At 43.9% G+C, this 144,179-nt stretch overlaps 1 protein-coding gene across 1 annotated transcript; it reads left to right on the top strand.

Moving 5' to 3' along the window:
- Positions 1–42,164: 42,164 nt before the first annotated feature.
- Positions 42,165–97,922, top strand: PCP4 (Purkinje cell protein 4). Its single transcript, XM_004315362.4, has 3 exons — positions 42,165–42,256; positions 68,691–68,742; positions 97,525–97,922. The coding sequence occupies exons 1-3, from the start codon at positions 42,248–42,250 to the stop codon at positions 97,650–97,652; spliced, it is 189 nt and encodes a 62-aa protein (XP_004315410.1). The 5' UTR covers positions 42,165–42,247; the 3' UTR covers positions 97,653–97,922.
- The last annotated feature ends 46,257 nt before the right edge of the window (positions 97,923–144,179 follow it).

The following is a 144,179-nucleotide window of genomic DNA, read 5'->3' on the forward strand; positions in this document are numbered from 1 at the left end:
GCTGTTACAGCCTGTGGGAGAAGTCACTGAGTGTGATCTTCCAATTAAGTCACACATCTAACATCTCTCATTTCTTTTCATTTTTTTAAAAAAAAATCTTTATTGGAGTATAATTGCTTTACAATGGTGTGTTAGTTTCTGCTTTATAACAAAGTGAATCAGCTATACATATACATATGTTCCCATATCTCTTCCTTCTTGCATCTCCCTCCCTGCCACCCTCCCTATCTCACCCCTCTGAGTGGTCACAAAGCACCGAGCTGATCTCCCTGTGTTATGCGGCTGCTTCCCACTAGCTATCTGTTTTACGTTTGGTAGCGTATATATGTCCATGCCACTCTCTCACTTTGTCACAGTTTACCATTCCCCCTCCCCATATCCTCAAGTCCATTCTCTAGTAGGTCTGTGTCTTTATTCCCGTCTTACCCCTAGATTCTTGATGACCTTTTTTTTTTCTTAGATTCCATATATACGTGTTAGCATATGGTATTTGTTTTTCTCTTTCTGACTTACTTCACTCTGTATGACAGACTCTAGGTCCATCCACCTCACTACAAATAACTCAATTTCGTTTCCTTTTATGGCTGAGTAATATTCCATTGTATATATGTGCCACATCTTCTTTATCCATTCATCTGATGATGGACATTTAGGTTGCTTCCATGTCCTGGCTATTGTAAATAGAGCTACAGTGAATATTTTGGTACATGACTCTTTTCGAATTATGGTTTTCTCAGGGTATATGCCCAGTAGTGGGATTGCTGGGTCGATGGTAGTTCTATTTGTAGTTTTTTAAGGAACCTCCATACTGTTCTCCATAGTGGCTGTACCAATTCACATTCCCACCAGGAGCGCAAGAGTGTTCCCTTTTCTTCACACCCTCTCCAGCATTTATTGTTTCTAGATTTTTTGATGATGGCCATTCAGACAGGTGTGAAATGATATCTCATTGTAGTTTTTATTTGCATTTCTCTAATGATTAATGATGTTGAGCATTCTTTCATGTGTTTGTTGGCAATCTGTATATCTTCTTTGGGGAAATGTCTCCTTAGGTCTTCTGCCCATTTTGGGGTTGGCTTATTTGTTTTTTTGTTAGCTGCTTGTAAATTTTGGAGATTAATCCTTTGTCAGTTGCTTCATTTGCAAATATTTTCCCCCATTCTGACGGTTGTCTTTTGGTCTTGTTCATGGTTTTCTTTCCTGTGCAAAAGCTTTGAAGTTTCATTAGGTCCCATTTGTTTATTTGTTTCTTTTAATTCCATTTCTCTAGGAGGTGGGTCAAAAAGGATCTTGCTGTGATTTATGTCATAGAGTGCTCTGCCTATGTTTTCCTCTAAGAGTTTGATAGTGCCTGGCCTTACATTTAGGTATTTAATCCATTTTTGAGCTTATTTTTGTGTATGGTGTTAGGGAGTGTTCTAATCTCATACTTTTACATGTACCTGTCCAGTTTTTCCAGCACCACTTATGGAAGAGGCTGTCTTTTCTCCATTGTATATTCTTGCCTCCTTTATCAAAGATAAGGTGACAATATGTGTGTGGGTTTATCTCTGGGCTTTCTATCCTGTTCCATTGATCTATCTTTCTGTCTTTGTGCCAGTATCATACTGTCTTGATTACTGTAGCTTTGTAGTATAGTCTGAAGTCAGGGAGCCTGATTCCTCCAGCTCCGTTTTTCGTTCTCAAGATTGCTTTGGCTATTCGGGGTCTTTTGTGTTTCCATAAACATTGTGAAATATTTTGTTCTAGTTCTGTGAAAAATGCCAGTGGTAGTTTGATAGGGTTTGCATTGAATCTGTAGGTTGCTTTGGGTAGTAGAGTCATTTTCACAATGTTGATTCTTCTAATCCAAGAACATGGTATATCTGTCCATCTATTTGTATCATCTTTAATTTCTTTCATCAGTGTCTTATAATTTTCTGCATACAGGCCTTTTGTTTCCTTAGGTAGGTTTATTCCTAGATATTTTATTCTTTTTGTTGCAGTGGTAAATGGGAGTGTTTTCTTAATTTCACTTTCAGATTTTTCATCATTAGTATATAGGGATGCCAGAGATTTCTGTGCATTAATTTTGTATCCTGCTACTTTACCAAATTCGTTGATTAGCTCTAGTAGTTTTCTGGTAGCATCCTTAGGATTCTCTATGTATGGTATCATGTCATCTGCAAACAGTGACAGCTTTAATTCTTCTTTTCCAATTTGGATTCCTTTTCTTCTCTGATTGCTGTGGCTAAACTTCCAAAACTATGTTGAATAATAGTGGTGAAAGTGGGTAACCTTGTCTTGTTCCTGATCTTAGTGGAAATGGTTTCAGTTTTTCACCATTGAGAATGATGTTGGCTGTGGGTTTGTTATATATGACCTTTATTATGTTGAGGAAAGTTCCCTCTATGCCTACTTTCTGGAGAGTTTTTATCATAAATGGGTGTTGAATTTTGTCTAAAGCTTTATCTGCATCTATTGACATAATCATATGGTTTTTCTCCTTCTGTTCGTTAATATGGTGTATCACGTTGATTGATTTGCATATATTGAAGAATCCTTGCATTCCTGGAATAAACCCCACTTGATCATGGTGTATGATCCTTTTAATGTGCTGTTAGATTCTTTTTGCTAGTATTTTGTTGAGGATTTTTGCATCTATGTTCATCAGTGATATTGGCCTGTAGTTTTCTTTGTGACATCTTTGTCTGGTTTTGGTATTAAGCTGATGGTGGCCTCGTAGAATGAGTTTGAGAGTGTTCCTCCCTCTGCTGTATTTTGGAAGAGTTTGAGAAGGACAGGTGTTAGCTCTTCTCTAAATGTTTGATAGAATTCGCCTGTGAAGCCATCTGGTCCTGGGCTTTTGTTTGTTGGAAGATTTTTAATCACAGTTTCAATTTCAGTGCTTGTGATTGGTCTATTCATATTTTGTATTTCTTCCTGGTGCAGTCTTGGCAGCTTGAGCATTTGTAAGAATTTGTCCATTTCTTCCAGGTTGTCCATTTTATTGGCATAGAGTTGCTTGTAGTGATCTCTCATGATCCTTTGTATTTCTGCAGTTTCAATTTTTACTTCTTCTTTTCCATTTCTAATTCTATTGATTTGAGTCCTCTCCCGTTTTTTCTTGATGAGTCTGGCTAATGGTTTATCAATCTTGTTTATCTTCTCAAAGAACCAACTTTTAGTTTTATTGATCTTTGCTGTCATTTCCTTCATTTCTTTTTCATTTATTTCTGATCTGATCTTTATGATTTCTTTCCTTCTGCTAACTTTGGGTTTTTTTTTTTTGTTGTTGTTCTTTTTTCTCTAATTGATTTTGGTGCAAGATAGGATTGTATTGCTATAAACTTCCCTCTTAGAACTGCTTTTGCTGCAAGGTTAGGTTATTTATTTGATATGTTTCCTGTTTCTTAAGGTAGGATTGTATTGCTATAAACTTCCCTCTTAGAACTGCTTTTGCTGCATCACATAGGTTTTGGTTGTCGTGTCTCCATTGTCATTTGTTTCTAGGTATTTTTTGAATTCCTCTTTGATTTCTTCAGTGATCACTTCATTATCAAGTAGTGTATTGTTTAGCCTCCATGTATTTGTATTTTTTACAGATCTTTTCCTGTAATTGATGTCTAGTCTCATAGTGTTGTGGTCTGAAAAGATACTTGACACAATTTCAATTTTCTTAAATTTACCAAGACTTGATTTGTGACCCAAGATATGATCTATCCTGGAGAATGTTCCATGAGCACTTGAGAAAAATGTGTTCTGTTGGTTTTGGATGGAATGTCCTACAAATATCAATTAAGTCCATCTTGTTTAATGTATCGTTTAAAGCTTGTGTTTCCTTATTCATTTCATTGTGGATGATTGGTCCATTTGTGAAAGTGGGGTGTTAAAGTCCCCCAATATGATTGTGTTACTGTCGATTTCCCCTTTTATGGTTGTTAGCATTTTCCTTATGTATTGTGGTGCTCCTATGTTGGGTGCATAAATATTTACAATTGTTATATCTTCTTCTTGGATCGATCCCTTGATCATTATGTAGTGTCCTTCTTTGTGTGTTGTAATAGTCTTTATTTTAAAGTCTATTTTGTCTAATATGAGAATGGCTACTCCAGCTTTCTTTTGATTTCCATTTGCATGGAGTATCTTTTTCCATCCCCTCACTTTCAGTCTGTATGTGTCCCTAGGTCTGAAGTGGGTCTCTTGTAGACAGCATATATACAGTTCCTGTTTTTCTATCCATTCAGCCAGTCTATGTCTTTTGGTGGGAGCATTTAATCCATTTCCATTTAAGGTAATTATCGATATGTATGTTCCTATTCCCATTTTCTTAATTGTTTTGGGTTTGTTATTGTAGGTCTTTTCGTTCTTTTGTGTTTCTTGCCTAGAGAAGTTCCTTTAGCATTTGTTGTAAAGCTAGTTTGGTGGTGCTGAACTCTCTCAGCTTTTGCTTGTCTGTAAAGGTTTTAATATCTCCATCAAATCTGAATGAGATCCTTTCTGGGTAGAGTAATCTTGGTTGTAGGTTTTTCCTTTCATCACTTTAAATATGTCTTGACACTCCCTTCTGGCTTGCAGAGTTTCTGATTAAAGATTATCTGTTAACCTTATGGGGATTCCCTTGTGTGTTATTTTTCCCTTACTGCTTTTAATATGTTTTCTTTGTATTTAATTTTTGACAGTTTGATTAATATGTGTCTTGGTGTGTTTCTCCTTGGATTTATCCTGTATGGGACTCTCTGTGCTTCCTGGACTTGATTCACTCTTTCCTTTCCCATATTAGGGAAGTTTTCAACTCTAATCTCTTCAAATATTTTCTCAGTCCCTTTCTTTTTCTGTTCTTCTTCTGTGTCCCTTATAATTCAAATGTTGGTGCATTTAATGTTGTCCCAGAGGTCCCTGAGACTGTCCTCAGTTCTTTTCATTCTTTTTTCTTTATTCTGCTCTGCAGTAGTTATTTCCACTATTTTATCATCCAGGTCACTTATCTGTTCTTCTGCCTCAGTTATTCTGCTATTGATCCCTTCTAGAGTATTTTTAATTTCATTTATTGTGTTGTTCATTGTTGCTTGTAACCTCTTTAGTTCTTCTAGGTCCTTGTTAAATGCTTTTTGCATTTTCTCTATTCTATTTCCAAAATTTTGGTTCATCTTTACTATCATTATTCTGAATTCTTTTTTCAGGTAGTCTATTTCCTCTTCATTTGTTTGGCCTGGTGGGTTTTACCTTGCTCCTTCATCTGCTGTGTGTTTTTCTGTCTTCTCATTTTGCTTATCTTACTGTGTTTGGGTCTCTCCTTTTTTCAGGCTGCAGGTTTGTAGTTCCTGTTGTTTTTGGTGTCTGTCCCCGGTGGCTAAAGTTGGTTCAGTGGGTTGTGTAGGCTTCCTGGTGGAGGTGACTAGTGCCTGTGTTCTGGTGGGTGAGGCTGGATCTTGTCTTTCTTGTGGGCAGGTTCACGTCTGGTGGTGTGTTTTGGGGTGTCTGTGGCCTTATTATGATTTTAGACAGCCTCTCTGCTAATGGATGGGGCTGTGTTCCTGTCTTGCTAGTTGTTTGGCATAGGGTGTCCAGCACTGTAGCTTGCTGGTCATTGAGTGAAGCTGGGTCTTGATGTTGAGATGGAGATCTCTGGGAGATTTTCGCCATTTGATATTCTGTGGACTGAGAGGTCTCTTGTGGACCAGTGTCCTGAACTTGGCTCTCCCATCTCAGAGGCACAGCACTGACTCCTGGCTGCAGCACCAAGGGACTTTCATCCACAAGGCTCAGTATCAAAGGGATAAAAAGTAGAAAGAAAGAAAGAGGATAAAAGAAAATAAAGTAAAGTAAGATAAAATAAAATAAAGTTATTAAAATAAAAAATAATTATTAAGAAAAAAAAATTTTTAAAGCAAAAAAACAAACGGACGGACAGAACCCTAGGACCAATGGTGAAAGCAAAACTGTACAGACAAAATCTCACACAGAAGTATACACATACACACCCAGAAAAAGAGGAAAAGGGGAAAAAATAATAAATCTTGCTCTCATAGTCCACCTCCTCAATTTGGGATAATTCGTTTTCTATTCAGGTATTCCACAGATGCAGGGTACATCAAGTTGATTGTGGGGATTTAATCCACTGCTCCTGAGGCTGCTGGGAGAGATTTCCCTTTCTCTTTGTTTGCACAGCTCCCGGGGTTCAGCTTTGGATGTGGCCCCGCCTCTGCATGTAGGCCGCCTGAGGTTGTCTGTTGTTTGCTCAGACAGGACGGAGTTAAAGGAGCTGCTGATTCGGGGGCTCTGGCTAACTCAGGCCAGGGGGAGGGAGGGGCACGGATGCTGCGGGGCCAGCCTGCGGTGGCAGAGGCCGGCGTGACGTTGCACCAGCCTGAGGCGCACCGTGCATTCTCCCGGGGAAGTTGTCCCTGGATCCCGGGACCCTGGCAGTGGCGGGCTGCACCGGGTCCCCACAAGGGAGGTGTGGATAGTGACCTGTTCTTGCATACAGGCTTCTTGGTGGCCGCAGCAGCAGCCTTAGCGTCTCATGCCCATCTCTGGGGTCCGCGCTGATAGCCGCGGCTCGCGCCTATCTCTGGAGCTCGTTTAGGCGGTGCTCTGAATCCCCTCTCCTTGCATGCCCTGAAACAATGGTCTCTTGCCTCTTTGGCAGGTCCAGACTTTTTCCCGGACTCCCTCCCGGCCAGCTGTGGTGAACTAACACCCTGCAGGCTGTGTTCACTCTGCCAACCCCAGTCCTGTCCCTGGGATCCGACCAAAGCCAGAGCCTCAGCTCCCAGCCCCACCCTCCCCGGCGGTTGAGCAGACAAGCCTCTTGGTCTTGTGAGTGCTGGTCGGCACCGATCCTCTGTGTGGCAATCTCTCTGCTGTGCCCTCCGCACCCCTGTGGCTATGCTCTCCTCCGTGGCGCCGAAGCTTCCCCCTCCGCCACCCGCAGTCTCCGCCCGTGAAGGGGCTCCTAGTGTATGGAAACCTTTCCTCCTTCACAGCTCCCTCCCACTGGTGCAGATCCCATCCCTATTCTTTTGTTTCTGTTTTTCCCTTTTTCTTTTGCCCTACCCAGGTACGTGGGGAGTTTCTTGCCTTTTTGGAAGTCTGAGGTCTTCTGCCAGCGTTCAGCAGGTGTTCTGTAGGAGTTGTTCCACGTGTAGATGTATTTCGGATGTATCTGTGGGGAGGAAGGTGATCTCTGTGTCTTACTCTTCCGCCATCTTCCTCAACTTCCGCATCTCTCATTTCTGATGACATTGCTGAAGTACTGAGACATCAGGGGATGCGATGTTAAAAAAAAAAAAAGAAAAAACCTATTCACAGAACAACTCCTTCATCTAGGGAGGTGTGGACTTGGGTCTACATGAGCAGCACAACTCCTCCAAATCACTGTGCGCTCCCCCCACCCATGTTTCAGGACCCAGTTGGCACTTTAGGTCTCAAGCTTCTGTTGCTTCTTCATTTACATCATGTATTTTCTAGGTTTTTTTTGTTTTTTTTTGCGGTACAGAGTCCAGGCTCTGGACGCGAAGGCTCAGCGACCATGGTTCACCGGCCCAGCCACTCCGCGGCATGTGGGATCTTCCTGGACCAGGGCACGAACCCGTGTCCCCTGCATCGGCAGGCGGACTCTCAAGCACTGTACCACTGGGGAAGCCCTTTCTAGTAGTTTTGATCATCAGTTTTTTACTATGATTGGGTAATAGAAATTTACTTTTTTTTTTTTTTGTGCGTTATGCGGGCCTCTCACGGCTGTGGCCTCTCCCGTTGCGGAGCACAGGCTCTGGACGCGCAGGCTCAGCGGCCATGGCTCACGGGCCCAGCTGCTCTGCGGCATGTGGGATCTTCCCCGACTGGGGCATGAACCCGTGTCCCCAGCATCGGCAGGCGGACTCTCAACCACTGCGTCACGAGGGAAGCCCTAGAAATTTACATTTTTTTAAATTAAAAAAATACTTTGTCCTGGTCAAGTTCCTCTGCTGGTACCCTTTTCCTGGGTGATGTAGCATCTTGGAGAGCATGTTAACTTTAGAATTTCTATCTGTAGCAATCTACAGCTTAGGAGTCACGTGGGGCTGCAGAGGAGCCATGCCCTGTGATGCCTAGTGATACATCGTATCATTCATTGGAGCTTACTCTGTGCCAGGCTCTGTGCTAAGAACAGCACTTTATATGCACAATTCCTCCTCCTCCATTCTCTTTTTGATTGAGTCCAGCTTCTGCCCCCAGCACAGTATGGAATCAGCTCATGTCAAGGTCACCAATGACTACCATTTTGTCAGTATCAAAGACATCCACATGGGTTACCTCACAGGTCCTCTTGGAAGTGTTAGATCAAGTTGACCACTTCCTTCTCTTGGAAGACTTTCTTCTTTGGTTTTCAAGTTGATTCATTTTCTTGATTTTCTTCCTCCCTCAAACTGCCTTCATTATTGCTTGTTTTTACCAGATGACATGTTGGAAAACTCCTGGTGGTTGACTGTCCTTCTTTCTTCATTTATGTTTTCCCCTCAGGAGGTTTTTTATGGTCTCATGACTTTGAATAACTAAGTGCTGATGACTTCCAAATTGATGTTCATCCCTGACTTCTTCCCTGAGCTCTAATCTCATATATGCAACCACCCCCTTGGCATCTCCATTTCAAGGTCTAATAGGCTGCTGAACCAAAAAGTTTAAAACAGAACTTTTGATCCCTCACTATAAAATGAAAAAAATAATCTAGAAGTAATAAAATGAAAAAAATAATCTAGAAGTAATCCTTGCTTCTTCTCTTTCCATTATGCTGCTTCTCTTTTCATAAATGCATCAGCAAGTCCTGCTAGCTCTCCCTCCACAAGGTACTTCCCCAACCCATCCACTTGGCTCATCCCCACAGCTCCCAAGCTGGTCCAAGCCATCATCACCGCCTCTCTAGACAACTGCCCTAGCCTCTTCACTGGTCTTCTTGCTTTCACTCTAGCTCCAGTACACGTCATTCTCCAAATAGCAAGGAGAGTCTTTAGAAATGTAAATCAGATAATACTTTTTCCTTTGTTAAAGCTATCCAATGACTTCTTATGAAATGGAGCAGGACCCTATGGGGCCTTCCTGGGACAAACCCCTGGCCCCCCTGCCCCATGTCTTCTGCCTGCCTCTTGTCTGTAGAAAACTTTAGCCAAAGAATACATTTAGAGAAGTGAGAAAATGCAGAAGTGAAGGAAAATAGTCAAACAGGACAAAATAATAATAGCTTAGTCATTACACAAAGTGAAGGAGTTTTAGTTCCTCCTCAAGGGCTATAGATAATATTCTGAGCCATATCCTTTGAGCTGTTTTGTAGATACTGAAACCTCCACCAGGTGGAAGAAGTTAACTACATGATGACCAGACTGTAGCCATGACATAGCTGCTCCACCTTACACAATTTCAAGAACTGGCCTCAAGGAAATGGGAAAAAACCAACCCTGAAACTAAAGATTAACTGTAGTTAAAACAATCAAGATGACACTGATCAGAACATCACATGACCAATTTCAAGATGACTGTCAGAGCTGACTGTGATGCTGTGCATGTAGCCCCCTACTTCTACCTATACACCCCTGAAACTCCCCTTTAATAACTCTTGTACCCTAATCAGCAGTGGGGAGTTGGCTATTGGACATGAGTCCAGCTTCTTTCCAGGTTGCCAACCTCTGGAATAAAGCAAACTTTCCTTTCCTACCAACACTTTTCTCTTGAGTATTGGCTTTCGAGCAGTGAGCAGCTGGACCTGAGTAAAGTAACAATTATACTTAAGAAAAAAATCCTCCAAGCTCTCTTAATCTGGCTCTACCTTACTTTTCTGACTTCAGTTGGCACCCCTACCCCTTCATCACGCATCGACATACTTATGCACTGTAATACCATGCTGCCAACTCCCCTGCCTACTTGTCTTCACTGGTCAATTTTGTTTCTATCTCAGGGCCTTTGTACTTGCTGATCCTCTGCCTTGAACACTGTTTCCGTACATCTTCACATCACTCAAGTCTCAGATTCATATCACCTCCTCAGAGAGGACTTCCTTGCCAGCTGATGCTCAGAGAAGTCCAGTAACTTGTGTGAGGCTGCTCCTCTAGTAAGTAACATGTTTGAGATCTGAGCCCAGGTAATTGAAATCCACATCCTGTGTCTTGACCACCATCTTCTCTGTCTTTATTCTTTCATAGTAGGGGCCAGAGAACACAGTATGATGCAGGGCTTGTTGCAGAAGATACAAGGGATGAAGGGAAGCAAAGGAGATGAATAAGGAAGAAGTGGTTCTGTGAGCATTTTTGGCAACAGCAGCAGAACTCAGTAACAGAATAATTGGATGTTGAGTAAAATGAAGAGTAAGACTGTTAACTCCTCAGTACAGCCAAGAATAAGATGCTAGATCATAATTCATAGATTACAGGATCAGGGCTACAAAACTAAACTGCTGTTCTCAACTAGAGAATATTATTTATTTCCTAGGAAAGTAAAATACAGGTAAGAACCTAACTCATATTTGTATTGTGGTTAGCGCCTTATACTTAGTTTAACAACTTAGTAAATACCCTCAGCAATTTATCACAGTGTGGTGGTTATTCTCAAGTAAGTCCTTTAGTTTAACCTTACTATTAAAATAATCCCAGTGGGGACTGGTTTGAGTAGAAATACCTAAAACTGGTGACCAACATTGTCACAGGATTGGAATTGGAAAAGACCAGGGGAATAATAATAGGACCAGTGAATGTATCAACTCTTGTGTTAGATCATTTAGGTGTTCCTTATGGGTGCATCTCTACCCCAACCTTCCTGGGAGAGAGAAAGACATGAGGTTTCTATGATGGGGCCAAGAAAGATGGTAATTATATAAACACTCTGAAACACCAGCCATGATCTTTAGAGCATGTCCTGAGTTTAATAGTGTCCTCCCCAAATTCATATCCATCCAGAACCTGTGAATGTGACTTGGTTTGGAAATAGTATCTTTGCAAATATAATAAACTTAAAATTATTTGGTCTTAAGTCCAATATGACTAGTGTCCTTACAAAAGGGAAAATTTGGACACAGAGCCATACACATAGGGAGAAATCCCTGTGAAGACAGAGGAAGAGATTGGAGTGATGCATCTGAAAGTCAAGGAACACCAAGGATTGCTGGCAACCCCCAGAAACTAGAAGAGCTGGAGGGATCCTCCCCTAGGGTCTCCAGAGAGCATGGCTCTATCAATACTTAGATTTCAGAGGTCTGGGCTCTAGAACTGTGAGGGAATCTTCCTTTATATACATCTAGTTTGTAGTAATTTGTTATGGGAGCCTCAAGAAAATAATACAGTGCATCTAAATAATTAGACATCATCAGATGCTCAATATAAGTAAAGATACCCCATAATCACTTTTTTGTGGGGTTATTGTTGAACCAGCTTATTCTTATTTTAAAACATGATTTCTAGCAATCTATATGAACAGATGGTGCATTCACAGGGTTGTCAATAAAAACTTAAACAGGAATACGTGAAAAGCCTCCCTCCTTTCCCTGCTCCATTTCCCTTCTCCCAGGCAATATTTTTCATTTCTTTCTTGTGTAATCTTCCAGGAGAGTTTTATGCATATACAAATCATTCAAGGGCATATTCTCCCCCCATTTTTAAAGGAAATCATAGCATACTATATACTCTGCTTTGTACCTTGCTTTTTTTTCATTCAACTATTTATCTTGGGAAATATTCCATATGAGTATATAAAGAACATCTTGATTTATTCTTACAGTTGCAAAAGTTTCCATTGTATGCTTGGAAAGATGATTTATTTAGCTGGTGCTCTCATGATGGCCATTTAGATAGCTTCCAATATTTTGCTATTATAAATGAGGCTGCAACAAATAACTGTATACATATGTAGTTTCATGTGTTTGTGACTATATATGTAGGATAAACGCCACAAAAGTAAAATGACATAATCCTAAGGGCATGTGCACTTATTGTTTATAAAAATTGTTTCATTGTGGTAAAATATACGTACCATAAAAGATACCATTTAAATGATTTTTAAGTGGCACTAAATAGAGTGTACATTTCAGTGGCATTTAAGTACATTCACATTGCTGTGCAACCATCACCACCATCCATCTCTAGAAATTTTCATTTTCCCAAACTGAAACTCTGTACTCATTAAACACTAACCCCTCATTTCCCCCTTTCTCTAGCTTGGGAAACCACCATTCTACTTATGAATTTGACCACACTTGTTACCTCATACAAGTGGAATCATATAATATTGTCTTTTTGAGCCTGATGGATTTCATTTAGCATAATGTCTTCAAGGTTTTCTCCATGTTAGAGTATGTGTCAGAATTTCTTTCCTTTTTAAGGCTGAAAAATATTGCATCGTATGTATATACCACATTTTGTTTATCCATTCATCCATCAAAGGACCCTTGGGTCATTTCCCCCTTTTGGTTATTGTAAATAATGGTGCTGTGAACACTGGCATACAAATATGTGTTCGAGTCCCTGCTTTCAATTCTTTTGGGTCTACACTCAGAATCAGAATTGCTGGATCATATGATACTTCCTTGTTTAATTTTTTGAGGAAATACTATACTGTTTTCACAGAAGCTGCACCATTTTACGTTCCCACCAACAGTGCACAAGGGTTCCAATTTCTCCACATCCTCACCAACACTTGTTCTTTTCTTTTCTTTTCTTTTGATAATAACCATCTTAATGGGTGTGACATGTATCTTACTGTGATTTTGATTTTTTTCATTTCACTGATCATTAGTGATATTGAGCATCTCTTCAAGTGCTTATTAGCCATTTGAATATCTTCTTTGGAGAAATGTATTTTCAAGTTTTTTACCCACTTTTTAATTGGTTTGTTTATTTTCTTGTTGAGTTCCTTATAATTGCATTTATATATTTAAAAAATCATAATATTTTTGTAATATTTTTGTCAAAAAATATATAACCAGCAGTAGTTATATCATTCCACTTTCCAGTTCATTAATTTAATTAAAATTTAATAAGAACCTGCTATGTAACAGTTACTATTCCCGGGTTGATGAAACAAAAATGAATTAGAAATCATCATTGTCTTTGCAGAAGTGGCAGATGAATAAATAAATGATCATAACAGTGTTCAGTAAGGGCTGCCTGTCATGGGGGAACACAAGGAATCTTCTTGGGCATAAATTAAATCAGGAATGTCTTGGGCTCTATTGCATGAGTCCAATAGAAGAATGTTACTCTATTAGATAGTCATATATGAGAACCATAAGAAACGTTATTTGCAATGTCTCCATCCTAAAGTGATCACTTTCCCATAAACTCTTCAGCTACAAAATGGTACAGAAAGTGTGGCATGAATCTCACCAAGTGAACATTACTAGAGTAGAGACTAATTAATCTAATTAAATTTTTCTTGAGCACTTACTATATGCCCAATACTGGGCTAAGGCAGGGTCAGAAAAAAGCTCCTCTGATCTTCTCCATGTCTGCCTTGTACTAATGTCCACCTCCTAGGGCAGGACTGACAAAAATATGGCATGTGGCACCCATGGTGCCTGTTGCATCGCTAATTGATGGTGGTCTTTTCCCACTTCGCATATGGCACCTGTGACTCCAGGCAGACACTACCAGCCAATAGGAGTAGGCTTTGGAGACTAACCCCATTTTCTATTTGGCTGTTGATGGTCTCTGTGTATAGGAAATTTAGGGGTTCTCTATTAATGTCTGCTGTTTCGAGGAGAGAAAAACTGGGGGCTACCAGAAGTGAAATCAGAGAGCCTGTCCTCTCTGGGCCTAGATACTGGTGAGTCAAGATTGCCACCTCTTTTGTTTCTCTTCCTAAATTTATAATTTCTGTTTTCATATTGCATTTTTTTCATATAAATGTATAATTTTATTTTTTTCTTCTAGTTTTATTGAGATATAATTGACATACAGCACAGTATAAGTTTAAGGTATACAGCATAATGATTTGACTTACACACGTCAGGAAATGATCACCACAGTACATTTAGCGAACATCCATCTCATATAGATACAAAATTAAAGAAATAGGAAAAAAAATTTTTCCCTATGATGAGAACGTAAGGATTTGCTCTCTTAACAACTTTCAAGTATAACATACAGCAGTGTGAATTATACGTACCATGTTGTTAAAGGTATTTCTTTTTCCTACAGGTCTTTCAGAGTTTTTATTTTATTTTTAGTTTTTGCATTTTAAGAGTGAAAAATTCAATGTACTTACCACTGGAAAAAAAAACTATTGGAAGGCAAGCTTTGATTTGATTGATGAGTTCACACATTTCTTTGCGTCTTGTTCATCTTTCTATTCTCAGCACCTGGGACATGATAGGGCCTCAGAGAACATGAGCTGGATGAATGACAATTTACAGGAAGCTGGAGTCTGGAACCTCCCCATCTGGTGAAATAACTGATGTCCAGGCAAGGAGGAAAACTCTGAGACTCAATGACTGCTCCTTGGGAAGCATAATTCATTCATGCATTCATTCAGCAAATGTTCACCCTTTAGACTAGCAGCACAATCCCCAGCCTCTTGGAGCTTCCAGTCTAGCAGGGGAGACAGACCTTAGACACATAAACATGTAACTACAAACTGATCAATCAGGAAGGATGCAGTTTAGATGGTTCCAGAATTGGCTGGTGCAGAGGTAGGTGGGGCTCTGTGCTCAGTCACTTACTTTGCCGTCCTCTGAGCCCTGACGTAGGTCCCCTGTGGGAAGGACCAAGGGCACAGTGATCAACTGTCCAGGCTGCCTTAGAGGCCACGGGTTTTTAAGTGTGAATGGCTCTCCTCCACAAGTGAGAGGTCTGTTATCCAACACCCTCCACAGACACAGCCAGAGGTGAGACCGGAGTGTGCTTTCTAACACCATTAAAATTTTATCCGCTGAGACTCCAGTTCCAAAGAGGCAATAAACTAAATATTTAAGAGCACCTGAATTAAAATTGACAGACGGACCCAAAGAAGTCTCCTACTTTGTAATTATAAAAATGAGCATAGCGTCCACTTCATGAAAACGTGCACTGACAGGCTTTATTGGTTTTCATTTTATGGTGGCTTAGGTAAATCTGAGCCCTTAGAGTTTGGATTTTTAAAAATTTCATGAATATAGTGACTTCATTCTCTTCTTTTTTTTTTAAACATCTTTATTGGAGTATAATTGCTTTACAATGGTGTGTTAGTTTCTGCTTTATAACAAAGTGAATCAGTTATACATTCTCTTCTTTTTAAAGCTTCAATTTCTTTTCTCCTTTTTATGAAATGATGGGCCAGTTTCCAAATCCTCCTAAGATTTTGAGATGCTTATTCTATTCGATTGGTTTCCTTTTTTGAGTGCTCTGTTTCTCTTTCTTTCTCTCTCTCTGCAAAATATAAAATTTGAACCCTACAATAAAATCCCTAAAATTAAACGCTTAAAAAAAGTTAGGGGCTTCCCTGGTGGCGCAGTGGTTGGGAGTCCGCCTGCCGAGGCAGGGGACACGGGTTCGTGCCCTGGTCCGGGAAGATCCCACATGCCGCGGAGCGGCTGGGCCCGTGAGCCATGGCCGCTGAGCCTGCGCGTCTGGAGCCTGTGCTCCACAACAGGAGAGGACACAGCAGTGAGAGGCCCGTGTACCGCAAAAAAAAAAAAAAAAAAAAATTTAGAACCTGTATTTTCTTTACTAACACATTCCATGAAGTATTTGGAGGATAAGACAAAGGAGACCAACTAAAGCCCTCTCTACCAGTAAGGATGTTATGAAGATCAAAATGTTTAAACATTTAGTTGTTAGTAATCTTCCTGTCACGTGACCGCAATATTGATTTCAAGGAAGTCAATACTCTTAGTTTCCCACTTGCTGTTGTACAGTCGAGTTTACCCCTTGTGTATTTTTCCTGCCTGATCGCTGATGTTTGTGGTCTCTCATTGCTTCGTTGGCTTTGGACAGTGTTTCCCAAATGTTTCTCTCAGCATTCTCCTTGCAGAAGAGAGAGATGTGTGTCCCTGCAGTTCTGGGGGATAACCCAGAATGACTTACCAAAAGCACAACATTTTTGTGTAATTTTCTATTTCAGTTTCCCACTTACCCCTATGATTTACATTCTTATCACATTCCCACTTGTTTTAACATAAAAATGTCTATTTCCCCAAACCCTCAAGTCACACTGATGCTCTGGGATGCTGTGTTGAGCAGGTGTGCCCTACAGGGGTGTGTCTGAGGGACGGGGGGTACTTGACCCAGCTGAGCTGCACAGTGTCTGGGGATGGGATTCAGCATGAGGTGTATTGAGCTTTCCATGCAGCAGGGTAAGGAACAGACCCTGACCTTCTCTTGTGGCCCCAAGAGCCTAGCAACTGCTGATGGCTTTTTCAATCTCCTTCTGCATTTCCAAATGCCTTGTCCTTCCTAAGGTTTCCTTTATTATCCCAGCTAGAGGCAGAATCTCCCCTTCCTTAAAATCCACGTGGCAAAAGCAAAGCAGAACAAAATGAAAGGAGGAGACAGAATTAGATGGAAAAGGATGGAATTAGAAAATCCTTATTTTGCAATCATGACTATAATGGAGTCAGGTGAAGGTCATGGGATGAAAAATTGTTGGGGAACAGGATAGACACATGGTCTCAGAGTAACACTCCCTGGGTTATTCATTAATTACGAGGGGAAACTTCCCTTCCCAGCCCAGCCATCTGTCAGCATCAGGGTCATGGGAAAAGCTGACTTCACCGGCTCTTGCTCTGATGCAAGATGAAGGGCGCAGCATCAAATATTTAGCATTCTGGCCCAAGTTGTTTTAACCTGAATCTAACATTGAGGACACAATCAGACTCAATCAGACTGTAGGGCATTCAACAAAGCAACAGGCCTGGCCTCTTAAAAAGGATGTTGCAAACGAAACAAAAATAAAAACACAGGCAAAGGATCTGTTCTAGGTAAAGGGAGGCCAGAGAGCCATGATGATAAAATACATTGCATGATCCTTGAAAAGGTCTCTGATGGCTGGGACATTTGAATACGGACAGTATATTTGATAATATCATTTATCGGTGTTAAATTTCTTGGATGTGACAACGAGATTCAAGCTATGTAGAAAAATATCCTTTTCCTTAGAAGAAATATTTGGGGATAAAAGATTTGGGAATGAAGTGTTATGATGACTTCAACTTACTTTCAAATGATAAACAAATAGGGAGGGGGTGGACTCAAATGTTGGGAGGATTTAATTGGTGAACTGGGGTCAAACATACATAGGTGTTTGTTGTAATCTTTGACTTTTTCTGTAAGTTTGAAGTTTTTCAAGCTACTGCAGGAAAAACAAACCCACATATCAACATAACCATCTACAACTCTCATTTGGCGATTTTAACCTTGTATTCCAGTTGTTTGTGGGTGTTCTACTGTCCCTAATGAGATGTTGACTTTTCTAAGATGAAGTCCCATCTTGTACATTCCATAGGCACCCACAGAGGCTAATTCATGGCTTTCCACACTATATGTGTTCAATAAGTGTTACTTACATGAGTGCCAGAGTACTAATCCCTTGTACACTGAATGAATGAATGAACCTCTCTGCTACTCACCCTAGGGCAGTAAAATGCTCAGTCTCTGTTGCAAAGGGTAAGGAATTTTAACCTTCGAGGGTCATGAGCATCTCATGAGTGCTTCTGGTACGCAAGCCTCACATTTAGAATGCCGGACTTCTTGGCCTTGAAAGCCTGACCTTCATCTGTACAAGACAATGGGATTTGTGTGTGTGTGAGCACGTGTGCGTGTCTTGTGTGACGGTGCTGCCTAAATAAGTTGAGAGCTCTGCAATAACAATGCTTTTATAATAGAGGAGAATGGTACAAAAAGTTTCATATAATAAAGCTTTTACGAAGTGATGTTTTAAGGATATTGGGCATGAACGATAGGAAAGAAATGCACATTGAAGTTAGAGCAATCATATTTTTCAGAATTACATATTTATACAAGGTTCAGAGTGCTGTGTATTTTTCTCATGTTCATTTGATTTGGGAAGCACTGGTTTATCTTCTAGAGGGGCTCGGTGATGGAGAGGAGGGGCTTTAAATCTTCACATGGCTTTAACTATGTTTTACTGAACTCATCATGGATGGGGATGGAGGCATAGTTTCTTCACTGAAGGGTCAGGTTGATTTCGGGAGACTGCTCCTCTCCCCTTAAGAGGACAGACTTTCTTCAGTGTGGTTCCTTCATGAGGCTTGGATGCTGAGAGCTTCCAGGTTGGTCTGGATGCTGGTGGAGAAGGTTACTGCTGCTGAGACCCCAAGGGGAAGGGTCAGCATTGTCCAGGGGGTGCTCAGGAAAGCAGACTCCCCACCTCTAGTTTGGTCCAACCACCAGCCACATGGGCAGTTGACCGCCTTCCTAGCTCACCTGCAAAGCCAGCACCTTCCCAAGGTGAGTGCTATTTCTACTTGGTGACAACGTAGTTGGTCTCACCCAATGAAAGCATGTCATTCCCATTACACGACCTTTCATTGCCCCATGCAAAACAATGAGCCCTGGCATCACTGTGTCCAGGAGTGTCTGGCTTCTTCCCAGGACCAGCTTCCATTACAGGCGCCTCCTCGCTGGCTGTGAATGGGTCTCTCTTTGCCCACAGGGAGGAGGACACTGCTCTAATGAGATTGCTTTACTTCCAAATCTTCCCCAGTGATTGCGCAGTGGCAGCTATACAGGATACAATAAAGCAAGACCACAGTTCTACACTATGTATCACTCTTTCTTGTTGTTTTTCCATTTTGATTCCATTTTGATGTGTTGATTCTACTCTGGGGCATGTAGAGATTCTTCCCTTCTCTGCCCCTTTTGTGGACCAATGGGGCAGGGGAGGAGCAGATGGGTGTAATTCCTCTCTCATTCTGGGTCCCACTGTGTCCCAGTGATTGACTTCCTTGAATATTTAAATTTTCCTTTATATTCATTTATTTGAACAGGAACCCCATTTGCATGACTTGAATATGAAAGCAATACAAAAGTGTACACTGAGACGTCTCGAACTTGCCCTCAATGACCATTCTCCACCACACTCTTCCTGCCTGCTCAGCCTGGAAGCTGCCCCATGGAGCACACTGACCAGGCCTCTTGACTCCGTTAAGTCAGAGGGAGATGCTGACAGAGTTTCCTGAAGTTATTCGTCCTGGGTGGTTAACTTCCTCTGCTGCTTTGTTAATCCTGCCTACACTTGGGTACACAGTCTCCACAGTAAACTCTTTTCTGTTAAACCCATCTGAGTGGACCAACAGCTTGTGGTCAGACCCAGGTTGACTGAAGGGTGAGAAAGCAGGGCTCAGAGAGGTCACTCGGCTCTCTCAAAGTCCCGCAGCTCACTTGTGGAGCAGAGCTCTGCTATGGACTGGATGCTTGTGTCTTTCCCCATCCCCAAGTCACATATTGAAGCCCTAATCCACAATGGGATGGTGTTGGGAGGTGGGGCTTTTGGGAGGTGATTAGGGTTAGAAGAGGTCATGAGGGTGGGGTCCGTGATGGGATTAGTGCCCTTATAAGAAGAGAGAGAGACATGAGAGCTCTCCCTCCACAGGCATGCACTTAATAAAGGGCATATAAGGATGTAAGAAGGAGGTGGCCCGTGCAAGCCAGGAAGCAGGTTCTCACCAGCACCTGATCTTGGAATTCCAGCCTCCAAAACTGTGAGAAATCAATGTCTGCTGTTTAAGCCACCCATTCTGTGGTATTTTGTGGCCCTAGTAACTAAAACAACCCCAAAAGCCAGGAAGTCATGTGTTTTTGCCTGACTTAGGACACTCTGACTTCCTGAGGAGGGCATTGGGGTCAGCAGGGTTTTAGGTTTCACCATGAGATGGTCTAGAATCAGGAAGAAGCCTTCGCCCTGGAGGTGGCTCTGTGGAGATGCGAGGCCATCAGCAGGAGGCTGCAGGGCAGATTCTCAGAGGGGGCAGCAATGGGGGAGGTGGAGGGGACACCTGGGCAGGGCTTGAGGACAGCTGGCCCAGGTTGGGGGCAGACTCCAGGCTGAGGGACCCGCTCATGGGCACAGAGGGGAAGATCTGTTTGGGCGCATTTCCCCTCCTTCTGAGAATGAGTGTCTTTGAACGCAGTGGGTGGCTGCACTCTGGCTTCACCTTTGCAAATCTTTCTCCTCTGCCCTTTGGTCTGTAAGGCTCGAGCCCTGGGGAGTCCTCAGTTCTGTGACCTCAAAATGTGCTGGGGGTCCAGCGGAGCAGCTAAAAACTGACCTACATTGAGGTCTATCAAGTGAAAGAGGATGTTTTTGCTATATTCGACCCAGGTTCTAATTTATTCATGGGGTGGGTGGCCTCTCAGCATGTTGCCATCTGATACGGCTTCACCAGAGGAGCTGAAAGCCTTTGACCTCCCTGCAACCCCCATTTTCCATTCTCAGTGGCTGACTTACTCTTATCAAATAAACGTTACCAGTTCAATTTTCCATCCAAGGAAAGAAAGGAAGGAAAGAAAAGACTGGTTCTGAAAAAAGTGAAGAATGTCTCAGAAGGAGAGTTTGGAGAGAAAAAAATCACAAAGTATAAATAACACAGGAAGAGGGGTAGAGAAGCATTTCTCTCCACTGGCCAGCTCTGCAACATGAGATCTGTTAAGGTGATGAGGGGAGAGGTTGCCTTGTTTTCCTACCTGGGAACATTTTTCTTTGAGCTCTAGCAACCTCTGAATGTGGAGAAAATCCTTCCTGACTTTGTGGTATTCCTACCTGCATTTAGAAAGCCAAGCTCTGTGGGGGGCAAAGCAGGAATAAACTTAAGAAAAGAATGATCTGGAAGGGAGTCTAGTGCAGGACCAGCTTCCTAAGGTGACCAGCCTGCCAACAGCTTCCCTTTCCACTGGGGGACGTGCCCCACCTCCTGAAGTTTTCTATAAAGGGGCCTTTAAATCTTGAATGCTCCAACAGGAGTTGGGTATGGCTGCCCTGACATTCAAGCTTCTTGAAACCCGAAGGGGAGAGTAGGGGCAGAGGAATACTTTTATCATCACCCCTTTTCTAAACTGCAAGAAATAATTATCGAGATCTTTTTAAGACACATTAATTCCCTTGTCTGAATAGAGATTGAAATTTGTTAACCAATAATTAATGTCTCTTTTACCTTTTAATTAAAAGTTAACTGCAAGTGGAAAAGTGCCAAGGAACTTTCTCCCGCTGTACCCAGGCAATTCACACACTCTGGGCTTTCCTGACCTGCTGGCCAGTTGAAGGGCCAGAAGGTGGCCTTTGTATGCAAGTGATGAGGACCTTGGGAAGCTTGAAAGAAAAGCTGTTTCTTTTATGCAAAATGATGCAAAAGGTAAGGCTGAAACAAGAAAAATGAAAATCATCTCCAAGTCCACAATCCCTTCAGCTACCAATCGCAGCCCCACTTCCTTGCTTCTGGAGAGGAGAGGAAGGCTTTGTTTTGTCTTCCTGGGGATGACTGTTGAGTCATCACAGATGACTTTCTCTAGCTTTCTCCAGCATCTCCTATAAACGGAGGACAGCTGGCCACCATGCTCTAAGGCTCCACTGGGAAGGTGCCTCCTTTTCGCTCTTCTGATTGTCACGAGCTGTCACAGATAGCATTTAACTAAAATTTCCCCAAAGGATACTGTCTTCCCATCATTGTTTATACCTTAGTTCATGGCATGTGCTATATATTCTGTCCAAGGTTGGAGGCTGGGACACGAAGTCCTTACCTAGAAATTATTTTTTTTTATTGTATTTTGCACAATACAAGTTTAACTTACGTCCTTGTAGGGTTCATATTTACCATTTATTGAGCTCTTCTTAGGTTCCAGGCGCAGTGCTAAAGCCCTGGGGTGTCAGTCTGAGCCCTATGAAATTGCAGATATTCAACTGCAATTGACCTACGAAACCAGACGCTTCCCATGGTTTAACCTAATACCTAATTTCACTTAATCCTCACAATACGTTTATAGGGCAAGTGTCACTTAATTAATTTTTTAGATGGTGAGGAGCCACAGTTCAGGGAGGTTAGGGTATTTGCTTAATCTCGCAGAGCCGGTAGGCTGGCAGAGACAGCTGTCTTATACTAAATAGCTTGCAGTATTTTGCACCTTACTTAAGGGCTTGGGAGCCCTCCCTGTGTGTTTCAAGAAGTTTGGACTGAAAATCAGTGCTTTTCAACAGGATGCAGTGCTGTGCTCTGAGGAAGTACTTAAAGCAAAGTGGGCAGGTTCAGGGTCACAGTGACCAGGAGGGGCCCCTTTGGCATTTACTGGGTGGGCCAGGGGTGCTAAGCATCCTGTACAGTGTGGCGTGGTCGTGACCCAGGATCAGTCATTTTGCTCCAGGGCCAGTTGCTTCCTCTTTAGGAACTTGGGCTCCACAGGGCGTCAACCCCAGGTTTCCTTGGCGTTAGAATCCAGTCACTCTGAGGCTTCAAAGGGGGCGTTTATTTCTGTGAGTAGCTGACGGGCTGTCTGACCAGCCCCCTTTTAAGGACGTGCTGCCAGGCTCAGGGAGGGCTCCTGGGGAACATGATTCTGGTACATGACCACATCCCAGGCATAGCTGATTCATCCAGGGGTGTACCCCACGCTGGGCTGATTTCTGGGAAATCTGACCACACGTACACACAGAGACCAAATGTGGCTGGGATCACTACACGTGAACTTGGGCTTGCAGTGGTCATCTTCCATCCACGTGGGCCTTGAGTAGCCGAGAAGCCCAGTTTGCAGTGAAAGAGGGTAGAAGCCAATCACTAGTGCTTCCTGGTTCCCTAGCAGCCTCCACCCCCCACCCCCAGCCTTCTGTGTTCATCCTCATCTTGCCCTTGACTTCTAGGAGGCGGGATGCTTCCCTGCCATCAATCCTCTCGGGCTTAAGCGAGCTGGATATGGTTGTTACTTTTCACAACCAAAATAAGCCTGAGCAAGAGGACTCTCTCTGCTCTACCTCTGCACACACAGGGGGATGTAAAAATGAGCATGCTTCAGACTCCCTCTTTAGAAAATAAAGTTAAACCTCACGCAAACGTGAAGATGCTCATCTAAATTTGACTCCACAGGAGGTTAATATTTTTAGAGTAGAAAAACGTAGCTTTCATGGATCAAGGTGAATTTTCCATACTTCAAAAGGCAAATTACTTGTGACACTGAAAGCTGTTATTAATTAAAACAATTTATAAAGGAAAAATTCTTGGTTTCCCAACTTAAACACATTTTTTTTTCTTGAAATCCTTCTTTGAAATCGGTGTTGTTATTTAACTGGAAGTGGATCCAATATTCACCTGTTTATTGTGTGGCTAATTTTAATAAAATGGACAAGCATTATTATAGTTGAGCTACAATTCAAAGTAAGAACGTGGGTGCATTCCACATCAAATAACTATGACCTGTGAATGTTTTTCATCCCACTGATCTTTTTGTGGGCATGGGGAGCCGCTACTTTCCTTGCATTTAGATTGTTACCACTTAAGTATTCTAACTTAATTATCTTCAACGTTTCATCTTCATAAAAATGACAAAACTACTTGGAAGTAAGAGTTTCAACATCGACTAACAGAATTATATGTGAAAAAGTTCCATCCTCAGATGCTGAAAGGAATGATGACAGCAGGAGACATCTACACTACACTTCTTTTCTTTTTTTAATTGTAAATATCAGATCTCATTGTTATGAAAAAATAATATACTTAATTTATTTAAAAAATGGATTGTACCTGTTACACAATGGGAATCAAATTCTCAGCTCATCAGGCACTTAGGGAAATTCTTTGAGATATGAGAATTTTCTGGAACTTTTCTTCTGGAGTTGACTTTCGAAGTGAATCATCAGGAGTATATGATGGCATTTATGCATTTTTAGCCTTCCTTCTCCGTAATTATGTCTTAGTCAGAATACCTCATCTATGAGCTTAGTAACTCTGCAGCCACTGTGGGGAGAACATTGCATTCGTCCTCCCCACCCGGCCAGCTGCTTAATTAGGGAATTAAATTTTTCTAAAGACTTTATTTCACTGAATTGAACTGACTGAGATTTTTTTCTAATTTTTACTATATTGGTAATAGGTTCTTTGGTGGGATTTAGTATTTGGAATTATTTAAAGCAAGTGTTCATATTAAATGGAGTGAACTTACTTTTTATGCTAATGCTTTACTGTCTTGAAATGACTAAAATGACAGGAAGGTTTTGCAGGAGATCAAATGTGGACAATCTTGCTTTCATCTTGCAAGATTCTAGCGCAATTTCCCAGCATCTATTGACATATGCATTAGGTCCAGAGAGTGGGCACCATATATAATTCTTTCATGACCCACTTAAATGCTGTTTGACTTAGAAGGTGCCACTGGGAATACGTTATGATTGTTTACTTTCTGTCTGCCCCTTTCTCCAGCCCTTGGGACACACACATGCGTACACACCGCCCGCCCCCCACTCCAGATCTTTGTCCTGAACAACACTTGGTACAAGGAAAGGGCTCTATTAAGGGGTTTGACGGAATGAGACAGTGGTATCCACCAGGTTATACACCCAAGAAGAAATTTGATCAAATTTTAAAATTTTACTACCATATAAACTATTTTTTTTTTCTCTTGAGGGAAAACAGGTGGATTGTCTGAACTCAGGGAATTGAAAGTTATATCGTGGGTGAGTAACAACAACTAAACCACCTGTTCCCTGGTATTTTTATTTCCGGATCACTTGGGGTTTCTCACGTAGACACTGTCTGAGATGCAAGACTCATTTCATCCCACATGACCCCGAGGACTTCTCCTGGGTGCTCTCGTGATCACGGGCTGAGCGTGTGTAGTATTTACGAATCCTCCTAAGCCCTCTCTGGCCTCTGACGGACACTCCCCCGATACCAGTGCGTCCAGGCATCTTATCATTACAGGCTGCCATGCGGGCAGCACACGCATTTTGGAGTCATGCTGCTTGTTTCTAGAAACAAACCTTTACAGTTACTAACTGTGGGACTTCAGGCGAATTACCAATTTCTCTGAACCACAGGTTCTTTATCTGAAAAAACGAGGTTACTAGAATTCCCTACCTTATTCAGTTTTGTGAGCGCTAACTGTAACGAGGCGCCTAAGCGGCTATCCAGGCGGGCTTCATCAGGAGGCAGAAATCACACCAGTTTTTGCTCAGATTGGAGTTGGTATAAAAATTGATAATGAGTAGAGCTGTTGACTAGGGACCAGAGGAGCAAAAAGAAAACCTTAAGGTGTCCTAGAGGAAGCAAGTATGGGAAGCAGCGCCCACCCTTGGGGCTGAGGGAACAAAGGGAAGAATTGGGATTATGAACACTTAGAAGCTTTAGAGGAAGGGCCTCGCGGAGCTGAGCTTCAGACCTCTGAGGATGGGGGTGCAGCGTGGCTCGGGCTGGTGTGTCTGGAAGGAGCCCGGTGAGGCTTGTTCTGCAAACGTAGGCAAAACCACCAGGGAGATCCAGCCAGGAGGAGTTGCGCTGCTGGGGTGAAGAGGTGCTGCCACCGAGAGGACCAGGAATCAAGCAGGAAGAGCAAGAAAGAAACGGGAAGGAACACATCTCTCCTTCCTCCTCCATCCTTGAAGCATCCCTCCCGTGCTCCCTCGTGGCTGACTCTGGAAACGAGTGGCTGGCCAAGCTGAAGTGTGCATTGCAGAGTCCCACATAAAGGATCGTGGAGCAGAGACATAGGAGGGAGAGCCTACTAATGCCATCCCCTTTGCGATCAGTTTCTACGAAGTGAACTAATTGTATTTTCCTGTTCTTTTGGTATATGCCAGGTGAGTTTTTGATGCCAGACGCTATGAATATCAGATTGTCGGGTGCCGGGCTTTACTGCATTCTTCCAAAGAGCGTTGGGTTATTTTCCTGGTACACGAGTAGGTCACCTGTGGATCGGTGTGAGTCTTCTGAGGCTTGCTGTCAGGCTTTGTTATGTGAGCCAAGAACAGTCTTTACTCTGGGACTGGTTTAACGCTGTCACTAAGGCATGGGCCGTTGAGGCCTTGAGCCCATGCCCAAGATTGCTCCTCTTTGCCTGGTGGGAACGGGCACGGTTTCCAGTTCCGTGGGACCTCCAGGGATTCTTCAGGGGCTCTTCCCCAGTGCTGGGAGGTTGCTTCCACTTCGGCATCAGGGAGTGACTTTTGCATAGATCACTGTTCAGGCCAAGATTCAAGGGAAACTGCAGATCTCTGCAGCTCTCTCCCTGCTGCAGTCTCTTTTCTGCTTTGCGGTCTTGCGAACCTCAGTCTCCCCGGTGCCCTTGGCTTCACACTTAGTCTTCAATTCCTAATTAATCACCCAGCCTTGCCTTATTTTTCTCCAATGCTTGATTTCCTCAGCAACAGCCAACGCATTCTGCTGTCAATATGGTTACGCTTTCCTGCCTACGTCTCGAAAGCCTGACATGCGTCTCCTTACCCTGCGTGCTCGCTTCTGCAGGGGTAGCACCCCACCTCACCAGGGTGAATGCTTCAGCCACCGTGTGGCTGCGCCCCAGGGGCCTCCGTGCTCCACCTGCTGCCGTTGGGGGTTCTCCCGGCCAGCTGGCCAGCAGGTGGTCCAGCTCCCAACCCCAGGTCAGGGTCTGCTTTCTCCCATCACAACTGTCTGTGTCAGGTTGTACCTGTAAGTAGACTCTGAGGTGGAGGTTAAAATATTCTCAGGGTGATCGAGGGGGTGTCCTGTCATCATAGCCATGTGGGAGTTGTGAGTGAAAAAGGGCTGCCTGGCATATCAGTAAACAAAGGATGTCGCAGCCATCACGCTACTACATCCACCCCCTCGGTGAGCCCTGAGGGAACTCAGGAGGGAGACAAATGGGCTGTCCACTGCCCAGCTCTCAGCCACTGCAGCCGCCCCCAGCTGTGCACTGTGAGGGGATTCAGGACGGAGAAAAGCAGGATACTGGCCCTAGGTGGTTAAGGTGCGTATCAAAGGAGTGATTTCAATGAGCCCAGACTCTTGCATCTCCCCATACACAGAAAAGCACTAAAGTCATTCACTTGAGATATCTGGTTTTCTTTAATTAACAGTAATCTTTTGATGTTCTGACTACCTGGTCTTTGTTGCAAAAACTCCTGTATATCCTGGATCCTCCCTGACCTCTTCAGAGCAGTCCTTCAGAGTGATCTGAGATGCTGCGTCCCAGGCTTAAATCCTCAGCTTTGCCTGCCAAATAAAATGTCATTCTGAACTTTTAGGTTGTGCTTTTCTTTTTTCCAGTCGACAGAGTGAAGGCCAGGGTGGAGCAGAGGGGGCATGTGGGCTGTGATTCCAGCAGATCCCACAGAAAGCTTCAGAGCTGGGATGGATAACCCTGCAGCATTGTCCTGAATTGCGACAAGGGGGCCAGGCCCTTGCTGGATGTGGCTGTGTCTCCGGCATGGCATAGCGGCTTTGGGTGAGGCAGCTCCCTTGGTTTGAGAGCAGGCTCCCCGGGGGACTGAGTATGGGGCTGAGTCCATCACGACCACCGACACTCAGCAGCCGGGGAATCAAGGCTTCCGTCCTGGGAGGGCGCGGGTCTGGGGTGGCCACTGGAGCGTCCTCCATAGAAAGAACCTCAGCCATGGTCCAGTGTCCAAGTCTGCTTGAGCTTCCATAACACAGGACCACACACTGGATGGCTTAAACAACCGACATTTATTATCTCACCGTCTGGAGGCTGGAAGTCCAAGATCAAAGTGTCAGCAGGGTTGGTCTCCTGGGACCTCTCTCCTTGGATGTAGATGCCATTTCCTCCCTGTGTCCTCACGAGGTCATCCCTCTGTGTGTGTCTGTGTCCTAATCTCCTCTTCTCATAAGGACTCCAGCCATATTAGATTAGGGTCCATCCATATGACTTCATTTCACCTTGATTACATCACTAAAAGCCCCATCTGCAAGTACAGTCACATGGGTGTTAGGACTTCAATGTACGAATTGGGGTTTGGGGCGGGGAATGGGGGCCACAATTCAGCCTGTAATGCCGGACAAGTGGCATGGCTCTGCAGAATCACTGATTTGAAAATTTGAGTACAGTTGTTGGAGAGTGAACTGGAGGAGTTCACCTGTGTAGGAAGGAAAGACAGGGAGAATAATTAAGGACGCAACAAAGCACGATTCTGAATGCTGTCACAGCTGCCGAGATGGGACAGCCCTCCCAGCAGGCCCCAACGTTGGCCTTCTGAGAAGGGGCTCTTTGAATACAAACACCCACTGACCTTTCCATCAAAGAGCACACTGCAGGGTGTGGCACGCTGGCTCTGGGAGCTGTCCAGGAGGCCCATCCCGGGGACCGGCTTGGACATTTAATTGGGCTAAAAGGGACCGCAGGTGGTAAGATGACCTTTTCATCTATAAGCAGGGAGTGATTTAAAAATCTTTTTTATTTTAAAGATTTTTTTTGATGTGGACCACTTTTAAAGTCTTTATTGAATTTGTTACAATATTGCTTCTGTTTTATGTTTTGGTGTTTTGGCCATGAGGCATGTGGGATCTTAGCTCCCCGACTAGAGATCGAACCCTCAGCCCCTGCACTGGGAAGTGAAGTCTTAACCACCGGACCGTCAGGGAAGTCCCTAAACTGGGATTGATTTAAACCTTGAGAACAGTAGCAGCTTCAGGTAAGACTGTTGCACTTGAAATTAGAAGAAGAGACAAGAGAGAGGGTCCACAGAATCGTGGCAGAGGGGTTTGACCCGTATGTGTCCGTCTCCCATCTAATCCCCCTTTCTCTTCTGCTGGTGGAGCCTTTTGTAAATAAAGAGTGACCTCACCAAGGGTCAAGGTGGGGTGGAAGGTTGGGTAAGTAAACTCAAGTTATTTTAGCTAAGACAGAGAGCTATGGGGTGGGTGGGAGAGAAGAGAAAGCTCAAAGATAACAAACTTGCAATGCCTTCCAGAAATAATAAAATGTACACATATATCATCCAGAGTGGCCAGTTAAGGGTGACCTCTAGAGCAGGGGTCCCGAACCCCCGGGCTGCGGACCAGTACCAGTCCACGGCCTGTTAGGAACCGGGCCGCACAGCAGGAAGTGAGCAGCGAGCGAGCGAAGCTTCAGTGCCTCTCCCCACCGCTCGCATTACCGCCTGAACCATCCCTGCCCCGCGCTCCTCTCCCCCCCCCGCCACCAGTCCTTAGAAAAATTGTCTTCCACTAAACTGGCCCCTGGTACCAAAAGGGTTGGGGACCGTTGCTCTAGAGCACAGAAGGTGGGGAACCCACATGTTGGGCAGGGGTGAGGTAGCAGGGGCAGGACGGCAGCTGTGCGATATTTACTAAAACCTTGGAAGGCCATTACCGAATATTTCTATTAATCTATGTTTTTCTTTAAAAAAGCAGTAAAACACAGTCATGGAGGTTTACGACAAGTCAATCTCTTGCCAGCAATTAATTAATTAATTTACAGTAGGTCCTTGTTGGTTATTTATTTTAAATATAGCAGTGTGTACATGTCAAGCCCAAACTCCCTAATTATCCCTACCCACCTCACCTTCCACCATTCTCCCCTGGTAACCATAAGTTCATTCTCTAAGTCTGTGAGTCTGTTTCTGTTTTGTAAAAAAGTTCATTTGTATCATTCTTTTAGATTCTGCACATGTGATATCATATGATATTTTTCTTTCTCTGTCTGACTTACTTCACTTAGTATGATAATCTCCAGGTCCACCCATGTTGCTGCATATGGTATTATTTCATTCTTTGTAATGGCCAGCAATTTTTTGAAATGTTTTAAAAAGTTGTCTTAATAGCACAGAGATTTTTGAAATATCCTCTTTTCTCCTTTTCAAAAGAGAAAATTCTTACACATTAGCTTTGGAAAGTGAATCTAATTTTATAGAAAAAAAAAGAGTTTTCTTTATATAGCAACAGTCACACTCAGTGACCAATAGGATACTTATTTGTTGGAAAGTAGTGTTGGGAGCTGACGCCATGCTGGGCGGGGTCAGTGGAAGAGTGTACTGGGTGGGATGGTGTCATTCTCTTTCAAGAGACTTAAAATCAAGGAGAGACTAGATTTGTGTAAACAGCAAACACATGAATGAAGCATTGTGATAAAGAAATGTTTCTAGGAACGGTTTGTAGAATTAGGTTGCATTTGCACTTTTGTAGATACAACCAGGGTAGCCTCCCAGCTCTGGACCATGTGACATCCAGAGGTTGGCAGAGGGCTGGGATCTGGAGGAGGGATAAGAATTCAAGGCAGCAGGAAACAAGGTGGGGGATCAAAGACAGGAGCCCGCTGGGTCTGCCCATTAGGGTGGGGATGCTGAGACTTGGGGGTGGGGACCTATATTCCCCAAGGGACCAGTGTTGACTTCTGGTTGGGGAGCAGTAAAGGCAGAAGGGAGGGGGAAAACCAGCCACTGATGCTGAGCTGACGAATCCTCCATCACGGGAGGATGGCCACATTCTCTGCCCTGAAGCCTTTCATGTTCAGGGATTAGGACGGCACTGCGGTTGCACATGGAGTTCACAAAAAGCCACAAAAGATGAAGTGGTAGAGAAGCAAAGGTGGAGAAATGAAAGAGGAGGTGGATATTTTTAAAACTCCCACATCTCCTGCCATTGTACGCAAGTGATGCATTGGGTCTGAAAGTCTGAGGAAAAGCCTTAGGTCATCAATATATAGTATACCTCTAAGTAAGCCCAAAGGAAGATTTGAAAGACCGCCTGGTCCAAATTTGCACCTTCAGGCAGGATCATGCTTCCAAGAAGATGAAAATAATCTATCCATATTGTATAGTTTTTCATAAATTATAGAACCACATGTCTGTATTTTAATTCAGCAGGGCTGAAGGATTCCCCCAGGTCTAATATAGGAAGCTGTAGATCTAATCCTCCTGAAGTTCCTTCAAAATTTATTTCCCAGCTCAATATATTTAGTGTATATATTTTTGCTTATGTTGGCAGATGTGAGGTTTTAATACTTCTATATTACCAGTGAAGGAAATGAGACACTGAGGAATGCAGAGGCGTGGCCAAGGTCATAGGGAAAACGATTGCTCCTGTCAAGGATTAAAGTTCTAAGCTTCTGGTTCCTGGCTTCATCTATCATGTAATATGGTGTTTGGCTGATCTGACGAGGGTCATAGGATAGGGTTGTGTTGAAGCTGTTTAAATAAGACTGGTCCATGTAAGAGTCAGCAATGTCTGTGCACATCCTAACAGGAGGTAAGGGGAGTGGGGGTAGGTGGCAAGACGGAGCCTGGGAAGTTTGGAAGGAGTGAGTAAGTGATGTGTGTGTGTGTGTGTGTGTGTGTGTGTGTGTGTGTGTGGCCTATCACTGCTTCAAGCAGTGATCCTCAAACATGACTGCGTATCAGAACGACATGGCAAGGTTTATTGTTTATTACCCTTGTCCTTGGGGAGTCCAAGAGGAGGACCTTTGCCATCCGTGGTCTCATGGCTGGTTGGGGCACCAGTGCCCCAAGTGCATGGATGGGGCTGGCTGAGATTTGTGGTCCAAGAGCCCACCTGGGCACATGAGAGAGGAGCACTCTGTGTCAGGGTGCCCGTGGAACTGGCCGCGAGCATCGTGGAGACATGTGGGGTGCACACGCAGATGCATCCTGTGTCACCCGTGGGCACTGATTTCCCACGGGCAGCTTGCTTCGCCCTCTGTGGCCACACTCGGCATTGCCTTGTGTTTTCTTTCTTTTTTTTTAACATCTTTATTGGAATTTAACTGCTTTACAATGGTGTGTTAGTTTCTGCTTTGTAACAAAGTGAATCAGTTACACATAAACATATGTTCCCATATCTCTTCCCTCTTGCGTCACCCTCCCTCCCACCCTCCCTATTCCACCCCTCTAGGTGGTCACAAAGCACCGAGCTGATCTCCCTGTGCTATGCGGCTGCTTCCCACTAGCTATCTATTTTAGGTTTGGTAGTGTATATATGTCCATGCCACTCTCTCACTTTGTCCCAGCTTAAGCTTCCCCCTCCTCGTATCCTCAAGTCCATTCTCTAGTAGGTCTGTGCCTTTATTCTCGTCTTGATCTTAGGTTCTTCATGATCCATTTAAAAAAAAATTTTTTTAAGATTCCATATATATGGGTTAGCATACAGTATTTGTTTTCCTCTTTCTGACTTACTTCACTCTGTATGACAGACCCTAGGTCCATCCATCTCACTACAAATAACTCAATTTCACTTCTTTTATGGCTCAGTAATATTCCATTGTATATATGTGCCACATCTTCTTTATCCATTCATCTGTTAATGGACAATTTGGTTGCTTCCATGTCCTGGCTATTGTAAGTACAGCTGCAATGAAAAATTTTGTACATGAATCTTTTTGAATTATGGTTATCTCAGGGTATATGCCCAGTAGTGGGATTGCTGGGTCGTATGGTAGTTCTATTTGTAGCTTTTTAAAGAACCTCCATACTGTTCTCCATAGTGACTGTATCAATTTACATTCCCACCAACAGTGCAAGAAGGTTCCCTTTTCTCCATACCCTCTCCAGCATTTATTGTTTGTAGATTGTTTGATGATGCCCATTCTGACCGGTGTGAGATGATATCTCATTGTAGTTTTGACTTGCATTTCTCTAATGATTAATGATGTTTAGCATTCTTTCATGTGTTTGTTGGCAATCTGTATATCTTCTTTGGAGAAATGTCTATTGAGGTCTTCTGCCCATTTTTGGATTGGGTTGTTTGTTTTTTAGTTATTGAGCTGCATGAGCAGCTTGTAAATCTTGGAGATTAATCCTTTGTCAGTTGCTTCATTTGCAAATATTTTCTCCCACTCTGAGGGTTGTCTTTTCATCTTGTTTATAGTTTCCTTTGCCGTGCAAAAGCTTTGAAGTTTCATTAGGTGCCATTTGTTTATTTTTGTTTTTATTTCCATTTCTCTAGGAGGTGGGTCAAAAAGGATCTTGCTGTGATTTATGTCTTAGAGTGTTCTGCTTATGTTTACTTCTAAGAGTTTGATAGTGTCTGGCCTTACATTTAGGTCTTTAATCCATTTTCAGTTTATTTTTATGTATGGTGTTAGGGAGTGTTCTAATTTCATTCTTTTACATGTAGCTGTCTAGTTTTCCCAGCACCACTTATTGAAGAGGCTGTTTGTTCCCCACTGTATATTCTTGCCTCCTTTATCAAAGATAAGGTGACCATATGTGCGTGGGTTTATCTCTGGGCTTTTTATCCTGTTCCATTGGTCTATATTTCTGTTTTTGTCAGAACCATACTGTCTTGATTACTGTAGCTTTGTAGTATAGTCTGAACTCAGGGAGCCTGATTCCTCCAGCTCCATTTTTCTTGCTCAAGATTGATTTGGTTATTTGGGGTCCTTTGTGTTTCCATACAGATTGTGAAATTTTTGTTCTAGTTCTGTGAAAAATGCCAGTGGTAGTTTGATAGAGATTGCATTGAATCTGTAGATTGCTTTGGGTAGTATAGTCATTTTCACAATGTTGATTCTTCCAATCCAAGAACATGGTAGATCTCTCCATCTATTTGTATCATCTTTAATTTCTTTCATCAGTGTCTTATAATTTTCTGCATACAGGCCTTTTGTCTCCTTAGGTAGGTTTATTCCTAGATATTTTATTCTTTTTGTTGCAATGGTAAATGGGAGTGTTTTCTTAATGGGAGTGTTTTCACTTTCAGATTTTTCATCATTAGTGTATAGGAATGCAAGAGGTTTCTATGCATTAATTTTGTATCCTGCTACTTTACCAAAGTCATTGATTAGCTCTAGTAGCTTTCTGGTAGCATCTTTAGGATTCTCTAGGTAGAGTAGCATGTCATCTGCAAACAGTGAGAGATTTACTTCTTCTTTTCCGATTTGGATTCCTTTTATTTCCTTTTCTTCTCTAATTGCTGTGGTTAATACTTCCAAAACTATGTTGAATAATCGTGCTGACAGTGGGCAACCTTGTCTTGTTCCTGATCTTAGTGGAAGTGTTTTCAGTTTTTCACCATTGAGAATGATGTTGCCTGTGGGTTTGTCATTTATGGCCTTTATTATGTTGAGGAAAGTTCCCTCTATGCCTACTTTCTGGAGAGCTTTTATCATAAATGGATGTTGAATTTTGTCAAAAGCTTTCTCTGCATCTATTGAGATCATATGGTTTTTCTCCTTCAATTTGTTAATATGGTGTGTCACATTGATTGATTTACGTATATTGAAGAATCCTTGCATCCCTGGGATAAACCCCACTTGATCATGGTGTATGATCCTTTTAATGTGCTGTTGGAGTCTGTTTGCTAGTATTCTGTTGAAGATTTTTGTATTTATGTTCATCAGTGATATTGGCCTGTAGTTTTCTTTCTTTGTGACATCCTTGTCTGGTTTTGGTATCAGGGTGATGGTGGTCTCGTAAATGACTTTGGGAGTGTTCCTCCCTCTGCTCTATTTTGGAAGAGTTTGAGAAGCATAGGTGTTAACTCTTCTCTAAATGTTTGATAGAATTCGCCTGTGAAGCCATCTGGTCCTGGGTTTTTGTTTGTTGGAAGATTTTTAATCACACTTTCAATTTCGGTGCTGGTGATTGGTCTGTTCATATTTTCTATTTCTTCCTGGTTCAGTCTTAGAGAGTTGTGCTTTTCTAAGAATTTGTCCATTTCTTCCGGGTTGTCCATTTTATTGGCATATAGTTGCTTGTAGTAATCTCTCATGATCCTTTGTATTTCTGCAGTGTCAGTTGTTACTTCTCCATTTCTAATTCTATTGATTTGAGTCTTCTCCCTTTTTTTCTTGATGAGTCTGGCTAATCAATTTTGTTTCTCTTCTCAAAGTACCAACTTTTAGTTTTATTGATCTTTGCTATTGTTTCCTTCATTTCTTTTTCATTTATTTCTGACCTGATCTTTGTGATTTCTTTCCTTCTGCTAACTTTGGGGTTTTTTGGCTCTTGTTTCCCTAATTGCTTTAGGTGTAATGTTAGGTTGTTTACTTGAGATGTTTCTTGTTTCTTAAAGTAGGATTGTATTGCTATAAACTTCCTCCTTAGAACTGCTTTTGCTGCATCCTATAGGTTTTGGGTCATTGTGTTTTCATTGTCATTTTTTCTAGGTATATTTTGATTTCCTCTTTGATTTCTTCAGTGATCTCTTGGGTATTAAGTAGTGTATTGTTTAGCCTCCATGTGTTTGTAATTTTACAGATCTTTTCCTGTAATTGATATCTAGTCTCATAGCGTTGTGGTTGGAAAAGTTACTTGATACAATTTCAATTTTCTTAAATTTACCAAGGCTTGATTTGTGACTCAAGATATGATCTATCCTGGAGAATGTTCCATGAGCACTTGAGAAGAATGTGTATTCTGTTGTTTTGGGATGGAATGTCCTATAAATATCAATTAAGTCCATCTTGTTTAATGTATCATTTAAAGCTTATGTTTCCTTATTTATTTTCATTTTGGATGTCTGTCCATTGGTGAAAGTGGTGTGTTAAAGTCCCCTACTATAAGGGTGTTACTGTCGATTTCCCCTTTTACGGCTGCTAGTATTTGCCTTATGTATTGAGGTGCTCCTATGTTGGGTGCATAAATATGTACAATAGTTATATCTTCTTCTTGGATTGATCCCTTGATCATTATGTATTGTCTTTCTTTGTCTCTTGTAATAGACTTTGTTTTAAAGTCTATTTATTCTGATATGAGAATTGCTACTCCAGCTTTCTTTTGATTTCTACTTTCATGGAATATCTTTTTCCATTCCCTCACTTTCAGTCTATATGTGTCCCTAGGTCTGAAGTGGGTCTCTTTTAGACAGCATATATATGGGTGTTGTTTTTGTATCCATTCAGCCAGTCTGTCTTTTGGTTGGAGGATTTAATCCACTTACATTTAAGGTAATTATCGATATGTATGTTCTTATTCCCATTTTGTTAATTGTTTTGGGTTTGTTATTGTAGGTCTTTTCCTTCTCTGTGTTTCCTGCCTAGAGAAGTTCCTGTAGCATTTGTCGTAAAGCTGGTTTGGTGGTGCTGAATTCTCTTAGCTTTTGCTTGTCTGTAAAGATTTTAATTTCTCCATCAATTCCGAATGAGATCCTTGCTGGTTAGAGTAATCTTGGTAGTAGGTTTTTCCCTTTCATCACTTTAAATATGTCTTGCCACTCCCTTCTGACTTGCAGAGTTTCTGCTGAAAGATCAGCTGTTAACCTTATGGGGATTCCCTTGTGTGTTATTTGTTGTTTTTCCCTTGCTGCTTTTAATATTTATCCTTTGTATTTAATTTTTGATAGTTTGATGAATATGTGTCTTGGCTTGTTTTCCTTGGATTTATCCTGTATGGGACTCTGTGTACTTCCTGGACTTGATTAACTATTTCCTTTCCCATATTAGGGAAGTTTTCAACTCTAATCTCTTCAAATATTTTCTCAGTCCCTTTATTTTTCTCTTCTTCTTCTGGGAAACCTATAATTCGAATGTTGGTACGTTAAATGTTGTCCCAGAATTCTCTGAGACTGTGCTCAATCCTTTTCATTCTTTTTTCTTTATTCTGCTCTGCAGTAGTTATTACCACTATTTTATCTTCCATGTCACTTATCCGTTCTTCTGCCTCAGTTATTCTGCTATTGATTCCTTCTAGGGAATTTTTATTTTCATTCATTGTGTTGTTCATCACTGTTTGTTTGCTCTTTAGTTCTTCTAGGTCCTTGTTAAACGTTTCTTGTGTTTTCTCCATTCTATTTCCAAGATTTTGGATCATCTTTACTATCCTTTTCTGAATTCTTTTTCAGGTAGACTGCCTATTTCCTCTTCATTTGGTAGGTCTGGTGGGTTTTTGCGTTGCTCCTTCATCTGCTGTGTGTGTCTCTGTCTTCTCATTTTGCTTAACTTACTGTGTTTGGGGTCTCCTTTTCTCAGGCTGCAGGTTCGTAGTTCCTGTTGTTTTTGGTGTCTGTCCCCAGTGGCTAAGGTTGGTTGAGTGTGTTGTGTAGGCTTCCTGGTGGAGGGGACTAGTGCCTGTGTTCTGGTGGATGAGTCTGTATCTTGTCTGTCTGGTGGACAGGTCCATGTCTGGTGGTGTGTTTTGGGGTGTCTGTGGCCTTATTATGATTTTAGGCAGCCTCTCTGCTAATGGGTGGGGTTGTGTCCTGTCTTGCTAGTTGTTTGGCATAGGGTGTCCTGCACTGTAGCTTGCTGGTCGTTGAGTGGAGCTGGGTCTTGGTGTTGAGATGGAGATCTCTGGGAAATATTTGCTGTTTGATATTACTTGGAGCTGGGAGGTCTCTTGTGGGCCTGTGTTCTTAACTTGGCTCTCCCACCTCAGAGGCACACCCATGATGCCTGACTGGAGCACCCAGAACCTGTCATCCACATGGCTCAGAATAAAAGGGAGGAAAAAAAAGAAGGAAAGAAAGAAGAAGACAACATAAAATAAAATAAAATAAAGTAAAATAAAATAAAGTTATTAAAATAAAAAGTATTAAAAAATATTTTTTTAAATAGTAAAAAAAAAAAAAAAAAAGAAACAAGAGAGCCACCAAACCAAAAAACAAATCCATCAATAACAAGATAACAAGCACTAAAAACTATACTAAAAAAACAAACAAACATCAAAAAAACTGGACAGACAGAACACTAGGACAAATGGTAGAAGCAAAGCTATACAGACAAAATCACACACAGAAGCATACACATACAAACTCACAAAAAGGGGAAAAGGGGAAAAATTATATATCGTTGCTCCCAAAGTCCACCTCCTCAATTTGGGATGATTCGTTGTCTATTCAGGTATTCCACAGATGCAGGTACATCAAGTTGATTGTGGAGATTTAATTCGCTGCTCCTGAGGCTGCTGGGAGAGATTTCCCTTCTCTGTTCGCACAGCTCCCAGCGTTCAGCTTTGGATTTGGCCCCGCCTCTGCATGTAGGTCGCCTGAGGGTGTCTGTTCACGCCCAGACGGGATGGGGTTAAAGGAGCAGCTGATTCAGGGGCTCTGACTCACTCAGGCCGGGGGTAGGGAGGGGTCCCGAGTGCGGGGCGAGCCTGCGGCTGCAGAGGCCGGCATGATGTTGCACCAGCCTGAGGCACACCATGTGTTCTCTTGGGGAAGTTGTCCCTGGATCCCGGGACCTTGGCAGTGGCGGGCTGCACAGGCTCCGGTAGGGGAGGTGTGGATAGTGAGCTGTGCTCGCACACAGGCTTCTTGGTGGCGGCGGCAGCAGCCTTAGCATCTCATGCCCGTCTCTGGGGTCCACGCTGATAGCCACAGCTCGTGCCCATGTCTGGAGCTCATTTAGGCGGTGCTCTGAATCCCCTCTCCTCGCGCACCCCGAAACAATGGTCTCTTGCCTCTTCAGCAGGTCCAGACTTTTCCCCGGACTCCCTCCCAGCCAGCCGTGGTGTACTAGCCCCCTTCAGGCTGTGTTCACACAGCAACCCCAGTCCTCTCCCTGGGATCCAACCGAAGCCCGAGCCTCAGCTCCCAGCCCCCGCCCGCCCCGCGGGTGAGCAGACAAGCCTCTTGGGCTGGTGAGTGCCGGTCAGCACCGATCCTCTGTGCGGGAATCTCTCTGCTTTGCCCTCCGCACCCCTGTGGCTGCGCTCTCCTCCGCGGTTCCAAAGCTCCCCGCCTCTGCCACCCACAGTCTCCGCCCGCGAAGGGGCTCCTAGTGTGTGGAAACCTTTCATCCTTCACAGCTCCCTCCCACTGGTGCAGATCCCATCCCTATTCTTTCGTCTCTGTTTTTTCTTTTTCTTTTGCCCTATCCAGGTACGTGGGGAGTTTCTTGCCTTTTGGGAGGTCTGAGGTCTTCTGCCAGCGTTCAGCAGGTGTTCTGTAGGAGTTGTTCCACGTGTAGATATATTTCTGGTGTATCTGTGGGGAGGAAGGTGATCTCCATATCTTACTCTTCGGCCATCTTGAAGCTGTCTCTGCCTTGTGTTTTCTAAAACAGACACAACCTCACAACTTATTAACAAGAGATAACTGCTTTACTAAAGATGCCCTGGGGAATGAATAGTGTTAAACTGTGGGGGACATGGCAAACACTGATGAAATCCCCTTTAAGGTCCTTCTAGCCTTTCCCCAAAGGTCCTCTCCAAGTGCTTGCTAGGTTTTCTATATGTTTGCTTGAGTCACCATAACAAAGCACTGCAGGATGGGAGGCTTAACCAATAGAAAGTTACTTTCTCTCAGTCCTGGGGGCTGGAAATCCAGTATCAAGGTGTTGGCAGGGTTGGTTTCTCCTGAGGCCTTTCTCCTTGTCTTGTAGGCCATCTTCTCTCTGTGTCTCCACATCTTCCCTCTGTAATGGGACTGTGTCCAAATTTCCTCTTCTTATAAGACACCAGTCCTATTGGACTTGGGACTACCCATATGACCTCATTTTACCTTAATTACCTCTTTTAAGACCCTATCTCCAAATACAGTCACATTTGGAGTTATGATGGGTTCGAACCTTGATACATGAATTTTGTGGGGGACACAATTCAGCCTATATCATCATCCATCCATAACCTTTATACCCCCTCCCAGTTTGTGCCAATCAATTGCACGCTCTACTCAGTAAAGCCACAGCCCACACTCTGTACACCACCAATCCTGGCCCCTCCCCTTGGGAACCCCCGCTAAAGTGTACTTACTGATCCCTAAATCTGAAGCTGTTGCAATTCTGTACGTGTGTCTGTGGGAGGAGAAAATCCGTGTCTGCACCAGAGCCAGGGCAGCAGAGCACAGGCTGGTCCTTGGTGCCCCTCCTCTTGTGCCCTCTGCCCTAGCACAGCCTGCAAAACCATGGGATGCCGCCAAGGTTGCCGCTGGGAGAGCTCCCCCGCTCCCTCCAGCCACCGGGTGCTCAGAATTCCCAGCCACACAGGCTCCCCTTCGGAGGGTGTGGTTCTGCTTCTCAAGGGCAGGATGGAGCCCTGCTCTCCCTCCTCTGGTCTGTGGTGCATTTGCGGGTAGCACTGCAGTCCCATTTCTCCACCTTGACCTTCCGCTTCCCAACTCCACTTTCTAACCCGCTGGGGAGTCCTAAAAGCATCCCACCTGGGCCCTCCCACGTGTGAAATTGGGAACAGGGGGCGGGAGGAAGGAGGGTGAGAATTTAAGGAGCACGCTGTCAGGATGTGCCAGCAGGCAGATGCTTTGATAGCTTGCAAATGATTTGTGTGGTTAGGATATGTGCATGTATGCATAATTTATATATTAAGTCCATTTCTGTTGCTCTGTGAAATAGGATTTATTATAATGAATGCACCAATCTTCCCATTGAAAGGGGCCTTTCTACAGACACAATTCCTACCTAAAGCGGCTATAAATTAAGAAGATGGGTTCCCACAAGCCATAGGGGACTCCTGTTTCTTGCTGCTTCGTGGTCCTGCTCACGTGTGCTCACAGGGCACAGATGAGGGCTCGGACCCAGCGCTTCTGCCTCAGCCTCCTCGGGCAGCCTGTGCTCACAGGTTTTGAAGTTTCCATCCGGTGCTCGTGCTGTTGATTGTATTTACCTGTTCTGGTTCCATCTTGAAATGTACATTCTGGTTCGAACACTCCCCAAAGAACCACGTTCAAGCCTCTTCTTTGATGGCGTCCAGAGGGGTTCTGTTCTCTCCTTTCACTGTGCTTTTATTCTTTGGTATGAAGCTCATCAACCCCCTCCTGGGAACTGGGGAGCTGCCAGCAGGGCCAGGACCAGGCTGGCACAATTCCGGCACCCAGGGCACACAATTTAAGGAGGCGCTGATTCTCGGGTTTGAGCAAGTGCAGCGTCAGTATGTGCATGGACCTGAGAGTGAGTGCCTCCTTAAATCTTGCACCTGCCCTGCGGTCACCACTTCTTACTTTCTCCTCCAAACTCAGGAAGTAGCTTCTGTGGATCCAACAGGTCGGGTTTCAAACAGTAGGTCACCCAAATATTCCCAGGTCCCACCAGGGCATCTGCGTCCCAGCGTGGCTGCGAGGCAGAGATGGTGGGACTCCACCCCGGAGCAGTCACCGTGGGCCATTCCCAGGCAGTAAGGACAATCAGGAAAGTACAGGGAATGGGGAGAGAATTAAGATTTGCCATGATTGTTGGGGTACAGAGCTGGGGGTGCCCACTGGCAACAGAAAGCCTGGACAAGGAGGGCATAGAGGTGGCCTGAAAACCCCCTGGGGCGTGAAGTGAGGGAGGAAGGAGCCTTGGAGGAGGAAGTTGAAGGGAGATGCTGCTGAGGTGATGGAGGTGATGGAAGCCAATGCAGGAGAGTCAGAGATAGGGCTGTGACTAGCATTGATTCCAAGAGCAGCTGCTGATTGAATGTCTGTGTTCTGGGTGAAAGGTGAGGCCCGTGGGGCATCTGAGGATCATATAGCTGTACCCAGGTCCTCATTTATTTATCTATATGAGCTATTCCATAGTCACCACTTGGGTATGTTTGTATTTCCGGTAGGTCCTCGGCACGTGAGAAGTTACTGTTATCCTTCGGAGGATCTGCCATGAGAAGGCATCGTTGTTACCACTCTGAGGCTCCTGTGCTTGAATCTGGCCCAGCTGAAGCCGGCAAGTTGCAGGAAGGACCAAGGAGACAGGCAGTCACACGCCTCTCAGTTCTGTGCATCAGCCACATTCTCATCTGTGACGTCTGCCTTGTGAAAATCAAGGGCCCACTCGGATGCTTCTCAGGGTCTTAGGAGTCCAGACCTGGGCAAAAGGATCTTCACAGCCAGGTTGGACGGGCAGATTCCAGGGTCAAAGCCATTTTCCTCCTGGCTCTTGTGAGGCTATGACACCCAATAGGCAAAGCTGGGGGAGCTGCTCTCCTCTGAGGTCCCAGCGTGACTCTCCAGGTCCATGACCCCACTAGGGGATGAGTTTCTGGGGTGCAAGCAGGCTGGCAGGTTTGGGGCTGGAGGAGGAGTGGGGCATGTTCAACTCTGAAGGCTGAGACTGTGCTACAGAGGATGAGGAAATGGCAGCTCCTGAGAAAACCAGGAGGGGTGTGGAACGGCCGGCACCGGCATTTTCAGAACTGGTCTTCCTTTGAAAAAAAAATCCCTTCTGTTCACCGACATTGAAAGTGCATTTTCCACATGTCTAAATCCTGTACCCCTTGAAATTATGTTCAATGGCAAACCTGTGATGATCCGTGTGCCTCTGACTTTGACTATTTTGTCATCTGTGGTTTCCTTCCCTCCCTGGCAGGACTTGGAGATGTGACCGAGCCCGCCTTCTTCCTTTGCTCCACTAGGTGGCCCTGGGAGCCCTCAGATATCTGCCAGGCGTTCAGACAGGTGAATGAATCTCATTGGTTCACGGGAGGCATGATGCCACTGGGCAGCCCTTTTTAAGAGAAAAGCCAGGACCGGGGAGCTGCGACCCCTGAGCAGTGCTCTCCGTGTGGCTGGTAGAGATATCGGAGCTGCTGTTACAGCATCATGAGTGAGGTGAGTGGGGCTTTGACTCCTGGAGGGAAACCTGGGGATGAGAAGGGGCTCAGTTAGGCTCAGAAAATGTAGAACACTTCGACCCTGGACCCATTTGCTTGGGAGACTGACTCTGTTCATATGTGGGTTTGCATGGCAAGTGCAGACATTGGTTAAGTTTGCAACTTTTAAAAATTCACCTTAGGTAGAGAAAGGGATTCATTGTTTTGCTTGTGATTTAATTGTGACTTTGGAAAGTGCTTTGGGGTCTAGACCTCAGGAGAGAAAGCTGAGTGTTTTTAGTCCCTTGCGAAGATTTGCACTCTTGCAGCGTGTGTGTCTTCACGTGTTTTCCTTGGTGGGTACCTGTCAGAATGTGAGCAGGCAGGCCAGCTGGCGAAAGTCAGCCTCAGAAGAGAAGTGAGGGAAGGATTGCATTGCACGGCCATGTGGAAGCATTGCCTGTACAAACTACATCTGCAGTTAATCAGAGTAAAACCAGTAGAGAAATGCAAATTGTATGAACCACAAAAAATCTGCGCGTATGGGCGTGTGGGTCTAAGACGGGAGAAACTCTGGCTCCAATCTTCAATTGAAAGTCACTGCTCTGTATCTGTTTATCCAGAAGAGTTTGTTGGGGCAAACTGACAGCTCATTGTATTTTTTAAAAGATCCTATTCTCTGTCTTTCTTTTCAAAAAGGCAGTTTTGGGGTTGTACACCAACACCTTCTAATTCCACTTGGTAGCCGAGATAAATCCACTTTCATATCGTTTTGGCCGGCACTTAAATCATTATTTTAAAAAATCTTTTATTTTGCCTTTTTTTTTTGACAGATGGGTGATCCTCTTTTTTTTTGAAATCTACAGTAAAATTAACAACTTCAGAAATAAAATGCCTCTTCCCTGCTTTCATCTCTCTGATGGGTGACTTTTGATATAAACATGACATGAAGACGGAGCAGGCAAAGCGTTATAAAATTTAGGAACAGGGTTTGGGTTGGAGCCAAGGAATCGGGCAAGAAAGAGTGCGAGCGTGGATGGAGGATGGGGAGGCAGAAACCTTCCAGCAGCAGCAAACCTTCCACCACAGCAGCTCCTGTTTGCCCAGTGTCCCCAGTACCAAGCATCCAGTAACCTTATTTGAACTTCCCCACAAGCCTGTGAAGTAGGTGCTATTATGATTCCCAATTGATGGATGAGGAAACTGAGGTTCAGGGAAGTTCAAGGTCAGCTGGCTCAAAGCCACCAGCTAGTGAAGGGCAGATCCAGGACGTGGGTGGGTCTTGATGTCCAAATTGCGTATGGAATTTTCTGATCCGTAGGAACAATGCATGCCAGAGAAAGCGAAAGAGGTGGAGAGTGGGGAGCTGAGGCCAGGAAGCTGGGGCTCTGAAACAGAGACAGGGCAATGAGAGCCAGGCCTTCTTTTCCTGAACGCTCAGGTGAGGGGCTTTCTGTAGACTGGACAGAGATTTCAGTATATTCTCTGTTTGCATCGGCTCACCATACTTGCAAGTAGAAGGGATGGCCGTGTGGGGTAGGTTTTTTTATACAACTTAATAGTTTCAGATAGAAGAAGGGCTTAGAAGCCTGTGTAGCCCAGGGGGCTCCCCCTCTTCGATCAAGTTAGCTAAAGGGGACTCTTCGGGAGTGGGGATCCCCCCGTTGGCTCTCCCCTCTGGCTGTCACCCATCTTCAGCAGAGGCTCCTTGTCCCATGCCACACTCATGAGCTTTCGAGAATGCCTCAGCTTGGCAGTGTCACTTAACTGTGGGTCCCCAGGGAGACAGCAAACTTCCCAGAGCTCACCCATCATGAGGATCACAACCTCGTTTCTGCTGAACATGTAATTAGGGCAGCTCTGCAGCCGCAGCCCCGCCCCCCAGCATTCCGTCAGAGGCCTTTGCGGGCTCTTCCAAGAACTCTGCCCTCTTCCTTAAATGTTGATAAAATCCCACAACATGAACATCTCACACCTTTGCCCCCCTTTGCTTCCCTTCCAGCTCTCTCCGCCTTTCTCCCTCCTGCACCCATCCCCCCCCCCACCACGTCACGTGCAGCCCCCGTGACCAGGTCTGCAGCTCATCTCCAAGTTTCTGGGAGCGTGCCCCTCGGAGGGCGGGAATTTGTCCCTTGACTCAAACTTAAATCTGCTTAAAACATTTAATAAAGTTGAACAGAAGCTCCTTTTCCGGGTAGAGGACGGGATCTCTCCCCCCTTCCCCCTAAGCTTTTCTTTAGTTGGATGACTTCCATGTGGCTTCTAATTTTAATAATTCTCAGGCGGGGATGGATTTCAGATGATCATTTACTTACCCCAGAGGGCCAAAGCAATGGATTTTGTCAGACTTTCCCCTGACCTCAGGATTTATTTGGGTCTGATGGGCACAGAGTTGCTGCTCCAGCTGTCAGGGCATAGTGCCCGCTGCAGAAATTCCCTAGCTCACAGCTGGGCTGGGAGGAGAGGTCCTGAAAGGGCCACAGGCTCCCTGGGGTGAGCTCTCTCTTTGAGTTCTTGCAGCCTTTGGTGGGGGGACTGAGCCTGGAGCTGCTTTTAAACTGGGTGACTTTACGACCACACATCTTTTTCCCCTTTGACAACGCTTTTTAGGGGTAAGTGGCATGTGATTGAAAAGAGCAGCTCAAGTATAGCAAGGAAAGTAAAGTCCAAATCTAGGGTAACGTGAGAGAGTGGAGGTGGTTTGCAGGGGTGTCTAATTGGCATTTCAGTATTAAAGTGTGTCAGATGCGCCTGGAACAATCTATGAAATGAGCTGGAAGACAATTTAGCCGGGATCAGGATACAGGCTTCGGTACGTTCACTGGATCAAAAATCCTAAACACCAAGGTTGAAGTTTACAAAATGTGTTCTCACCTCTTCCCTGCCCAAGAAAGAGAAAGGCTCCTTTTTTTTAGTGACCTAATAATACCATTTGAAAAAAAGTTCCACCAACAATGACAATCAGTTCCATCTTCTCATTCAGGTGTCTGTTTTTAAGTTGCTTTTTAAAAGAACTTATTTAGGAGAGCCAGGAGCAAGATATTAATGCATAAAGGCACACATTTGGAGAGTTGATTTAAAAAATGACACACACCATCGCCCTGTTTGTGAGAGGATGGGGGAGTTCCCGGTTGCATAATGCATCCGTTGACAGCTGTGAATTAGACTTGAGACTCCTTTGGGAAAGCGTTCTCCTGACGCTTCCCTGTTGCTGGCCACAGTCTCTTTTCTTGCATCGGCTTGGATGGGATGTTGCAATTTGGTGCCAGATTTCTGGGCCTTTCTCGCATCCAGGCATTGGCCACGACAAAAGGACCACACCTGTCAAGGCATGGTTTGAACACACCGAGGAATTTTGTGGGTCAAATCTTTAGACCCACATGTGTATCCTTAGCACAGAATCAGAAGCAAGAAGAAAGCAGTGAACAGTGTTGCTCTGGACAGAGATTGCAAGGGAAAGCTATGCCCACTTATATTGGGGGGCGGGGGATGGAAAAGTCTTGATTTTTTTCCCGGAAGTAGCCATTGGTTTAAAAATCACGTATGACACTGGTTTAGGGCTCATCTACTCAGCTCTCCGGGTAACCCTTTGGTGAGAGAAATAGTAAGATGAAACAGGCCTAAAATGAAAATTAGTATAGTTGTGTGCTTCCTATGATGTAATAGTGAACTGAAACAGATGCTGACGGGTGAGTAATAGGTTTGCAAGGAACAGTATAATTTCGACCAGTTAAGCACGGATTCTGAGGGTAACTGTGCACAGTGTAGATTTTGCAACTGGCCCCAAAGGCTTAGCAAGAGAAGGTCAAATGAAAATGCAATTCCTTATGTAATTTTAACCTCATTTGGGGATATGTCTGAGAGGAGATATAGGAAGATCCAGCAAAATCCATATGGTTATGCTGGATCACACATCGATAGATGCTCTCTCTACTCTAATTGGGAACAATAGGTCTAGAAAGACACCAATTGCAACTTGGGTTCGAGTTTCAACATTTCCTAAGTGGGAAGAGGCCACAGTGAAGCAAGAAAATGTGTTTGCTGGGCTGGTGATGGTAATGGATTATTATAAGATTGATTTCCCCCATCCTGCATTTCATTAACGAATGCTGTGGGATTAAGTCTCACCGTTTTTCTCTTTTGAATTCTAAGAGTGACAGAATGCAAGATGTATTTTTTTTAGAGAGAAAAATTGAATAAATGACTCACAATTGATTTTGTTAGGGGTTTAGTAGAATAGTGTGATCAAGATGAAGGGGAAACATGAGCTTTTGTAATGGGAAGTGCCTTGAATTTATGATGAACACATTCTCTGCATTATTTTTTAAAATTCTAATTTCCGCTCTCAGTGCTTTATCAGAGGTGTTGTCATAGGTGGAAAGAATTCACAATTTGTTTGGGGTCTTTCTGTTCTTGGTCCACGGGGCACACTGAACTATTTGAACACCTGAATGATATCATGAACCCAAGCCTGGGGCTTTCCATTAATTTAGAATGACTTTCCAGAAAGGGCTTCATAGTGGGGGAAAAGAAAGATTTTATGGGATGCATATGCACAGGTATATATTATATTTGATTGATATTTTTATGAAACACTGCAGTAAAGATCATGCTGTTAAAGTACCACAGACTGAGTGACTTATAAACAATAGAAATTTATCGCTCACGGTTCTGGAGGCTGGCCGTCTGAGACCAGGGTGTCAGCATCCTTGGGTGAAGGATCTCTTCCGGGTTGCAGACTTCCCACTGTATCCTCACCTGGTGGAAGGGGTGAAGGAGCCTTCTGGGGTCTCTTTTATAAAGGCACTAATCCCATCCATGAGGGCTCCACCCTCATGACTTAATCACCTCCCAAAGACCCCACCTCCTAATGCCATCACCTTTGGGTGTTAGGATTTCAGCATGTGAATTTTGGGGGACACAAACATCCAGACCATAGCAAGTATTATGGGTTACATTTTATTTATTAGAATTATCCTACCTAGACTTTGAACTTCCTGAGTCATCCACAGACCTGGCTCCTGGTGTGGCACTTTGTAATGTTCAGTAGATTAATCTACGGGATGAATCAGTAGATTTCAGGTTGTGGATTTATCAGTGACCAACAGACCAGCACCCTCTTCTCTAAATGTTGAGATTTGTGGTCCAGGTGAGTTTGGAGAGAAAAAAATTCTCTCTTCTGTTGTTTATGGGTTTGAAACCTGTGTTTGCCATTTAAATCCTTTTAAATTGGAAATGGGTGCATTGTTATACATGCAAAATAAATACCTTCCCGGCAGGCAAAGAAAATGAGAAAAACTTAGAAGAATCTCAATAGAAAGAACTCTTGACATTTGGGAAAATGTCAAGGAAAATAGGGAGCTGAGGGAGGGATGGAGAATTCTAATATCCTTCAGTTTGGGGTTATTCTACATTGAGATTATTTTGATTCAGACAAGTTCTGTGAAATTCAAACAAAAAGGGGTGGTAATCTGAGGGGCAGAGCCCGTGACTACCTTGAAAAATGGCTGATGTATTGAAATGGAAAACCAATTTGACTGGGATTAGAGGCGAATAAGAAGTAGTCCAAACTGATCTTTAGTACGTTAGCTCCATATGCCCAATCGTTCAGCCAAACTGTGAATCTGGAGTATTGTTGCAGGCGCAATATATCTAGCATACAGGAGGCAAGTTGCATATTTAAATATTTTAATTAATACTTAAAAATGAAGCACCGATGTTACTACTAATTAAAACAAATATTTTAATTATAGGTGCATATTTAAATATTTCAAATTAATTTATATTTGAAATAGGAATACAGGACAATTCATATGCTAAAAGACATCAATTCATATTTGTCCTCCTGGGAAGTAGGACATTGAATTGTGCATCCAGGCTGCTGTGCAGTCTCGTGGGGTCTGTCTCCACTCTTTTATTGTCCCCAGGCACAAACTACTTACCGTTCTTCCAGTCTTTGGAATGAAGTGAGGTATAAATAAGGAATGGGGAAACATTTTCCATTCGATTTGGTACAGGTGCCCTTTGGGTACAGATAGGAGAATGTTCTATAGCTCATTGCTTTGTGTCATAGGCCAGGCAAGCTTGCCACATCTGGCAACGGCCCAAACCCATAAATCCAACATCCATTTCTGGGCTGTTTTACATGAACCATTCAGTATAAGTTACATATTCCAGGCATCAATCTGCTTGAATATTGTTTGTGCCTTGCAAATAGCCCTAAATTTATGCTTCAGAATCTCACTAAATGACTTCTTGTTCCATATCTGAAAGGGAAACGCTTGGCCATATGTATAACATTGCCAGTGGAAAAATCAAGCACCCACTAAATGCCATTATTTTATATTTTACTCTTAATCTGCCACTTTTTAAATAAAAGGAAGACAAATTAGAATCATAAAGCAAGAAGGTAATCATCCACACATTGAAAACGCTCCTGCAGGACATCTAAAGGGAAGAAGCCCCAAAGTGTGAACTGCCCCACTCAAAGAGGGCAATTTTCATATCATGATGGAGCTATAAGGAAGAACAGGGAGTCCTTTGCTCTGGGAGGTTTCAGCCTCCAGTTTGAGGACACTGGTGGATTTCCTAAGACTGAAATATCTCAAGTCATCCATATTGCAGTCCTTCACCAAATGGCCTGGAATGTCTTTTGAATGTTAGGTTTCAAATACTTGCTCATGGAGATTTGATAACTGAGTTTCTTTCTGGATTGACGTGAGATTACGCTTTGCTGGCTATTATAATCCAAAACTGTTGTGGAGTGGCACGGTGAAAGAAATGGTCATCTGTCCCCATAACACTGCACCCGTATCGTGGCCAAGGTTCTAACAAAGTGACTAGTTATTTTAATTTTATACGATGCATGAGAAGAGGACCCCAGAGACTGACAATACTCATTAACATTGGTCTTAACCAAACAAGAGAGTAAAAATATAGCAAGGAAATACGTTCTTTCTTTTTCCCAAGATCTTTTTGAAATTTTTTTTTTTAGCCAATACACTTTTCTGTCAGTCATGTGGTTAAATTCCAATATTTAAAAACTAATTACACTTGTTTTAAAGATTAAGATTCCTTTTTTTTTTTCGGTACGCGGGCCTCTCACTGTTGTGGCCTCTCCCGTTGCGGAGCACAGTCTCCGGACGCGCAGGCTCAGCGGCCATGGCTCACGGGCCCAGCTGCTCTGCGGCACGTGGGATCTTCCCGGACCGGGGCACGAACCCATGTCCCCTGCATCGGCAGGCGGACTCTCAACCACTGTGCCGCCAGGGAAGCCCTAAGATTCTTACATAAATAATTTCCTTATTAAGTATTATCCACTGTTTCCTTAGGGGTTGTTAGAAAAATATCACTTTATTTTCTTGAGCCTGGCAAAATGGATAATTGTGCCTAGGCTTTTCTTTTCCACATTTCCGTACGCTTGTTTGATGTGCAGAAGAATCCCTGAGGCCGTGAAGTGGTCAAATTCTGAGCCTGAGAGCATCCACTGTGATGGTCTCCTCATTTGGGAGGGTTGAGAGGTCATCAGTAGACACAGGTGTTGACACAAACCTGCCCACGTTCAAGGTGGCAGAGTGTGTTGAACCCTCTATAAAGATCCTCTCTCTTCATGAGTCTCAAAGAGCTGTAGATGGAGATGCAACAAGCACAACTTCAAACTATTATGCCATGGGAACACATCCCTGAAACAATTCAAGGTGGTTTGAAATGATTCTGGTCTCTCCCTAGTGAAACCATCGCTATCCTGCCCCTTGCTTTCTTTGACTTTTTCACCATTAGCTGTGGTAATTCTAATAATAAACATCCACAAGTACTTAAAAACTAACATTCAAAGCTTATCAGCTTTTGGGGAACCATTTCCTCAGTCATCCTGCAGATCCGTGACAGAGCAATGGAATGGTGTACACAGTGACCGTGGGTATCAATTCTCAAGAAGAGTGTACGCTCTCAGGGAAACAATTGGGGCATGCGTGCACAATAATTTTTTATTAACTTATTTTAAAATTATTTATTCATGCTAATGTGCTCATCTCTTAAGTGCAGTTATGAAACATACCAAAAATAAGCATTGAAAAGAATGACAGAATGATGAAATAAGCTATACTTTAGATATCTTGCTAATTGTGATGGCTCTATTAATCTTAGTCAAAATTTCAAGGCACCGTATATACTTGTGAGAGATAATTGTTGATGGAAAATGTGGAAATCTATAGTTCACATTGTCTTGGTAACTAATAGTCTTGGTAACTGCACTTCTTTTTTTTTAAAAAAAATTATTTATTTATTTTATTTTGTTTATTTTTGGCTGTGTTGGGTCTTTGCTGCTGTGCGCGGTCTTTCTCTAGTTGCGACGAGCATGGGCTACTCTTCATTGTGGTGCACGGACTTCTCATTGCAGTGGCTTCTCGTTGCGGAGCACGTGCTCTAGTAGATGTGGCACATGGGCTCATTAGTTGTGGCTCATGGGCTCTAGATCACAGGCTCAGTAGTTGTGGCACACAGGCTTAGTTGCTCTGCGGCATGTGGGATCTTCCTGGACCAGGGCTCAAACCCTTGTCTCCTGCATTGGCAGGCGGATTCTTAACCACTGCGCCACCAGGGAAGCCCTGCGCTTCTTTTTGAGCTGAATTTGTTGACTGTGATTTTTAAGCCTGTATTGGCACTTGTGAAGATATTCTAATAGGAGAAGTGTTAGGTAGCATTTCCATTGTTTCCCTGTTGCTTTTGCTGGAAGTATTAATATCTGTGAAAATTTTATGCAGGAATTTTTTTATTCCTGTAAAAAACAGAAAATTTACCATCTTTCTCATTTTTAAGTGTGTAATTCAATCGTATGGTTTATTTACTTCGTTGTGAAACAGATCTCCAGAATTTTTCATCTTGTAAAACTGAAATTCTACCCATTAAACAACTCCCTGTTCTCCTTCCTCTATCCTCTGTTAACCACCTTTCTATTTTCTGTCTCTATGAATTTGACTACTTTAAGTACCTCATATAAGTGGAATTATACAATATTTGTCTTTTTTTTTTTTGTAACGGGCTTGTATTACTTAGCTTCACGTCCTCAAGGTTCATCCATGTTGTAGCATGTGACTATGCAGGAATTTTTTAAAGCCACTTACCTACTGTGGTGCGATTAGGTTGGTTAAATGTAGGTGTATAAATATAAATCCTCTTACCGGAGCACAAGGAACTGCAGTGCAGCATGTGGTGATATTCCAAGAGCAACTTAAGAGTGAGGGAGTCATAGAAATCAAAGTCATGGTTACCAAAGGGGAAAGTGGTGGGAGGAGGATTAATGGATACATACCACTATATATAAAAGAGATAAGCAACAAGGTCCAACTGTATAGCACAGGGAACTATATTCAGTATCTTGTAAGAACCTATAATGGAAAAGAATCTGAAATAGTATATATATATATATATTATATATAATATGTATATATAAAACTGAATCATTTTGCTGTACACCTGAAACTAACACAACATTGTAAATCACTATACTTCAATTAAAAAAAAAAGGGAAAAAAAGAGGGAGGGTGTTCTGGACAATCCTTAGTCGTGGGATTTCCACTGTTCCCCACCCACCAAATGATGATGTCGATATCAATCCAGATAATAGCTACTGGTAACATCTAATTTCTTTCTTACTGATCTTAGATCCTAAACTGATATACATAGACATTCTGAAATTCTCTTCACCACGCATAGTTGTAAGAGTTGAGCACCTTGCAGCCCCTGAGGTGCCATCCATTCTGCAGTCTGTGTCAGTGGTGCCCTCTGGAGTTGTGCAGTGCACAACCTGTGCAGCTGAACGTGGTGGCCCTGCACCTTCCTGGGGCGCAGCTGGCCTGCTTAAAGACCATTGACCCAGAGAAAGAAGGTTGTTTCTACCGTCCTGCTTAGAATTAAAGGAGGCCCTATTGTCATTTCATTCCAGGTAGTCATTTAAAATAGGGAACTGAGTGCCCCAAGGCTAATCCTGTTCAAAATCACAGAGATTCTTGAGCAAAAGTCAGGCTAGGTTTCACTTACACATTTCCTATCCTATTAAATTTCTCATTTTCTGACATATCCTGGATACAGCCCAATTTCTTTTGTACCTGTCCCAATTCCATTTAGGACTTGGACATGAAACATATTAAAACTAATATTGTCCTGGATTATTTTTTTCCGAGTAAAAAAAGAACAACCACAGAAATCTTGACAAAGTTATTCTTTCCTTCACCAGGGCTTCCACTTTGTTTCTAGAGGTTCACGTATCCAAGCCGACCCCCTCACTCTCCCACCCCAATCACACATGAAGTTGGTAAATGTCAGTATTGCTACTCTTGTACAATATCTCGTAAAGATCTCTGTTCACAAAGTTTCCTTCTGCATCGTCCAGCAGAGTTTCCTTGACTTTGAGTTTACACCAGTGGCCTTCATTCCTTGCCTTACCCTCCTTGGCTCTGTTTGAAAGTGCAAGACCATTCTAAACCCCCAAAATCAAACTCTTAGAAAATGTTTGCTCAGGCAACAGAGTCCTTTTCTATGGCAAAACCATTGCACGTACAGGCAGACCTTGGAGATATTTTGGGTTCAGTTCCAGACCACTGGAACTGAAATAAAGTGAATATCTCAATAAAGGGACTCACGCAAATGTTTTTGTTTCCCAGTGCGTACAAAATTTACATTTACACTGCACTGTAGTCTATTATTAAGTGTGCAATAGCATTATGTCTAAGAAAAAGTACCTACCTTAATTAAAAATGCTGTATTGCTGAAAAGATGCTATCATCTGAGCCTTCAGCGAGTCATACTCATTTTGCACAGTCACATCAAAGATGACTGATCAGAGATCACCATAACAAATATAATAACGAAAAAGTTTGAAACATTGTGAGAATTACCAAAATGTGACACAGAGACACAAAGTGAGTAAATGCTTTTGGAAAAATGGCGCCAATAGACTTGCTTGACACACTGTTGCCACAAACCTTCAATTTGTAAAAAATGCAATATTTGCAAAGTGCAGTAAAACGAGATATGCCTGTTATTGGTATTTACTTACCCTCTCAAATTTCTGTTTGCCTTCTAGATTATGAATATTTAAAAGACAGAGACTGTGTCTTCTACACCCTTTCATCTCCTCAGCACATACCATTCAACCCACATTGATGGAGAATCCATTATATGTTGGACATTGTGCTGGGTGAATGGACCCCTCCCCTCAAAGAGCTTATAGGCTACTGGGGGAGACAGAGTTCACATAAAATTAACTGGACGACAGGGTCCATACAGGGTACGGGGCTACTCATTGTATAGACCAAGTGCCAGGGAAGCATTGGTTAACATCATTGTGCAGACCTGGAAAGGGGAAGAAGGATGTGACCTGCAAAACCTTCCCAAAGAGTCAATGCTTACAAAAGTAGGGGCTCAGTACATGTTGGCTGAAGAATAACCACCATAACTAATGGTTAATCTTAAAAGTCATATATGTTAGAACCTCATGCGAATTTAGCAATCTTCAGGTCCAATGAATGGATACACATCTATTAGGATACTATTCAGTTATCCCTTGGTATCCTAGGGGGATTGGTTGGTTCCAGGACCACCCTGCCCACGGATGGATACCAATCCAAAGATGCTCAAGTCCCTTATATAAAATGGCATAATATTTGCATATAACCTACACATATCCTCCCATATACTTAAATCATCTCCAGATTACTTATAATGCCTAATACAATGTAAATTATGTCAATAGTTGTAAATAAAATGTAAGTGCTAAGTAAATAGTTGCTAGCATGCAGCAAATTCAAGTTTTGCGTTTTGGAACTTTCTGGAATTTTTAAAAAATATTTTAAATCTGCGGTTGGTTGAATCTCAGATTCAGAACTGTCAGATACGGAGGGCTGACAGTAGTTGATTTCTAACTCCTGCTTAGTGATGTAAATTGCTTTAAACATGCTGGACATTTTCTTCATCCTTATTAATGAATAGTTGGGTTCTACTGACTTGTCATATCTTTCTTTAAAAGTGTTAAGTGAAAATAAATCTGTTCAGTACTTTGGAAGCAGATTACATGAGGACAGTCAATACGATTTTTGGAATTGTGCATATTGTGTTATTTTAAAAGTTCCATATTCTGATTGTGAGAAATGCCTAAGTGAATTTAGATATGCCTGTAATCTGTCTTCTGTGAGGGTATTAACGTTTGTCCATGGCAGAATATCATTGCACGCTTTGTATCTCAGAGCCCCGGGGGGCTTCTTACTTATTATTATTATTTTCTTGTCTTTGGAGTTCGTTCAGGGCGTGGGCTCATCCCTGTATTTATAGCTCAGTTCTCACATATGCATAAGTCCTGTTCAAAATACCGAGATAATACAGTGTCACATCACAAATATTATTTCTGGCAATGTTCTCTACCTCCAAAATGTGGGCCATTTTACTTCCTCTTGATGTCTTCTTAAAATAGATGTAGCCATTTGTCAATCTGTACTTCCACCAAATACCTCTTGCAAGTTCACTGTTATTTTTTCATCTAGATTTTGTCTTTCCCAACTTCAGAGCAGATTCAGTTCATTTGCGGGGCACTGTTTTGTGAATTTCCACATCACCCTTTTTATGCTGAGTTCTTGCTGAGAGCCAGATTTGACTGAAATGCATGCAAGAGCTTCCCCACGGTTGAATTTTGGATGAGGATTTGGAATTCTCACCTGACACAAATATATATGCCGTGTGATATAACTGTAGGGTCACAAGCAGGGGCCTCAGGGGACCTTGCTCTGCTCCTGTGTCCCTTCAGTATTACAACAAGGAAGCAGGACAGGGGCTGAAGAGTAGAGCAGATTCCCATCAGAAACGAGGCCACTTAAAAACAAGCCACAGCTCTGTCATCTTTTGCTCCAGTCCATCTCTACCATAAACCTCTTTCCAGGTGACAGGAGCTCAGAGCTGGGCAGTCTAAGTGAGCCTGTCACTGGGTGGTGGGGAGAAGACCAGTGACACGATTTGGGGGGACAGTGAAAAATAGAAATGTGGTGCTCCATGTTGAACATGATGAAGAATTTCGAGAACGTGATGCCAAGTGTGGGCCCTTTAAGTGAGATACCCTGTAGGGGACTGCAAGTGTCACAGGGCCACAGGACTGGCCCCGTGACGTGGGGGAAGGGAGGTGTGGAAATGGGGGCTGCCGATTGCCTTTTAGTGAAAAAAACAAAACTAAAAATAGAACTACCATATGACCCAGCAACCCACTACTGGGCATATACCCTGAGAAAACCATAATTCGAAAAGAGTCATGTACCAAAATGTTCATTGCAGCTCTATTTACAATAGCCAGGACATGGAAGCAACCTAAGTGTCCATCGACAGATGAATGGATAAAGAAGATGTGGCACATATATACAATGGAATATTACTCAGCCATAAAAGGAAATGCAACTGAGTCATTTGCAGTGAGGTGGATGGGCCTAGAGTCTGTCAAATAGAGTGAAGTAAGTCAGAAAGAGAAAAACAAATACCGTATGCTAACACATATATATGGAATCTAAGGGAAAAAAAGTTCTGAAGAACCTAGAGGCAGGACAGGAATAAAGACACAGATGTAGAGAATGGACTCGAGGACATGGGGAGGGGGAAGCTGGGACGAAGTGAGAGAGTGGCATGGACTTACAAATACTACCAAATGTAAAATAGATGGCTAGTGGGAAGCACCCGCATAGCACAGGGAGATCAGCTCAGTGCTTTGTGACCACCTAGAGGGGTGGGATAGGGAGGGTGGGAGGGAGACGCAGGAAGGAGGATATACGGGGATATATGTATATGTATAGCTGATTCACTTTGTTACAAAGCAGAAACTAACACACCATTGTAAAGCAATTATACTCCAATAAAGATGTTAAAAAAAAACAAAACAGAGAGACAGAGTGCTGTAACATAATTCCATTATCTCTTTGCCATGCTTGGAGCTTTTTATATATGGTTTTCCCCTCTCCAAGGGGAGGCTTCCGGAATGGCCCACGCCTGACCATGGAAGCAAGGTGACTTGAGGGTCTTAGCTACAAATCAGATGCAGCTTTCATGCCAGCTTGGAGGAAGCCCACCCAGGGACATGCTTGAACAAGGAATCGATGATGCTGTCTGACCCCGCGGGACTGTCATGAGGTTGGAGCCATAAAACGGATTCAAAAACACTTGGAAAGCATATATTTTTTAAAGACCATATAAATGGTAAGCTATAACCTCAATGTGAAAAATTCCCCTGAGTCGGATTCCAAACGTCTTTACTGAGTGAGGTTGCTGGCTCTGAGGGGAACGTTTCGTCCTGAGACTTTTCCTGCACTTAAGCCTTCCGTCCTCACCCTTTTCTCCTTGTGTGTGTGATGTCAGGGGACACAGAGGGCAGGTGTGTTATGCTTGTCCAATTAAGGGAACATTTTGGGGCTTGGGAAGTACAAAGCTCTAACCATAGTAAGAACCAGGTGGGCGGGTATGAGACAGGTTGGTGGCGTGAGCTCCCTTCATTTTTAACAGCCCCGTCCCTGGAAGGCAACCTTCAACTAAATTACAGCTGGGTTTTGTTTTCCAGCAAATTAAATTGTTCTGGATTTCGGAGGGATTTGAAAATAAAATTTGGAGCAATATTGCTTGTGAAGAAGGCAGAGACGTTAGACTGAGCTGGTCAGTGCTTCTGGGTGGGTGGGGCCTGTGTATGTTTTGTTTTAAGTGGAGAGAGTGCTAGAATCTTCACCTCCCCAGGGGGCAGCTGATTCAATGGCCCATGTAGCTTTTTCTTTTGTTCATTTTATTTATTTATTTTTGAAGCATAGTTGATTTACAGTGTTGTGTTAGTTTCAGGTGTACAGCAAAGTGAGTCATTTATACAGACATATATATATATATATATTCTTTTTCAGATTCTTTTCCCTTATAGGTTATTACAAAATATAGAGTTCCCTGTGCTCTACGGAAGGTCCTTGTTGTTTATCTATTTTATATATAGTATAGCTTTTCTGCTGTCTTCTAATTTCTAATTCACTTCTTGAGCTGTGACAGCTGATTTAGGACAAAGCCTTCCCCTCTCTTCCAAAAGTATAAAACCTCAGACTTCTACCATGTTCTGAAGCTATTTTTGTTTTACTTGAGTGGGGAAAAAATCCCTGGCTGCTTCTTTATTACCGAAAAAGAAAGACACTAGCTTCTGAAGCCTGGGACAGCCCCCTTTCGGAGAAGCCCACGGAGTAGCGAAAGGGGCTGAGTCAACGTCTGCGCTCCGTCACAACAAGTCAACGTACAGGGACCGAGCTTTGGCTTTTTCTTAGGAGGAGTGTCCAGGCAAGAGTTTATGAAGCTAGTTAAACGTGTGAAAATAAATCGGGACACCGAGACAGAGTGAATTACGGAGAGAGAGCTGTCTGCAGGGTCCTGGAGCCCTGTTCTAGCATCTTACAGATCCTTGGGGCTTCCAAAGATGGCCCAGGCAGGTTGAGTTGACTGTGGCTGTATATGGACCCCCACGTCCTTTTATTCAAGCTCAGACTTGGGGAGAGTCTGCCGATTGGGTGAGAGGCACACACGATGTAAGGGGGTCACTAGGTCCTTCCAGAGTCCTTCCACCTTCCTTCTCTGGTCATCGTCTACCCTCCTCCTGCATCTTCTCTTTCTAAAAAGAAAATAAATCAGTGATTTATACCAAACACACAAATGCATCCACAGCAGAAACAGAGGCCCAGGGAACTTCAAGTGAAAGTAACAACAACTAACAGGCAGAGGCTGCATAGTTTATGAAAAAAAATGAACATGCAGACCAATAGTCTGTCTTTGGATTCTCATCATAGCCATGTGAAATACATGCTTAATTTAATCGTATTTATTTTAATTCTCCACGAAGAAGAAACTGAGCAGGTCAAGAAGCAGCTGAATGAAATCACTTGTTCAGGGTCCTTCAGCCACATTTGAGAGCTGGGTTTCCTCTTTCCTCAAACTGCTGAGCCCCGTATGCCTCCGTTCCCTTAACTTACTGCAAGTTGAATACGATGGAAAAGAAGGAGGCATTTGTTTTCCAAGTCTCTTTTACCATTACTTGGCAGTCTGACTTTTTTCCAGGGACCACATCTAGGTAATGTGACTATTTTTATCTCATTGAATTCTCACAACCTGATGAGGTCGGTGTATTGTTACGCCCATTTTATAGAAGCAGAAACTGAGGCTCAGAGAAGTTAAGTGTTGTGAGCAGGGTCACACAGCTGCTAAGTGACAGGGCTGGAGAGCCTGGACAGCCTGATTCCAGGGCTCTCTTTCTTTTCTTTTTTTTAAAGTCAGGTTTATTAAGGTATAATTTATATATAGTAAAATTACCCTTTTTAAAGTTGTACAGTGGATGAGTTTTGACATGTTTACAGTCTTACACTTGCGATATAGACTATCAGACTATATAGACTATCAGACTCCCAGAAGTTCTTTTGTTTCCCTTTGGAGTCAGTCCCCTGGCTCTACTCTTAGCCCCAGAACCCAGGTTCTTCAGTATCACACCTTAAATAAAAGTAAGCCCAACTGGTTATGCAAGGTGTTTACAGTGTCTAGAGAATAGCACGATCACATAGTTGAAAATAATTTAAATCGTATATTGCAACAATTTCCAAATGGTGCTTTACAGTTGAGAGCTGATGTATTAGAAATGTAAAAAAAAATGACCAGGGAGGGGTGACAATCGGGTCCTTGTCAATCACTCCAGGGTCTCACAGAGCAGACAGGGTATGCTGTGAAGTAGGGGGTGCTCAGCTTCTGCACAGCAGCCTCAGCGCAGTCTCCGTTTGGGTGTCTGTCCTGGTCCTTAAACTGACGCTCAGCATCGCTACCTGATCCCACTCGTGGGGCCTGGCTCTGGCCAGGCTCCTGTGACCACGCAGAAACCAGCGAGGAGCTTCCAGCCAGCAGGGCCCCTCTGCCGTCGCTCTGCCCTGCATCACTGTCTGCACCCGTGTGGCTGCAGACAAGGACGTCCGTGATGCAGCTGGGAAAGCCCTGGCTCTGGGCTGATTCTGGGTCATGCCGTGTGGTTTAAAGAGAACACTTACCTTCTTTCGAGCCCGAGACAGCATCCTGCCTCCGTGCACTTCGGGGTTCAGGAGGGAATTCAGCCCCCTCCCACAGAATGGCACACCCATGGAGAGCAGGCACCCAAAGTGATGCGGAAGGAGGACGCCCCTGTGCTCTCTGGGACCAGGGTCCAGGGCATGCGGGGCAAGGCCAGTGCAGAGCTTTCTTCTATGTGCATCTGGAGTTCAGCCCAAGTGGAGGACTCTGTTCTCTGACGTGCTGCTTATTTGCATTATTCGTTTGCCAGGACTGCTGTAACAAATCCCACAGACCAGCTGCCTTAAACCGTAGAAGTATATTCTCTCTTGGTCCTGGAGGCCACGAGTCCGAGCTCAAGGTTATCAGCAGGGTTGGTTTTTGCTGAGGGCTGTGAAGGAGAATCTGCTCTGGGTTTCTGTCCTTGGCTTGTAGATGACATCTTCTCCCTTTGTCTCATCATACTGTCCTCCCTCTATGCATGTCTGTGTCCAAATTTCCCCTTTTTATAAGGACACCAGCCTATTGGATTAAGGCCTGTCTTAATGACCTCACTTTAACTTGATCACCTCTGTAAGGACCCGATCTCCCAATCAAGCCACTTTCTGAGGTTCTGGGGGTTAGGGCTCCAATTCTGGGGACACACAATTCAACAAATAACACTGCAAATGTGGTGGTGCCTTCCACCCAATTTCAAAGACCATTTGGAACCTTCCATGCCTTTCATTTTCAAGGAGAATTGACAGCAACACATGTCATCGTGACTCTTCGTTGAGCTAAGTTGAATAAATGAAGCAAAGTGATTTTATTGGCATATTTGAGGTACGTGGATTTGAAAAGTTAGAGGTATTTACTGCAAATGAATTTAATAGGACATGAACTCATCCCACGATGAACTCATAGAACTCATCATCGCATCTATGAAATTAGAGGATCCCATACAGAAGCCGTTACATAGCAACTATTCTTTAAATTGCAACCTTTACCTGTTGTGAAATTGTATGTGTGGTATATGACATTTTTATAAAACGGAGGCTATATTTATGTATGTCCACACAGAAAAAAATGGGAAGCAAATACTCTGGAATATTTCAAGGAAGATTACCTAGATTAACTCTGAATAGTTGGATTATAAGTAGTTTTTTGCTTTCCTCCTTGTGTGTTTATTTTCCAAAATTTTCTTTTCTTGGAAAAGAAGATGGGCACAGAGGAGATTTTTAAGGGTAGAAAGTACTAATTTAAAATATATGGCTATAGGATAAAGTATAAAGCAAATTTCAATAAGGCAAACCACCAATCCCTAAAAATGAGGGATCTTTTTACCATAAAGGTCAGGATGAAAATGCTAGAAGCTGAATACAGTATTTAAGGCGGAATTATTTGTCTTTCAGAGGTGAAAGCAGGGGGCGGAAGAATTAGGAGGAATAATGAAGGTTAATGCGTTTGTCATGCAAGATCCTGTCATTTTCTTTTTAACCAACCTTTTGACTTTCTTTGAAACCCTGCAGCTGAAGTTCTCTTCTGAAATTGGTTTCTACACCTTTAGGGATTAAATTAGTGGATTTTTTGAATACTCAGTTTTTGGAATGTTACCAGGAGAAATATAGATGATTTTAAAATACTGGTGGCAAGAAATTAAATCAATTCTGTCCTTATCACAAAATGCTGGCAGAAAAGACTCTTCTGCTCTTCAGACAGATGCAGCGCCCTTGATTTGGAAGGGGCCTTTCATGGTGTGCCTTTGGAGTCACTGAGAAGCCACTGGTTTAATGACTGTGGTGGCTCTGAGCACCGTCAGCTACCTGCTGGCTGACCCAGCTGTTTATCTTATTTCACTGCACGATCGCTGTGATTTCCCATCTCTGTCCATTTAAAATCTGATATTTCATCTAAGACACTCACGATCTTTCGTCAATAAAACATTATATGTAATGCCGTAGAAACACGCCTTAATATAATACCATAGGAACATGCCTTTTTTGTTTCTTTATAAACACAGTGATCAAAAAACACCTCAGAAGGGTGGGCTGAGATCTTTGGGGCTGGTTCTGCATCTTGTCATCTCTCCTGTGAAGGATATTGACCCTGGTAAGAATATGCAGTATCTGAGCCGTCACGGTCCCTGTGTCCCTTCTACGCCAGACATGCAGAGAGGTGTTTTTCCTCTTATTTATGACCCATCTTAGGCTCTGCTTGTCACGATGCTGCTATTTCAGGGGCTCCAGGATCCCTGAACCCATTAGCAGTCTGAATATCAGGATGCAACAGCACAAAAGGAAAACAGTGCCACACAGAAAAATAACTTCAGAGGAAATGCATCATCGGGGGATAGACGGTGTGAAGTAGCACTTGCTAAACGAGAGCTTCCAAGCCACCCTGAGGATGGGATGGACTTTTCTTTCCCTCTTTTGCCAAATCTCTGCAACTCCTTGGTAGACAGAGTCCAGCAGAGGCCAGATGTTGGGGACAGAGGGGAAAAGGTTAAAAGATGCCTTGAAACATGTATTTTCCTTTCCCTTGATACAGAGATGCCATCCACTTGATATTGCCCAATAAATAGTGCCTCTACTGGAAAACTCCTTCACTGATGGACAGATGGGGAGAGCACACTTGCTGCATGTCAGGTCCCTACCTGTGACAGCAGAAGCCAGAGGTTAGCATCTTTCCTTCTCAGGAGGGAACAGAGACTCGATAAGGGATTTCCCCAGCCATGCCCAGCTGGTGGGGTCGCTGGGACTCATGGTCCTCCACAAGATGTGGAACCCCCCTTGCCCTCACCCACCCCAGTGTGAGTTGGGGACCCTTTTCCGTGCCCCTGATCTTGGTCATCTTTGGTCAAGCTCTTACCCACCATATGAGATGGTTGGTTTAGTCTCTGTCCCTCTAGGTTGTGAGCCAAGCAAAGTCAGAGGACGTTCCCTTCTCCTGGGGACCCTCAGGGCCCGGCCCAGTGCCTGCCTCATAGAAGGAAAAGTAAATTGTTAGTCCAGGAGCGCGTCACCCCCGGGTTGCTTCCGGGCCTCTGTCTGACGCTAAATCCGTGACCTTCACTGCCCATGGTTTTGTGCATTGGTGAATGTACCTAATTTTGATAATCTGCTTTTGAAAAGAATCTTTCATTTCTTAGCCTGGGAGACACCAGAGTCCTCTAACTGGGGAAATTTCCTAATGCAGCCCCAGTGACAGGCTGACCCCAGGACTCTGAGAAGCCCATTCACTTCCCTCCCCTGATGGCTGGATAACAGGACTGAGAAGAAATGCCTCTGTGAGTCAAAGGCTTCTGTGGGTCCCTCTGTCCTTTGTCCCCTGTGGACCTGGCTCCATGAGGGTTGTCGTCTTTTCTCCAGTGTTGTCAAAGCAAATGCATGCCTAGGGAGAGCTCGTTCCAGAATTTTGTGGCACAATGGGCGAGTTGCTTGGGAAGATGGAGGAAGAAGGGGTGGAGACTTGGGGGGACCCTGGGGACCCTGGGGATGAACGGGGACCCTTACTGCTTCAGAAGGCACTTCGTTCCCCAACTCTAAGGGGCCTTTGGAACTGGTCACCCTCTATCACATTGCACCAAATTAAGCACCCAGCCAAGTTCTAGAGTGAAGACAGGTTTATCCACTTAATAGGTATAGATTCAGAAAATATTCTTGGACTGTCCGTTGTGCCCCAAATTTCACCTGCTGGAATTCATTTCATATTTCATTCTTTCCAACCTTCTAGAATGAAAAATAAATATCTTTTCATGGGAACTTGTGTCTTATCCTAAAGATGAAAACAATATATACTGGCTGAATGATTTCCCAAGTAGACATAATCTGTCCAGGGTTCTCAGTTTGCATTAATGAGGAAGCAGGTTTTTGTGATTCCGTGTCCTGTGCGACATATGACTGGCATACCCAGTTTTATGGGTATCAATGGCAAAGTATGAAAGATGAGACCCTCCATGGCAGTATTCTAGAAATCGTATAATAAAAACCCACAGGGCTTCCCTGGTGGCGCAGCGGTTGAGAGTCCGCCTGCCGATGCAGGGGACGCGGGTTCATGCCCCGGTCTGGGAAGATCCCACATGCCGCAGAGCGGCTGGGCCCGTGAGCCATGGCCGCTGAGCCTGCGCGTCCGGAGCCTGTGCTCCGCAACGGGAGAGGCCACAACAGTGAGAGGCCCGCGTACCGCAAAAAAACCCCAAAAAAACAAAACCCACAGAATGACAGCACAGATTCATGACTCACAGTCACAGCCCGTGAGAAAGCTGCGGATGAAAAGTTTCTAACGCCGTATTAGAACAATTTTCTAAATCCTTGAAATGACTTGACTTCTTGAATCTTTTACTTGCTTTGGGGAAACATGTGGCCAGTCCATGGTAGCGCTGCACAGGAGCCTGAGGGAATTTCAGTGGTACGAGCTACCCGTCTTTGTGTACAATGTTGCTATTTTCTTTATGACTCTTTGCAGTACTTTTGACTTTCTAAAATATTGCATTAAGATATTATTTGCCTTTTTTCAGCTTTATTGAAGTATAATGGACAAATGAAATTGTAACATACTGAAAGTGTACAACCGGATAATTTGACATATATGTATGTTATGAAAGGATTCCCACCATCGAGTTAATTTCCACATCCATCACCTCACATATTTACCTTTCTGTTTTTTTTTGGTGAGAGCTCTTAAGTTTCACACTCTTGGCAAATTTCAATTTTATAACAGAGTGCTATCAACGACAGTCAGCGTGGTATGCATTGGACACTCAGACCTTCCTCATAACTCGGTTTGTACCGTTTTACCCGTGTCTCCTGTTTCCCCCGCCCAGCCCCTGGCAGCCACCATCCTTCTCTCAGCTCCTATGACCCCCAACCCCAGATTGCACATATAAGTGACCCCAGACAGCGTTTGTCCTGATTAATGGGTTTCTCGGGGCCCTCTTAAATTCTGTGCCCAAGGCGAATGCCTCTCTCTCCTAACCCACTGGTGATTACTCCAAGAACTCAGGTTTTGTGATGGATTTCACAAGGAAGAGTAGAGGACTGAGAGGTGACAGCATATGGAGGCTTGGGATGGACACGCAGCAGGCTTGTGTTTGAGACTGTCTGTGATGGGCAGGACACCAGCATGCTTCCTATTCAAGCCGGCATCGTTGAGACAAGTATTCCTGATGTGTGCACGGCCTCTACGTGTAGCACCAAAGGGGTCAGACACACTGTAATGTCCACTCTGAGCTCAAAGTATAGGAGGAAATAGATCTGAAGCCGCCTACGTGCCAGAAAATAGGCATGGCCTCTTCCACTAGCGAAGCATCTAATATGAAAGGACCGTCCGTGACTTTGCAACTTGGTGGAAAAGAGCCACCCAGCCAAATTGATATGTGAGTGAGGCACCTCTCTCGTGTCACTTGAGGCCCCTGTGGGTGGCCGGCTGGCGTGGGCTCCGCAGACTTCAGGCAGGTCTGAAGTGACAACGTGTCACCTCCTGCCCACACCGTGCGTCCCCACCTCCTTCCCCAGGGCGTCCTCCTTTTTCCCGAGCAGATGCCAGGTTGGAGACACGGCCCAGACTAGAAGCATTAGGAATTAAGTTCTGTGGCGCATGTCTTGGGTCAGTGCAAGATGGGAGCTGGTGGATCCCGGGACACAGTTCAAGCATTGCCGGAGGGCGCAGGCTCGGGGTCTGGGTGCGCCTGGCGGCGCCAGAGGGATGACGAGTCCTCGCGTGGGCTGTCTGGGCCCCACTCCCCCACTCCCGCCTCATTGCTGGCACCTCCCTCCCCAGCTGAGTTGTAGCACTAACGGCTCTTGCCTCAGGCTCTGCTCTCTGAGAAACCAAACTGACCAAACTAAGACATGTTCCTTGTTATTTTCCTGTAGCCTTTGGTGCAAGGGAGCTGTCAGGAAAAATGACTTCAAAAGTCATACTTGTCATGATTTAAAAGCATGATTTAAAATCATACTTTTTTTTCTTTTTTTTTTCGGTACGCGGGCCTCTCACTGTTGTGGCCTCTCCTGTTGCAGAGCACAGGCTCCGGACGCGCAGGCTCAGCGGCCATGGCTCACGGGCCCAGCCGCTCCGCGGCATGTGGGATCTTCCCGGACCGGGGCACGAACCCGTGTCCCCTGCATCGGCAGGCGGACTCTCAACCACTGCGCCACCAGGGAAGCCCTGGGCTCCTTTTAATTGGGGTTTTTATTAGACTCTGTAATGCTATCCTTGTATTAGTTAACATCACCGAGGAAGGAAACCTCCCTCCCGAGACCCGTGGGAGTTGCCAGGTGAGGGTTTAAGGGCTGAGGACCCAGAGAAGACCTCTCCCGGCCGTTGTTCTGCCTTAATCCCTCACATCACCTCACAACCGCTCTGCAGACACCCCAGCATCATGCAAGCCTCCAGCTTGTGCTGCAGAAGAAGGCGACTCTGATGCTGTGTGTCATGTTAACTTCTTGGGCCGTGTCCTTAGATGGGGACCTAGCATTTCCTGATGGTGAAATGGGCGCGAGATAGAAGGAGGGGGTTTTAATGGTGATGCATTTTCTCTTAAGTTATTTTTCTCTGTGGTGCTGTCTTCTTTCCCTCCATGTGGAAATCTCCCCACCTGCTGGGGTGGGGTCTCAGGAGGATATTGGGGGAGGCACAGGCTCAGTGGTTCCCAGGGCAACTCTGGAGCCAGTGCTTCTGGGTTGGAGCTCAGGCTTTGCCACCTCCCTGCTGTGTGACCTTGAGCAAGTCCTCTGTGCCGGGGGATACGATGTGTAGGGTGATGCTGATGAGGACAGCGGTGCTACCTACCTGGTTAGGGATGCCGTCAGAATTCACTGATGCCCAGGACCACTTGGGGCATGTCTGACTTTAGCACCTCGACATCCAGCCTGACTCAGACCCTCTCCAGGTACAGATTCAAGGGAATTTCAGCCACCTCACCTGGTGATAAAAAAAAATCACGTGATCACGTGTGTTGACTGCTGTAGACCCCAGGAACGGGAAAGCTATTGGATGTTCCCCCACTGCTCTCAGCCTTGCCTTAAAAATGTCTCCAGGTCTCAAAGAATTCTGAAATGAGGTGCTTTCAAAGACTACTTTTTTTTTGTCAGGATCATTTTCTGATCCGAGACACCATCTCCTTATGACATCTATCAGCTTCATTTTACCTTCATCATATACGACCTGACCCAAAACCCCTATCTTAGAAATCCTTAAAAATGAACCCCTCTTCTCCCCTGTGCACACTTCATCTTGGTGTTCTTTAGGTTTCTAAAAGGTGATCTTTTATGGAACGACGTATTCACAACATTTGAAAAATGTCAGTGTTTAAGGTATTTAAAGACAGTGGGGCTGGGTGTGCACCTATTTTGTACTTCTATGCCATTGAATTTGACTTTATTCAACTCTAAAACCCTGTCCTTTTATTCCGTGGAATTCACTTTGTTTTCTGAGTCGTCTATGAATTATGTGAGGAAGGCTGGAGGGGTTAAACCCTGGAGCGGTTCAGCCCCCAGGGGTGGCTGCTGTGCCTCTAGCTTGATCTTTCACGATGGTGATCAGATTTCCATAGAGCAGCGAACTTACCAGCTTTGTGTTTAAAAAGAGGAGACAGAATAAGTACAGGCAAGAAGAAAGTGGCACTTTTACTTGCAAATCAACTGTATTTAAGAAAGGTGTAATTTGGTTTAAATCAAGATGATGTGTATTACAGGTTGAGATTTTAGATAATGATGCCATGACGTGGGGAGCTCAGTGGAGTTTATTGACGATCAGTTGATGCTTGGCCAGATGCAGCCTTCTTCCTCCGCGGGAACATGGGCAGGTCTGGATTCTGAAAATTCAAGAACTTTCAAGTGAAATATGAAGAAAGAACCCACACTTATCTAGCCTTTCCTTCCACTTCCTGCTAGAGAAAGGTGGTTTTTCTTCGCAGGACGAGGCAGAGCACCCCCGTGACCCCGTGAACTCCCCCGTGGGTGGGAGTTTGAGCTTCTTGTTGACTGAGATGGGGTGTGTGTGTGGCGCGCGCCCGCGCGTGTGTGTGTGTGTGCACACGCGTGCGCGGCATGTGTGTGGTGGGGTTGGAAATAAACGGGAGGCTTGGCTTTGCCTCTCTCTCGAGTTATCAAATGTACCAGGTACTAAGCGTACACAGGGGTGGCTAATTTTGTTCACATAAGTCTATATCATTCATTCACCCTGTTTATTTACACTAATCAGAACTTGAAAGCAAGATTTTCCCAGATGATCCGGCTTCTGTTAATCAAGTGTTGGCCAAGGACCTGGGAATTTCTCATGACAACCCTGAGCAGTATTGGGAACTGATGATTTTTTTTTTAATATTGTTTTTAGGCTGAAGTCTTGGACCCAAATATAAATTTTAAGGGCACACTTATCCCTGGTGGAAGTCATCTATATTGATTTTCTCCTTGGTCAGCGCCTTGCCTCTCTTTCCATGATCCCATCAGATAGTTACATAACGATGACAATTCCTGAAACACACTGACCTTGGCAAGGAAGTCCAGTCTCCAGTGGTAACTTCCATCCAATTAGCTACATGACCTTGGACAAATCAGGCTCCCTGCCTGGCCTCATTTTCTTCACCTGAAATTTAGAGACTTTACAATCACTTTATTTTTTTTCAACTCGAAGCATGTTTTCTGATAATGACCAGAAAATTGGATTAATGAAATACTTCTCTCTCTAAGGACTAGAACAATTCCAAACATCATGTTAATTAAAGACAGTCGCTGGGTAAGCCTCAAGGAAACATGCTTATACGTTTGCATATACAATACAGTGCACATAGCTCCCCAGACCGCATATCCAGAGAATCATGCCCAAAGGTTCAAGACTAACCATAATATATTCATACTTTTGGTCGACCTGGTAAAATGAAAACACACAGCTGTTATCAACTGTTATAAACACGGACAGAAAAATAACTCAACAATAGGAGAAACTCTATTGACATAAGATTTTTTAGTTGATTCCAATTTATTTGAAGATGAGGCATTGAACATAGTGATTGGAACAAAACTATAGCAGTGTAATGGTTGACAAAAAGGGACAGCTCTGATCTCGTGGCTGGCACGAACTCTTGGCTGTTTCCCTCGTATTTTTGGTGCTGTTCTGATCCATCAACAGTCTCCTCTCTGGTTTCCTTGTGACTAGTGACTAGTGACTGCATGCACAGAGCAGTGGATCTGGTCCGGTGGGGTGGTGGTCTGTGACGTTCCGGTACATCCTTTCACGGGCTGATCTTTCCCAGGTCTCACGAGCATCATGCTTTAACCATCTGAGCTAAAGTAACATAGAACTTGATATAATGAATGCAAGAGGTATTTGAAGCAATAAGAGAGACGAAAATAATCCTGAAAGTGTCTGATAACAATTTCTTTCTTTTTTTTTTATAATGCCTTTAGCGACAAGGAGCTGGGGCAACCAATGGAAAAGACAAGACATCTGGTGAAAATGGTAAGACCCCATGAATAGTCCAACTACTTACTTTTTTCCCGTCTGTAGCCTTGGGCATATGGCAGGTGCGGATCATAACTTCCATCCTGATCGGCTACTATGTACGTCTGCACTTTGGTTTGGAGTGGATTTTAGCAACTCAAAGTAAGCACCGTGGTCTGGTTTTACAAAGAAAACTGAGCTAAATGCAGTGATGAGAACACTTTCCCTCCCAAAGGAGGACTCCCATTTTGGGCAACATGGTTACAATGCAAATATCGTTCTCTGTTTTCTTCATTAGGGTTGGTGAGAATCGTCCGAGTTGGTGTGAGGATAAAATGAGATCACATGAGAGAAGCGCTTTGAAAACTGTGAAGGGCTCAACTTCACAGGAAAGGAGGGTTAAAACTCGCTTCTCTCTCCCTCGTACACAGAGCGCGGTGCTGGACCGGGGGAGGTCCTGGCTCAGTGTCACCCCAGGGATTCACCAGCAGATAACAATAACTAGCAGAGACCAGAGTACTTGCCTCCTTGATTCCAGTCTCCACCTCAGCCTTAAATTGTAGGAATGATCATTAAATTTTATGGATGGGGAAACAGACTGGGAGGGAGCAGAAGAGCTGGGATATGGCCAGGAATGGGAAGAGTGTGGACTTGGAAAGAGACAGAGCTGGGAGGAAGCCCAGCTCCCCAGCTTTAGCGGTTGTGATAGAGGGTGACTGGTCATAATGAAAAGTCGCCAAGTAAGTGCCGAGGGTTAGTTATGGTTCTGGTGGGGTTAGGTTCTGGGTGTTCCTACTTTTTCTTAGTTACAAAATGAACACACTTTTTACGGAAAACTACTCCTGCTTCCTGCTGGATGGAATTTAGGCTGGTGTCCGTCCAATTGTGGATAATGCCAATCTCAAAAACCAGCTGTAAAAATTCCTTAGAGCCCTGAAAACAACTTAGGGTCCTCAGTCATGAGTCTGAGTGCGGCCTGAACAAGACTAAGGTACTAGACTCTTCCTCTGTGGTGCGCTCATCTGGGGCCTTGCTGACTCAGCTGCCTGTTTGGCACCGTCGTACTGGACAGGGTCTGTGTGGTGGTGAGCGCTGGGATGAAATGGTCATTATATTAATAAGCAGAGGGATTGGTGCCCAAGAATGTCCTGATCAGACCTGGGGGATTGAGGAGGGTGGGGGAGGAAATAAATTCTTTCATAAGCCTTTCACGATGCCCACGGCGTTTCTCATCTTCTCTGTGTGGGCTGTGGTGGGGGTGGGTTATTAACAAGGAGGTCAGGAAGCAGAGAGGAGCAAAATGAGAGCTGCTCAAACAGAGAAGGAAGGACGGCCACACGGGTGCTTCCCAGTTTGCTGGGTTCACAGATTCATATCCGTCTCATCATTGGAGTTCACAGCCATGGAATCTGCCAACCTTGGAATCATTGAATTTAGAGTCAAAAGGCTTCTCAGAGATGCCCTTGTGCAGCAGTTCTCAAGCATTTTCCTCTCACAACTTCTTTCCATTCTTAAAAATTCTTAAAGACCCCTAAGAGCTTCCATTTTTGTTGGCTATATCTATTGATGGTTCCCACATTAGAAATTAAAATGGAGAACTTGTTAAAGGGTTTACTTATTCATTCATTAAAAATAAAGTGACAAACCTATGACATGTTAACATAAATAACATTTAAAAAATAAAAAGTGATGATATTTTCCAAGACAGAAAAAAAAAATGTAGTGGAAGAGTTTTGTATTTTTGCAAATCACTTTCATGTCTGGCTTCATGGAAGATGGCTGCTTCTCCATTCAATCTGTTGTAATATCACGTGTTGTGTAGCCTCTAGAAAATTCTATGGGAATTTTCTATGTGCACCTATGAGCAGATGAAAATTTAAAAAGCTACTAATACCTTAGTACCATTAAAAAATAATTTTGATTTTGTGGGTTCCCTCAAAGGAAGGAAGTGCCCCCAGGGTACCTCATCCACACTTTGAGAACTGCTGCTCTAGGTAACTCCCAGGTCATACAGGAGTTATGGAGTCTGAGATCAAGCAGAGAGGCGACCAAGGCAAGACTAGGTCCTTTGTGCTTGATACATCAGCAGCGCTGTTTTCCCCTGGCATCCACGGGTCCTTCAAAGCAAGTCTACATGCTCTGCTTTGCACCAGAGGGAATTACCAGCTGTTATAGAAGACACTACTTTCTGCTATTCTAAGGCATGAAATTTCCTTCAGATAAAAATTGATCCACTCTAGTGAAAATTGCGTGTGCCTTTTCTGGAGGTATAAAAGTTAATAGAAAGAAAAATATTCAAGGTGCTACGGATAAAACTTTTCTTTATGTAATTCTAGATATTAGAGGATATTCATTTTTGAATAGAAAAAGTTAGAGATTATTTGATAGCTATAAAATAAAGGTGCTGTATACATTCAAATTGCTATTAACATGTTCTGTCTTAATTTCAGATAAAACTGCTCATGTGTGATATACGTACATGGTATTTTATTATAATATTAAGTTTGTGCTTTTGCCTCTAAAGATGGACAAAGACAAAAGTCAATAACAACCCAACGAAGATTGGGGTAAAGATTTCTAGAAATGGTCTAAAGTATGTTTTCCTAAAAATCTAAGTTGTGTAATTCCTTATTCTTAAATTCATAATATGAGACGATCATCTCGGAATTTCTGTTTTAACCTAATATTACATTCCATTGAAATTCAGATGATTTTACTCTGTCATCACGGGTATCTAGAGAGATCTTTTATCTAATGTATATTTCCTATTAATACAAATGAAGCTGCCTACACATGCGGAAGGAACAGGGACCCATGAGAGCAGAAATATAAGGCGTAGGCTATCAAACTGTTATAAGGTGGGGATAGTAGTCAATTCATTGCAAAACGAACATCCCTCAATTTTGTTAGTTGACTACAAGCCAAAGTGTTCTTATTTCAAATATTATAAATTTATTTGAGATCTGTAACACAAAGCAATGAAGGCTATGGTAGTGAATTATGGATGACTTGAAATTCTAAATTGGATCAGAGAAGACACAAGTCAGCTACATTAAAACCCCAGCGGGATCTAAAGGCTTGGGCTCTGCTGAAATTTTATTATATTGAGTATTATCTCAAAAGAGCCATTGGCTGGGGGTCTGGATTCTTTTAAGATTTATTTTTGTATCGCTGTTGTTTTTGCCGTGGTATTTGACATATATCCACCCCGTACTATCCAGAACAACCCTGAAATTGTCCTTATTCTCCAGGACACCAACTTCTGGATACACAACCCAGCAAATCCGGATGTTCCTCATCTCACCTGCAGCGTGAAGACATTTTTTTTTCAGAAATATTAGGGTTGTATTATGTTTTAATTTAAAAAATAAATTCATTAGGATCTTGTTGGTTCAGGGATTTTCATTCCTATATGAACAAAGTACCCTTATGATTTGAGTAGTTTAGGCTAAGGACTTAATTTGTTTCTAGATATAATGCCCTACTTGAGTGAAACAACAGTTCAGACCTCCGGTTACAGTTCATCTGCTACATTAAATTCAAACATGTTTATAAATACAGACACTACCATCTGAATCTAGATTATTCACCAGTCGTCACCAGTTTGGACACAATCAAAAGATTTTTTTGTAAGACAATAATTTCACTGGGTCTCTTGATTTATATCTTGATAGTCATCTTTCAGAGAGACTCTAAGAGTTAAATTCCTTTATTGACCTACAAAAATAGGAAAATACTGGAAGTAGAGTGGTTGCTGGGAGACTTCCAATCCGAAGGAAAGATTATAAGTAATAAACTTCTGGTGGAGCTTACTTTCAGAGCTTGGAGGCTTACCGAAGCTAAATTGAATTTCTAAAACTGGAATGGATTTCTTTTGACTTAGTGAACTGTGATATATTTGTTTCCAAAAGTCTGTCTTTGGAGGTGAGAGGCATGTGGACATATCTGAGTTTGATAAGAGAATCCCCCCGCCACCCAATCCAGGCTGTAGGTAAATGCCCAGAAGGAAGGTATCGTTCTGAAATACCATGGGGCTCACCGCCATTGTAGTTTCTTTGAGATGTGAGTAGCCGAGCAAAAACTCAGCACAACTTGAATAGGTGCTTCTTCTTTGGAAAAGAGGTCATGGCTTGAGAAATTTCTAGTAGGTGTGGGATTATGCTAGGAGCACCTAAGGTTTGGTTTGCTTTGATATGATTATACAATTACTAACAATGAATAAGATCAAATATTGTTGTACTGGGTACTCTCCTCTCCTTTCTTTGAATAAAACTAAAAATCATACACATTTAAGTTTATCTCACCTTTGGATTTGAGGGAACACACACACACACACACACACACACACACAGAGTAATTTTGTTTTTCTGCTATCAAGTAGGTAGAGAGAGATTGATTCAGAAGGACCTGCATTCATAGGCAGAGAGATACACTAGCACTTATCTGAGCCTGACTTTTCAAATAAGAAATAAAATTCAAATAGTTATTCCCAAAGCACTTTACACACTGCCCACCCCCTTTCCCCCTTTGGCTCCAGAGCGCGCAGCAGACGCCCCATTTTTTTCCCTGTGGTATTCTTGATGACCTTTCTATGCCTATGCATCGACTTGGGCAGATTGTCTGGGGGTTCATTTAGTCTATCACCTCCCCTTGGTCTGTGGAAGTGTGTGGGGCAAGGTCTTGTGTGCAAGGATGGAAGATCAGCTTGGAGTAGAAAGGGACTGCTTTGAGGCCGGGAACAGAAGGGGACTTACTGTGTGTTTACTACCACACCCAAGAGAGAAGTTCAGTTCTGGCAGGAGGTGCTGCCGGGCTGGTCTGGTTCCCTGGGCCCAGGGAGGTTAGGATGGAAGGCAAGGGGGGAAATGCAATTTCCAGAAAGGCCATGGAGGGATCATCTCCTGTAACTGCCTGCGGTGGACACATGGCTCGGTTCTGCTTCTAATACCAGATGGGATAAATCAGAGTCTGAGACTGGATGGAGAGAATTTGGATGTGTGTCGGTTCTGCAGGCTGCTCAGGGTTCTGGAAGCCGGGGCGGGGGGCTGTGAAGCTCTCCTCCACCCTGAGGATGTAATATGCCAATTCTGCATGAATCTCAGTACGAGTTATGTGGAAACTTACCGCGCTGAGCCTCTAAGCCCCTTCAAACAGGGAAAATGATAACCTTGAATGTTGAGCTGCCACAGGTCTCAGAAATGTGCAGGTTAAGCTTTCAGAGACTGCATCTGGCTGTGGGAAAAGCACCCCCCTAAAGTAATCGATCACTAGGGTGTGCAACGATTCCCAGGCCAAGAAGCTCTAAACCGGTTTCCTGTTAGAGCGCTAAAACCTGCATGAGGTCTCGAATTCACCTGGACTGATGCATTGTGTGTGCTGCCCTGATTCCCGAGTCACACAGAGCTTTCGAGGTGAAAAATCAAACGGTTCTGGTCTCTGTCGGGGGTCGCTTGGCCCTTTCTCCCCTTCTTTTTCTGCATTTGAAGTAACCAGAAAAAAAAATTCGAAACAAGAATGGATGAAATACGAACACGGCTTCCAAATACTATTAGCAGGACGTGCCCTTTGTGCTATTGGCTCTGAACTCTCTAAAGAATCTCTGTTCCGGAAGGAAGATATGGATACACATGTTTGCTTCTGATATTGATCCAGATGAGGAAGGAATGAAACTGGAATTGCTTATGAAGCCTGGCTTTTAATCAGGGTATCCACACACACCTGGTCAATGGGTAATATCGTTCAACAAGTGAATCGATTCTTTGTGAAGGTTATTTTAGGGATTAGTGCTGACAGGGAATTTATTACTGCCAATCTTAGTTACAGGGGTGATTTTCCCCCTTCAGGCTGAGCGTTATAATAACGTCAACGTGCTAGTAACGTGCTTGGACAAACACGATGCTTCTAATTCAGTGTCTTTGGAGTAAACATGCTTGAAGCATCGTTAATAGACATGGAGCCTTTTACCTGCTCTTGGTTATAATTCTCTACGTCTTTAGGAGCTTGCATAGTTTAAAATGCTCTCACACACAACCGATTCCGTGGCCGACTTGGGAGGTGGGTAGGGGAGGTGATGTCAGGCCAAGTTCCTTGAGAAGTCAGGTGATAGGCCCCAAGGTCACATAAATCATCTGGACCGCCATCTAAACACACCAGCCTGTCCCCAAGTTCGCTCTCTCCTGAGTTCTCCTTGACGGGGAGTCTTGGGTGTAAACTGGCCACTGGGGTGGGCTGTGGTCTGAGCCCATAGAACTGAAGGAAGTTAACAGACTTACACCTTGGCCAGGCTGGAAACCGTAGCCTCATCAGCACCATCTTTTCATCAGTTTACTTAACTGTTCTCTGGCAAAGAGGTGTGATCACAGGCTAATTACAGGGACAGCCCTGCTGATTTTCAAAACTAAAAAACTGAAGCGATATTCTAATTTGTAGGCTTATCCTTATTTCCTCTTCCCTTCCCTCCTCTCTTCCTGTCTTTTAGAGATTATATGTTACAGCTTTAGACTAACTGAAGATAGAATTTTGTATCATATGGAGAAGGCCCATATGCTTTAGCGAAAATAATGAAGTTATAAATTATGCTGAAAGAATTGCTACTCAAGATCTTTTTAAGCCTATGAAGTAGCTTGTACCAGGAAAATGATGATCCGTCTATCCTTTGCCCCGATCAGGAGATAGGAATATTTCCTATTCTGCTTATCAGTTATTTGTATGGACGTAATGCGTCTCAAGTGCTTGAATAGGTTTTGCTCTTTTAAGTAGGTGATACATTCATAATTTTATTTATAGAATTAATTTGCACAGCAAACAGCTTTTCAGAAGAGAGAAACAACTAGAATTTCAGCCTGAGCTACATTTCAGCCTGAGCTAAGATGGTTGAAATTTGTAGGGTTCCTATCAGTGGGTGTATCTGTGATTACAAAGGCATGTAGAAATCCTTTTGAGCAACAGAGTGAGCTGATTTGTCTTCAGAGACTGGACCTCCTCTTAGGCTGGACCTGCTGTCTTATCTGAGTTGTGCAGGAAAAGGAAATCTCCGTGTCTCTGTGATCATCTCCTGGCATCCTTAGAGCACCCTCAGAACTCACTCAGACCCAAGGGCAGAAGTCTCCCTGGGTCTCACCAGAAAGTTCTCTGCCAGCGATTCTAGAACGTCATTGTGGGGTGATCCCCGGGGGACTGTTGTGTGTTTCTGTAAAATCCACGCAACACGACTGATTGGTTTTGTCCAACATTCTTAATCAGTAACGAGTTGGAGTTTCCAATCAATCCTAATTAATTGCCATGATTTGGCCCTGAATTCAGACGATTCAGTCAAGAAATGGTGCTATTTCACTCCAAGTACAATTTTTTATTCTTTCCTAAGTGAGCCCCTCGTGCTCAGGAAGTGACCACTTTTCACTAACTTTGGCAAGCTGAGGACAGACTGGCTCTGAGTCCTCTTTTAAAAAAACTTTTAAATTGAAGGATAACTACTCTACAATATTATATAAGTTACAGGTGTACAATAGCAATGGACATTTTTAAAGGTTATACTCCATTTATAGTTATTAGAAAAAGTTGGCTGTATTCCCCGTGTTGGACAGTATACCCTTGTAGCTTTTTTTACACCTAGTAGTTTGAACCTCTTACTCCCCTATCCCTATATTACCCCTCCCCCCTTCCTCTCCCCACTGGTTACCACTAGTTTGTTCTCTATATCTGTGACTTCTTTTCTGTTACATTCGCTAGTCTGTTGTATTTTTTAGATTCCATGTATAAGTGGTATCATAGAGTATTTATTTGTCTTTCTCTGTCTGACTCATTTCACTCAGCATAACACCCTCCAAGTCCATCCCTGTTGCTGCAAATGGCAAAATTTCATTCTTTTTTATGGATGAATAGTATTCTACTGTGTGTGTGTGTGTGTGTGTGTGTGTGTGTGTGTGTGTATCTCACATCTTCTTTATCTGGAATCCTCTTTTTAAGAGTGACTTCAAAATGTGATAGTGGGTTTAGCTGGCCCTGCGCTAAAAGCTAGTCTAGCAGACCAGCAGCATCACTGTGGCTTTGCCTCACAGAGGGCAGGTGCCTCCCACTTTGGGGGGAGGCAGGAGAACAAAGGCCGTGGATCACCACAGTGGAGGTTGTCTCGAGGTTGGCACGGTGTCACCCAGCCACAGGCTCTAGAAGACAAACCTCTATAAGCTCATCCTCAGCTGTTCTCTGAGTGCTGCCTCTTTACATCTTTGGCTCTCTGCAAAGGACAGGGCTGGCTGTATCAGTTGTAGGGTCCAGGGAATATTGAAAGCATGGGATCCTTCTTAAAAATTATTAAGCAGATCATTCAGTCCAGCCCTGGCTATTCTGAGTGAGGGTCCCTGCGCACGTTGCCTGCCGTGCAGCTGGCCCGAGGGGTGCCACAGACAAACTCCTTTTTAAAAACAATTCAATATGTATCATTCATTTCACAATATGTTTTTTCCCAGCACATTCTAAATTGCTACCCTGGTTTAAGCACAGCAGATAGATAATGGGAACTTTTTAGTATGAGAACTGATTTGCATCTAATTAATTCTCCAAGTCAGGGGTGCAAAACTTCCCTTCTCTTTATATGTTTCCTTACCTTTTAATGGCCTTGGCGAATATTCCTGGATCACTTTGTATATTGGTTGTGACTCTGTAGGATTTCTGGTTTGGGTTCTGGCTTTGAAGAGGATTAGAGATGGCTACAGGGTCTTCGGCTGCTGGAGAGGGAGTTCTAAATCCCCTCCTCCTGCTTTGGGACAGCTGGGACTCCTCAGGCCAATAGCACACAGCAGAGGGGAGGCCTGTGAGTGTCCGGGCTGGGACCTTAGGAAACTGGCAGCTTCTGCTTTTTCTCTCTGGGAACGTTTGCTGTGGGAGAAGCCAGTTGCCACTTAAGAAGTCCTGCTACCTTAAACCATGATGCTGTGAGGAAGCCCAGCTAGCTCGTGGGGCAGCCATTTGGAGAGATGCCCACCCAGCCAGTGACTGTGCCAGCTCTCCCCACCCGGCTGACAGATGTGTGGGTGAAGGTCCTCGGGTGACCCCAGCCCCAGGGCCTTCTGGCTGCAACCGTGTGGGCGTCTCCGTCCAAGAGGAGCTCAGCTGAGCTTGCCAACCTACAGAACTGGGGGCAAAGAATACTCAGATCTTGTGCCTAAGCTGCTAATTTGGGGTGATTCATTCCCCGGGAATAGTTAACTGGGACTCACGTAACCCACTCATCTTTGCTAACCCATCGGTTGCTTCTCCTTCACTCACTCTGCCCTCCTTCAAGTATATCCTGGATCATTTTCTTTGCCGGTTAGTATAGCATCCCTTCAGAATGCAGACCTTTGGGTCCTTAATAACCAGAAAAGCGATGCTGCAAAACACTCTGGACTCTAGCTTGGTTTTGCTCCTTCATTCATTCATCCATTTATTCAGGAAATATTTGCTAAGCACCTAATATACGTTGGAGATGGTACTCAGAGCTGGGGATGCGATACTTTAGAAAAGCAATGCCGGGAGAGTGAGGTCGGATGTCCTTAGTAACGAATGTATCAGTCATGGTCCCGGGAGGAACCAGAGGCCACCTTCCATGTGAGTAATTCGAGGAGAGTTAACTACCAAGGGACCATTTGCAAAGGTGCGTGCAGGGTTCAGGGAAGCCCACAAAGAACAGCGTAACACCTCAGACTAGAAACCGCAGGGCCTGCAGGGAGGCAACAGAATCCAGAGAGGGCGCTGTGTGCAGAAGCAGCCTGACAGGGGCTGTGGTCTTCTGAAGGACATAGCTAAGGCTCGGGCAATTTTGCAAACTTCTAGGGTTGCCAGATTCAGCAAATAAAAATACAGAATGCCCAGTTAAATTTCAATGTCAGATAAGCAAAAAAAAAAAAAAAAGTATAAGTATATCCCATGGAATATTTGGAGCATACTTATGCTAAACTTGTTTTTTGTTGTTTATCTGAAATTCAAATTGAACTGAACAGTCTGTATTGTATCTGACAACCCTAGCAGGGAAGGAGGCAAGGGAATAGATACCCAGATCTCGTTCTGTCTGTCTTCTGATTGCCTCTAGGACCACCCTTGGGATGAATCCAACCAAAGCCACAGCACAATGGTTAGGGAAAGGGTGGAGAGTGAATCAGGAGGGGCGAGAGGTGAGAACTGCCTTGCATCTTACCCCTGCACTTCTCCGACTGGGCTGTGGGCCAGGTCACCCGTGCCCTTCTCAGTCTTCCCTAATTAAAAATGTAGCCTGTTATACTGTAAGTGATTGCAGCTTTACAAAGACAGAGTAGGAGTGATTTTTGTACCCAAATTCTGGATTGGTTTCAGGACAAAAATAAAAGGAAAGAAAAGAAAAGCAGTCCATCAATATCATCCTTTTATTTTAACTGCGGTGTTGTTGGTTGGCTTAATAATTCTAAAAGAAGGAAAACTGTCAGACCTTTTGGGAACGATGACATATTTGACATTCTTAGAGCAATTAGGCTGTCCCTGTAAAGGTTAATGTGTGTTCACACAGTCAGTTTTAGCCTCCCAGCTCAACTCAGGTGTCATTCAAGGGTCAAGGGAGGTGGCCAGAGATGGGGGGTGCTTACCGGGAATGCAGCCAGGACGGGGGTGAGGCTGGACGCATCTCAGTCCAGTCTCAAGAGAAACCTTATGGAGAGGCCAACCAGAAAAGGGGGTGGGGGGCAGAGCAGGCCTGGTTCCCCCCTGAAGTCAGGGTTATTGGGACAGTAGGGAGAGGACAGCAGCTTACAGCCTCCTGGGGTTTGGGGCCACCAGGGCCCAAATAGGGATGGGGCATGTCCAGGCCCCCTCCAGTGAACTGGGGCTGGAAGCCACACCAGTTTCCAGAAAAACTGCTTTCAGTGTGCATGTGGGATCTACTGTGTCAGTGGGTAACTCAGCCAGCCACCCTGGCCACCAGAAAGGTGGGAGAAGGGGGGCTGCCAGGACGCCAGGTGTCCCCCGGGAGACCTGGACAAACTTCCGTCTGGCCTGGGGCAGGAGTATTGATCTGGGATGGACAGCACCGTGCTCTCCCAGCCAGCGCTGCCGATTAGAGATGCTAACCTTTGCCTTCCCTGTCCTGGGGAGGCATCAGAGAGCAGATTTGCTTTCATTTTGGTCCCTCTTGGATTCCTGGGTCCCAGAACTTTGAATTAAACTTCAAACTTGTGACTGTGAGATCAGCTGCTTAAAAGAATATGAGAAATGACCATCTCTTTCTTTTAATTAAGTACAAACCAGAACCCAAATCTTCATCCCTCCCCTTCCCCACACAACCAGGGAGATTGTTCTTTCGGGCACAATGGTGAAGATATTTCCCAAAGAAATGAGGATTTGAGCCCCTTTAATATAAGCCAGACTTTGAAACTTTAAGAGGGAAGAAGCAAGACTGTGGGATCATTGAATTTAAAAGATAATTATTTATAGACTTCACTTTTTCCAGCATTAAGGTGAAGGAATATTTATTATTATTATTTACAGAAATTGCCACTTATGAGTGAGAAGGCCAATTACTTGCATATTACTAGATTTAATTTAATAAGACATTAAAAAGTTATATTTTTCTTGAAGATTACCCCCTTTCTCTCAAAAAGCGAACTAAAGAATAGATGCTTCTTATCAACCCTCTGGGATGCTTTTGGGTTCTTGCTACAGCTGTCCTGTTCCAGCTGCCACTTTCCTTCTTCCTGTTGGGATCTAGAATTGAGTCGACCAATGATCAGCTGAAATATGTATTGATTCGACAGAGCCAGACCTGGGGGGCCGCAGGGGAAGGATGGGAAATGGGCAGATGACGAGGTGGCCTTCCTCACAGTATTTATGAGAACACTCCTTCCAGGAACTTACGATTATGCGAAATGGAAGCTCGCTCTATTTCTGTGCTTGGCAAGTGGCTTCTTCAGTCTTTCCAAAGCACATTCTTTTCTCTCTATCCTTCCCCCCATCCCAGACCCTGAAGATAATTGAAAAATTGAACTGTGCTCTGGCATTCATTTAGAAAGCAAAATCTCCTCGGATGTCAGAGGGATGCTTTCGTGGCTTTGGTGCTGATGCGAGGGAAGTCACTCTCCCTTTAGACTCGTCCAATCACAATCAGCTCACAGAGCCAAGCATCCTACCTGGCAGGGCCCATTTCCCACAGCACAGTGATCACTAATCGTGCTCATCACAGTGAGATGAGGCTTCTTGTCTCTGGCCTTCCTTAGGCTTTGGGGCTTTGGGGTTTCGGGGTTTCAGAATTTCAAGGCAAACATGAACCTCTTGGCAGTTTGAATTGATGTGCGCTCACCAAAATTCAATTTCTCACCAGCCCATAAAGACCTTGTTTTAATAGTGAGCTTTAAAGATGAGCTGGGTCATCAGACACAGCCCATGGCGATGCCTGTTGTAGATGACACTGCATTTTCTGGCTGCTCTAAATGTTCCTCCCAGGTAGTCACGCTCAGTAATTGTTTCCTAGGAATTTCAAAAGGAATAGAGAAATGTTTAGCATCAAATTTTTGCTGGGTCTATCCATGGAAGAGCTGACACCACATCTGCCTCCTCTGCAGGGCTTTTCCCCTTTCAGTCGATTGCTTTTAAGGTTCTTTACTTTTTAGCCATTCCCCTGATCGCAGAGCTTCTGAACCTGCTCGGCGGCGTGGTCTGGCCTGAACACCCCTTCTGTGTCTCAGTTTTCTCGTGAAGCGGGTGGGGGAAGGGTGAATCCCCAGAGTCTCTGGCCCCTCTGCCATTCTATGGTTTGGCCATTTGCTGGCGGCTCATTCACAGTGAAGCATTTCACTTTTTTGGTCCCCATGTCCTCTTTGTGGGACGATGTTCTCTTTGGACTCTTGTCTAATTTGGCTACATTCTGAGTCTGTCTCTTTTCTGTACACATCGAGGGAATGTTGCCAGTGAGTCCAAAGAAGAAATGAGATGCTATTTCTTGGTGGAAGTAGTAGAGGGGAAAGAAAGTACAGTGGACAGAATCTGAATCAGATTGTCACTGGCTGTGGACATGTGATAACTAACGTTAACTATTTCAACAAAATGGGTTAAAATGGAAAAATACGGCCTTTTGTCTGGACAAACTGCATTTCCGAACGTGGCTTATTTCCGTGGATGTTTCTGTGGTGTTCATTCAGGTTGACAACGAGGCTGCCCGGCTGGGGACCGGCCTCCAGGCGAGGACAGGTGTAGACAACAAGAGTCCATGCATGAAAGGGACACAAAGAGGTGGGTGGCCTCCTAGGGCGAAAATGGGCACACCTGCTCCCTTGACCCCTGAAATTAAATTGTTACTGTGATTTTGCAGCCAGAAGGTATTGCAATTTTCTTTTGAAACTTTATAGCCATTTCCCTTGTGGGCCAAGCAATGCCACCATTTGCCCTGCATCATTGGAATGGTATGTGAGGTTGTCAGCGGTGTACCCTCCCCAGCCCCATGGCAATTGAATATTGAGTTGCAGCTACTTCTGGAAAATGTCTCACTTGCATTTTCTATCAATCCAGCCCATTGACATCTTACATGACAACAAGGCGTGCAGGAACGGCGCTATAATTTTGAAATCATGAGCTAGATTAGTGTAGGGAAGGCTAGCGTAGGGAAGGCTAGCGTAGGGTCTTTGAAGACATTGTGAGCGAGCTGCAGATAAGATGTTCAGTCTTTCAGTCTTTTTCTGTTCACACACCTCAAAGGTGAACAAAACAAAACAAAAATCTTGCCAATTCCGTATCTGGGCTGGAAGCAGCCTCTAGGTTGCCCTGGCCATTCACAGCTGGCAGAATAGAAGTCCCTGCTGTGTAGATTTTCAGTTCAGCTTAAAATGACTTTAGTGAAAGGACAGATGCTATGGCTCTGGGAGCACATTGTTCTCGAGCAGACGGTTAGACTTTTTCTCCCCCCAGCATTAGACTGTTAGACTTTTTCTCCCCCTAGCATTCTATCTAAATTGGTTTCTCTCATCAGTTTCTTGTCATCAGCCTCTACTTAATGCTCCCTTGAGCTGCTGCCACCAAAAATGGATATTTTTTCACTGCTTCCATTTTTAATCCAGACAGGAATGCTTCTACTACCTCCGTTGATAATTAGAATGCTTCAAGGAACAATATTTTCATGCTGGTCTTTTGAAAAATTATGTGTTATTAAAAATTTATTTCAAAATTAAATACTCTTTTGATTATGTTGCCTGACACTGGAAATTGTTTTCTTTTTGGAATTCTTGTAAGAAAAATATTCTGCTTTATTTTTGGTCTGTAAGGACTTCTGGATGGCGGGGGAGGGGCCAGATGGTCTCCGTACAAAGTTCAAGGCCTTGCTTTCCTGTCACAGGGTCACATAAAGCCCTGGTTAAGCAGGGCTCGTGGGACCGAGCACAGCCCACGACTGGATTCTTCCCAGGTGTTCTTCACCTGAACCAATAGAGGACTCTGGGGCTTTAGCACGTTTCCACTTACCTGGGAAAGCACGTCTTATTCATTTCTTCTTGGGATTACTCGTCAGAACGTTATTATTAAACAATGCTTAAAACTAAAACCCAAACTCTACTGTGAGCTCTTCCTCCCGCATCTGAGATGCTCTGTGGGATTGAGCTACCTCGCCCAGAAATCGCATCACTTTATGCTTCCTTGGGTGTTTGATCTTATTCTCTTTTTACATATATGTGAACCCATCTTCCCGGTAAGTAGAATAACGAAGCCCAAAGCTTAAAATGACTCACGTCTAAAAAGCTCTTTCCAACAAATCAGCAAGCACTTGGTCATGGGCTCTTAAGATAGTGTCACTTTAAGAAAGCAAACAGAAGTGATGTGTTTTTGCCTGAAACCTACAAAATGGGGTGCGGAAGGAAGACTGACACTGTGGGATCAAGAGACCAGAATGTGTTGAGTCTACACGCACGGGCCGGCAGTTCCTGGAGCTGAATGTGCATCTCTGTTGACGTGTAAAGACGCATTTGTGCACAGAGGCTCGCACCGCGATGCAGAGCCTGTCCCTGTCTCAGGACGTTTGTGAAGCACAAGGTGCATCACCAGATGGGGAAATCAATGCCGATGGCAGCCTCGGGTTTAAGCTGTTGAGCTGTAATGGGGATTGATCGGTCTGGCTGCAGCTGGACCTGGTAGGTACCGAGCTCTGGCCATGCTTCCCAGACCTGCTTTCAAAGCTTTGCTTCCGAAGTCAAATTCTATATACACAGCGGACACATCTGCCCAATAGTCTTGTGCGTCTAAGAAATCTTGTAATCCCTGAAAATCTGCCAAGGAAAACACCTGTCCGCCTGGATTAAAGGCACAGGTTTGAAGAGCTGGAGCAGTATGTGTCAGGGGAGAGAGCGCACCACCTTGCTCAGCGGCTGGCGGGTGTGGGGGGTGGGTCCAGGAAGGATGCAGAAGCACCTGTGATGCTGCTGGAGAAAGGCCTCTCTAATCTGTCAGTGCCTGCTGCAGAGAGCAAAGGGGAGGAAAAGAGAACCCCGGGTCCAGAGTCTGAAAACAGCTTTGGTCCCTCTCTGGCGTCCATGTGATGGTTTTCCAACCCACAATGCTGTTTGCTTTCCATGCCATTCACAAAGCTTGGCTAATTTCATGAGAACCCTAAGGCTTGTCTGGCCTTTGTCCTCATCAGCTTTTCTCCTCCGGCTCGGAGTTCTGGAATGCATTCCATCTGCCTTAGCACCTACCTTCCCCCCACCCTTTTTTTTTTTTCACTTTTTATTTTATATTGGAGTATAGTTGATTAACAATGTTGTGTTAGTTTCAGGTGTACAGCAAAGTGATTCAGTTATACATACCCATGTATCTATTCCTTTTCAAATTCTTTTCTCATTTAGGTTATTACAGAATACTGAGCAGAGTTCCCTGTGCTCTAAAGTAGGTCCTTGTTGGTTATCTATTTTAAATATAGCAGTGTGTACGTCAATTCCAAACTCCTTTAACTATCCCTTCTCCACACCATTATCCCCTGATAACCATAAGTTCCTTCTCTAAGTCCATGAGTCTGTTTCTGTTTTGTGAATAAGTTCATTTGTATCAATTTTTCTTTTTTAGATTCTGCATATAAGTGATATCATACTATGTTTCTTTTTCTCTGTCTGACTTACTTCAGTCAGTATGACAACTTCTAGGTCCATCCATGTTGCTGCAGATGGCATTATTTCATTCTTTTTTATGGCTGAGTAATATTCCATTGTATATATGCACCACATCTTCTTTATCCATTCTTCTGTCGATGGACATTTAGGTTGCTTCCATGTCTTGACTACTGTTTACAGCACTGCAATGAACACTGGGGTGCATGTATCCTTTCGGACCATGTTTTTCTCTGGGTATGTGCCCAGGAGTGGGATTGCAGGGTCGTATGGTAGCTCTATTTTTAGTTTCTTAAGGAACCTCCATACTGTTTTCCATAGCGGCTGTACCAATTTACATTCCCACCAACAGTGCAAAAGGGTTCCCTTCTCTTCATACCCTCTCCAGCATTTATCGTTTGTGGATTTTTTGATGATAGCCATTCTGACTTGTGTGAGGTGATACCTACCTTCCCCCTTTAAATCAAATTCTCTAGAATGATGCAGTGAGGGGAGTTAGAAATTCAATGGGGTCAAGTGAGGTTTTTTAGTATTAATTAGGTGCATTATGCTGCTTTGAAGCTACTTGAACATGTCCCGTGATTATGATTGCATTTGACTTTTCTTTCTATTTCAAACTTGGGAACTTTAGAAAATTCTCTATATTGGTGAAATTTTCAGAGTTTAATCCTTTAAAGCTGGTATTTTGAAGTTTAGACGCTGAGGAAAAAGTGAGTCTGAGAAGGTTCCACCCTTCTGAAGTGGTAAAACCAGGTAACATAAATGAAAGGAAAACCCTCCAATTATTTCAAAGCTCTGAAAGGAAGAGAAAAAAATGGACCTGAGGCAGAATGGAAGGAGTGGGCCAAAACCTGGTTGGGGAAAATGCCTTCCTAGGAGCTCCACCTAGCTCATGTTCATTTCTTAAATTTTCAAGCACTTGAAAAGCTACATACTTTCAAAAGCTAGAAGGGGAAGGGTATGGCGAGAGAAGCTGATGCCCCATGAGCAGAAAAGGAGAGATGAAGCAGGGAAACCTGCGAGTGATGGTTGGCAAAGTTTACTGGATATGCAGGCAATATTTCTGTAAAAACCCCTGAGGTTTTTAAAGTATTAAGTGCTATAAAGAAATGGCCAGCCATATCAGAAATTGGACAGATGTATATATCAGAAGAACAAGCATGTAGTTAAGTGAAGACAATGAAGCCGTACTATGCACAGGGATGTGTATTTGAACTTGTTATCAGCTTGAAACAAAATGTCTTTAAATGAACTATACCCTTATAAGGACATATGTGTAAGTAGATGAGGTTTATCTATAAGAACCTGAAACCCTAAGATAACAATGGCTTAAACAAAAACGGTTATTCCTCTCTCATACAAAAGGAATCTAGAGGTAGGTAGTCGAGGGCAGTCAGGATAATTTCAAGGAACATCAAGCATCTGTATTACTGTTTTGCTATCCTTAGCATAAGGCTTATGGTCCAAAATAGTTGCCCAAGCACCAGCCATTTCATCTGCATTCCAGCTAGTAGGGAGCAGATAGGAATAAGTAAAAAGGGCAAAGGGTTAGCTTTCTTTTAATGAGATTTCTTTCTTTCTACCCACATTGCATTGATCAGAACCTAAGTCACCCAACAGTAAGGAGGATAAAAAGCTTATTCTGGGTAACCATGTGCCCAGCACCAAATCAGGGGTTTTATAACTAAGAAAAAGGGGGTCAATAGAGGCAAGAAATCAACTCGGCCACAACACATTTCTACTAGTGGAGTTTCTTGAGCACTTACGTACCTGGCTGGCTTGCATGGAGGGCAGGTCTAAGGTGTTAGATGACTCATAAGTTCTCCACATTCCCCTTACCCCTAATCAGCTTGAAGTCTTCAGAGTGTGAAGGAGGGAAAACTGTGGCTTTTCTGAGAGGTCTGCTGTTAAGTGAGTTAGCTGCTGATTCCTGGGAAGGAATTTTCACCACGTACTGCGAAGAGGAAAGAAACATCTGACGTGTGATCCTCGTGTCCGACAGGTTCTTATTTACCTACTTTCATTCAAGTTATTCTCCAGCACATACTAAAGAATTTTCTATGTAAATAAAATGAAAGCCTGCTATCTGATGTCATCCCTTTCCTTACACAACTCCCCTCTCCTCCCACAGCCCCACATAAGCTAGGTGTGCCTGTAGGAAGGAGATGGTGGCACAGACAGCAGAATCCACTCTTGCTAGATTCAGCTGAAAGGGGTTTATTACAGGCTATTGGTGCCTTGCAGAATTTCTGGGAGGCAGAGAACCCAGCCCTGGCTGTGCACAGCCAGGAACAATGCATATGGAAACACTCAACCACACGGCAAGTTCTTCCAGCAGAAGTCCTTCTACTGCTGCTGCTGCCCAGCCCTTGGCACTGGGCACAGGATGCTTGATGTCTGCCGACTGCCCTGGCGAAACCCTGTGGATGCCTCTGCCTCTGTGTCTGCCAGACGGGGCCTCTTCCTATGTTTGGTTGCCTCCGCTGGGTTCACTTCTGCCTTCTCAGATCCTGCCACGCTGCACCTATTGGGCTGGCCCTTCGCCTGGGTGGCAGAATTCTGCTCCCAGGACACCTGTGGTGGAGGGAGAAGGTGGAAAGAGAGGGTACTGGGCAACCCAGCCTGTAGGCCCCCATCTATTACCACCAGGGGATAACCCTGAATTTGTCATTGCTCTTTACATATTACAAAGCAGCCAGTGCACACTCTCTTGTAAATGTCTTGAGACAGAAACAAGCCTTGATTCATTATCATGCCCATTTCAAACACAGGGCAGGATGTGAACCTCAGAAAGGCAAATCTGACCACACTCAGTCAGTTGGAACTTGAATTTGAGGCTTCTCTAGCGAAGCTGTTTCTTACCATACCTCATCGCCTTTATTTTTTTCCTAGTAAATGGAGACATTTTGGCTAGTGTCATGGGCTGAATTATATGTCCTAAAATTCATCTGTTGAAACCCTAACCCCTAGTGCTTCAGAATGTGACTGTATTTAGAAATATGGCCTTTAGAGAGGTAATGAAGGTAAAATGAGATCATTAGGGTGGGCCTTAATCCAAGATGCCTGGTGTCATTATAAGAAGAAATCAGGACACCGGTACACATAGAGGGAAGAGCGTGTGAAGACACAGTGAGAAGACGGCCGTCTACATGCCAGGGAGAGAGCCCTCAGAGGAGCCAAGCCTGCCCACACCTTGACCTTGGACTTCCAACCTCCAGGACTGGAGCCAATAAATGTCTGCTGTGTAAGCTGCACTGTCTGTGGTGGTTTGTTAAGGCAGCCCTAGCAGACTAATACAGCTAGGAAACCGATTTTGCCTTTCCAATAGAAAAACTTTTTTCAACGATATTTATATCGTTTTTTGGTTCTCTTCCTAGACTTAATGAGTTTGGGGAAATTTTTGGTCTCACCGGTGCTTATTCTTTTCCATTGATTCCCACAGATGTGCACTTATCTGATTACCTAAATGCCACAGCTGGGTAGTCATCTGAGCAAGGTGCATCCAGGTAGGGGCCAGAGAAATGGGATTATGGGAGAGAGAGGCTTCATATTACCAAAGCCTGATGTGAACAGTGGAGGCTGTGGGTTTCAGAATGCCTCTATTTTAGGACAAAAGAGAATTTCTCTCTCTTGGAAAAAGCTGTAAGTACCAAAAGGGCGCTAACTTGGTAAATGCAAAGTTAGGAGAAATGGCAAATGTGTTTTCATTTGATGCGAGAGAGAACATTGCAGTTGTGGAAAGCCACCCCCTTGCCTGCCGCCGCTAACGCCTGACCCTGCTCATTAGTCTCTGCCGCTTAGCACAGGACTGGAAAATTGCAATTCTCCGCACCAGCAGCCTCCATTCAATAAATCCTGAGCCAGCGGGCAGGAGCGAGAAATCGCCCAGAGCTCGGAGCCCGGAGCTGGCTTGCTGGGATTCCACGCTCCCGCCCAGCAAGGGAGGCACTGTTTTAACTCAGGAACAACTGGCTGAGGATGCTGTGGCCTCTTCCTGTTCATTTCCAGCTTTTTAAAGAATGTGTTGTCTTTGTTTTTATTGGCGTTTCATGAAATGGCTCTCTGTGTCAACATCGTGATGAACTAGGTATACCAATTTATTTTTATTATTATTTTTTTCCCAGGAGGAATTGACCTTTTCCCTAACATTAGCTGCCTTGTTCTCTGGATGTATTTTGACCCAATTTGAGGCTTAAAGGATAAACATTCCAATTCTTACTTTTCTTATTTGTCCCTTTACTTTTCCTGCCTGGAGGGCTGGGTTTGGATCCTTATGAAGGAAGCCATGCTGGCTGTCCTTGGGCCACTCGGTGGTAGCCCTGGTCCGGAGAGGGTCAGTGGCCAGCTCTCAGAGTCCCCAGGAGCCCGAACACAATGTGTCAGTTAGCTTACATGTATCGAGGGCAACCCAACTGACCGATGTTAATTCTTTCCAAGTTAACATTATTCTTTGAAAGAAGGTAGGACATTCTAAGAAATTTGGCATTAAAATACCCCATTTGCAGGGCATACTAAGTTAAATGACTGTTATTTCTTGATGGCGTGCTAAAATTTAGGTCCTTTTATAGTACGCTCTGTGCTTTGCCTCCTAATCAAGGCAAACTCCTACTCAGGACAATTATATCCCAATTTACTGCTTATGTGCAAATTTCTGATCGACAGGATTAGGCCTTAGGAGGTAATATGTTTCTAGAAAATAAATCCTAAAATATGGAGGGTTATAAATGTGTAAACGAAAGCCTTTACCTGTGTGTGTGTGTGTGTGTGTGTGTGTGTGTGTGTGTGCGCGCACGCGTGCACAAGCCCCTGTGTTCACGAATTACTGCCAGTATCTTTAGGCAATGACTTTGCCTCATTGTAGACAAATGTGAGAGTTCCTTTGATCAAGCGTGGTGGTTAATATGATATATTTTGGAATGATGCTGAATTTCCAACTTTTAAAATCATATCCTGAGCTGTTGCAGGATCCATGAGTAGCTCTGTTATACCTTGGATGACTGCATGTCTGTTAATTTCTACAGAATTTATGCTAATTATTTGAAGTCTGCCACTTTGATGGTAACTGCATGGATGAAGAATACTTTTTCAACACGTGAAGAATAATTTTTCAAAAAGTGTTTTCTCATTGGTGAAGGGCCCCTGCCCCCCGCTCCCAATCTGGGCAGGTGGGTGTGAGGTTCGCTTTGGGTTCGGGCCTCCTCCCTCCACTCTGTCCCCTTCCCAGAGACCGTACCTGGCCACCTTAAAGCATGCACACTCGCTCTCCCACTCAGCACCCTGCTTTATTTTTGAAGTTTCTGAAATTCTAATACTTATCCATGAATTTACCTTTTTATTTTCTCTTTTCTCAGGAGAGCAGGGTTTTGTGCTTGCGGTCTGTTTTCTCACAGCCCCTAGAACAGTGATGGGCCCGTACGAGGCCTTCCAGGTCATTTGCCGAACGACAGAATTCGGTATAAATTCTCCTGGACCACCTAGTAAACGGGCAGATTTTCCAAACTGGTAGATGGTACCATGTGTTTAGACTTGGACTATTTAAGATTTCTTTTTCCCCCTAAGCAACATTAACTGGTCCATACAGAAGGCTGTCATCTTGGCCTCTGTCTAAGGCCCTGAAAGGAACAACATCCTGGGGAATAAAAACAAGACCTGGATTCTGAATCAGCCCATGGCCAGCACTCACTGGGTGCTCTTGGGTGAGGCACCTTACGGTCTCTGAGCCTTTGTAAAATGGGGACGGTGGATATCCCCTGCCACTCTCATAAACGTTTGCAGAAACCAGACAAGGCACAGAATGCAAAGTTACTTTAGAACCTAGAGAGCCCCAAAGTTAGATTAGGTCTGAATTGTGTCTCCCTCCAAATTCCTATGCTGAAGCCCTGACCCCCCGCCGCCCCCCAACTGCCATTGTCCCTCAGAAGGTGACTGTGTTTGGATATAGTGCCTTTGAAGAGGTGATTCAGTTAAAATGAGGTCATCAGGGTGGGTCCTCATCCAATCTGACTGGTGTCCTTATAAGAAGAGGAAGAGACCCCAGACCATGTGAGAACATGGCAAGAAGGCAGCCGTCTACAAGCCAAGGAGGGAGGCCTCAGGAGAAACCACAGCATCTGACACCTTGGTCTCGGGCTTCCAGGCTCCAGAACTGTAAAAAAAAAAAAAAAAAAAGTCTGTTGTTTAAGGCACCCAGTCTGTGGCATTTCATAATGGCAGCCCTACTGGTTAATACAGCTGCTCAGTACGAAATTTTGATGGGCTGTAGGGATGATCTGTGTTTATCAGTTCACACTCTGTGTTTATCACGCAAAGAGGACTGTAGTCTATCAAACGGTTCTCCCATTGGATGGATTTTCATGACAGCATCATAGACTTGTCATATGCATTTGGCATTGTCTTTACCCGGTAGCAGTTCCTTCCTTTTATATTTATGATTCTCGATTTTCCATTTGCCATCAAATGATCTGTAAAAGAAAAGCCACTTACGTCTAGGAAGGAAGATCCGTTTAATGCTCAGGGAAGACTGGTTCTTAACATAGCGACATCTTTAAGAAGGGCTACCTCAACGTTTCTCTTATGATATAATAAAATGAAAACCAGCAGGGCCATTCCCTGTCTCAGTTTCTGCAAGGAAAAGGCAATATCTCAGGAAAACGGTGTAAGGAATACCTAGAGCCGTGCAAAGTATAGATCTGAATAGGACTGGATGTTTTCCTGGTGGGGAGGTCATGGCAGCGCTGAATCCTGAGACATCCCAAGCCCCAGGGAGCACCATTTCTTCATCAGGCTGGGGCCATCGGCAGTGCTCTGTGTTGTGCCTGGGTTGTTTGATGAAGTGTCTTCCCAGGGAGGAAAGTCTAATTGCTTGGGACGCTTTTGCAGCTGTGCCTTTTGTTCTCAGAGAGGAGATAGATGGGGACACGGAGAGATGGATAACGGGTAGGTAGACGGATACTGTGGTGGAAACAGTCAGCTGTCCCGCCTGATAGGTTTTTTTTTTTGCGGTCCACGGGCCTCTCACTGTTGTGGCCTCTCCCGTCACGGAGCACAGGCTCCGGACGCGCAGGCTCAGCGGCCATGGCTCACGGGCCAGCCGCTCTGTGGCATGTGGGATCTTCCCGGACCGGGGCACGAACCCGTGTGCCCTGCATCGGCAGGCGGACTCCCAACCACTGCGCCACCAGGGAAGCCCCCGCCTGATAGGTTTTAATCCTCACCTCCTCAGACTGCCTCATGTCTCTGAGACCAGATGCTCCAGGCAATGGGCCTGAAGGTCTGTGGGGGGCCCTGGTCCACGGACCATGGCGGTTGGGGTCCTACTCACACCTCCTGAGCTCTACTGTCAGGAAGTGGGTTTTCCTCTCATTCTCCAGGGGAGTTGGCAATTGCTATCTTTTTGTATCACACCAGTGGATTGGAATAAATAATCTCTTGACCATTCTCCTGGTAAGCTTTAGAACTCCTTCGTGGAGGGACATACAGAATGATCAAATTCCAGGACCCCAGACAGATACAGGTGATAAGGACTGCTCAGTCCCCGGCAGTTTACAAGGCGCTCAGGCTCAAAAGCCACCGCCAGGAACCGAGCGGGATGTGTTTTGTCCACGTCAGGCATTGGGACCCTGAATAATAATGTCAGGTGCAGCCCACCCAGTGCAGATGTGAGTGGCAGCAGAGGACAAGCCGGGTGGCTGCAGGGAGATCTGGAAATGAAGACGGCTCAGGTCCCCTGCACAGCTCACCGAGGTCTACTGTCCCTTCTGATGGAGAAGCTGTGCAGAGCCCGGTGCCCTCAGGGCCTCCCAGCGGCAGGGACTGGCACCGCCCTTCTGCGCTCTCCCAGGTGTCTATTCACGGGACCTGGGAGTCCTCTTTAGGTGGAGGCGTCTCTGTGCTTTGTGCTGCTGAGCAGGGACCGTCCCAACAAACACAAGCCCAGCAAATGCCACAGGCCACCTGAGGGGCCTGATGCCTTGACGCCCCTGCCGGGCTGTGTTTGGAGGTTGCATGGCCGGCCCTGCTGGGCAGCATCCCTTCCCCTTCGCGTTGGGGCCCAAGCACCCGTAAGTCTCACCACTGAGCAGATGCAGGGCCCTGGCCGGGCTGGAGAACCACGTGACTGTCCACAGCCGTCTCTGACGTAGCAAGACCTGCCCGTCACAACTGGGCCTGCATGCAATTTACACCATGGCCTGGATTTGCACATGACACTGGTGACTAGGTGCAGCAGGCTTTTAAAAAGGTTTTAAAAGATTCTTTTGGTCGTGCTGTGCGACTTGTGGGATCTCAGCTCCCAGACCAGGGACTGACCCTGGGCCACGGCAGTGGAAGCCCAGAATCCTAACCACTAGGCCACCAGGGAACTCCCAGAGCAGGCTTTTAAAACAATATTTTTACTTCTCCATTTTTGAGATGAGCAAACTGAGACTCAGAGAAGCTAAGAACCTTCCTGAGAGCCACAGAGCAGGCAGAGACACCCCCAATCCACCTCGCCTTGACCCACAGCCCTGCTTCTGCCAGCGGCCTCATCCGGGCCGGGAGGGTCTGAGGGTTGGGAAGGAGTCAGCTCCATCCGCCAGGGGGCTGGAGGGCTCTGTCTGCCTGACGTGAGGCCTGCCTTTTGTTTATTCTCTGACATGGTGCTGGTGGCAGGCACTGCTCTGGGCATGGAGGGGCTTAGCCCACCCGGGGCTCCCTGGCATGAGACTCCACCATCAGTGGGAGTATCGGAAGATGCCCACCTCTGCACGCCTGGGCACCCCTTCTCCCACCAGGGCCCTGACCATCCCCTAAAACCCTTTAGACAACGCTTCGTGACGTCATTCCAAGTGGCCACATTTTCCATCCGAGAGAGGAACCTCACCTCTTCCTCACCACGTCACCTGAGGTCAATGCCCCACAGAGGCTTTGCCGTGGCACCTCCCAGTCTCCTCCTCGAGAGGCCATGTGGTGGAAGAGGGGCTGAGGACCCCCTGCCACGTGGAAATGAAACGGTTCCCACCCAGGGTGAGTGACTTGGTGTAGTCCTCCAGGAAAGGCCTGCACTGGACAGCCGCCTGCCTTATTGATTAATGGACTCACTTGCAATCATTGGTCACTCATGGAACACCTACGATGTGCTGAGCCCTGGCTGAGCCACTGGAACAAGGCAGGTGATGTCCCTGCCCTTACAGAGCTCATGCTGTAGTGGGACAATGGACCACAAACTAGGGAGGAGAGCAGGAAGTAGAATAAGATAGTGATCGCCCCAAGGAGAGCCACATGCGGTGGGGGGAGGGGATGGGGTGGGCCCTGGAGGGAGCACACCTCCTGGGGCCCTTCCTGTCCCCAGCGGGCATGGCTGTGGTCCTACCTTTGGGTCTCAGCTGCTGCTGGTGGTAGGCATCTCTCCTCTGCCCTGGAGTGACGGGGAAGGGAGGCTTTCGTATGGCCACCCTGCACCCTCCGTGGTCACCATCACCCAAGTCATGGGAGAAGAGCCTTGGCAGGCAGCTTGATGACTGAGATTTCTGCAGGGCCAGGGGCTCTGGCCACTGGCAGTGGTCCCTCAGATGCTCTCCTCCATCATCCCTTCCCTCCTGCAGAGTCTGGGGTGCTCAGAGCTCTGCTTTTCTAGCTCCCAGGACCACATGGACCCATCTCCAGGCCCTCACATCATTTGCATTGAACACTGCGCCACCGATTCTAATTAGCTGTCCCCTCTCCACCACAGTCTGGGTCCCCCTCCTGCTTTGCACGTCCCTGGACGGCTCAGCAGGAGTAACCATGGCAGACCTTCCCCAAGACGTGCTTGACTCTACAAAGTAGAGAGAGTAACGATTCCTGAAATATTAGTGGTTTCTTTTTTAAACACCGGAATACTTTTCAAACGAGGGAGAACTCGATAAATCACTTTTGGCTGAAGATATTAGTTGAAGATATAATTGTGAAATTCATTTTTATGACCCGCCCTTACTGTCTCATTATACATTCCCTAAATATACATAATTTTCCGCACCTTCATTCATCATGTGTCAAAAAATAATATTGCTGTTTTCTTCCATTATTGTAAAAGGGAAAAGATAAAGCAGGCTATTCAAAAGCTTCAGGCTGCAGCAACATTTTAAATCTGAAAAAGAAATCTCCCATCTTCTGTTGAGTCAGAGCTCATTCTCCCCCTTTGCAATCACGGTACAGTAGATGCAAGGGTTCCTCCGGGAGGACAGGGGCTTGGGTCTCCAAACCATCTTATGACAATCTTGGTACAGAAGCTGCTGCTTCTCCTCCCTGCTGTGGGCAGGTGAGCTGGAGCCATCACATTTCAGGTTCGCTAGATATTTGCACTTTAGTCCCGGGCTCATGTGATAACATTAGTGAAACATTTTTAAAGGATGAACTTGAGGTTCAGGAAACTCCTATCCCTCCTAATGGCCCTGCCCCTTAGAGAGTCTCTGAAGAAAGGGCCCTGCAGTGTGGAGTAAAATGTGGATGGCTACCCGATGCAGTAAGAGACAATCCCACTATTCTCCATATCATCTGGGTTCTCATGGGTTAAAAAAGATTGCCCCAAATAGTCCCTGGACATTGGTGCACTCAAAATCTCTGCATTTAGGGGCCTCGGCAGTCAATCTGGGATAGAGGAAAACAATTCTGCTGATTTAGGTCATGGACCGATCAGTCCGGCAAGGCTTACAAAGCCAGCATCCTCTCCTCCCAGATGGAGGTGGGATTGGAGGGCTCCGGGCAGAACCTGCTTAGTCTCTGGGAAAATTGAGAGGAACCTGCTCAAGGATCTACAAAGGAAATGTCACGCAACCAGATGCATCTCTCTCTCTCTCTCTCTCTCTCTCTCATCTATCTACTTATTCTATCATTCTATCTACCTATCTATCTATCTATCTGTCTATCTATCTATCTACCTATCTGTCTACCATCTATCTTTCCTAACTACCTAGCTATCTAGCTAGCTATTTATGAGAGGGAGAGAGAGAGAGAGAGAGAGAGAGAGAGATTGTGTGAGAGAGAACAGGACAGAGTAAACAGGAGAGAAGGAACCTGTCTCGCATATATTCCCAGTGTCCTCTACCCTCTATGCTGGGGGCACTGCCTGAATACTTTCATCCAAGGGCACTAAGACAGGCATTGAAGAGATGGACCACATTTAGGTTAAGTGATGAACTCAGGCTGCCTGGTGACAAAGTCAAGTAATAGAGCCTTGTCCCTGCTCCCTGGCTGGACTTCCTTTCCTGCCTCAAAGGCCCCCGATTTTCCCATCCCCAAGCTAGACGTGCTCCTCACACTGTCCGGCCCCTCTGCTCCAGGTGTGAGCCCAGGGTGGCAGGGTTGCTCTCCGTCCAGGTGCCGAGGTGGGTTCTGCCCCCAGTTCTTCCTGGAATTAACCTCAGGACCTTGTTTGTTACTTCATCTGAAGCCAAGTAGCTGGATCTCAACTCTGCCTGCATCTTGGAATCACCTGAGAGGCTTTTTTAAAAAGTAGGGCTGTCTGGCCCTACCTGCAGGGACGCTGATTTATCTAACTTGGTCTTGTTCTCAGGAGCTTTTCTGCTGTGGCCATACAAAGAGGCAGCCCTGAGTCTGGGGTGGGTCCTTGTGTCTGTATTAAAAAATAATGCCTTTGGGACTTGCCTGGCGGTCCAGTGGTTAAGACTCTGTGCTTCCACTGCAGGGGTCATGGGTTTAATCCCTGGTCCAAAAAAAAAAAGCAAAATAAATAATGCCTTTAATGATTCTAATGATTAACTTTCACTAGACCGAAGGAATGATTAGAGGGTTTTATTTATCTGTTTGTTTTCAGCATTTAGCTGGAAAGGTCACATCACACAGGGACAATCAGCACAGGTGATCACTTCGCTTTGGCTTGTATCCTATTTTCAATGATCGTAACCGTGAATGAGTTCATTCCTCTGCCTTAGCAAAAAATGCAAAGCCTACCTTGTTGGAACAAAATGTAAGACTTGTGAAAGTCCAGCTTGATTGTGAAGGTCGAATGGTGTCATCCATCTGTGACAATGATAAAAAAAAAGCCCTAATTCAATAAGTAAATCTCATTGGTAATAGAAGGGTGTGTGCACAGAAACTCAGTGACTTTTTTAGCTCCAGTGGTTGTATCTCTGGGTCCATATCTGTAGCACTATTTAAATTGTATCTACATGAGAAACCAGAGGAAAGTAACATCATTGCTAAAATTTAAAAAGAAATTTTAATTGAAATATAGTTAATTTACGGTGTTGTGTGAGTTTCAAGTGTACAGCAAAGAGATTCAGTTAAACATATATATATATATATATATATATATATATTCTTTTTCAGATTCTTTTTCATTACAGGTTATTACAAGATATTGAGTATAGCTCCCTGTGTTATACAGTAGGTCCTTGTTGTTTATCTATTTTATACATAGTAGTGTGTATCTGTTAACCCTAATGTTAAATGGGGCCATAAGAACAGAAAATCATGCACAGAAGATATCTACGATGTTGCGACTGTGTCTTTGAGTTTCATCGTCCCTCCCTCACAGGCGTAGAGGCCAAGCAGCCAGAAGATGCTTCTTCTGAGCCCGGAGGAGGTTCAGGACGCACTCCACAGGCTTGTATTTTGCAAACTAGGTCTTGTGCTGGGGGTGGTGCCACATGGTGCCCCGGAGGCTTTGTTGATCCAGAGCTGCTGTCCGTCTTCCTGCTTGCAGCTCAGTGATTGCCTTATGTTTGTGTTTTTCTTGCTCCAGATGGGCAGAAGAAGGTTCAAGAGGAGTTCGACATCGACATGGATGCACCAGAGACAGAACGCGCAGCAGTGGCCATTCAGTCTCAGTTCAGAAAATTCCAGAAGAAAAAGGCTGGGTCCCAGTCCTAGCGGGAGAGCCCCTTCCTAGTCTGCCTGAAGTCACCACCTTCAACCACCCTGTCAAGAAATTAAAAGAACAACACCTTCGAGGGAAATCATCTGCACATGATACCCACGTGCACCGCAGTCCCGCAATGCATGTACAGAGACCCGTGATATTTATACCCTTGTAGGAAGGCATAGACTATGCAATTGTGAGCGGCTTAATATCTGTTTATCTCCAGTACCATTCCTCTCGCAACTGATTATTTTCCTTGATGTTGTAATAAAATGGAGTTGAGATGCATGATTCAAGTGTCTGCCTCCACTTCTCCCTTTATATTAACTTGGGAAATTACCGTTGCTAGAAGTAAGGCTAGATGTCTATTTTCTTCTCCTTCTAAGGGTTAGAGCCGAAACACGGTGGGTGCCCTCTGTGAGGAGCTTTCCTGCTGAGAACGGAAGATGCGTTCTCAGCTGTGCCTGTCTCATTTGGAGAGTTCTAACCTCTGACTGGCGATGGCGATGAATTTTCTTCTTATGATTGGATTAGAGCCCTGGATCCTGGGGTGCTAGAGAGTTCAGAATGTTCCCTGGGGAATTAAGACTCATCCAGGAGAACAAGAAGGGGGAGGGCGATGCATCTGTTTAGGGGCAATCACCCAGGTTTACACAGCAGGCGCATTTTGCGTTTCGGAGCTCCGCAGGGGATGCCCCCACTATTGAGGGCTGGTCTGCCGCTCACCAGCAGCTCTCCGTACCTGGGGTGCTCCAGGGCCAGGTGGCTCTCTGGTCTGCCCTCCCATCCCCCTCCGCAGCTCCTGACACCCCTCAGGGAGTGAGTTGCCACCTGTTAGGATTATTTAGCACATCCTGCAATTTGGAGAAGCTGCAAGTTCTCTCCCATCCCAGCTCTTCCCCTGCAAACCTCGTAGGTGAATTGCTTCCCACACCCCAAAGGGTAGGCAGGGAGGAGAGGGCTGTCACATGCAGAGAACACTCCTTCGAGTCAAGAGCCAGGGGGCGGGGTGAGTGCCTGCCTTGGGGCCCCAGGTGGCAGGAGGCCCCCGCCCCCGAGACTGGCTGTTGGTTGGAGCTGTGCCGCATGAGAACCTGATGTGGAAGCTGCATTTCGTCTTCATTCCTTTTTCTGGACAGTTCTCTGGGGCTGCTAGGGACAGGGCGAACTCGGGCTCCTCTGATGGGTTTCCAATTAGACAAGCACTAGTTAGGATCATTGCAGCACTGGCAAGCAGCCAGAGCTTCTTGGGACTCCTGATGACCTGTGGTCCCCGCTGAAAAGAGGACAGTGGGTTGAGGGAGCTCTCCATAGAAAGCTTCATTAGACAGCAGGGGTATGAATGTGACGTAGTCTTCTTTGGAGTTCCCTGGAGCACCAATGTAAAGAAAGTTGGGAACAAAACAAGTGCTTAAGGAATTCCGATGAATTCCCTCTACATCCCATCTCACAGCAACCCCATTGCTCCCTCATTCTCTCCAATATTTCACATAAAGGAAGTGGGATATCCCCTTGCTGTATGTGTCTGGACCTGATGGCCAGCACAGTTCAACAAATCTGGAAGCAAATCTGGTTTTATAGTGAGGATGCTCCCCCAAGAGGGGACTTTTCGTGCAAAGCAGGGAGTCCTAGGGAGGGGTTCTTCCCCAATATTCTAAGGGACAGGAAACTCTCCCTCCCTCCCTGACAAATCCCCATGAGAGCAAAAGGAGGGGAGTAGGGTGAGGGCTGTGACATTTGGAGAGACCCCTCAATGATTCTGATACACCTTCATTCCAATCACAGGACAAGGGTGTATCTGACTTCTTGTGAACCACAGGGATGAATTTAATTTTTTACTTCCCAGGTGGATTCATGAGAGTCTAAAACTCCAGCCAACAGCAATGGGGCGGGGGGGACTCCAAATGTACCTCCCTCTGCATTGAATTGGGTGTGTTGGGTCTATGGATTCGTGGAGCCAGAGGAAAGAGCAGTGGCTCATGACTCCCACCTTTGGAGGGCCTTTCTGCTCCCGTGGGCTGCAGTGTTCATTGCAGAGAAGAGGATGGAACTTTCCTCTCCAGGGTGCACCCGAGCTGGGCTGCACATGGTGTCAGTTGCATTTCATGCATGTTTATTGAACTCCTACTACATGTATGTACTTGGTGCTGTCACGGTGCTGGCAGGCTGGTGGGGAAGAGGCACCGATAAATAGACAGTAAAATGGGGAGATTCATACTGCAGTGCAACAGAGAGAAGACAGCTCATCCAGGCCTGGAGAATCATTCAAGTCTTCCTGAGGAATTGCCACCCTCAGCAGCCATCTGAAAGATGGTGGGAGTTGTAGTTAAATAACCTGGGTGGTTGGCTGGTGGAGGAGAGTCAGGGCAAAGCCCAGGAGAAAGAGGTGCTGAACTTTGCAGACCCAGAGATACGATGTATTAGCACACCCCAGCTTGGGGGGGGGGGTGTACTGCTACCCAAACTTGGGCAGGCCAGGAGACAGGACCCCAGCACTCGGGACTTGGAACTGGATTCATCTCTGACCTACAGGTCGGCCAAGTGACCGCAGAGAAGTTTACCTTGAGCAGCTGGTTTCCTTACCATCAAGGTGATGATAAAATCTTCTTGGCAAGGTAGATGGGAAAATGTTAGGGATTTAAAATATCTCCTTGTGGGTGTGTGATAAATGGAAGATTATTAATGATAAACCATGAGGTAAAGAGTCAATCGTCACCTCCATCACCAGCATGCTTTTTCTTGAGTCAACCCAATTCATGGGACTCTGCTTCTCTTGGCTGTAGCCAGCTGGGCCAGTGGTGGGCACCTGATCCAAGAGGTGGGCTCTGACGATTGGAATCTTTTCCTCGTGAGTTTGAACCAATAGTCATGGGACCTGAGCCAGTTAATGGGAAGGAGATATTGAGTAGGGGCTGAAGCTGGTATTGTGGCAGGTTAAAGCTGCCCCAAATTCTTAAAACAAACTTTTTTTTTGCAAGAAGCTGCAAAAGTTCATGTGGAGAGAGATGCAGGGGGATGCATAAGAGGATCCAAGACCCAAGATATATGGGCCCACGAGGGATGGGAGGGCAGCCTAGGTTGACTCATTTGGTTGAAATGAGCAGAAACCCACTCACATGAACTAAAAAAAGAAAGAATTATTCGGGTCTCACAGACATCCAAGAATAGAACATCCAAGACATGCAGGAAAAAAATAAAATGCCACGGACAAGCAGAATTACACGAATTTATAACTAAACTGGGGTACAGTGAGGGAAGAACTGATGTGTTTATAACATTGTCCTTAGAGCGTTTTATGACTTTCAGTCAAGTTTTATAGTTTTCTTCATATAGGTCTTGCAGATTTCTTTCTGTTCTATTTCTAGGGATTTCATAGTTTTTTGGTCCTTCTAAATAGAATCTTTCCCCAAAGTGTTCTCTAGCTGGTTTTGCTGTTTTCTAGGAAAACTACTGATATCTGTATATTTAACTCATTAACTACTCATCTTACTGAACTACATAATATCTGATCATTTTTCAGTAGATTCTTTAAGATTTCCAAGCAGACAGTCTTATCTATGATCTATAATTAACAATATTTTTTCTCTTCTTTTCTATTATTTTTAGCTTCTTTCTTTGTTCTTTCTTGTCTTCCTTACACTCCATCCTTGTGTATTGAGGGAGGCGAAGGGATTTTTCCATCTCAAGTGACAGTGAGAGGCCATCTCATGCATGAGGTAGGCATCTCCATAGGTCATTTAATTGGGTTGTTTGATTTTAACTTCATGCTGTTGTCTTTTCTCAAGTCTTGCAAGCCTAGTATTGTACCTTTGAATGCACACATTTTGTATACCCTGAAGTTTAACCTCGATAAATTAGTATAATTGTAGGGGAAGGTTAGATAGGGGGAAAGAGTTTACGATGAGAGTTCATTTAGAATTTGTGTTTAAGGTAAGGATTCATATTAATGGCATGTTAAGGAGTTTTCACTTGACTCCAATTCAAATCATAGATGATCCAGGTGGGGTTTCTCAGTCACTGTGCAATGTCCAATATCCTAGCTTGGGCTGCTATAACATAATATCATAAACTGGGGGGCTTAAACAATAAATATTTATTTCTCACAGTTCTGGAGGCTGGAAGTCCATGATCAAGGTGCCAGCAGATTTGGTTCTCCAGTGAGGGCTCTCTTCCTGGCTTGCAGGAGGCATCCTTCTTCTTCTTTTAAAATGTATTTTATTGAAGTATAGTTGATTTACAATATATTAATTTCTATTGTACAGCAAAGTGATTCAGTTATACATATATATACACACACACATACATATACATACATATATGTGTGTATATATATATATATACATTCTTTTTCATATTCTTTTCCATTACAGTTTATCACAGGATATTGAATATAGTTCCCCGTGCTACACAGTAGGACCTTGTTGTTGATCCATTCTCTATATAATAGTTTGCATCTGCTAACCCCACACTCCCAATCCGTCCCCCTCCCCCCTTGGCAACCACCCGTCTGTCTCTAAGCAGACGGCCTCCTTCTTGCTGTGTCCTCACATGGTGGAGAGAGAGAGCTCTGGTGTCTCTTCTTCTCTTATAAGAGCACCAATCCCATCATGGGGGTCCACCCTCATGACCTGTTCTAAAGCCTGTTACCTCCCAAAGGTACCATCTCCTAACATGATTGCATTAAGAGTTAGGGTTTCACCCTATGAATTTTGGGGGGGCACAAACATTCAGTCCACAACATCCACCTTCTCAGGGGCAGGGCTCACCAGCTCTCCCGAAAGTCCTTTACCGTAATGTGATTGGACTGAATAACACACTGGCCTTGCTCCACAACCCCACTGATCGACCACCTGGCTCTGATGTGTTCTCATTGCCACTGTTTCCTCTCAGTTGCTGCCTTGACGTTTTCCTCACAGCTGTGACAGTGGACTCTGCTCAGTGCCACGTTGCCCTTTTGGAAATAGCTTCTTCTTTTGCTAACAGATGCTTAATTGAATATCAGTGACTGTTGCTTTGTTTTATGTGACTTCCGTGGGAGTCAGGGGTGGGTCTGCAGGGCAGGGATAATGGTGGGCTTGCATAGGGCCTCATCAGGGTTTATGGATAAAACGACCAGAGGATTGTCAAAAGTACAACACTGAGCTAGCCCTTTCTCTGCTCCTTGCCCTGTAAAGCAGATGTGAATATGAAGATTTTGAATCCCTGAAGCTACCATTCTCGTTATTTCTATGTGCCAGTGTTGCAGGGTCTCTGCTGCTTGAGAGTTTAGAAAAATGCCATCACACGAGTTGTGACAGCTCACAAAGGGTGGGTGGATGGAGAAGGGCTTCTCTGTTAGTGCTTTTTGGGTTTCAGGGAGGGTTTTTTTTTTACAGCCCCTCAACTAAAGAACCATTTCCTAGCCCACCTGCAAAATGAACTGAGGAGTTCCAGTGAGATGACTGTCTTGTCCCAAGCCAGGCTCTCATTGACTTATGAGATGGATTCCTGCACAGAGACACCTGGTTGCAGGTGAAAGCACAGTTAGACTGGGAGAAGTCTTCCCTGCCATGTTCTCATGTGTACCTTACCAATGCCAGAAACATCACCCTGACTACATGTTTCCCTCTGGTACTGCCACGGCCACCCGCGCCCTAGTCCTCTAACCATCCACCGTGCTGTGGAAGCCACACACGAAGCATATCCAGCTCGAGACAGGAGAGCTTGTGCCCCACTCTCTAATGATCCACTGGTCCAAAGGTCTGGGTTGACCTGATAACTGGGAGAGAGCCTCACCACTCACACTGGGATCACTTCACTGTTCCTCTGATTCCTCCACTTTGCACCTGCTGTTCTCTTTCTAGAACATTCCCCTGTAGCAGCCAGAGTACTCTTTTAAGAATGTGAATCTGATTGTGTCACCTTTTCCTTGCCTTATTGTCCCCACACTTAAAGCCTTGCACCAGCTTCCCTGTGCTCTTAGGATAAAGCCAATCTCCTTGACGTGCCCTCTCCCCTCACTTTCTGGATACTTCAGCTTTTCAGATGTGCTGGCCTTCCTCCCATGTCAGGGCGTTTCAGTCTGCCCCTCAGTCTTTGCATCCGGTTACCTCCTACCATGCTTTAGTTCTGAGCTGACAAGTTACCTTCTGGAGCAGTTGAGGTAAAACTAACTGTTGGAAGAGCTCAGCCCCCAGATCCAGGAGACCACACCCAGTAGAAGCTTATTTCTTACTCAGTGCAGAGCCTGAGGCAGGTGTTCTGAGCCATGGCTGTCCTCCTCATGGAAGATGGCATCAAAGGTTTGTAAAGGGCCAGGCCCAGAAATGACTCAAAGCAGTTCCACTGGTGAACACAGGCACGTGGCTACACATATTTTCTAGGGAAGCAGGAAATTCGTCCACCTGTGTGCTCAGGAGGTGGAGGAAACACACCACTGTTTCTGGTGCAACTCCTCCTCTCACACCCCCACCCCACACATAAGGTCCTGTTCTTGAAGGCTCTTATTACAGCTTCACTTTCACATGCATTTATGTGCTTCTTTGATCAGTGTCACATCCTCTGCTCAGCTCCGTGAGGTCAGGGACATCCATTTGATGGCAAGTTAGTTGCTTGCTAAATATTTGCTGGGAGAGTGAATGAATAAATACATATCCAAGTTGCATGTACTCTGAAGAAATCAGCTCCCATTGTATTTGAGGGCATGAAGATCCATATTTGAGAGACATAAAGGAACCCTGTAGTTTCATTCAGTCAACAGCCAAGCAAGACCTTGATTTGGTCAGAGTTCAAAATCAGCCTTCATGCTTCATTTTTCTTTCTTAAGAGGGTCTTAGAAAGGCAGTCATGTGGTGGATTTTTTAAGTCAGCCCAGCGGACAATGTGTAGACATACAATAGAATCAGGATAGATGGGCACGAAGACATGTACATTTCTAGGACACTTCCTTCCAAAAAATCAAAATAAAAAAGCAAACAAATCCCCAAGCCTGTGGTGGCTGCAGAGACAGCAGGTGTCTGAACACTGCAAATCCAGGATCCTGCTTAGCATATATTTTGTCATTCCTTCCATGTGGATGAAGCTCCTCCTCTCAACCTACCCTCTCAGGGGAGCAGACCGCCCTGCACCTGTGGTCAGCAGAGCCAGGCTTTGGCTCCAACTCAGTTACTTCCACCAGTGTTGTCCTGGGCAAGAACCATAACTTCCACTGGCCTCAATTTCCCCCTCTGTAAAGTGGGTATAATAAAGTCCCCAGGGTGGTAGGGAGGGAACAGAGTCCCTTCTGTGTGTCAGGCTGAAGCAAGCCACTGAGCACTTTATACATATGTTATCTCATTGAATCTTAATAATCTTATAAAGTAGGTGCTTTATCCCCATTTTACAGATGAGAAAACTAAGGCTCAGAGAGGATCAGGAAATGCTTAGGGTCATGCAGTTAGTGAAGGGTGAAGTGGAATCTCTCATCTGTGTCTGACTTGGGAACCTGTGGTCCTTGACACCTGTATCACTCAGTACGAGGCATCAACTACCAATTTCTTATGCACATAGGGTGGCTTTAGGGGTCTACAAGCTTTAGTGGTCCCCATGATGCCTCCCTCATTCATTCAAGCCCTTAGGAGTTCCTTTTGCCTCCGAATTCCAACAGAGGTGGTAGATAAAATAATGGCTCCCAATGATGTCCACGTTCTAAGCCCCAGAAAATATAAATATGTTACCTTAGATGGCAAAAGGGCCTCTGCAGATGTGATTAAGTTAAGGATCTTGAGGTAGGGAGATCATACTGGTTGTCTGGGAGAACCCAACATAATCATGGGGTCCTTATCAGAGGGAGGCAGAAGGATCATGTTAGAAAAAGATATGATGATGGCATAGAGGTTGGAGTGATGCCCTTTGAAGACGGAGGAAGGCGCTGTGAGCCAAGGAATGCAGGTGGCATTCAGAAGGTGGAAAAGGCGGAAACAGTTCTTCCACCAGAGCCTCTAAAAGGAGCTCAGCCCTGCCCACATCTTGATTTTCAATCCTTAAAATGCATTTTGGACTCCTGACCTCCACAGCTGTAATAGTAAATTTGTGTTATTTCAAGGTACCGGTTTGCTGTAATTTGTTACAGCAGCAATAGGAAATTCATACAGTGGTGTTTTCTGTGCTGTATCTCTTGTACCTTAGCACTTGGTGTGGTCTTGTAACTTACCTGCTATGCGTGTGTTAATTATTATCGCACTAGCTAATGGAGAATCCCTTGGCAGGGGGAGACCACAGTTTACCCCTCTCCATGAGGACAGTGCAGACACATCCGCGTGTCGAGTAGAAATCTGTTGAGGTCCAAGATGGTGGCCCAGTGATGAGGCCATTGAGATGACCGGCAGATCACCGTGTCACCAGGGTGGGTCTCTGTGGATGGAAGCTGCATAGCATCGTCACACCCATATTTTCTGTGGGATCCCCCAAGGTGGGAGGTGTTGATGGCTGAAGTGACCTGGCAGCATCACGGCATCAACAGCTACCAAGACCGCAGAGCTGTGGGCAAAGGCCACGCATAGGCTGCAGAGGTTGGTCTGGGGCCAGCACTGGCTGTCATCGCAGATCTTCTCGTGGTTCAGGTGTTGCTTAGGCTCTTTTGTGTGTGATCTGTTTGCAACCCAGCTAGCTGGCAGCCTTTGCAGCACTAGGGCACTGAGCCAAGCTGACGAGCACAGTGGCCATGGGAATGGCTTTGCTGCTGCAGAGCTGTGAGTGGGGAGGGGGCAGTGCAGACTCTGCAGCATTTGTAATTTTCCCCCAGCATTGCCACCCTCCCACTGCAGTGTAGCTCCAAGTGCATCCTCCTGGTGGAGCTGAACGTTGGATGGGAAAACAGGACTCGGGATCCTTTATTAATGTGATAACCTCCGAGGGGGTGTGTGATGGTGATTCCAGGGAGCTGTTTGTGGAGTGTGTTTGGTGACTGTCTGGGTCTAAATGAACTTGTGGGCTCTCAATCCAGCACTCACTCACTCGGTCCTCTCACCCCCATCTACCGCTCCCTTATGTGCCTTCCTGTTCATAAATCAAAAAGCGTTCAATGCTTCAAGCCACCGGGGGTGGGCCGGGGGTGGGATCTCATCCACCCGCGCATTTCATAAACAAATAAAGCAAGGCTCCGAGAAATGGAGTGGTTGGTCCATGGCTGCACCACCTGGACCCGACCCAGAGTCCTAAAGGGCCAGCATGTCTTCCAAGGAAGGTTAACCCACAAACAGGGCTGATTCAACACATCCCCGACTTTCCATCAGAGACACGAGGCTGTGCTTTCCTCCAGCCAGGCCTCAGGAGGCCCCCCGCTTGCTAGGCTACACAACCTTTTGCTAAAATTCCCTGGGAATGGAAGTGGAAGAAAGCTCGGAAGCAAACAAATATGGTGCCTCTCCAACGCTATTACAGTCCAGATCTCAGAAAAGCTGACGGTAGGGGGTGGCAATCGAGATTTGAGTTCAGCTGCTTTAACCAAGACCCCCAGTAAAAGTGGCTCCAACGACAGGCTTGTCTCACCTGTGACAGTCTGGGTGAAGCCTTCCGGGGCTGGGAGAGCAGCTCCTGGGATCAGAAACATGTTCCTTCTGTCTCATTTGACTCCATCCTGAGGACCTGCCCTTTCCCTTCTGGTTTAAGATGGATCACCATGATGTCCACATTCCAGTTCCAGGAAGGGGACACGGGACGGACATCTGGGAGGATGGATATAGAGGGGTGGTACATTCTCTGCCACACAAGGGTCACCTTTGGTGGCCTAACTACGGAGATGGGCATCGTATATGGACCAAGTTCCCTGGACAATTGCTGTCTGTCCACTTCTCTTGGTATGTCTGGTCTGGGGAGTTGGTGATGTGGTGAGACAAATGGTCTGCGTGTCTCCCGTGTCTCCTGGCCCTGGTCAATCCAGTTAATGCTTATGGCCTCCTGCAAGCCTCTGCTACTCCCCGGGGCCTTGTCTCAGCCTGCATGCAGGTCTCGGTGGTGATGGGGCATCACTGCTACTCAAGGCAGTCCCTGGCCAATGCCCAGTGGGGGGCTAGAGGACAACCATCCTGGCTCCCTTGCTCCTCAGGTGGGGTCACTCCGAGGCTGTACCATCCTGCCTTCCAGAGATCCTGGTGGAGGTGACCCCCAATAGCACGTAGTGACCTGCTCGACCACATGCTCTTTATTGGCTTTACTCCCTTCTTGCCTCATGTCAGCACTTCCCCGCCCATGCCGCCTCTGATAACCAACCCGTCAAACCACCTTCATCCAAATCCTTGCCTTAAAGTTTGCTTCTGGGGGAATCCAAGCCAAGACTGTGAGACCAGGGAGATGTGTGGGCATTTTTAGCCAGAACTCCAGGTTCCAAGAATTCTGGACCATATGGAAGATATGTTTTGTTTATATTATACGTTTTACAACCTCCTTTTATGAAGAAATCAACTTCTTAAGAATTAAAAAATGGGAAGAATTGACTTATGTTTCTGGAGCAGCCTCACCCGCTTCATCACTGGAACTTCAGCCAAGAAACCCTCCCTCTCGTCCTTGGGAATTTCCTGTGAATGTTCCTCTGCTTTTTCAGGTCAGAGAACAGGAAATTCAGGTCGTTTCAGGGACGCTGCCTTCTTTATTGATTTGTTATGACTTGGCGCTCAGGTCTCTGGGACATGGCTTCTGCATCTCAGGATGAACAGGAGTAATGCTCTCTGCATGAGTGCATCCATCTCTCCCCCCAGGGATGCTCCCCAGGGCCCACTCTCCCTGCTCCTTCCAGATGTTCCCTTGCTTGTTTTTGTGGAGTCTCGCTCGGCCCCCTTACCCTCCAGGCTGCTCTCCAAGTGATCCTCGTTCCCTTGCATTTGGTCCAGTCTTGCTCCCTCAAGGCTCTCTGCCAGAGGGTTACTGCTTTCCAGGAGGGTCCTTGATGCCTGTGACAATAATTCTCTGATGGACACAAGATCTAGGCATCCTGGCTGCACAGAACAGAGCCTGTCTCCCTGCACCTATGCTGTCCTAGGACCATGATAAGCTATTCCAGTTAAAATCAGTTCCATTTGGGATGACACAGATTGCACTGTGGTCCCTCAGAATTTCCTGAGCACCATTTCTCCTCTTTTCCTATAGTTTCTAAGCCCCAGGCTATGATTTCCCAGTTTTCTTAATGGACGATCTGACAAACTGAGTTGTCTTCTGGACAGATTATACCATCTTTATCTTGCTTTATCTTGCCTGAGCAGTGTTGGCTCAGTCCTGGGTGTGCTCTTGGGTTGGCTTTGGCCTGAGACCACACTCCTCCTCTATGTGAGGTCTCCCCAGGACATCATGTTAGTGTTTCTCCATGGGGTCCTGGACTTGACAGCCCTGTTCTGTAATAAGGGGTCTGACTATGTCTCTGAGCCAACAATAGCTCCAGCAGGTTTTGAGGATAAGGTGGGACCAGCAGAGTTTTGAGTGCAACTGAACGAGAAAGACCCAGAATTTTTTTTTTTTTTTGGCAATGACTGCCAGGGAATCCCCAAGACCAGAACTTGATATACCACTGAGGGTGAGGAGGGAGAACCGCTTGCCTCCTCTTCTGTTCAACTTTCCTGTTCTTGGGTTGCTCTTCCTTTCTGTCTCACCTGGATTCCTACTTTTGATCTCTTCATCATAATAGTTGTATTGCTCAGGGTAATTAATGCTAGCTGCTGTAACAAACAACCCCATATCTCAGCAGTTCAGTATACAAGAAGCGTGTTTCTCACTCCTGTACAATCTGATGAGCACTGTCAGCTCTCCCGGGCAGCTCTCCACCCAGGTGGTGACTCAGGGATTCAGGCTCCATCTCTTGGGTGAGTCTGCTCTCCTTGGGTCATTTGCTTGTGAGAGAAAGAGCTTGAGTGCTTACCTGGTGTCTTAGTTTCCTAGGGCTTCCATAAAAAATTGACACTAACTGGGGGCTTAAAACAACAGAAATTTATTGTCTCACAGCTCTGGAGACCAGAATTCAAGATCAAGATGTTGGCAGGGTTGGTTCCTTCTGGAGACACTGAGGGAGAATCCATTCCATGCCTCTTTCCTAGCGTCTTGTGCCTCTGACAATTCTTGAGTTTCTTTGGCTGTACACACATAACTCCAATCTCCACCTCTATCTACACTTGGACCTCTTCACTGTGTATCTGTGTTCTTTCTTTCACTCTCTCTCTTTCTCTTCTCTTACGAGGATACCTGTCATTTGATTTAGGGCCTACCCTAGACTCAAGGTTGTCTCATCTCAAGATCTTTGACTTCATTACATCTGCAAAGACCCCTTTTCACAGATAAGGACATCTTCATAGGCTCTGTGGGTTGGGGACTTGGATATGTCTTTTTTGGGAGCCACTCTTCAACGCACTACACAAGGTTTGTTTTACTGTCAGCCCTAGAACTGGCACAAGAGTCCACCCACATTCCATTGCCCAGAACTAGTTGCACAGTACAGCTCTATTTGCAAGGGAGCCTGGGAAATATAGTTGTTCTGTTTGCTCAGAGGGAGGAGACAGAGGTGGTGGGCATCTGGCCAGTCCCCAACATTGGCTAATACTCAAGAGAGCACTTCCTCTGAGCCAGGTGCCCTGCTAAGGGCTTTGCAAGGACAATCTCATTTTAATCATCTTAATTCTCACAAGAAACTTCTGAGGTTGATGCTCTTTGTTATCCAGGTAAGTAAACAGAAGCACAGAGTCCTCTGAACAATATCCCATGTCATTTGTAAATGGGAGAACCGCTGTTTTCATCTGAGCAGACTGTTTTCAGGGTCTGTGTCTTTAGCTCCTATGACAAAGCCTCTAGCAGCCCTGATGCCTGGCTGTTGGTCTTTGTGGGCAAAATTGTTACCCTCTCCCACACGTCCCCTAGTCTGTTCTCAGACCCGTACTCATCACTGGGCACTGACTTGTCTGGAGCAAAGTGCTTAGAGGGTGACATGCTCTTTCCTTCACTCTGGAAAGGGTCTCATCTTTCTTCTCCCCACAATGACTTGTTCAAGGACACCTCAATGGACAATGATGAAACAGCCAAAATTCTTACCGTCTAGGTCCGCAACCGGATGACACCAATCAACGAAGATGACAATGCAGATACCCCAAGTTGATTGAAGTAAATGTTAACAAGATCATCTGTCAAAGAAGAAAAGCTGGCTAGTGGAGCATGGTATGTTCCTCAAGCACAATTATTGACCTTCGGGTGAGAGGACACTGAAAATTTATTTCTATTTTGGCTGCTCACAGAACTGCATTTCAGCATCTCTAGCATAATCTGCATCAACTTGCAAAACGTCAGTTGGCAGCTTGTTTGAGGTGTATCCAAACTACCTTGTCTGAATAGAGCCATGCAGCGTATCTGTAAGCAAAAGGGCCTTGGAGTCACGGAGGGTGGGGAGGAGGGGACCAGGGTTACTGTCTCTCTCCCTGCTGTCCCGTCTGTTCTGGAAAATTTTCTGCTGGCTTGCAGAAGTCCAAAGAGTGAAAAACATGCTTGTGTAATTTTGTACTTCATTACGATTATTGATCCAGATCTGTCTTGTACACATAGACACAAAGAAATAAATATTTGTTTAAGGAAACAAAGTCCAGGAGAGGAGTGAGATTGGAGGAAGGGTAAGATTGAAAAAAAAAATCCAAGAGGAAAAGAAAGGGAAAGAGAGGAAGGGAAGAGAAAAATAGGGGGAAAGAAAATAATGTCCCTCTAGCTTGGTTTTGAGGTAAGAGAGAGTACTTCTCTCCATGCCCTTGACAAGGGCATAGTTAGGGGACACGCCTGCTAAAAGTTATGGCAAATCTGCTCTCAGTTACTGTAGATGCAGTAGATTTCATCCTTGGAGCTGGAGTGCCGTGGTCCATCCATGGATGGGGGAAGGGGGCACCTGAGGGTCTGAGTTGGCATCAGTTTACTTGGTACCTGCTCTATAGGAGGCATTGTATCAATTCTACAGGAACATAGAGAGAATGATGTAATTAGGTACAAATCTTTCTTTCATGTCTGCTTTGATTAAGCATAATGTTAAGACATGACCATCTGTCTGCAAGGAGCTTGATTTTTAATGGATGTGATGGACATGCCCACAAAGAAGGTAAAAGTGGCATGGTCTCTGAAAGACACATAGATGAAGAATGGGAAGGGAGTGAGATACATTTCAACCCAAAGAAACCTTTGTGGCAAAGTATGGGTCTTGAAGAACACACAGAAATTGGATGTGTGGAGATAGGGAAACGGACATTCCAACAGGGGCAGCCACAGAGGCAGGAAGACGCTTTTTGGGATAATAGCAGCTGTTCCAATTTGGGAAATGCATAGGGAGCTTGGAGTGGTGTGGTGGGATTGAAACCTAAAAAGGTAGGTGAAGGCCAGGCCAGATTACAGATGGCCACCGGGACAGGGATGGCTAGCTGTTTACCAGCCTGTCTTCTTGTCTTGGGCATGAAACCAGGCTACCCTTCCCAGCCTTCCTCACACTTAGATGTGGCCATGCAACTGAGTCCCAATCAACAGAATGGGCAGGAGCCACATGCCAGAAAGGGGAGCAGAGACTATGGGTGGGTGGAAGGTGAGCCTGCCCAACTGCATTACCACTTCCTACCTTGCCAGCTGCTGCCACCACCATCAACACCAACAACACAACCATCACCACTATCATCACCACCATCGTCACCTCCAGTACTATCACCACCATCACCACCAACACCATCAACACCACCACCACCATCACCACCAACACCTTCACCACCACCACCATGACCACCATTGACACCACGACCACCATTATCACCACCATCACCACCACCACTACAACCAGTAGCAACACCTCAACTGTCAGAACCACCATCACTATCACCACCATCACCATCACCACAACTACTGCCATAACTGCTGATAGGAGTTTCAGGTGCACACACTGTGCCAGGTATTGTTCTAAGTACTCTCACGTTTTCTCTCATTTAACCTGGACATTGACCCCATGAGGTAGGCACTATGATTAGCTCCATTTTGAAGATATATTTAAAACAATTTGTTGTGTTCTAGACCTTAGGGATTTTAACTTATCTATAGTTTTGAAGTTCTTTGAGATCAATTCTTAAACATTAGTATTCAGGTAATAGTTTAGGCTTTGTTTTCTTAATCATGCTCATCACAAATCTTGCAGCCTTTCACTTAATCTTGAATTGTAGACCAGGGTTTTCAAAGGTAAGCACATTCATCTGCAGAGAGTAGAAGAAGGGAAAGATTGAGAGGGAGGCAAATTCTCATATTCCATTTAGAAAGTCCACATGTAACATCTGAAATTGAAATGCTAAGAGCTATATAAACATTGTTTTAATCAATTTTGGTATTTTCATGATTATGACTGTGTTAATATAATCCAGAGCTGAGTCATTTAATGTATTGTCATTGCATTTTCTTTCTTTCTTTTTTTTTTTTGGCAGTACGCAGGCCTCTCATTGTTGTGGCCTCTCCCATTGCGGAGCACAGGCTCTGGATGTGCAGGCTTAGCAGCCATGGCCCACGGGCCCAGCCACTCTGCGGCACGTGGGATCTTCCCAGACCGGGGCACGAACCCATGTCCCCTGTATCAGCGGCAAACTCTCAACCACTGTGCCACCAGGGAAGCCCATGTCATTGCATTTTCTTTCCCTGGAGCTAATAACTGCCTAATTTTTTCTTTGCTTAGGTTTCATGTACTTATCATTATTTTAATCCCAAACTTTCTACCAAAAGTGTATCTATCCTCAGTATATTCAAATTCCTCAAGTCATCTGTATTTTCCTTCATTATTTTTTCTACATAGTGCTCCATCTTCTTGCTGCAATAGGACTGCAGAACAGCTTTCATCCTGACTTGTCCATCTATCTACCTCTCAAGTACTCAACCTTTCTGCTGTGTTGGGGTTCTTGTCTTCTGGTTCTCATGTGTTACTCTTTCTTGGTTAACTTCTTCATGTTGATGGAATGTATCTTTGGGTTCCTACTAAGACAGAGTGCCAGAAGATATAGTTTTTGAGACCATGCATGTTTGAAGATGTGTTTTTCTTAACTCTTACAATTGAATGATAGTTTGGCTAGGCATAAAACTCTAGGTTGTGAATAATTATTTTCAGATTCATATATTGTTTTTTTCCACCACCTTTAATGATACATAATTTACAGACAATAAAATTCATTCATTAAAAGTATATAGTGGAGAAGAGGAACCAAGATGGTGGAGTAGAAGAACATGCTCTCACTCCCTCTTGTGAGAACAACAGAATCACAACTAGCTGCTGGACAATCATGGACAGGAAGACACTGGAACTCACTGAAAAACATACCCCACATACAAAGACAAAGAAGCCACAGTGAGAGGATAGGAGGGGCGCAATCACAGTAAAATCAAATCCCATAACTGCTGGGTGGGTGACTCACGACTGGAGAACACTTATACCACAGAAGTCCACCCACTGGTGTGAAGGTTCTGAGCCCCACATCAGGCTTCCCAACTTGGACGTCTGGCAAGGGGAGGTGGAATGCCTGGAGAATCAGACTTTGAAGCCTAGTGGGATTTGATTGCAGGACTTTGACAGGACTGGGGGAAACAGAGACTCCATTCTTGGAGCACGTACACAAAGTAGTGTGCGCATCGGGACCCAGGGGAAGGAGCAGTGACCCCAGGGGAGACTGAACCAGACCTACCTGCTAGTGTTGGAGGTTCTCCTGCAGAGGCAGGGGGCGGATGTGGCTCACCATGGGCACAAGGATACTGGCAGCAGAAGTTCTGGAAAGTACTCCTTGGCGTGAGCCCTCCCAGAGTCTGTCATTAGCCTGACCAAAGAGCCCAGGTAGTCTCCAGTGTTGCTGCCTCTGGCCAAACAACCAACTGGGAGGGAACCCAGCCCCACCCATCAGCAGTCAAGCAGATTAAAGTTTTATTGAACTCTGCCCACCAGAGCAGAGCTCAGTAAAATGTTTACAGTCAGCTCTACCCACCACCAGTCCCACCCATCAGGAAACTTAACACAGTCCTCTTAGATAGCCTCATCCACCAGAGGACAGACAGCAGAAGCAAGAACTACAATCCTGCAGCCTGTGGAACAAAAACCACATTCACAGAAAGATAGACAAGTTGAAAAGGCAGAAGATTATGTACCAGATGAAGGAACAAGATAAAACCCCAGAAAAACAACTAAATGAAGTGGAGATAGGCAACTTTCCAGAAAAAGAGTTCAGAATAATGATAGTGAAGATGATCCAGGACCTTGGAAAAAGAATGGAGGCAAAGATCGAGAAAATGCAAGAAATGTTTAACAAAGACTAGAAGAATTAAAGAACAAACAAAAAGAGATGAACAATACAATAACTGAAATGAAAACTACACTAGAAGGAATCAATAGCAGAATAACTGAGGCATAAGAACAGATACGTGACCTGGAAGACAGAATGGTGGAATTCACTGCTGCGGAACAGAATAAAGAAAAAAGAATGAAAAGAAATGAAGACAGCCTAAGAGACTTCTGGGACAACATTAAATGCAACAACATTCGCATTATAGGGGTCCCAGAAGGAGAAGAGAGAGAGAAAGGACCAGAGAAAATAGTTGAAGAGATTATAGTTGAAAACTTCCCTAACACGGGAAAGGAAATAGCCACCCAAGTCCAGGAAGCACAGCACGTCCCATACAGGATAAACCCAAGGAGAAACACGCCAAGACATATACTAATCAAATTGGCAAAAATTAAAGACAAAGAAAAATTATTGAAAGCAGCAAGGGAAAAATGACAAATAATGTACAAGGGAACTCCCATAAGGTTAACAGATGATTTCTCAGCAGAAAATCTACAAGCCAGAAGGGAGTGGCATGATATACTTAAAGTGATGAGAGGGAAGATACTACAACCAAGATTACTCTACCGGGCAATGATCTCATTCAGATTCAATGGAGAAATCAAAAGCTTTACAGACAAACAAAAGTTAACAGAATTCAGGGCTTCCCGGGTGGCGCAGTTGTTGAGAGTCCGCCTGTCGATGCAGGGGATACGGGTTCGTGCCCCAGTCAGGGAGAATCCCACATGCTGTGGAGCAGCTGGGCCCGTGAGCCATGGCCACTGAGCCTGTGCTCCACAGTGGGAGGGGCCACAACAGTGAGAGGCCCGTGTACCACACAAAAAAAAAAAAAAAAAAAGAAGTTAACAGAATTCAGCACCACCAAACCAGCTGTACAACAAATGCTAAAGGAACTTCTCTAAGTGAGAAACACAAGAGAAGAAAAGGACCTACAAAAACAAACTCAAAACAATTAGAAAATGGTCATAGGAATATACATATCGATAATTACCTTAAACATGAATGGATTAAATGCTCCAACCAAAAGACATAGACTGGCTGAATGGATACAAAAACAAGACCATATATATGCTGTCTACAAGAGACCCACTTCAGACCTAGGGACACATACAAACTGAAAGTGAGGGGATGGAAAAAGATATTCCATGCAAAAGGAAATCAAAAGAAAGCTGGAGTAGCAATACTCATATCAGATAAAATAGACTTTAAAATAAAGAATGTTACAAGAGACAAGGAAGGACACTACATAATGATCAAGGGATTAATCCAAGAAGAAGCTATGACAATTATAAATATATATGCACCAAACATAAGAGCACCTCAATACATAAGGCAAATACTAACAGCCATAAGAGGGGAAATCGACAGTAACACAATAATAGTGGGGGAGCTTAACACCTCACTTACACCAATGGACAGATCATCCAAAATGAAAATAAATGAGGAAACAGAAGCTTTAAATGACACAATAGTCCAGATAGTTTTAATTGATATTTATAGGACATTCCATCCCAAAACAGCAGATTACACTTTCTTCTCAAGTGCACATGGAACATTCTCCAGCATAGATCACATCTTGGGTCACAAATCAAGCCTCAGTAAGTTTAAGAAAATTGAAATCATATCAAGCATCTTTTCTGACCACAATGCTATGAGATTAGAAATGAATTACAGGGAAGAAAAACATAAAAAACACAAACACATGGATGCTGAGCAATATGTTACTACATAACCAAGAGATCACTGAAGAAATCAAAGGGGAATTCAAAAAATACCTAGAGACAAATGACAATGAAAAACCGATGATCCAAAACCTGTGGGATGCAGCAAAAGCAGTTCTAAGAGGGAAGTTTATAGCTATACAAGCCTACCTCAAGAAACAAGAAAAATCTCAAATAAACAATCTAACCTTACACATAAAGGAACTAGAGAAAGCAGAACAAACAAAACCCAAAGTTAGCAGAAGGAAAGAAATCATAAAGCAGAAATCATAGAGCAGAAATAAATTAAATAGAAACAAAGAAAACACTAGCAAAGATCAATAAAACTAAAAGCTTGTTCTTTGAGAAGATAAAGAAAATTGATAAACCATTAGCCAGACTCATCAAGAAAAAGAGGGAGACGACTCAAATCAACAAAATTAGAAATGAAAAAGGAGAAGTTACAAAGACACCACAGAAATATAAGAGATTGCTACAAGCAACTCTATGCCAATAAAATGGACAACCTGGAAGAAAAGGACAAATTCTCAGAAAGGTATAACCTTCCAAGACTGAACCAGGAAGAAATAGAAAATATGAACAGACCAATCACAAGTAATGAAATTGAAACTGTGATTAAAAGTCTTCCAAAAAACAAAAGTCCAGGACCATATGGCTTCACAGGGGAATTCTATCAAACATTTAGAGAAGAGCTAACACCCATCCTTCTCAAACTCTTCCAAAAAAATTGCAGAGGAAGGAACACTCCCAAACTCATTCTATGAGGCCACCATCACCCTGATACCAAAACCAAAGATACTACAAAAAAAGAAAATTACAGACCAATATCACTGATGAATATAGATGCAAAAATCCTCAACAAAATACTAGCAAAGAGAATCTCACAACATACTAAAGGGATGATACACCATGATCAAGTGGGATTTAACCCAGGGATGCAAGGATTCTTCAATATATGCAAATCAATGTGATACACCATATTAACAAATTGAAAAATAAAAGCCATATGATCATCTCAATAGATGCAGAAAAAGCTTTTGACAAAATTTAACACCCATTTATGATAAAAAACTCTCCAGAAAGTGGGCATAGAGTGAACCTACCTCAACATAATAAAGGCCATATACGACATGAACCTACCTCAACATAATAAAGGCCATATTCCACAGCAAACATTATTCTCAATGGTGAAAAACTGAAAGCATTTCCTCTAAGATCAGGAACAAGAAAAGGATGTCCACTCTCACCACTATTATTCAACATAGTTTTGGAAATCCTAGCCATGGCAATCAGAGAAGAAAAAGAAATAAAAGGAATCCAAATTGGAAAAGAAGAAGTAAAACTGTCACTGTTTGCAGATGACATGATACTATACATAGAGAATCCTAAAAATGCCACCAGAAAACTACTAGAGCTAATCAATGAATTTGGTAAAGTAGCAGGATACAAAATTAATGTACGGGAATCTCTTGCATCCCTATACACTAATGATGAAAAATTTGAAAGAGAAATTAAGGAAATACTCCCATTTACCACTGCAACAAAAAGAATAAAATACCTAGGAATAAACCTACCTAGGGAGACAAAAGACCTGTATGCAGATAACTATAAGACACTGATCAAAGAAATTAAAGATGATACCAACAGATGGAGAGATATACCATGTTCTCAGATTGGAAGAATCAATATTGTGAAAATGACTCTACTACCCAATCTACAGATTCAATGCAATCTCTATCAAATTACCAATGGCATTTTTTACGGAACTAGAACAAAAAAATCTTAAAATTTGCATGGAGACAGAGAAGAGCCCGAATAGCCAAAGCAGTCTTGAGGGGAAAAAACGGAGCTGGAGGAATCAGACTCCCTGACTTCAGACTATACTACAAAGCTACAGTAATCAAGGCAACATTGTTCTGGCACAAAAACAGAAACATAGATCAATGGAACAAGATAGAAAGCCCAGAGATAAACCCACGCAACTATGGTCAACTAATCTATGACAAAGGAGGCAAGGATATACAATGGAGAAAAGACAGTCTCTTCAATAAATTGTGCTGGGAAAACTGGACAGTTACATGTAAAAGAATGAAATTAGAACACTCCCTAACACCATACACAAAAATAAACTCAAAATGGATTTGAGACCTACATTTAAGACTAGACACTATAAAACTCTTAGAGGAAAACATAGGAAGAACACTCTTTGACATAAATCACAGCAATATCTTTTTGATCCACCTCCTAGAAGAATGGAAATATAAACAAATGGGACCTAATGAACTTAAAAGCTTTTGCACAGCAAAGGAAACCATAAGCAAGACAAAAATACAACTCTCAGAATGGGAGAAAATATTTGCAAATGAATCAACAGACAAAGGATTAATCTCCAAAATATATAAACAGCTCATGCAGCTCAATATTAAAGAAACAAACAACCTAATCCAAAAACGGGCAGAAGATCTAAATAGACGTTTCTCCAAAGAAGACATACAGATGGCCAAGAAGCACATGAAAAGCTGCTCAACATCACTAATTATTAGAGAAATGCAAATCAAAACCACAGTGAGGTATCACCTCACACCAGTTAGAATGGGCATCATCAGAAAATCTACAAACAACAAATGCTGGAGAGAGTGTGGAGAAAAGGGAACCCTCTTGCACTGTTGGTGGGAATGTAAATTGATACAGCCACTATGGAGAACAGTATGGAGCTTCCTTCAAAAACTAAAAATAGAATTACTATATGATCCAGCAATCTTACTACTGGGCATATACCTAAAGAAAACCATAATTCAAAAAGACACATGCATCCCAATGTTCATTGCGGCACTATTTACAATAGCCGGGTCATGGATGCAACCTAAATGCCCAATGACAAACGAATGGATAAAGAAGATGTGGTATGTATATACAATGGAATATTACTCAGCCATAAAAAGGAACGAAATTGGGTCATCTGTTGAGATGTGGATGGATCTAGAGACTGTCATACAGAGTGAAGTAAGTCAGAAAGAGAAAAACAAATATCGTATATTAATGCATGTATGTGGAACCTAGAAAAATGGTACAGATGAACCGGTTTGCAGGGCAGAAGTTGAGACACAGATGTAGAGAACAAACATATGGACACCAAGGGGCAAAAGCTGCGGGGGGGTAGGGATGGTGGTGGGATGAAGTGGGCGATTGGGATTGACATGCATACACTGATGTGTATAAAATTGATGACTAATACGAATCTGCTGTATAAAAAAGTAAATAAAATTCAAAAAAAGTATATAGCTTCATAATTTTGGTAATTATGTATAATTGTGTAAATAATACCCTTACAATCAAGACACAGAACAGTTCTATCACTCTAAAAATTTGTCCCTCTACAGTCAATTCTCAGGCAACTATTGCCCTGCTTCATGTCACTATAGTTTTACCTTTTCCAAAATTTCATATTAGTGGAATCCTACAGTTTATAGACTTTTGTGTTTGTCCTTTTTCATCTAGTATGTTTTTGAGATTCATCCATTTTGTTATATGCATTTTTTCCTTTTTACAACTGAGATGTATCCCATAGTATGAATATACTGCAATTTGTCCCTTCACCAACTGATGGACACTGGATTCTGCAACAAACATTGCACACAAGCTTTATATGGACATATATTTTTATTTCATTTCTTTCTCTATAAGTGGGCAGGATTTCTGGGTCATATGGTAAGATTATGTTTCTATTTATTAAAAAATGCCCAAACTGTGTCCTAAAGTGGCTGTGACATTCTGCATTCCCACCAGCAATGTATGGTATTTCTATTAATTCCAAATCCTTGTCACACTTGGTAGTTTTTTTAAGATTTTCAAAGGTGTTTTTTATTATTTTATAGTCTCCATTGTTGCTGAAAATAAATCAAATACCATTATTATTTACAAATTTTTGTCTGTGCCCCAATTTCTGTTATTGAGCTTCCCTTTATCCCGATTTTCTGAAAATTTACAGAGATGTGCTTTGAAGTCAAGTGGCTTTCATCCTCTTGTACTGAATGTTTAAGGCCATCTTTCCAACTGGAGTCTCATGTCCTTCAGTTCCCGGAAATTTTCTTAGATTATTTATCTGGTAATTTATTCCCCTCTATTTTTCTCTGAACTCATTTTCTAAAACATTTATTGTTTGAATGTTGGTTTCTTGAATGATACTTTCGTTTTGTTTATTTTTCTCTCCTATTTTTTTCATTTGTCTATCATTTTGTCTAACTAACTGGAAGATTTCTTTTCAGTTTTGTCTTTTAATTCTTTTCTTATCTTTTCCATTTTGATCTCATATTTTTAGTTTCCAATATATAGTTTTTTTGTTGCCTCAATAAGTACTCAATGTACTTTATTTTTGTTTTAATAAAACCATATCTACCCATATTTATCAGGATATTAGTTGTAGTTTTTCTCCCCAAAGATAGATTACTCTCCTTTCATCACCCTAGTTTCCCTTTTCCTGTTTGTTTTAGGATTTGTCTTTCCTTTTCAACTGAGTGAACAGGTTGGCAGGAGGAAGATTTTACCCTCAGGGAATATTTGGCAATATCTGGAGATATTTTTGGTTGCCCCACTGGGGTACGGATGCTACCCTCTCTAGCGGGTAGAGGTCATGGATGCTGTTACACATTTTACAGTGCACAGGATACTCACCCCCTTCCCCACAACAAAAAATTATCCAGCCCCAAATGTCAATAGTGTGGACAGAACCGACTCTGCTGCTTTCCCATGGCAACTGCCACACACATCCTATTGCCAACTCTTCCCTCAGCTCTTAGTAGACGAGCTCATCTCTCATTTTACTTCTCAAACTGAAGCCATTTCAACATAAGTCCCTGACTCTGTTTCTCTCATGGACAACGTTTCTCAGCCCCATCTCTTCTCTTGCTCCTGTTTACAAAGAAATACCTATTCCCTCCAAAATGTGCACAATTGCCCCTTTGTGGGATCTACTCCTTCTAGTCTCTTTAGGAAAGGTACTCCACAGCCTTACTCTTTCTCTTAAATCCTTTTTTTTTATTGGAGTACAGTTGATTTACAATGTTGTGTTAGTTTCAGGTGTACGGCAAAGTGATTCAGTTATATATATATATATATATATATATATGTATACATATATTCAGATTATATATATATTTAGATTATATATGTATTCAGATTCAGTTTATATATATATATATATATATATATATATATATTCAGATTCTTTCCCCTTATAGGTTATTACAAAATATAAAGTATAGTTCCCTGTGCTATATAGGAGGCCCTTGTTGTATAGTAGTGTGTATCTGTTAATCCCAAACTCCTAATTTATCTCTCCCCCACTTTCCCCTTTGATATCCATAAGTTTGTTTTTTAAGTCTGTGAGTCTGTTTCTGCTTGTCAGATAAGTTCATTTGTGTCATATTTTAGATACCACATATAAGTGATAACCTATAATATTTGTCTTTCTCTGTCTGACTTACTTCACTTAGTATGGTCATCTCTAGGTCCATCCGTGTTGCTGCAAATGGCATTATTTCATTATTTTTATGGCTGAGTAATATTCCATTGTGTATATGTACCACATCTTCTTTATCTATTCATCTGCCGATGGACATTTAGGTCGTTTCCATGTCTTGATCTTTCTCTTGAATCCTTGGTCTCTCTGTCTTCATAGCCTCCTTTTTCCCTGTAAAATATGGTTAGATCTGCTCTGTCTTTAAAAAAAACTCATCCCATGACTCTGGTATTTCCTAAGACTCCTATCCTACCCTTTACAGACATATTTTTGTAAAAGTTGTCTAAACTGCTTGAAAGCACTTCCCACCTGACATTTGTGGACCAGCCCTCGTCATGTCATTGATGAGGATCTTGCCCAGTGTCCTCTCAGAGATGTTCCCATGTTTCTCTGCCCCCTTGTCCCTGCCCCTCCTCTCTGCTGATTTCTTCTCTCCCTCTCCTGGGTCTTTCTCTTCCTCCCACTTGCTAACAAGTGGACGAATTGCTGCAGGCTCTACACTCAACCTTCATATCTTTTTTTTTTTTTTTTTTTTTTTTTTGTGGTACGCGGGCCTCTCACTGTTGTGGCTTCTTCCGTTGTGGAGCACAGGCTGTGGACGCGCAGGCTCAGCGGCCATGGCTCACGGGCCCAACCGCTCCGCGGCATGTGGGATCTTCCCGGACCGGGGCATGAACCCGTGTCCCCTGCATCGGCAGGCGGACTCTCAACCACTGCACCACCAGGGAAGCCCCAGCCTTCATATCTTCTCTCCAGGATACTCTTATTTATACCCATGGCATCTATCTATAGATGCCATCTTATCTATACCCATGGCTCCCAGATCTTCATCACCAACTTCCTGGTTTTAAATGCTCAGGCTCCATCCGTATAAGGTACTCCTGAGGTAAAACTAAAACTTGATTTTAGATTATGTGGGGGGAAAAGATGGTAGTCAAAATGCTGCTATGGTGGCTGGGGTCACATGTGCAGAGGACAGCATACTGTCCACATGCTGTAATTCCTTAGTGAGCCCACATCATCAAACGTGGGAAGTAGCCTCCCTCCCAGCTAAAGATTCAGTATTTCTGCTCTTTTTCCACATTAAATCCTTACCTTACTCTGCCTTAATTTGGGACCTTTTTCACACCTAAAATATTCACATAATTCTCTTTCTCGAACTACCCTGAAATTACATTTTGTAGTCCATCTGTAACTAGACCAAAGAAATATGGTCTTTCATTCTTTTTAAGTTCAAAATAAAAGCATGGTTTTGTTTATACTATGACTTAGAGCATGAAGGGGCCAGGCAAACCTCTTCTGAAACCCAAATTCAGTCACACCCTCATTATGCTGCCCCTGGATTAAGTCTTGTGGCTGAGGTTCTTGGCCCCGACTCACACTGTAATCACCTGGGGAGCTTCTAAAAAAAAACCATTGTTCAGGCTCCACCCTGGACCAGTTATGAGGCTTGGGCATCAGTGCTTTTCATGTGATTCAAATGTGCTGCCAGAGCTGAGAGCCACAGTTCCAGTTAGTATTTTTCCTTTGCCCACATTTTGGCCAAGACTAAAATCTTACTTGTAGTGATTCTCCAACTTTAGTGTATTTTAAAATCACCTCGAGCACTTATTAAGACAGATTTCTGAGCCTCACCCTCAGAGTTTCTGATTCCATAGGTCTGGGGTGGGGCCCGAGAATTGCATTTCTAACAAATTCTCAGGGGATGCTGACGCTACTGGTCTGGGGATCACACTTTGAGAATCGCTGCCTAAGGATGTTAGTCTTCTGAAGTTTGCTTCTTACTGTTAGGGTAACCAGCTAGTCTTCATGTTGGTGCTAAGAGTCCCACATCTTGGGAAACCCCTCATCTTCAGGACAACTGGGACAGATGGTCACCAAAAAGGTGTATCCCTGTCCTAAGCCCCAGAGCCTGTGAATATGATCTTATTCTGAAAAAGGGTCTTTGTAGATGTAATTAAGTTAAAGGTCTTGAAATGAGGAGATCATGATGGATTATCTGGGGGGCCTCAAAGCCAATGACAAGGGTCTTTAAGAGAATGAGACCAAGGGAGATTATACAGAGAGAAAAGAAGGCCATGGGATCACAAAGGCAGAGTATGGATTGATCCCAGAAGCCAAGGAGCCCCAGGAGCCACCAGAAGCTGGAAGAGGCAGGAGCAGACTCTTCCCTAGGGCTTCCAGAGGGAGTGTGGCCCTGTCAACACCCTGACTTTGGATTTCTCTGGAATTGTGAGAGGTTTTATTACAGCAGCCGCTGGAAGTTAATACATTTGCCCTAACCACTGCTCTTCTGTTTGGGGGGTTTCTTGTTTCTTGTACTGATCAAAAGGGAGATAGTCTCCTGTAATAAACCATAAGGAAAAAATATGAAAAAGAATATATATACACCTATATACATGTATATGTATAACTGAATCATTTTGCTGTACACCTGAAACTAACACAACATTGTAAATGAACTATACTTCAATTAAAAAAAAGATATTCTGAAAATACCTTGCCTCCACAAAGACTGGATGGTTGACTAATGAGTCTGTAAAAATGCTTCCCAGAAAGAATAGGCTAGAAACCAATGTGGTACAGCTAATCTGATATATGAAAAATTCTGAAGATTATGTACAGTAGGTCATTAAGCAGCAAATGAGGTAACTAGAAAATCTATTCATATTAAATGTGCCACTTTGTTATGCAGGATACGATGGCCCAGCAAGGGTGGACGTTCTGTCAGAAATGTCCTGGAGCAGTTGTGCTCTGGGTACAGAACAGAGACCACGCAGAGAATCTTGGGGCTTGTTAGCACTCCCAACCACTGGGAAAGCACCTTGACACCAGGTGTTGAAGGGTTTTCTGTGCTCTGAGAAGGTACTGGCACATGATTGGGCCACACAGAGGCAGAGCCCAGGTGAAAGGGCTGGGCCACTCTGAGGGTGGGCACATCCTGTCAACCCTAGGTCACTCCTGGGGCCAAAATGCTTGGAAAAGGAAGGTTAAGATACATATGAAAAGCTCCAGAAATGACAGGTTGCCCTGCAAAAATCTTTGAATTTTATGCCTTGGGCTGGTTCTGCTCTGGAAAATCAGGTGTGGATCTGTCTGGGGCCCCCTGATTGAAGTCCTCTGTTTTCTGCATCTCTTCTGGGTTTTCTACTGGCTGCTCCTCAGGGGTCTCCAGCTCCTATATCCTTGCTGAGATCTGAGTCATGGTTTTCTCCTGAGGGTCAACGTGTGGACTATTCTCTGAACGTAGCACTGTGTGAATTACCTTGTCTAGGTTACGTATACTTTGTACATATCCAACGTATACTGTGACATGTTAGACTTTTTCTTCTGTTTATTTAAGTTTGTTCATCTATTGTCTCATGTACACTCTTCTGCACACTGAGATGACCAATTATTTAAAGACAAGAATTAGGCTATCGGAAAAAAAAAAAAAAAAAAAGAATTAGGCTATCGGCCTTTCCTCACTCTCAAGACACTCAGGTCTGGCACATAGTAGGATCTTCTCTGGTAGAGATGTATTTATGGTTTCCCACTATGGTTTTTATTATTACTGGATCTAAATATTAATAAAACCCATCTGGGTCAGCTGTGAATTGAATGGGGCCCCCCAGAACGGGCCTCAAAAGGGGGCTAGATGTTCCAGAATTTGAGGAGAGAGGGGCCAACGCAGCAGACCTGGGGGAGGGTGGTTGAGTTGCGGGCACAGCTCAATACCTGACACCTTTGCAAACATTCAATGACTTTTTGCTGAATGAACGCTGCCCTAGAGGATTAGCTGTGTCCAACGTCTTATAATAGGACCAAACCATCCCAAGGCATACAAAGACCGTTGCAGGGCAACCTGCCACTTCTGGAACTTTTCCTATATATCTTAACTTGGGATGTTTTGCATCATAGAGGAAATCTATTTTGAAACTCAAGTTCTGCAGTGGCTGCTCTGTTTAGACTTATTTTCTGAGACCATAGAAACAAAAACTCTAAGTTAAATTTAATGTCATGTCCAGCCCAAGATATGACCAGCCCAAAGGCCAAAAGGTGTTTGAAATCTGGTGTTCTGGCCCCAAAATTCACGTGAATGTTTATTCTATTCTCCAGTGTTTGCGTTGTAAATTACCCCTCAAGGAATACAGTCAGTCTTTAGGGAAGATGTATCTTGTGCTTTGTTACATTATTTCCTACTCCTTCTGAGCCCTGAGTTCAGGGTTCTCCTCATAGCCTGAGAACAAGCCTGGCTCAGACTACAGCTCTAATGAATTGTGTTAAAATAGTGATTTTCAAGAGGAAGTGATGAACATAGAGTATAAAACATGAAGATGTAAGTTTCAATACTTAGCTCTCCTAACTACCTCTAGAGTTAGCTATGGAGGATGACCTTAGAGAAAATTAAAGTTCTTATTGCTAAAAATAGAAGTAACCTGTGGAGATGCAATGGGCTAGTGTAAGAGGCTCTGCAAACTTTTCTCAAAAAAGCAGAATTGTTGGGAAGCTAAAATGGCTGTGGGATTTTAATTCACAGGTTTCCCATTGGAATTTTTAATTTGGTAAGCCCAACATGAAAAAGATGCTTTGTTTGCAAAACTGTCGACAATGTAGTGATGGTTTCTTTGGGGTTTATTCACTGATTTTATTGAGACTGCAGTTGGCAGAAGAGAGAGTGACTGCTTTTGAATATTGTTGATGCCACACAAAAGCTCTAAATGGGAGAAAGAAAAGCTTAAAGTCACCCTAGAACAAGCTATCTCCTATCAATGGGGAGATAATGATTTAAGAAACTAAAAATCGTGCATTAGTCACTTTGGTGCAAAGTTAGGAAGATGTTTATGTAGATTCTTATAAATTTCCATTGGATTTTCTTTGGTACTTTGTTCCTAAGTCCCAAATCCAAGGTGAATTTTATAAAATGAACTTATTATGCTACAAAAGAAAAAGTACATCCTAGGACAGTCAGGCTTCCTGCTGATAAAAACTGGCCATGTTCTCTTAGCTATTGTTCAAAGAACTATTTCTAGAAGCTTACTAATGTCTTTAAAACTTAGAAGTGCAGACCAATGCCATGGAAATGAAATGAAGCTTATGAAAAATTAGTCTCTTTCTGGTTTTAGCACTCTGAATAAACACTGCAAAATAGATTTTAAAAATAAGTTCTGACCTTGGGGAGGTATGGTACATGACAGAATAAAACAAAATAGAAATAGTATTTTAGAAAATTATGTAAGTCCACTAACTCTGTCCTTGGCTCTAAAGGTGGATTTTCACAGACATAAAGAAGAGATTGGTGGTTGCCTAGGGAGAGGGGGTTGGGGAAAGATGGAGTGGGAGTTTGGGGTTAGCAGATGTAAGCTTTTATATATAGGTTGGATAAACAACAAGGTCCTTCTGTATAGCACAGGGGACTATACTCAGTATCCTGTGATAAACTGTAATGGAAAATAATATAAAAAAAGAATGCATATATATATATGTATAACTGAATCACTTTGATGTACAGCAGAAATTAACATAACATTGTAAATTAACTATATTTCAATAAAAAGAAAGAAAATAAAGGTGGATTCTGCTTATAAGTCCTCAATTTAAGGAAACAACGGCAAGAAACAGTCCTCAATTTAAGGAAACAACGGCAAGAAACTAAGTTTCATGAAAAGAAGTGACACTTCTGAGGTTCTCGGAGTTAACTGCATCTGAGGATGAAGACATTTCTATGGATGTGTGGTTAAATCACGGAGCCCCTTTTGAGAGACATCTAACATGCACTGGAGAGTTATCTGATGCTCCAAGTGCCTTACAACCACAGATCTATAGAATATTTCAACACTATGTTTCACAAATTACCACCTGTAGCTCCACAAGGTATAGATCACCGTCAGGCAAACAGGCAGCCTTAATTATCTAGGCAGGGTAAAGGGGAGGCCATGGTCACACATATCACTGTTGCATTTTCCAAGTCACCTTTTCTCTAAGTTGTCCCAACAATTTGCTTCTATCAGTGCTGATGTTTGATGGATAAGCTGAGCTGTCAGGTTGAGCTGGATGTTCTTACCTGCTTCTTTTTTAAAAACGTGCTGGCCTGTTGTTTCTCACCTTGAATTTCAGGAGCCAGGTGGATTTTTTTGGAAGTACAAATTCTATAAGTTTGTATGTTATCTTTAGCTGGGATTCAAAATGAAAATAGGCGAGCATTTATAAAAGGGTGACTTTTCAAAGAATGCTATTTCTCTATTTTTAGTTTTAACCGTTTGAGCAGACATTTAAAAAGACTGCTTCATGTCAGCAAGGAAGCTTGCAGAATGAAACTTTCCTTAAAAATTCGAACTTAACTAAAAATCCCGGTAAAAACATTATGTTTTAGCTTAAGGTAGGAAACTGTGGAGAGATAAAATATAGGGGAGAGTGTAGGGGTCTCACCTGGGTTCTTTCCTCAGATCTAGGGAAATGAAGCAACTTTTGGCTTCACAGGTTTTCAACCATTTTGACATCAAAAATCTTCACCTCAATTTCATTTCAAAAACTGTTATTCATTGCCCTTTTCTGGATCTTATAACCACTGAGAGTTACTCTGCCTTCAAGGAGGGAAACTTACTCACCGTGGCTACGACCTTTGGTATCTTCCACTGTCTCACTCTGAATGTCCTTTTTCACCCCTCCATCAAACCAGCAGTCCTGCAACCTTCCCCTTCTTCTCTCAGTCCATCAGTATTCTTTTATCTTAGTTTCCCCACTTGGTCTGGATTAGATAATCAACCATCTTAATTGTTCTATTACTAGTGTCCTAAGTTTCAGTATCTGTTTGATTTCTTGACCTCCCTTTTGCTTTTGCCTAACTTTGATTAGATTCATGTGGGGGGTGTGTGTGTGTGTGTGAGTGTGTGTGTGTGTGTGTGTGTGTGTGTGTGTGTGTGTTTGTGTGGTCTTGATGTTGAGCTTGTAGATGTTATTAGAAAAAGATAATCATATTCATTGCTCTCATCACAAAATTATTTTATATAACCTCATCTGAGGTCTCCTTGCTACCTGACATTTCTTGTAGTTTATTCTAGTTAATTCCCTAGTGAATTGCCCACAATGGCTGATCTACCCCTTTTCTGTTCTCCTCAAGTTTCACACTTACTTCCTTAAACTGCCTCACTCTCTGAAGTTGAACTTGTGTCCTGCTTCACTGAGAAGACATGACTTCTTACACCTCAACATCAGAATTCCTCTTCCTCCTCTCTTCTCTTTCGCTAATTAATTTTTCAGAAGATAAAGTATCTCTCTTCTTTTTTCATTGCTGGAAAATTCTCAGCTGTTATCTCTCTATTACTTCTGCCCAATTTTCCCTCTTTTTTTCTCCTCTTTAGGACACTGAACATACGTATGTTGGACCTTCTGAGAGTATCCCATAGGGCATTTATGCTCTTACTTGTTTTTCCTACTGTTTTATTCTCTCTGCAATTTGGGTGATTTCTACTAGCTTTTCTTCCAACTCACTAATACTGTGTTCTGCATGTCCAGTCTGCTGTTAAATCTACCCACTATTATCTCAACTTGAGATACTATACGTTTTTCAATTTTACATGTTCATTTGGTTTTTTCTGAACTTAAGTTCTCTGCGAAAATTCGTCATCTTTTTCTCTAGATTATGATTCTTCTCCTTCATTTAAAGAACCATATTAATCAAGTTAAAATCCTTGTTTGCTATTTCCACTATCCAGTTTATCTGTGTTTCTACTTCTATTGAATGTTTTTTTCTTTCAATTGACTATTAGTCATATTGTTGCAGGAAAATGGGGCGCAAGAGGTTGGTCATGTCTTCGGTCTCAGGTGAGTCCCTGGGATGGGCCACCAAGTGAGGGTCCTTGGCTTCACGCAAGAAAGAATTCAAGAGAGAGCCATAGTAAAGTGAAAGCAACTGTATTTAGAGAGATAGACATTCCATAGACAGAATGCAGTCTGTCCCAGAAGGGAGAGAGGCTCTGAAATATGGGGTAGTTAGTTTTTATGTGTTGGGCACTTTCATAGGCTAACAAGTGGGAGGATTATTCCAACTATTTTGGGAAAGGGGGAGAGATTTCCAAAGAACTGGGTCACCACTCACTTTCTGACCTTTTAGGGTTAGACTCAAAACAGTCATGGCACCTGTGGGTGTGTCATTTAGCTAATGTATTACAACCAGCCTATAATAAGGCTCAAGGTCCACTGGACGTTGAATCTTCTGCCATCCTGGGCCTAGTTGGTTCTAACCTGTTTATGTTGTATTCTCAATGGCTGTGTCATTCTTTTAAAGGTTGTACCCTGTCCCTTCCCTTCTGTCTCAATATGATCTTCCCTTTTTGCCTATCGAATTTTTAAAATATATATTGTATATATTGATAATAGAACAGTAGAGACTCCGGGGGATGTTAGCTTCCAGCAGAAAGACTTGCTTTTTCCTTTGTTAGGCAGAGAAGATAAGAGACTGATCACCTTACTGTAATCAAGATTGAGCTGAGTTAGGTGCTGAGCAGAACTTTTAGTAAGACTCAGCTTACATCTGCTTCACCATGTTTCTGGCTTTTGATAGAGAGCCTAGCAAGTCTTCATCTCAGCTGTGAAAGACCAGAAAGTTCAGTTCTGCCCTTCAGAGGTTTTCAAAGTAGCCCTTTAACTTTATATATGTAATATTTGTTTATTTCTGCATAACTAATTACCCCAAACTTAGAGGCTTAAAACAACCAACATTATGATGTCCGTTTCTGTAGGTCATGACTTTGGGAGCAGCTAAGCGGGGTGATTTGGCTGAGGGTCTCTCACGAAGTTGCAGCCAAGACGTGGGCTGGGATTGCCACTGAGGTGAAGACTGGACTGGAGCGGGAAGATCTTACAAGCTTAGTTATCTGGCTGTTCACCTGAGCTCTCCTTTTTTCTCTGACTCTTGGCCAGAGAATTTATTTCCTCACTACGTAACCTCTCTACAGGGCACGTGTGCATCCTTAGGACATGGCAGGTGGTTTTTCTCAGAAAGAGTGACTCAAGAGAGAAAGCAAGGGCGAAATCACAGCATTTTTATGACCTAGGCTCAAAAGTCACACTCCATCAATGTCTGCCACATTCTATTCCCTGGAAGAGAGTCACTAAGGGGAATTAGCTCCACTGAAGGGAAGAGTATCAAAGCATCTGTGAACATATTTTAAACTGCCACACCTCCACACACATTTTTCAAAATCTGGCAAATGACTTCAGGGAAGATCTGCTTTGTGTTTCAGGCAGACTCCCAGAAAGACTTTGCCTTTTAAGCACCAAGAGAATGTAAGCAAAGTCACTTTGTTGTTTAGAGATCTTGGCTTGCTTCCATCATCTCCCACACTGCTCCAGAACCCAGAAGCTGTCCTGAGGCCCCTCTCATTTCCAGTTTGTCACAGCAGTCTCGTTTGCCCTTACATGCTTTGCTGTTTCTCTTTGTTTCAGCAGAAGCCCTCTGCTTGTCCTTATCCCCGGCACCCACCAGGAATTGAAAGTGCCCCTGTGGAAGCACGGATGGCCACCATCATTTCACCTCAGAATGGTTTTCCCATATGTGAAATCTTAGTTCCTCTAGTCCTTATCATTTCCACAGTTCTTTGATGCCTTGAGAATATAATTCTGTAATTTATCCACATTTTTGTGATTGTATCAGTAGGAGCATTGGCCTGACTACATCCTTCCCTGAGGCAAAAGCAGACACTCTTCCTTTGAAAGGAAGCGTCCTGTTTGTTCTCTTGTTTCTGAGTCCTTGAGGCCCTGCTCCATGAAGTGTATGCCCTTTCCCTGAAATCTCCCTTCGCTCCTATTCTGCTCCTTTGGCTTCCAAACAGCTCTATGTTTTTGCTCTTCTAAACAAATCCATTTTTCTTTCAACCCTGACAACGCCTTAAAACAGCACTCCCTCTCCCCTTTCACAGCAGCCTCATCTCCCACGTGTGTCCTTTATACTTTGGTTTTTGAAAATTCCCTGTAAGATCCTCAAGTGACCTCTTGATCTCTTGAAGAAGCCAAGAGGCTTCTTCTCAGCTTTCTCCACACCCAAACATCCAGCCCTGTTTACTGTTACAAACTCTCCCCCTCTGTTCTTTTCTTTCGTGTTTCCCTTGAGGGATCTTTTTTTTGACACATCTTTCCCCACTTGCTGTGCTTTTTTCTCCTGTCCCTGGATGTTCTCTCCTAATTTCACTACAACCCAGGACTTCAACATCCACTTCTATTTGTGTGACCTCTGAATTTTCAAGTGCTTACCAGACATCTCCATATGATTGGGTCATTATTACCCTAAAAACAATATTTTTCCCTGAAATTTTATTTTCATAATCTCCACTTATGCTCCAAGACTCAGGTCATGCTGCCCTTCTGGCATCCATCTCTGGTCCCTCAGGCTGCAGGAGGCAGGATGGGGATGGGACTTCTCTGTGTGTTTCCATCATGCACTCACCACCCGGCAGTGCGTCCCCTGCTAACTTTCTTTCTTGCTCCCCTAGAGCAGTAGTTCTCATCTACTCTGCTTTTGAACCACTCTCCCCACCCAGAGGAATTTGATGATATCTGGAGACTTTTTATGTGGTGACTCTTTGGGGGTTGCTAACAGCATCTAGTGAGTAGAGGCCAAGGATGCTACTAAACATTTTATAAGGCAGAGGATGGCCCCCACAGCAAAGGATTATCCAGCCCCCAAACCAGTTTCTAGTTCTGAGAAAATGACCTCAACTATGAGCCTTTCAGGAAGTAGTAGCATGTTTTCCTAATCTGTGAGCCTGCAGTGCTTGACTCACTATGCGCTCAGTAAACATCTATTAATAACCAAAAAGGTCTACTGTATAGCACAGGAAACTATATTCAATATCTTGTAATAACCTATAATGGAAAATAATCTGAAAAAGAATAGATTTATATACATATAACTTTCAAATTTTATATTTATTTCAGCATATAAATACAAGAATATTTTAATATATTGAAATAAAAAAGAAACCAAGCATATCCCTGACTAGTCACACTTGGCTTACAGGACTGAAGGGTAGCAGGATGTGCCATCCCCAAATATGACGCTTTGAAATAAAGAGTATTTTGAGTTGAAGATAGAGCCAATAGAAGAAAAATTCCTTGCTCTCCCCCATTTGCCTAAAAGCAGAGTATACATTTGTAAAGGTGTTCCCTCGTTCCCACACGACCAGAAAGGACAGAAGATAGTTCTTGGAGACAACTCTGGACCTTTATCAGCCCAGAGATGCCCCAGAGAAACCTACATAACTCACTTTACTAGGTAGCTCTTTTCTTCCATTAGTGTCCTCATATCTTCACCTTCCCAGAGCTTGCCTTCCCTAGAAGTTCAAAGTCCTTTTTCTATGTCTTATCACTTCTATGAAAGTGTGTTGTTCTTTTGTTAAGATGCTATACACGCCCAAGTTCTAACCACTCCTTCAAGTTACTCATCATTGGGTACTCTCTTGTGTATAGAAGCTTCACGTTTCAACAAACTTCTGTTTTTCTCTTGTTAATCTGACTTTTGTCAGTCTAGTTTACAGGGTTCCAGCCAATAAGCCTAAGATGGTAGAGGAAAAAAAAAGTTAAGTTTTTCTTCCTCTACAGCACACATCCAAAACATTTTGAGCAAGTTCAGAAGTATGGCTGTTTATTTAACAAGTCTTATGGGCTGGAACTAGGCATATAGTGGTAAACAACAAATTCTTTCAAAGACAGTCCCGTTCTTCTCACTGTTGGCAAATTCTTGCTCTTTGATGGTGGATTTTAATTTTTAAAATTGTCTAAAGTCTTTCAGAATTGAGAATAGTGAGTAAAGGGGATTAAACTGAGGCCTTCTCTGCAAGTTAAAAACAGAGTATAAATAAAAAATTTAAGCCTGTATTTCTTGAATCACTTATAAATAAGTTCAGAAAGCCACTCCAACATGGCTTTATATGTTCTAGCATCACTGAAACAGATTCTGGAGACAGAAGGTGACTACTTTGAGAGTTTCAAACTCATGTTCATATAGAAATTATGTCATAGCGATGCTAAAAACTTGGCCTCTGTGCACTGGTGCTGAATCAAATTTTGGAGAGTTTTTGGGTGAAGTAGAAAAGAATAGCTTTATTGCTTTGCCAGGCAAAGGGGGACACAGCAGGCTCCTGCCCTGAAGAAGTATGACCCAAGAGGATTTGGTGAGGAGTTTTATAGCAATGGTTCAAGGGTGAGGTTGCTGATAAGGATCAGGATGTGTGCAGGGCCTGCGCTCTGTTACTATGGCCTCAGGTGGTCTCCTGATGAGCTTTGAGGTAATCAAACTGTAACCTTCTCTCTGGAACATCTTCTGTTTGGTGAGGGTTTTAGTTCTGCAGAAGAGCTTAAAGAATCTGCCTTTTGGAACTCAGGGCAGGTCATGGAGGCTGGCCTCTACTCCCTACAAACAAGAAATGGGGGACAGAAAGCCTTCTGTGTCCAGAAGCCCCACAGGGTTATGCTCAGTTTCAGTAGCCACATTATCTCTTATTCATACCCTGTTTTGAAAGTGTTTTTAAATACCTTGTGAAGAGGCAATGGTTCCTACTCTATTAGGGAAGACTAGAATATTCAGAAGATTGGGGAAAAAGAAGAACATTCAACATCCTCCTCGTGAATGAGCCCTTAAAGTCTTTCTATCACTTTAAATCACGGTGTCTCTTTTCTGCCTCTGGCTAGGAAATGTCCAGCCATTTTAGATTAGGTTTTCTGTGCTTCCAACACAAGCATATCGTGGGGGAGCCAAATTACATTTAGAAGCTACATTTTAATTTTGATGATAGATTGTTGATTGACTTTGTACTCAATTTAATAGCATAATCATCTTGCTCCCAAGTGGCTATGACACGCTCAGTGCCCTAGGCCATGAGGCAGAATCAAGATCCTGTGTAAGAAGTCATCAAGCTCTTTAAAGGAGAAGAGAAAGATAATAGATACCCTGATCCACACTCTCCATCCCCACCAGATGTTTTGAACTCATTTTCATTTGGACTCCAAAATTCATAGTTTTTTTCAAAATAGTGATGCTGAAAACTCAGCCTCTGTGCACCAGTGCGGAATCGAATCTCAGAGACAGAGTTTTGGGTGAAGTAGAAAAGAATAGCTTTACTGCTTTGCTAGGCAAAGGGGGACACAGTGGGCTAATGCCCTCAAAACTGTGTGTCCCAACCTGGGAGGGCTTGGTGAGGAGTTTTAAAATCTGATAAGGATCAGGGTGTGGGCACGGCCTGCACTCCTTTAATCTGGCCACAGGTGGTCTCTTGATGAGCTTCTCCGGAGTGAAGAATGCTAACATCTTCCATTTACTGAGGGGTTTTTTTCTGTAAAGAGCTCAAAGATATTATATGTATCTCTTGTGGTGGGAACCAGGACCCTGCCCCAAGGCTGCACTATTGTTTCTTGACTGCTCCTCCCTTGTCTCTGCATCCCTCCCTTCCCTGAGAAGCAATGTTTTGAAAGGCTTCCATACCCAGGAGCCCCACAGGTTTCAATAGCAGTACCAGTTTATACAAACTGCTGTGTCCTCAATGGACAAAATAGGTGTTTGTTTTGCAATAAGAAAGCAAAGGACTTCCATGGTTATAGTTTTAATGTTAGACATTTAGTTCCATTTTCCTTTTCAAAATACACACACACACACACACACACACACACACACGCACATGCACACACACACACACACACTCACATACACAGCAAACTGCCATGAAAACTACTGGAACATCTAACTGAATTTCAATGGACATTACAGTTCTACAGGGCCTTATAATTTACAGCCCGCATTTTGTGTTTTAGTTGATTTAATTTCCAAAATGACCACTGGAGGTGAGGAAACTGACCAGAGATGAGAGAGTGGCGTTCCCAGGACCCGAGAACAAGTCTTCTGACCCCGTTCCTCCACCTTCTTCTTTACTAGTATTGTACAGACCCCTTTGAATGGGAAAAAGCCTTCGTATGGATCCCTGAGAGAAACACAAAAGTGAAATGCTGCCAGTTTGGTGATCACATTGTTACCTGAAAACTGGGTTCACCTCCTGGTGGGTGTCCAGCCAAAAGACACAACCAAGCCAAAGATGGGAGAAGGAAGGATTTACTCCTTGCAGTAAGTAAGGAGAACACCCAGGGGTCTTTCCCAAAGCAGTGTCTCCCCGGAACAGCAAAATTAGGGATGTTTTAGGCTAAGAGTATGTGTATATTCATGAAGGCGCTTGGGTGGTCAACAGAGTTCAAGCTTTAGTTGATTGAAGTCACGAGGGTCAGAAAAGGTCCACGTCATCCTCCCGTAGGTTCCAGCTGATCTGGTGGCTGGTCTTCAGTCTAATCCTTACCACTGAAACAGAACTGGGTGTCCTTACAACTGATACATTATCTTTGCTATTGTTACTTTGCTTGCCTGGTAACAGTTGTTTGTTTCTGCCTTATTTTGTTCCCTTAAGATTCATTACTGAGACCTTTTCAAGGGCAAGCATTGTGACCAGGATTAGGCCAGAAATGACTTCTCTTATGTCAAGAAAACCATGCCTGGTTCTCTTTTTCTGGGGACCCCCTTCCTTATCTGGTTGCAACCTGGTCTAATATTATCACAGATTCAGAGGCAAACATGAATGTCTAGGATCTCAGATTATGTTTATGCTTTTAAAGGTTAACATCAATAGAAAGATTCCTATCATTATAGGACTTGAGTGCTCTCCATGAATTTATAGACTCCAGACTGAAAAACACCATGACTTACAACAAAGAGTGTTTTTTAACTTTCCTGAGTGAAGATGTAGAATTTGCCATGTTAGTATTCAAGCTTCTGCAGAGAGCATGAGTCTCAGTCCTCAAACTCAAGCATCCAAAATGCAATTTCGTTTCATGTATACCCTAAGCTCCCACTAAATGGCGGAAATGAATGAGTCCTGGTTCATTAAGCACAACCACAGCCAGTTCAGGGGTTCCTCGGGCAATTAAGGGTTCCTCCTTTTCCCCACATAGTGGTGAGTCCACTCAAGGGCTGTGAGTTTAGAAACTATTGCAGCCTGGGCGGGAGGGGACGTCTTGTCCTTGGATGCCATTGTCTACTCTTGTGAGCTTCTGAGACATCCACATTCCCATTTAATTGGGGGTCACTGGTCCACCCAGATCTTTCTACCTGGAGCCCTTGGCAGGTGTCCTTGACCTCCCCTTCAGCATCCACTGAGCAATTCTCAGCAGGGAAGGTGTAATGGTTAATTTTATGTGTCAATTGACTGGTCTAAGGGATGCCCAGACAGCTAAAACATTTCTGGGCATGTCTGTGAGGGTGTTTCTGGAAGAGATTAGCATTTGAATCAGAAGACTCATCCACTCTCCCGAGTGTGGGTGGGCATCTCTTACTCCATTGAGGGCCCAAATAGAACAAAATGTGGAAGAAAGGCAAGTTCTCTCTCTTCTTGAGCTGTGAAAACCATCGTCTGCCCATGACATTGGCTCCCCCGTTTCTCTGGCCTTTGGACTCCAAGACTGACACCCCTTCCCAACTGGTTTAGCCTGAGGCTGAATTACACCATCAGATTTCCTAGTTTTGTGGGAATTTTGCCTCCATAACAACGTGAACCAATGCTTATAATTAATCTCTCTGTCTCTCTCCTGTTGGTCTCTTGGTTTTGTTTCTGTGGAGAACCCTGACTATTACAGAAGAGACATTCTGTTTTGTGCGGAACTTTGCGGGGCTGCACCAGCGGTCACTTTGCATCACACCACCTGGGGTGGTGGATGTTGGTCTCCAGCTAAGAAGTAAGGCACAAATTGCTTCTGCCCTTGGGTGCCCAAACTTCTCTAGGTGGGGAGAGGCATCTGTCATCCACACCTTGTATTACTCAGGGGTCTTCAAAGAAACAGAACCAATAGGATCTCTCTTTTTTTTGCTCTTTCTTCTCGTCTATGGGTCTGTCTATTGACAGAAGGGAGAGCAAGAGAGATTTATTCTAAAGAATTGTTTCACAGAATTGTGTGATTGTGAGAACTAGCAAGTGTGAAACCTGTAGGTCAGGCCAACAGGCTCGAAATTCCAGTGAGAGGGCATGTCTCAGTCCTGAGTTCAAGTTGCACAGGGCAGCAGGCTGGAATCTCAGGCAGGATTTCTACGTTGCAGTCTCCAGCTGAATTCCTTCCTCTCTGGGAAAGCTCAGTCTTTGTTCTTAAGGTCTCCAACTGATTGGACAAGACCCACCTGCATTATGGAGGGTAATCTGCTTTACTCAAAGCCTACTGATTTAAATCTTATTCATATCTACAAGATAACTTCACAGCATCATCTAGGCTGGTGTTTGACCACCCGACCAGGCACCCTGGCCTAGCCAAGTTGACATATAACATTAACTATCACACCCCTCTGTGCATGACTTGGTCCAGAGGACAGACCAGCCTATTTCAGGACACCCACTGACCCCTAACTGTCAGGCATCCTTTTCTGTGCTCCTTCATCCCAGCCTGGGGATGATTAAAAATTCTCCCACGCGGCAGGAAAAACTGGCTCTCACTTTATCCTATGCTCTTCCAAATCTGTTGTTTATGGTATAAAATGTATATCCCTGGATCCATCAGGATTTTAGTTTCTGTGACTCAAATGGCTTTTCTTGTAAACCATGCTTTCTCCAGTGAGTTGCAAAGGGCATTTTTGAACTCAAAAGCTGAGGGTTGATGCCCCGGTTCTGCTGCACTGTCCCAGCAGGAAGGGATCACACAGGGAAAGATCCCATGATGTCCAGGCTGCCTCCTGACCCAGGGGAAGCAGCAGAGGGCACAAGAAGAGTCCCCAGGAATGAGCATGCCAAAGTCAGTCCATCACCACGTTAGCGGCTGCGTGTCTAGGACATCAGACTGATTGATGGCGCGTTATGTGCACCTGGACCAGAACCTCGTCCGTGGCCACCTCTGCATCATTTTTTTATTATTTTTAACATCTTTATTGGAGTATAATTGCTTTACAATCGTGCGTTAGTTTCTGCTTTATAAAAAAGTGAATCCGTTATACATATACATATGTTCCCATATCTCTTCCCTCTTGCGTCTCCCTCCCTCCCACCCTCCCTGTCACGACCACAGTTAGAAGTTGAATGGAACGGAAGGAAGCTTCCAGTTTTTCCTCACACCTGATGACTGAGGCAGGCTAGGAGATACATAGCAAGTATACATTTCCTTAAATGAGAACTGGAATCTCTTCCTCATCTCTGGCTGGCACTGCTCTCTATGGTAGCTGAAGGCTTTCACAGCCACGGAGACCAAGGGCTGAAGGAATCTGCACATCTCTCTTCATAAAACCCTTGCCGATGGTTCCATTGTAAAGCCAAACCCCACCTATTTTGTTACTCAGATCAATTATTATAATGATGTTTTGAAAAATGAGACTTTGAAGCACAGACACAGAATGGAGATTTATCTGCCTTACTTATAGTTAGTCCTCTGTGTCCTTGAATGAGTTTCTAATTTCTCTCAGAAAAAGCTGGCTATGTGAGATACGGCATACTTTTTTTAAGAGTAACCAACACATTTTATTTTATTTTTTAACATCTCTATTGGAGTATAATTGCTTTACAATGTTGTGTTAGTTTCTGCTGTATCACAAAGTGAATCAGCTATATGTATACATATATCCCCATATCCCCTCCCTCTTGCGTCTCCCTTCCACCTTCCCTATCCCACCCCTCTAGAAAAGGGTGTGGGTGGTGGGCGGGGTTGGTGGGGGGAAGCTTTGGCATATCTTTTAATTGCTGATGAAGACTTATGTAAATCTCAGGCTCTATTTCTTTGCTCAAAGACATGCCATCTTCTAGAACTAGCATAGCGGAGGCTCTCAGTATTATTTGTTGAATGAAGGAATGCATGTTAATAATACAGATGCTCATATGAAATGTAAACTAGTCAGGGAGTCACGGCGGGGGGGGGGGTGACACGCATCCACATGACTTATATCACTAGGCATTGCTGGCCCAGATATTACCATATCCATTTCCTGATTTCCAGGACAATTTATTCAGTGAGTGAATTGTCAAAATCTCTAGGGTGAAGCAGAGAGGAAGTCCCTTGAAACTTCCAGAACTAAAGGGAAGCCTGGAGAATTTGACTCAGAGAAAGAGCAGTGACCCAGGTAGACTCAGCAGCAGGGCTGGAGCCAAGGGCCCTCCAGTCTGGTCATTGTTGCGGGCAGTGTGGCCCCTCCTGGACAGTGAGTGCCAATGCTGGCATGCCCTGGGGGCAGAGGCCACTCTGGATACCCGCTCTGTTTAGCAGCCACTGTGAGCAACTTTCTCCACCATCCCGGCATCTTTGGGTCACCCTCCTGGATGCAGAGGCTGGGGCAGGAGCTTCTTCTTGGCCCAGTGGAGGTCACATGCCCACTCAGTAGCAGTCAGCATGGCACACCTGGCCTGGCCATCCACCAAGATGCACACAGTTCAGGGATTCCTCTCTAAAGGAACTGTGCTCAGAATCCCAGTAAGCAAGACCCCCAAATGATGTTCACTGCTGTGTTGCAACTGAGTCACGAGCAAATGTAATTTGATAAGAATGAAATCAGCATTAATACCAAGGAAAGCAACGTTATATTTATATAGAGCCACTTACCACTGAGGTGGGCTTGTAATGAACACTCGACAAACATTGTCTATCACTGTTATTTTATGATCATTGTTATTAACAATATGGAATTTTCCAGATTTAAAAAATAGTAGATAGCCCATGGGCTGGCCATTGGTAAAACTGTGAAGTGGGAGAGCTAGCCTCAGGCACCCACCTCTGTGCTTTCCCAACCCTCCCACCTGCCTCCTCTGCATCTCCACTTTCTTTCCCACATTTCTTTCCCACTTTCTGTTCCTTTTCCCCCATGCCATTGAGTCTTATTCTTGTTGGTGGTCAACTAAGATTTGTCAATGTAGTTAAGGCTGAGAATGGCTTAAATGTTAGCTAGGCAGAGCTATTTGTATTGATTACCATGAGCTTGTAAAGATGTTAAAGTTTGCAAGACCAAATGAATGAATCTTTAATGGTGACACACTGCTGCAGGAATAACTAGCATTCATTAAATAAGCACTTACATGTTGGCACTGAGCTAAATGCTTTGAATGCATATTCTCCTAAGCACAAATGCATTTAATCCTCAGAACTCTTGGAGAAAGTTACTGTTATTATTATCATCCTGATTTTCAGATGGGAAAATTGAGGCTCAACCCAGTTTTGACTGATCTGTAGCTCATCCTGAGGACTATAGATCAAACTACTTCATCCTCAGCCTAATTTCACATAACCCCGTGGCTGATTCTTGACCCTGCAGTACATTCAAGTAATAAAGAAAATAACTTGAGGCATATTGAGGAGTTCTGTATTAGTCAGGTTCTCCAGAGAATGGAAAGGAATTAACTCATGTCATTATGGAGGTTGGGAAGTCCCAATATCTGTAGCTGACTTGATGGAGACCCTGGAGAATCAATGGCATAGTTCAAGCCCAAGTCTGTGTTTGAAGGCAGTAGACTAACATCCCAACTCCAGCAGTTAGGCAGAAAGAGAAGTTCCTTCCTACTCAGACTGTTTGTTCTATTCAGACCTTTAACTGATTGGACAAGACCCACCACATTGGGGAGGGCAGTCTGCAATACTCAGTCTACCAATTCAAATGTTGATCTCATCCCAAAGCGCCCTACAGACATACCCAGAACTATGTGGTTGGACTAAATGTCTGGGCACTCACGACCTAGTCAAGCTGACACACAAAATTCACCATCACAAATCCTAATTTTCTAAAGAATTTTGAGTTCCTTGAAGCCAAGGGCAAATTTTTCCTCTTTTTTGAAATTTTTTGTTATTTGTTAATATTCAACACCCAGATAGTTGAGTTGAATAAATCTTCACCAGACTTAGCTCATGCAGTGGAACAATTCCAGTGGCTCTAGTGGGGAATTCTGAGTCTGGGGTGTAGGAGCTAGAAGAGTCTGGTTTCAAGTCTTATGTCTGCAACCAAGCAAGTGATTCCACATCCCCAAGCCTCATTGTTTCCTCTGTTGAATGGAGGCTCTGTTTCCCAGGGATGCTGTGAAGGTTAGAGAGTAGGCAAGGGAAAGTTCCGGGCACACAGTAGGTCCACCTTAAGTGGATGCTGTCACACTTATGAGAAGAGGAAACCAAAAGTGATTTTCCTGTCAACAATCAAACATGGCAGCTTTTTACTTTCGCCAAAGTAGTTTAGGGAAAGGGGCCTCCCCAAGTCGTCGTCCATCAACTGGCCATTTAAAGGTTGCTCTCAATCTATTCTGGATGACTTCATTTAAAGACACCCAGCATGCCTCCTTTTAAAAGATAAATCCCTGTAAATATGACCTTTGTGTTCTAAAGCAGCTTTTATCTGTGCAAACAAAATATTGGAAATCCCGAGAAAGCCTTTTAAGTGGAGACATTTGCTGCAGACTGGCATAGCCAGGGTGGATGACCTTTTAATTGACAGTGTACCAAGCTCTCAAAAATCAAGTTGAAAGGCAAGTTGTTAAATAATGTTCCTTTAAAGAGTTGGAAGCTATGATTTCTTCCTTTCTAATAACAACATTGGGGTTTACTCTTTTTGCAAAATATTTGCTCGCTCTTTTAAGATTCCCTCCTCTTCTCCCAAGCATCCCTGGTACTTTGATGAAGACGTTAATTCTCGGTGGGTTAGGGCCTCTGCTGAGATAACTCAGAGAAACAGATTAGCCTCCAAGACTCACGAAGACCTACCAAGAGATCCAGAAGAAGTGGAAGGATAAATGTTGGGTCTGATATTGCAGGCCACTAAAAATCCATTTTGGAGTTAACAGTGCTATTGAGTCTTCCTGCTGAATTCCCCTGGCTGAGTCTGCATGGAAAGCAAAGGTCAATTGGTCAATTGTGGCCTTCAGGGGGAATGCTTGCCCCTTGGTCTTTCCAAAGCAAATAGAACAATCGTTTAGGAGGAGTGGGTCTAAAGGTATTTCATCACTTGAAATAGACTTTAACTTCCTTACATTACTTGGTCACGCCACCCCTTTTTGACTTGACATTCTGTTACTTTATAACTGCCCTTTAGGTTCTGGACTTCCCTGGGGACTTTGGCGATTCTGCAGCCTTGCCTGTGACCTTATTTCCAAGTATCTCTTATGTTGGGGGAATTTTCTATTCTTTTGGTCGCCAGTATCTATGCAAATATTCAGATTTGTTTTGTTATTTAGTGTGCGCTTTTAAAAAAAAAAACTCAATAGAATGTTTGGCTGTGTGGGTTTCTAGAATGTTCCATTTACTGATGAATTTGTTACCTATTGCCAGTTTCCAGGAGTCCTGATTTGTCTCAAATACAGTGAGGCCGTGAGTACAGATGGCCCAAGATTTGGCCAGCATCCTATGTCGGTCCAAAGGCATGAACTCGGAATGTTTGCCATTCTGGGCCGCCTGTAGCCTGGGGCCTCTCCTTTAATAAACCCCAGATACACGTACTACCTCTCCCGGGAGCAGATCAGCTTCTTTTCAGCCCTGTATCTCCCCACCCTTGGTATGACCCACTGAGTCAGGGTACACAACTGCTCTTGGTGTCCCCGTCCCTCTACCCATGGTGCTCCTGACCCAGGACGCCATTCCTCAGGGTCCTGCCGCCACGAGAAAGCAAGTACAGTCAACTTCAAATGGCAGGAAATTACTGCAGCCCCACGTACTTTTGTCTCAAGCTAGCTGAAAGCCATGAGATGCTGATTTTATTTTTATTTTTTATTGCCAGAAGCACATAACTGCCTCTTTAATTATTTCAGCTAACTTCTGCTGATGGTCTGTGGCTCAACGGAAGTGCCAGTTGAACTGAATCTGTGGGGTGATTTCACATAAAAGGAGCATGGCGTAAGCAGGAGATCTGTACTCCAGAGTGTCTAGTTAGGAAAACCTAACAACAGCCTTGGTAAATATCTCCCGGGGAGCTTGCATCTGGGCTCAATGCATCAATGGCGCATTAAAGATTAATAGGATTTGTGAGTCATTAAAAATTATGTATCATAAAGG

This window comes from Tursiops truncatus, chromosome 4 (genome assembly GCF_011762595.2).
Source record: "Tursiops truncatus isolate mTurTru1 chromosome 4, mTurTru1.mat.Y, whole genome shotgun sequence".
Taxonomy (NCBI): Eukaryota; Metazoa; Chordata; class Mammalia; order Artiodactyla; family Delphinidae; genus Tursiops; species Tursiops truncatus.

What these genes read in the sequence shown, in the direction of transcription:
- PCP4 (XM_004315362.4), top strand. An exon ending in CAAGACATCTGGTGAAAATG is followed by an intron (nt 68,743 to 97,524) that starts GTAAGACCCCAT and finishes TTCTTGCTCCAG; the next exon opens with ATGGGCAGAAGAAGGTTCAA.